Raw genomic sequence first — 116,844 nt, 5'->3', positions numbered from 1 at the left:
TAAGAAGAGACTGGAAAGCCATTTGTCTAAAATGGTATAGGGTTTCCTGCCTGAGCAGGGGGTTGGACTAGATGACCTTCAAGGTCCCTTCCATCATCATCATCATCACTTCTTGATTTTGTTAGATTTCATTTCCTTCAGGTTCTCTGGCTAGCTCTTACGATTTATCACCCTCCTCCCCTCCACTGTTGAATAAAGAAAACAAGAGTGAGACTCTTTTTCAAAGTCACCCTGGAGCAACTGTAGCTGATGATGGACTTTTTACCTGTCAGCCTTCCCTGGTAGACCAGACAGGAGACAGGACCAGATGGGCTAAGACTTATTATTATTATAAGGCTACTTGAGCAGAATCTTGTAAATCTGAAAGTGCAGATCTCTTGATGTCCTCTTTACCTGAGAAGGCTCAGTCCCTTCTGAGTCTCTTTCTCCACCTGTTCTGCAGCTGCAGACAGTGACCTCTCCTGTCTGATTGTTCCCTAGGCAGCCTCTCTTTGCCCATTTTTCAAGGTCTTTCTCACATACTGTTACAATCTGGGTCTTCTTAGTTCAATCCTTTAATTACTAATAGTGACACCGCACAGATTAATCATCCTTTTCATCATCATGATCATCAAGTTTGGTGGAGATGGGCAGATCTTTTTTATATTTCATCTTTTACATTTCTGTGTGGGTTGTAAAATGAGAGTTTCTCATCTTTTATGGATAGCATAGATACCCTGTAAGTTACAGGAAATTATTCCTCCTCTCCCAGATTGTGATAGTTACATGATAGATAGCTAGATGAGAGCTACAGTAGCCAGCTGGATAAATAGGCAGACAGACATACAGATAGATAAATGAGAGTGACAGAGAGAGACTGGATTAGTGTATGTATGCATGTATGTATGAATAAAGGAATGAATGAATAAATAAATAAAATAAATAGATAGATAGATAGATAGATAGATAGATAGATGATAGATAGATAAATAGATAGATAGATGATAGATAGATAGATAGATGATAGATAGATAGATAGATAGATAAATAAATAAATAAATAAATAAATCTGAAACCTTAAACTGTTTATACCAAAAAAGAAGAAGCATGAAATAATGTCACTTTTGCTGACATTATTTTGGACCCTTTCAGTGAACTGAGACTGTAAATCCCAGAAATCTCAATTAGCACAGCTGAACAACTTTATAAAACATGATCATCATTTGCCTTCATCGTGGGAAGGAAAACAAATGTAAGATGTCTCATTTTAAAAACATGTTATTTTGATTTATCTGATTTAGAATATGCTCCATCTATAAACCCTGAGGACACTCCAGTTGGGTACTTCTTACATATTTCTTTCCACACTAATGAAAGAAGAATGTGCCAAAAGGAAAGGAGGATGTAGGTGATGAAGCTGGAAGATGAAAGGAATGTTTAACCTGTAGTTAGAGATAAAGTTTAGATAGATAAAATAGAGATAAACTTTAGAAGCCATCAAAACTGCTTTCCACAAGGGTACCTGTAATTCAGTAAACAAAAGAGACCAGAGGAGGAAAGAAGGTGAAAAGTTATAATATGGTCCTGAAAGGGCATCAATGTCCCAAACTGTAATTAAATCCAGGTGTATTAGAGGTGTTTATTTGAATTTTGCAGAGGGATCTTTTCACGCAGTTATAATAGGTTAACAGTTAATATCTATATGAACAGCCATGAAAAATATACTGTATTCTGCCTTTCCTAAGAATAAGGTGGGTTCTTATAGACATTTCCCATAAAAGAGAGATGCCTAAAGGTAAAGGTAAAGGTAAAAGTTCCCCCGCACATGTGTGCTAGTCATTTCCAACTCTAGGGGCCGGTGCTCATCTCCGTTTCAAAGCCAAAGAGCCAGCGCTTGTCCGAGGACATCTTCTTAGTCATGTGGCTGGCATGACTAGACGCCAAAGGCTCACGGAACGCTGTTACCTTCCCACCGTAGTGGTCCCTATTTTTCTACTTGCATTTTTTTACGTGCTTTTGAACTGCTAGGTTGGCAGAAGCTGGGACAAGTAACAGGCGCTCACTCTGTTACGCGGCACTTGGGATTCGACCTGCCAAACTGCCGACCTTCTGATCGACAAGCTCAGCATCCTAACCCACTGAGCCACCGCGTCCCTTAGAGATGCCTATGATTTGTTAATTTGCACATACAGAGCATTTTGACAATTGCTATGATTTAAAAAGAAGCACTTTACATTTTCATCATAATGGGCAAGTCTATAATCAAATGACCTGAGGAGAAAGCAGCTTTTTCACCTTCTAACCAGGTGATCAGATGATGCTTTCAGACAAGTGACTATTCTCTTGTGAGGAAGGATACATCAAGGTCCCGACTCTGAGAACAAAATTGGACATTTAAAAGGTGCCTAATGACCTGTCGCTTCAAAGTTTTTCTTCTTTCATTGGCAAACTTACATGGATCTAGCAATTTTAGAAGCACATTTTTTTCCTAATCTTAGTTTTTGTCTGAATGTCAGGAGCAAAGTTCCATGTAAGTATTAAACACCTATGCTTAGATATACTGTAAATGTTATTGAGTTGAAGGTCTTGCCTAGAAGACTGTGCAGGGGCCAAGTCCTACCTGATACACAGTCAAGACAAAGAATGTTTCCACAGGTCTATTTTGTGTCACCTATTTGATTGCATTTTCCCTACGTGATTGAACTGAATGTTAAATCTTTGCACAAAAGAAACCTTTATTGAAGACAAATTCCAGTGATATAAAACAGAAACCCATTTTATGCCATAGTTAAGTACCACCTTTCTTCTATAGTCATCCTCCCTCACACTATGTGATCTCTTGAGTCATTGATCACGTGGGGGCGGGTATCACATAGTTTTCTGAGAAGCTCTGAAGCAGGGGTCTTCAAACTTGGCCCTTTTATGACTTGTGGACTTCAACTCCCAGAATTCCTCAGCCAGGCACGCTGAAATATGCCCCTTATCCTCTTGTGGAATATTTGCATGAAGTTATAAAATGTCAGAGGGAGTCCACTTAAATAAGCTAATATTAACATGACATTGAGAGTAACACTGATGGAGTATCCACTTGTTAAGCAAATGTCTATTAAAAATGTCAAAGTATAAGTAAATAAATGATTAGACCTGAAATATCTCCCTCAGTAATGGGACTTGGGCAACCATGCACCCAATATCAGTATCTAGATATTGCAGTAGACGTTTGTAAAGATCATTCACATTTTGCTTATTTGGACTGGCATTGACTGCTGGTCTATTTCATGACTTAAAATGTATTGAGTTCTCTTTTTTTATATGATTCTTATTGAAACTTTAAAAAAAGAGATAAACATAAATACAAATTAATAGAAAGTAAGACAGAAAAAAAGGAAGAAAGGAAAGAAAAAGCAAAAAATGCAAGAAAAAATTGTATCATAGAAGATAAAGAAAGGAGAAAGAAAAAAATATGGAAAGAAGTAGCTTCTGCTATTCTTCACATAATCATAAATACAACTATGTTTTAATCTCTCTCTGTAAAGTTGCATCATAACACCCACTTTCTATAATTTAATTATTAAAGCCATAAATCACAAGCCCTTTTCTTTGTAACTGAACTCCATAAGAGGATTCTGATCACTAATAAATGTAAATAGTGATTACTTTAATCAAAGAATTTATTTTAATTTATCCACCTCAGCAAGATCTGACAGCTTCACTGACAATTCTTTAATAGTGAGTAACATTGAATCTTTCCATCTGTGTGCATATAAACATGTATTGAATTATCCACTATATGCTATAACAGCTTGTTTAATATGGTATTTTTTTAGGTTAGAGTTGGGCATCTGTTGTGCAATCCTAGAAAAAGACAGCTTCTTTGAAGATGAGCTACATTCAAGCCCCCACATGTTGCAAAATACATTTGGGGAATCAAATCCAAAGCAGAATCCTACTCCTTATATATTGGGATTTCAGTTCTTGGAATCAGCAACCTCTCTGCTTGGAATAATCTGGCATTTGCCTTTGATTCTCCTACCTACATCTGGAGACCATTTTATTTAATTCATTTTGAATGTGAACACTAGAACCAACACAGAAACATTTTGAACAAATAGCCAAACACAAAGCACTCATTTAAAAAAGAACATGTTGTTAAAGGAGAGTCTGTACAAAAATGTATGCATTCAGAAAAAATGCAGGACCATATTCTCCTACCAGTTTTGACCAGCTTAGTCCATGTGTCTCTGAGACCCTACTTCTCCTTCTCCACTTTTCTGTGGTAATGGGGTTGGAAGACCATAAGTGTTGGGAGACCTGCTCTCTGAAGCAACATTTCCCTGGAAAGTCTACCAACTACCATGCTTTGGTCTTTAAGTTATCAAACATTGAGCTATTTCAGCAAAACGTTGTGAATTAATGCCATCAGTTATTGCCTGAATTTATATGTAGATTATTTACATCTATTTATTTGTTGATTTATATCAAATGCCACGGATATATATATATATATATATATATATATATATATATATATATATATATATATATTCAAATGTTAACTATTAACTATTCAAATGTTAACTATTTCAAATGTTGCCCCATGTTTGGGGCCTAGCAAGGTAATCTAAATAGTTAACATTTGAAACATATCTTCCCTTGCAGAAAAAAAAAAAGCTAACAGAGCGAGAGAGACCTTGTGGCTTAGAGGCAAATAACACTGCCTCATATGCAATCAGCCCAGGTTCGAATCTCAGAAGGGTATAGCTGACTGATGACGACTAAGGAGTCAGAAATGCATCTCAGTTTCCCTTTAATTCTTTGTTAGTAATTTACACAAATATATGAATTGTCCGGTGTGACTACTGCCTGTTCGATAGCCTTCAAGATAGGCTGAAAACAGGAAATAAAGATTTGCCCCATGTTTGGGGCCTAGCAAGGTAATCTAAATAGTTAACATTTGAAACATATCTTCCCTTGCAGAAAAAAAAAAAAGCTAACAGAGCAAGAGAGACCTTGTGGCTTAGAGGCAAATAACACTGCCTCATATGCAATCAGCCCAGGTTCGAATCTCAGAAGGGTATAGGTGACTGATGACGACTAAGGAGTCAGAAATGCATCTCAGTTTCCCTTTAATTCTTTGTTAGTAATTTACACAAATATATATATATATATATATATATATATATATATATATATATATATATATATATATATATATAATGTAAATATATATATAATGTAAATATATATATAATGTAAATATATATATATGTAAATTATTCAAATTGGTAATAAAGAATTTAGGGAGGCTGATATGGCTGATATATTAAGCTAATAAAGAGAGAAAGAACCTGTGGCTCAGGAGTTAAAACAACTGCCTAATATATAATCAGCCCAGGTTCGAATCTCAGATAAAGGGTATGACTGACTGATGAGAACATAAGAAGTTCAAAATGGCCATATCAGCCTCCCTAAATTTATTAGCAATTTGAATAATTTACACAAATAATGAGCTGTCATAAGTTGTGACTATATCCTGTGGATAGCCTTGGGTTAGGCCAAAACAGGAAAGAAAGATTTAATTAGCAAGGTGTATTCAAAACACTTGACAATACTTGAAACACACACACACACACACACACACACACACACACACAAATATATATATATGGATCTTTGGTTATTCGGGTTTTTTCCCGCGTAGAACTAAAGGTGTAGGCGCAACGTTTCGACGGAATCCCATCCGTCATCATCAGGCTGGTGGCTTTAGCTTCCTTCTTCCACAGTATATTTTGCCAGTAATGCTGTGGAACATCCAGGTGCTCTTTTGCAAACTTCAAACATGGACAGATGAAACCAAAATTGAGTTATTTGGGAAAAACACACAACACTATGTGTGGAGAAAAAAAGGCACAGCACAGCAACATCAAAACCTCATCCCCAAAGTAAAACATGGCGGAGGGAGCATCATGGTTTGGGGCTGCTTTGCTGCCTCAGGGCCTGGGCGGATTGTTGTCATTGATGGGAAAATGAATTCCAGAGTTTATCAGGACATTTTGCAGCAAAATGTACGACCATCTGTCCGCCAACTGAAGCTCCGCAGAGGATGGGTGATGCAACAGGACAATGACCCAAGGCATACAAGTAATTCAACAAAACAGTGGCTTCAACAGAACAGAATACGCCTTCTGGAGTGGCCCAGTCAGAGTCCTGACCTCAACCCGATTGAAATGCTGTGGCATGACCTTAAGAGAGCGATTCACACCAGACATCCCAAGAATATTGCTACACTGAAACAGTTTTGTGCAGAGGAGTGGTCCAAAATTACTCCAGATCGTTGTGCAGGTCTGATCTGCAACTACAGGAAATGTTTGGTTGAGGTTATTGCTGCCAAAGAAGGGTCAACCAGTTATTAAGTCCAAAGGTTCACATACTTTTTCCACCCTGCACTGTGAATGTTTCCATCTTATCTTCAATTAAAACATGACAACAGCTAATGTTTGTGTAGTATTATTTTAAGCAGACTGTGTTTTTCTATTGTTGTGACTTACGTGACGTTTAGAACGCATTTTATGGCCAATTCATGCAAAAAACCACATAATCCCAAAGGGTTCACATACTTTTTCTTGCAACTGTATAAGATGAATCTACCAATCTCCCTTTTTACAACGCTGTATTCCTTTAATTGTGGTAGAGTCAGGGGAGGCAAACTGAAAGTGTTTGATTTCTTATCCCTCATCCTAATACATCTAAAAGAACTCTATTTGGGGAGCATCTTCTTAACATTCCTTTTTCTTTTCTTTTTTTGTAAATCTGAAATGCTGACCCCTGTATATCACTTTAAGAAATGATAGCTACTGATTAAGCAATAAATTGTGCAGTAAATCAACTTGTAGATAAAATGTCTCTTCTCCTTTGCGCTGTAGTCCATAACACTACAGGCAAATGTTACTTCTATTTCTTAAACTACAGACCCCGACACTAAGTAATAGCAATTTTTCTCCTGATCTGCTCATGCAATAATTTCTATTTGGTTTTTTCCTTGTGTAAATGGTTTCGTAACTTACAGCAGCCTGCAATATTGACACAGTCACTTGGTTGCTTCCATAACGCTTACTCAACGAAAATATCTATATCTCTATGATGAAATGTAAAGGGCAAGCAGAAAGAAAACATAAAAGCAAGATTCCTGTTCTGACCAGTTGCAACGTGATTTATTAGAGGAGTTGCAGCTACAGGGTATTGAAGAAATACCAAGAAGAGGGCAATCGATGCAGTCAGCTATTCAGTCTAATCTAATGGGTTAGATATAGTTCAAGGTAAATCAGATTAAGCTGAGTCAACTCAGTGCTCATTGCACGTCAACACTCAACTAGTATTATCCCGTACAGGAACCAGCAGAAAAATATGCTGGTTTAAGGACGTGCTAACCACTCTTTCATGACCTGTTCTTCCTTGACAGTGAAGCAGAAAAGAGGCTGAGGTGGGAGGGAGAGAAGTAGATGGGGAATCTTCCAGTAGTTGCATGAAAAGACTCACTTATCTCTTGTTGCGAGTTCTTCAGTCCCACAGAATGGTCTCTTTATGGCAGACATGTCAAACACAAGGCCCGGGGGCCGGATCCGGCCCGCAAAGTGGTTTCATGTGGCCCGCGAAGCCATCCTGGAAACAGTGAGGGAACGGCCCCCACTGCCTTGGCCCTGGCCCAGAGACCCTCCTTCTGCCAGAGACCCTCAGATCTGTCCCACTCCTGCCCAGGCCCCCATAGGCACCCTTGATGCCAATGATGTAGAGCTGGCCACGCCTACCCAGTAGGCCATACGCACTCTAACCACACCCACCCAGTAGGCCACGCCCACCCTGGCCACACCCACCTGGCCCCCTGAGGGCAATCGCAATGCTGATGCGGCCCTCAATGAAATTGAGTTTGACACCCTTGCTTTATGGCCTTGGAAAACTGGCATAAGAGAAGCTGTCTCCCCCTTTTCCTTCTCTGTGGAGTTGTGGTTGTTCACTTTTCTGACTGCAGAGAGTGCCAGCCTAGGAACCTCTTTTTTGTTTCCCTTCTTCTACCAGAAGGAAGGTAGAAAATTATGTTCAACCACTAGTTGCACTAAGCAGAATGGTGGCCTTCCCCCCAGTGTATTAATATCTCGAGCATCTTGTAGTAGGTGGGTGATAAATTAGGCCCTGGAAAGTGTGTTCACTCATCTTGCTGATCAGGTGCTACTGTGCTTGGCCTGACAGGGCCGTGTGGAGGACAGAAATATTGGGGATAGCAGCTACAGATCATCCCTTCTCCTGAAAACTGTTTAGAGCCAAAGTATCACTGTGGCATCATTCTTCCAAGCCCTGACTGCCTGTCCAGGAATCTTCTGCCAGATTTGGGAGGGTTGACAAGAAATGAAAGAGATGACTGTTTGCTTGGATTCTTCCTTGCCAAAAGATGGCCCTGAAGATCAGTGACCAATGATCAGGAGAAGGCATGACTGCAGCATCTGGGCCCACAAGAACAGGGCAGGTCTCCATCCCTAAACTTTCCTAGGTACAAGGAGTTGTAGTCAAACCTCATGGCAAGAAAGTGGAGGAATGTAAGATTAAAGATTGCTTCCTTGGGGAAAGATTGGCTAAAGGCAACGTTATCTATTCATGCTCTCTAAGTCTATTTGCTGAAGCATCACTGATCTACATTTATAGTGGTTGCCTAGAGGAGTGCTTAGGTAACCACAACATATTGTGGAATATCCAAACCCAGTCATTGCCTGAGTTTTGTCCACCTACAGTATTCCTCCGAAACAAAACTTGGAAAGAATAGCACTGAAAAATCAATTTAGGTATGAAAGAACTCATTGACACAGCTAGGTAGCATTGATTCATGACAGCAGCAAAGCCAACTACATTGCAGCCCATCTGGTCAATGGTAAAAGGCTAGTGAACTGAAAATTTTGCATTCAAAAGTCAGGGAAACAAAATATATTTCGCTAGACAAGAAACTATCTCACATCTGTGATTTGAAAGAAGCTTTTCAAAAGCTTCTGCCATCCCAAACATAGGTAGCATTGTTAATAGATTAAGCAATGCACCTTATCTTAAAATATATCCAGTGTTACCTGGATGCATGCTTGAATAACCTGATCTGGGCCTGGTCCATGTTCAATACATGGTTATCTGTCCAATTAGAAGCTAGCATATCCATGACAATATATTGGGATATTTCCTGCAGGATATAGAATATTGTGGCACTCTGATCTGATAATAATAAAGTCTTTGAGCGTTGAATACGTAGAGTGTATGTGTTTGTTTGACATGCAATATTAGCTGAAAAACAAACTTGTTGGGTAGATAAAAGGAAATGCAGGGGCAAGTTAAATCAGTTTTGCATATGAACACTTTGCTGTGAGATTAAGATTCTACTAGAATATATGATAGAATATATGATAACATACATCACTAATGTATCCTCCTTCATCAGACAGGACCAAATAAGTTTTTTACAGGGAAATCTGTGGAGAATTGGCAGAGAATTGATTGCAATGTTCAATAAAAAATGCACCGTCATTGAATTATAAAAATGATGACCAGGTCATCTCTGAAATATTTGCAAAATATGAAATTGCACCATCTAGTGGCACTGTAGTTTTCCTACACCAAAAAATTGAATTTTCTTTACCACTGCAAGAGCTAAATGAAAGTTTTTTTTTTAATTTTAAATGAGGCAAAAAGAGATTTGTGACATCTTCTGGAAATTCTCAAATAATGAAGAACACATAAAGATCAAAGATAGATTTCTTCCTGCCTTCCAGATCTGGACCACATGCTGTTTATCTATAAACAGAATTGAATTAATGGAAAAGATACCTAGAACAATAGTTACACTGAATTATAATCTTTAAGAGATTTGTTTACATTATGTATATGACATCATTAGTACATGAGAACAGATAAATTGTCAAAAATGTATAAATAAATGTTAAGCATTTATTGGAAATGTAATGAAATCGAGGGAACACTTTTTCATCTTTGGTGGACATGAAATAAAGCCAAAAAATATTGGGATCAGGTATGTATTTTGATGCATACGATTTTTAAAAATGAATGTACAACTGAAATTAGTGGCTGTGCAAAATCAGATAAAATATTGTGATCTGGTAGGATTTTGGCCAGGATACTGGGTGGTAAATAGTTGCCAATCCCTGCTTTAGTGTAAAATAATGGCTGTGTTCACACTACAAGCTAATGTTAGTTAGATTTATCCTTTGCTGTGTGGTGTGCCATGTTGAATAGTTCCAGTATATGTTCAGCATTCTATATGAATAAAAAATGGGCTAGACTGTGTACACTTTGAAAAATGACTAAAAAGAAGTGCCTTGGATCTTGCGCAAGATTTCCAAAAGATCACCAAAGATGCTGCTGCTTTAAAAGTCCTATTAGCTTTAAGGAGTGGTTTCCTTAAAGCAGCAACAACTCTCTTCCAGATTCACAGAGAAGTGGGGCTGAAAATTTGGGAAAGTGTGGAACTACTTTAATGAGTGAGAGAGAATTTTTTCCCCCCTGAATAATTCTATCAACATGCTCAGCTCCTCATATGGCTTAATTCATTAACGCTATTAAAGTGTCTTGCATGGAACCAGTCCCATATGTAATTTTGATGTTCTAATTTTGCAACACCTTTGCTAATTTATAGTTTAGCACAGTATATCAAAACAGAAGATTTTTTGAAAAATATTTAGTCTATTATCCGAACAATAATGTATTGTTCTGAAAGTGATTCCAGCACACCCGCCCCAGTTTAAAAAATATATCTTTCATGACATACTGTAGAATTGGGTCCTCAGACATTGCAGTACCATGACCCCAAGGTGATTAATGAATTTATATGAACTGCAACCCCAGGTGTATCCGACCTAAGAAAAGTGGCAGGGTTATGTTCAGGAAAGCAAAATGAGGAACAAAGCCCAGAGTAAATTTTGAGGGCCTTCCAATTTTCCCTGTGCTACTCTGGACAAAGTTAAAAGGAAATTGTGAGCCCTTTCTAGGTTGTTGACAACTTTCTGGTGAGTCCTAAGCTCCATATGAGATCCATGGCAGTGAGTTTGAATGATTCTTAGTACAGGGCCATATAAAATTATGAATACTCATAATTTAGCAAGTCATCCTATCACCAATTTCACTCCTTATTTGAGAAAGGTTTCTGTCAGTTTTATTTTTGGCATCTATTTCATTGTTAAGTGAAGCTGAATATCAGTAAATAATTTATGCTTCCAGGAGTAAGCCATGCATTTTACTGCATTTTCTGCTTACAGTACAGAGTACAGGAAACCATGGGGTTACTTATGTCTGTATATGGTAGCAAGATGTCATAAAGGAAGTGATGTGCACAGAATGCTGGTGGGGAAAAATTCTTGGCTGCTGTGTCTCTACTTGCTTTTTTCTCAGCTGTTCAGGGAAGCCAAGAACAAAGAAAGCAAAATATAGGTTGAAAAACATATCCAATTGTCTGAGACAAGGGCCAAATGTATTGCAAAAATTGCTTTGCCTATTCGGAGAGGAATAATTCAAAACCAGAAAAGCAAACCATTTGACTCAACTGAAGAAGTGCAAGCAGCAGTAGAATAAGAAAGACTACATAAGCACCACATTCTGCTAGATACGTCAGAGGTATTTTGCTTACATTATATAATTTGGCAAAGACTCCTAATTTCCAATACTGGTTAAGCCTGACGTTTAAGTACAGTGCAGAGGGCTGCTGGGATTTAGACACAGTGGGTCCCTCAGGTATGGGAAGCTGTAGAGGCTCTGTTTGGCAAGGGTTATCGGAGCAAAAGATTGTGTAGCGAATGAATTTGGGAAGAATGCTGCCAAGATAAAAGTCTTTACAGAATAACAGATTTGGAAGAGACCTTGGAGGTCTTCTAATCCAATCCATTCCAGACAAGTGGCTGTCCAGTCTCTTCTTAAAAGCCTCCAGTGATGGAGCACCCACAACCTCTGGAGACAAGCAGATCCACTGTTCTCGCTGTAAGGGAATTTCTCCTTAGGCCCTAAGTTGTGATGTCAGTGAAGTCAGTGATGGGGTGGGAAAAAGCATCTTTTAAACAGCTTTGAATGCATGCCGGTCCAAAGCAAATCTAAAAACCTAAATTTATCTTTATTAAAGTTTTAAAGAAGTAAGATAAAAAACTAACTAAAACTAATAAAGTAAAAAAAGGGGGGGGGGGAGGAGGAAGAAGCCAAAGCCAAAAGTGCAGAAAAAACAATATATATATATATATAAAGAAGTGATTTCCAATTTTCTTTTGCATTTCCCCCCCTAAATAATAAAAAAAATATAAATTAAGATCTTACTCAATGATCACAGCATTACTTACATTTTTTCTATAATCTTTTTTTTCCTAATCTTCAAAACTGTATATCATAATTACATCTTTTTTCTTTTCATGCCAAAAATCAGTAGGATACTTTTAGTCAGTATTAAACTTAGACGATCTCTTTTCTCTACTTAAGGCTGTCCATTTGACCGTCTCAGCATATTCCATCATTTTCGCCATCCACTCCTCCACTGTGGGTAAACTCAATATTTCCACCTTTGTGGATATAATAATCCTGCTGCAGTTATCATTTTATTTTTTTATTTTTTTTAATTCCATTTATATCCCGCCCTTCTCCGAAGACTCAGGGCGGCTTACAAGCTTAGCAGTAGCCTTCATTCTAAGCATATGCCTGCTTATTAGGGCTTTCACACCCCTCCCAAGCGGCATTATTACAAAGTCAGCTTAATTGCCCCCAACAATCTGGGTCCTCATTTTACCTACCTTGGAAAGATGGAAGGCTGAGTCAACCTTGAGCCTGGTGGGATGCGAACCTGCACTAATTGCAGGCAGCTGGTGTTACTCATATACGGGTAATCCTCGACTTACAACCACAACTGATATCAGCATTTATGTTACCAAATTGAGTTTTGCTCCATTTTGCTCCATTTTACAACACATTCTTGCCAGAGTTGTTGAGTAAATCATTGCAGGCGTTAAATTAATAACACCTGTTATTGTTGTTAAGTGAAACTGGTTTCTCCATTGACTTGACTTGTCAGAGGGTCACGTGACCCCAGAACACTGCAGCTGTCGTAAATATGGACCAGTTACAAGCATCTGAATTTTGATCATGTGACCATGGGGATGCTGCAACAGTCGTAAGTTTGGAAAATGGCCCTAAGTCACTTTTTTTTCAGTGCCATTGCAACTTTGAATGGTCACTAAATGAACTGTTCTAAGTTGAGGACTATGTCAAAATAAAATTCCATGGTTTATTTTCAACTGTTGTATCCATCAGTTGCAAAAGAAAAATCTCTGATTTCATGTGTGTATTAATCTTGAACATCTTCTGCATTAATATATGTAACTGAGTCCTCTAGAAAGCATACAAAATGAAAGCAGCATTAATTCCACAATATAAACCACAATAACTGAGGTTTAAACAATAATCCCTTTTTAAATAAAAAACAAAAACACAACAATTTGACATAGCATTTACTTAAACGGAGTTCCTTTTGTTTAGTGCCAAGTCCTAAAACGGTCCTAAAATAGCATATTTGATTAATTTCCTACATATAATAGTGCACCTAAGGGACGCGGTGGCTCAGTGGGTTAGGACGCTGAGCTTGTCAATCAGAAGGTCGGCAGTTTGGCAGGTCGAATCCCAAGTGCCGTGTAACAGAGTGAGCGCCTGCTACTCGTCCCAGCTTCTGCCAACCTAGCAGTTCGAAAGCACGTAAAAATGCAAGTAGAAAAATAGGGACCACTATGGTGGGAAGGTAACAGTGTTCTGTGCGCCTTTCGCGTCTAGTCATGCCAGCCACATGTCCATGGAGACATCCTCGGACAAGCGCTGGCTCTTCGGCTTTGAAACGGAGATGAGCACCAGCCCCTAGAGTTGGAAACGACTAGCACGCATGTGCGGGGGAACCTTTACCTTTACCTTTATAATAGTGCAGTGTTTTATTGTTGATTTAATCCTTGTCAAGGCTATAAATCAGAGTTCTTCAGCCTTACCAATATTGTAGCATATGTATGCTAATTCCATTTCAAGAAGGTGAAGTTTATAAAGTTCAGCTTATATAGGCTTACATAGTGTTGAGCTTTTTATCTTGGAAGGAGACAAACAGCATTCTTTAGGACAACATTTATTTGCAAATGTACACAGGATGATTTTCTATCAACACAAAACCCCAATTTAGTAGTAGTGCTTTGATGGGAAATAGTATCCATCTCACTGTTGCAAAGATCAGTCTGTGTTGGGGGAAGAGGGTAAATCTTAATATCAACCTGCATAGGGCTGTATTACTATTATCCTTTTCATCTTTCCCATTATCTTCTCCTGTTGGTATCTTACGATTATATCATCTTGTTATTTATATGTACTGTACACTGAGAGCATATGCACTGGAGACAAATTCTTTGTGTGTCCAATCACACTTGGCCAATAAAGAATATTCAACATTCAGTTCAATTCTATCTCCTAGATCCTGCTATCAGATCAAAACACAATGAGCCTCATTTCTGTATTAATTCTATATATTTGTTATGTGCAATGGTTTATGAGAACACATATAAGAAACAGACTTGGATGAAATTAAACTAAGTCCTCGCTGTTCATGCCCTCCTAGGGCCAGCCTAGCTCTCATTTTTCAGCTACCATGTGGGGTCTTCCTAGGACAGTGCCATCTAGATCCACGGCTATTCAAGGTTACACTGTTGGAAACAATCCTGGAAAACATTTTTCAATAAAGGAGAATATTTGTAACAGAGTTGAAACGAGGGGTCCCCGGTCCTTGTTTCATTACCCAAATTAGGTAATGTCATCAGTGCTAGTAAGGAGTGGAGTTTGCTGTCAGTTTATATTCTAGTGGTTTGTCGGTGGTGCTGGTTTTAGAGATTCTTTGGTTGGGCTGTTGGCTTCATCGGAAATTTCTTGATTTGGGTATTGTTTTATTTATTTATTTATTATTTTTATTTATTTATTTTAATTCCATTTATATCCCGCCCTTCTCCGAAGACTCAGGGCGGCTTACAAGCTTAGCAGTAGCCTTCATTCTATGTATATGCCTGCTTATTAGGGCTTTCATACACCCCCCAAGCGGCATTATTACAAAGTCAGCTTAATTGCCCCCAACAATCTGGGTCCTCATTTTACCTACCTCGGAAGGATGGAAGGCTGAGTCAGCCTTGAGCCTGGTGGGATGCGAACCTGTTTACTTGATTATTGGTCTGATGTTTACCTTGGAGTTATAATCTAGGCTGATTTGGGTGCTGATTGTTGATGGAGAGTGCTTGGGTGCTTTTGTTCCCTTTGGAGCTAGTTGATTGTCTCTTTTGAATTTGAATTTGAATTTTATTGAATTTATATACCGCCCTTTCCCATAGGACTCAGGGCGGTATAGTCCTCCAGCATAATCTATAGATGTTGTTAATGTCTTTGTGTCTATTGATGGCTGATTTGTCAGAGTGCCAGGCTTCTAGGAATCCCCTGGTGTTTTTGGACTTGGCTTGGTTTAGGATGGTCACATTTTTCCCATTTGAAACTATGGTTAAGTCTGTCTATATGTTGTGAAATTAAAGAATTTTTTATCATATCTTCTGACTGCTAATTGGGGTTTATGGATGCGTTCTGCCAGTCTTCTGCCTGTTTGTCATACATAGTGGTTGTTGCAGTCCTTACATTGTGTGTTGTAGGTGACTCCTGTTTTTTCTGCTGGAGTTGCTGGGTCTTTTGGTTTACTTAGGATGTTTGAAGGGCTTTAGTTGGTTTTATTAATTTTCATCCCATAATACTGGGATGCCTTGATGCATATGAATGTTTATTAGTTTGATTCCTCTCTTTATTCCTCTCTATGTCCAGCATTAAAGATCCCTCCAGAAGATGCTTCAGCTACTCCTTGCCTCATGAATAACTGCATGGAAAAAAGTACAGCCTTAAGATGAATATCAATTTCCGACAACAGCCTGAGCTTCAACTGAAGAAAGGAAACGCCAGGCAAAGGTCAAATGAGCCCGTGCAAAGAGCAGGAACTTATTTTGTTTGTAGACACTCACCACATCCCAAAAATGTATGTCACATTAAAGGTAAGGCTCCTTTATGCCCCAGACCCCATGTGGATAATTTATATCACAATTCCATTCTCATTTATGGTTTCTTGAATAGAAACATTGTCTGAGTTTGTCAAATTATTTGTCAATTTTATATGGCCGCCAATCTCACAATAAGGTGACTGTGTGGCATACAACATAATGGTAAAAAAGTGACTATATAAAAGAAAATTATTTTTTTAAAATAAAAACTCACAAGCCTAAGAAAGCACAGCATACGCTAATAACAATGGAGCTTCATATTGTATTAAACTATGGTTTGTTTTAAGCATGGTTTTTTTATATTGTTCTGGGATCATTTTCACTTCAAACCATAAGCTATGATTTACAAATCATAATGTGCAAGTTTATATACATTGGCTTTGATCCCTAAATTGAGAAATATTTGATATCTTAAGTTCATTAGCAATAAGTAACTAATAAGGTCTGGAATGAAAATTGTTTGATGCAGCAAATCACTACTAATCAGCTAATGGCTTAATAAATGGGTATTAAATAAAAATATATTTTAAAAATATATTTTTTAAAAACCGGTATGAATTGAAAATAGTCTTTACTGTAACTACAGATTTGCAAAACAGGCTGCAACTTTCCAAATTTGCCTTCATTGACACCGCTGAGCCTCCTATATCTCTCAGAGGCATTGTTAGAAAATGAAAATGGATAATAGCTCTTTTGCCTTGTTTTTCTGTAGCTTTTATTTGTAGGGTTTTGTTGTCGTTGTTGTTATTGTTTTTCTCCAGGAAAATGGTAGTCAAATTAGAACAGTAAAATGATCTTGGCAAAGACAGGAAGAGATGGCAGGGGACAACCTCATTAGTTTGCATTCTAATAATTTAATGTTTGCATCATGGCTATTAAGCATCTATGAAGGGTCCAGGACAGGGGTAGGCAACCTTGGCTCTTTTGTGACTCGTGGACTTCAACTCCCAGAATTCCTGAGCGAGCCACGAGTCATAAAAGAGCCAAGGTTCCCAAACCTGGTCTAGGAAAACTTGCCATGGGCAACTTGCCACAAGACAATTATATTAATATCAAAGAAATGGTGGAATAGAATAATTAAAGAAAGGATACAAAAAGGACAAAATGAAATGTGAAATTAAAATATTTTAAAAATTATTTTAAATAATTAATAGTCCTGAGTTGTCCTGCAGTGAGTTGGCTGTGTTGAGTTGGTCCATTCCGTCCATGATGGAATGAAAGCAACCCCAGTATATTCTCAAAATTCCTAATATACTCAATGGTCCTAAAAGATTGCCTGTTCATTATGCCAAACTCAGTTATGCACCTGAGAAAATATTAAGGGCTCATTTTCTTACTCAGGATTAAATGATGTGCCTGTCTGCTTTGTACGAGACCGAGGATACAATGAAGGACCTTTCACCATGCCAGGCCCAACATACAGCCAGTCTTACAGGCCTGTTGGAACTCCAGCAGATAAGATTTTTCCCAATAATGCTTTGCCAAGCCTGATACCAGAGGGAGCCGGAGCAAATCTTCCATGTAAGTAATGTGCATGATTGCAAAGTTATTGAGCTTTTAATCCTTCCATACAAGATTAAAATTGAGTTTTTCCTATTTCATCTTGCATTTTGACACACTTTCAGTAGAAATAAAGGGCTGAAGAGTACCACTAGTTGGAATGAGGTCTCTGGCACTCCTTGGTGATCTAGTAACCGGAGATCTGAAGGATGTAAGAGACAAAGAAACAACTAGAAGGCCAACTTGAGATGCAGCTTAAAAACAGTAGCTGCCTACCACCATTTACTTTGTGTTTCAACCACTTTGTGTTGTGGTGAAATACAGCAGAAGACTGAATGGTTTGCAAAAAGGTGTATTCACTGGCATATATGTGTTACTATCACTACAATATTGCCCATTTGAACTTGGGCATCTATTTCGCTATCCCGAGTTAATAAAAACATTACACATTGTTGAATTTTTCTAATAGAAGTGTAATTAGCTGTCCAGCCTTCTAAATTTCAACTTCAACATTTTAGGAACTTTCATTATATTCCAGATCTTACTAAGGATGAATTTGCAGAGCTAAGAAATCAACCAGGACACACTCCTCTCCTAAGGAGAAAGGTGAGGAGTCTCCTGCCCCCATTCTAATGGCTTACCAGGAAACTGTTTGCCAGTAAATTGGTTTCATTAGAATTAATAATCAGGACTTCTTGTCTTGGGTTGCATATAATCATTAGTGCCTCATGATCAGGCCACCCAAATAGCTTAATTTCAGCAATGCTTCTATGCTATAGAAATGATTGGGGAAAGAGATGTGGTAACTGTGGGAGAGCCAGTTTGGGGTAATGGTTAAGGGATCAGACTAGAAACTCAGAGACCATGAGTTATAATCCCACTTTAGGGATGAAACCAGCTGGGCAACCTTGGGACAGTTACTCTCTCTCAGCTATAGAAAGTAAACAATGGCAAACCACTTCTGAAATTTTTCTAAAAAAACTGAAGGGACTTGTCCAGGCATTCACTAAGTCAGGGCTTTTCAACCAGTGGTACGGGTACCACCTGTGGTACATTGGCATCTGGCAGGTGGTATGCGACCATCCTAGAAAAGTGGTAGCGTGGGAGAGGAATGAGCTGAACCGGTGGCAGCACTGGACAAGCCTGAGTGAGAAATGGCTGGAGCTGCAGGGCTGTCAGGGCTCAACGAAAGTGTCAGGATCAGCGCTTCTTTGGGGCTGTCAGGGCTCAGTGGAAGCGCCAGGATCAGCGCCAGGCTCCAGCGGGAGCTTGGCGCTGATCCTGGTGCTTCTGTTGAGCCCAGAAGAAGTGCAGATCACCTGGAATGTTGCAGCATCTCCAGGGTCTTGTGATTTACATTCAGATGCTTGGCAACTGATTCATATTTATGACGGTCACAGTGTCCCAGGGTCATGTGAAGTGACCAAAATCTGCTGCAACCACCCAGCAGAGGGGGGGGGAAATAAAAACCAAACACCTCCACCCCCACTGCCAATCCTCAACAGAAATGCTCACAACAATGAAAACCTCAAACAGGAGGAAGAGCGCCGCTGGGCGGGCAGGCAGGCAGGTGTCTTTCTCGGCTCTGGCTTGGGGGGCACTTTTTTCAGTGCCATTGTAACTTCAGACAGTCACTAAGCAAACTGTTGTAAGTTGAGGACTACCTGTACTTCACCACTTTTTTCCTTTTTTTCCCTTTGGTCATCAAGTTTTTGACACCTTGCTAGGCGACTGGTGGTATGTTGCCATATCCTACAAGTGGTACAATGGGTGAAAAGGTTGAAAAGCCCTGCACTAAATGTTCACACTAACTCAAAAGCATCACACACACACACACACACACACACACACACACAGAGAGAGAGAGAGAGAGAGAGAGAGAGAGAGAGAGAGAGAGGCTGTGGAGATTGTATAATTGTAGAAATGAGGGTTTATTTATAGACTTCTCAAGTAACTGTGTTTAGCAGACTAATTTCACCAAGGAGCATAAAGGGAATTTCTTGGTCTCCAAGACAAAGCTGTCAGGTAGCTCAGGAACTGAGGCCACATCTTCTCAGGATGGAAGAAAAGGAACAAGAGGGTCAAATAGCCAGTTCTTCTCCAATTCGACTGCAGGCTTGAACTCTGGTAAAATCTCCCCTCAGATGTTCCTGTTTTCCCATACAATACCACATCAGAACAAAAGCATAGCAAATTCACAGATGCATTTTTGCTGTCAACTATATTTGCTGCCTCCCTTTGTATAATGTTTTATCATCAGGATGAACCTCTGAGGAAATACCTAGAAGACCATCCACCAAGTAGGACTTCTCAGGACCTCCATCTTGTCCCTCTTCAGAGAATGCATCATAAAGAAAACTTCAGGGAAAATATTAATTATGTCCCAAGCTATCTGGATCAAGAAATAAAAGTAAGATTCGATCAGTAAGTGGTTCTTCTATATGCTATATGTTAAAATAAGTTAAAATATATTGGGCAAAGAGGAATGATGTTTAAAAGATAGGTTGAAGGATCCTGTGAAACAGTGGATTATACAGTAATTTCCCTCTTAACATACCAGGAAGTATTCTGCGATAACCTTATTTTCCTTTGAATTGCATTGTCATTACTTAATTGAAACTACTAGTAAAAATATGCAGATGGTCGATGAAATTATTGGGTTTTGAATATAGATACGTGTTTAAATGGGTTTCTTTAAAACCCATAAATTTCTCAGGACAGCTGTCCCCAACCATGGTGTCCTCCATTTACATAGATTTCAACTGCCAAAACTCACCAGCGGTCATGCTGGAAGAATTTAACTCCACATGAATGAAGGATGCCCATCCCAGGGAAGGCTGAAACAGAACCCTAGAAAATCCTCCTGGTGGAACCAAAGGTGTATACAAAACCTAACTAAGATTTGTTGGTTTGTTTTATTAGCTTCCCATCTTAGGGTAACTCTGGGCATCTTACAATAATAAAAGAAAGATGTTACAAGTAATCCTTGCTTAACTGGAATTGGGTCTGGACATAAAGTGTGATGTCCAATGACACAAGTGTCAAACTGGATCACGTCATGTGACGTATCGTGATATATCGCAATGTTTTTTGCCTTTGTGGAATCGGGGTGGGCGTGGCCTGTGCGGGACGTATCCGGCTTGTGGGCCACCAGTTTGATAGCCCTGTCCTATGACCATATCAATTAGTGATAGTAGTTCTGGCAGTCCCCAATTACTGTTTTCATTAAGTTAATCTATGCAGGTCATTAAGCAAGGACTTCATATGAAATATAACTCTTGATTTCCTGCTGTCTTACCCACTGACTTTGATTGTGGAAAACCAGCAAGGAAAGTTGTATTGAGAGACATTCTGATAGTCAGAAATCTGGGTCAGTTGTCATTGAAAGAATGGTTGTTAAACAAGAACCACCTGTATTAATATTGTATTATTGATCATCGCACAGTCAGCCAGATGTTCAAACTGGATTTGGCATTTTTGTCTACCTATCGAGTCCTTACCAAGGACCTGGGATAGGAAGGATGTTTGATGGAAGCAGGATGGAAGCAGTTCCTAGTAAGGCCGCCTTTTGCAATTGACTAATGGCGAATTTGTCAATGCCAATGGTGTTCAAGTGGTGCTCCAGTTGTTTTGGGATTACACTCAAGGCGCCTTTTACTATTGGTACTACCCTTGCTTGCCTTTGCCACAGTCTTTCTATTTCTATTTGTAGGTCTTTGTATTTTGTTATCTTCTCCAGTTCTTTCTCGTCTATTCTGCTGTCTCCAGGCACTGCCACGTCCACTATCCAGACTTTTTTGTCTTTCTTATTGACAATTATTAAGTCCAGGGTGTTATGTTGCAGGTGTTTGTCTGTTGTTTTTTTCTGGTCTTCCTATCCATTGCTTTTAGTTCTGCTTGAGTCCAGTCCACTATTCCAGCTGTGTATCTAATGACTGGAATTGCCCAGGTGTTGATTGCCTTCATGATATTTCCTCCATTGAGTTTGGACTTTAAGATCTTCTTCACTCTCTTGATGTATTCACCTCTAATCTTTTTCTTGACTTCAGTGTGCTTGATGCTGTCAACTTGAAGGATTATTATTATTATTATTTAGAAATAGTAATAACAATAATAATAATACTTAGAGAGAAGCAACCTTGAATTAAGGAGAATCTTCCTAACAGTGAGAGCAATTAACTGGTGGAACAGTTTGCCTCCAGAAATCGTGGGTGCTCCATCACTGGAAGTTTTTAAGAAGAGACTGGACAGTCTGAAATGGTATAGAGTTTGAGCAAGCGGGTTGGACTAGAACAGGGCTTTTCAACCGGTGGTACCTGTACCACTTGTGGTACACTAACACATGGCAGGTGGTACACAGCCCTGCCTGGCCAAGTGTAGAGGGGGAGGGAAGGAACCAGCGCAGGCAAGGACTTACTGTGAGAGAGTCCTCTGGAGCTGCAGAGTGGCTGGGGTGAGGCAAAGGCCCCAGGCTCACTTCCGGCTCACCCTCTCCCATGAGAAAGGAGGAGGAGGGGGGCGGAGACAGGAGAGGCTGTAAAAGGAGGCAGTTTGGGTGGGAGAGGGAGAGAGAGAAAAAAGAAGCAGACTTGGGAGGAGGTGGAGTCAGCTCTAGGTGCATGGAAGGGAAAGAAGGAAGAGGAGGAGGGTCGGGAGGAGAGGAGAGGAGATCAAGCAGGCCAAGCAGGCTGGCCATGAGTTGATCTACAACTTCTGTGGCAGCCACCTGTGCTGGCAGCAACAAACAGGCAAGAAATGCAGTGGGGGAGAGGTTGCCCTCCATGAGGAATGAAGAAAGGCAGCATCAGCTGGAGGTGAGACACAAGGGAGGGAGGGAGATGGAGAGTGGAAGGATTCTTGTGTGCTTTTGTGACTTTGAAGTTCTGGGATTTGTGCAATGTGGGCTTTGTGTTCTTAAGGAGTGTTTGGCAATTTCTATTTGGCTGATGGCTGATGTCTCTTGTTAGCTTCTATTGCTCTGCTATTGTTAGCTGTAAGTTTTGCTGCAAGGGATTTTGAAGTATTTTTCTCTTAATGGATTTTGCCTGTAGCATTCCTTTACTTACAATGGAGCCATTTAGGGAGGCTGCCTTAGCCAGCAGCCAGTACTTATTTACATTTTTTTCTTCCTTAAGTGTCCGCTGCACTCCTTAACTTTCCTTTCTAGCCAGTAAGTAATTCTTAAAGGGGAATGTGCCTTTTTAAGCTAGTTCCCTCAATGGTTTGTCTTTTCTGTCTCTGGAGGCTTTTCCTTGTTTGATGAATATATGGAAGAGAGAAAATATGGAGGGGGGGTTTCAAATTCTTTCTTCAGAAGGAGGTGGGCATAAGAAAGAGGGAGGCAGAGAAGGAGGGAGGAAGGGAAGTCCCGCCTTAGCACTTGGCCACCAGCAGCCCTGCCATTGACTTTACTTGTCAAAAGCTTGCAAAAGAGGATCACATGACCCTGGGACACTGTGACCATCATAAATATGAATCAATTGCCAAGCATCCAAATATAAATCACATGACCCTGGGCATGCTGCAATGGTCATAAGTGTAAAAAATGGTCATAAGTCATTTCAGTGCAATTGCAACTTTGAACGGGTTTTTTTTTTAGTCATCAAGTTTTTGACACCTTGCTAGGTGTTACTCAAATATTGCCATATCCGAAAAGTGGTACAATCGGTGAAAAGGTTGAAAAGCCCTGGACTAGAAGACCTTCAAGGTCCCTTCTAGCTCTATTCTGACTAGCACCCAATACTGGTGGGCTTTTTCTTCTTAGGCTACTATATTTGGAGAGCAAAAATGTGGATGATTACCAAATGGCAATAAAGAATAAAGATTACACCAGCTAGAAACCGGAGACTGAGAGATCTAATCCTTCCTTAGATACAAAACCAGTCAGTCTCTCTCAGCCTTAGGAAGCAGGCAAAGGCAAACTACTTTTTTTTAAAAATTCCATTTATATCCCGCCCTTCTCCGAAGACTCAGGGCGGCTTACAAGCTTAGCAGTAGCCTTCATTCTATGTATATGCCTGCTTATTAGGGCTTTCACACACACACCCCAAGCGGCATTATTACAAAGTCAGCTTAATTGCCCCCAATAATCTGGGTCCTCATTTTACCTACCTCGGAAGGATGGAAGGCTGAGTCAACCTTGAGCCTGGTGGGATGCGAACCTGCACTGATTGCAGGCAGCTGGTGTTACTTAAGGAGGCATTAGCCCACTGCTCCACCAATGGGCCCCTTCTGAAACCTTGCCAAGAAACTACAGGGACCTGTCCAGGCAATTGCCAGGAGTAAAAAAAAAATGACTCAAGGGTGCACACACAACCATGAGCGCGCGCGCACACACAAGTTTTTGGAGGGATATAAGGGACTTAGGCCACATGATCGGGAAGGTTTTAATGTGTTTGAGCAACGTAGTGGGACTGAGCTAACATACAACTGACAATCTTTGCTGGAATGGCGAGTTTTTAGCTGTTTCGGGACTGCTGGTGAGACCGTTAAAAGTCGTTTGTGCTGTTTGAAATTGTTCTGCCGGCAGAAAGATCTGACTGCTGGCAAAGCGATGAATTTGATTGCAAATCAGGGCTGTTTCCGAAGGAGGCAGAGGAGGAGAGGTCCCAGGGCTTATGGAGTGGAGGAACTGGAGAAGGCTGTCGGCAGGCCCAGAGGAAGGGAGAGAGGCTTTTGGAGGAGTTGGAGGAGGTGGTAGCATGCTCCAGGGGCGAAAAGGAGCCAGACCCCTTTAAAGAAAAGGTGGAAGAGACAGGATCAGAAAAAGGAGAGGAGGCGAGGTTGTTGTGCAGAAATACAGGCTAATTTGAGGGCTAATCTGTCCTGTTTGGCATCGTTGGCTCCCTAGAGACTAAAATGGACGTTCTGAAACTTGAGCTGGCCACAAACAAGGAGTGTATATCGGAGGTGGTGACCCTTTCAGAGCTGTATGCAACAAAATTTCATTTTGATGTATGCAGATTGGTGTACATTCAAAGTGACAATAAAGTTGTCGTTGTTGTTATGGTTGTCTAGATCTTTTCAGACTGGGTGCTGTGGCCCTATTCTTTCCATCAGACTCCACATAAGTTTTTAAAAATTCAGAATCCACTAGCAACTGCCTTTTGCAACTTTGCCCAAGTGCATGAAAATGTTGTATTGCTTTGTTAAAGTCAAAAGTATTGTATTCCCTATTCACGGTGACAACATAATTTGATTAAGGTTCTATATAAAAGTAAATTGGATTTTTATTGTTATGTCTTTCTGAAAAATACCTGCCCTTTTCTACCAGTTTAGTTATCTGAAATCTTAGAAAACTGACGCATTGCAAGCATGGTGTTATGTGTTACACATTATGAAGGTTACATTATTTTACATTTTACATACAGCATTTGTATATAATTTGAACTGATGTTTGGCTCAGTATAAACCCAGGTAGGGATAAAATCAATAGTATTCTAAAAAGAATATTGATATCTTTTTGGCAATACATTGAACTGGAACATTAAAAAAATAAATAGAGTTGTACATAAGACAATTAAAACTTCCACCTAATATGACCATCTTGATTCTAGGTCCTAGAAAAACTCTGTGACATTTTACAGACAGATACCCTTGGAGGGATCCAAAAGTGGTTATTAAAGGCAAGTGTGAAAGGTAAAAAAATACATGGTATAGTTGCAAAACATGTATTTTGTTTTGCTTATTGTATCAATAATCAAGTGTTTAAAAGTGCACAATACACTTTGAAAATTATTTGGAAGGCCTGCTTTTGAACTCTTTGCTATTGGCTGCTACTGCTGCTTTAATGAGTTGACTCATTAAACTTAATATGACTATTAAAGCAGTCATTTCTTTTATTTTCAGTCTACTATATGGGAAGAATTAGCATATCTTATTTCATTTAGAGAGAAGGATGAATATTACTCTTAAATCCTTTCAAGTCATATCAACTCTCTCAGCGGCTTTTGATACCATTGACCATGGTATCCTACTGTGGCGTCTCAGGGGGTTGGGAGTGGGAGGCTGGTTCTCCTCCTATCTCCTGGGCCGTTTGCAGTCGGTGTTGACGGGAGGGCAGAGATCCGCCCCGAGGCCTCTCGTTTGTGGAGTTCCTCAGGGGTCGGTTCTCTCACCCCTCCTGTTCAACATCTATATGAAGCCGCTGGGCGAGATCATTTGTGGTTTCGGGGTGGGGTATCATCAGTACGCTGATGATACCCAACTTTTTCTTTCCACCCCGAACCAACCCAGCGATGCCCTCGCCGTGATGTCCCGTTGCCTGGAGGCGGTCCAGGTCTGGATGGGGAGAAACAGGCTTCGTCTCAATCCCGCCAAGACTGAGTGGCTGTGCATATCGGCATCTCGGGCTAACCAGACTATTCCATCTCTAACAATGGGGGGGTGTTACCCCCCATTGATAGGGCTCGCAACTTGAGCTTCCTCCTGGATTCACGACTCAATTTTGAAGACCATATAGGAGCCGTGACCAGTTCGCCTGGTGCGCCAGTTGCGACCCTATCTGGATCAAGATGCCCTACGCACAGTCATTCACGCCCTTGTGACCTCCCGTTTAGAGTACTGCAATGCTCTCTACATGGGGCTGCCCTTGAGGACCACTCGGAGGCTTCAGCTGTTGAAGAATGCGGCTGCGCGAGTTGTGATGGGGGTCTCCCGATACTCCCATGTAACACCTCTACTCCGTGAGCTGCATTGGCTCCCGGTTGCCCTCCGGGTGAGATTCAAGGTGCTGGTGATGACCTATAAAGTCCTAAATGGCTTGGGTCCGGGATATCTGAGGGAACACCTGCTGCCAGCATCAAGCTCCCTTCGTCCAGTGCGCTCCCACAGGAAGGGTCTTCTCAGGGTGCCACCGGTAAGAGATTGCCGGCAGACGACACCCAGGGATAGGGCCTTCTCAGTGGGTGCGCCTGCCCTTTGGAACCAGCTGCCAGTGGAGCTTAGGACTGCCCCCGACCTCCATTCATTCCGCCGGGACCTGAAGACCTGGCTCTTCAAGCTCTCTGGCCCAGGCTGAGAATTTTAATTTTAATTTTAATTTTAACTGGGGTTTTATTTGTTCAGGGACGGATATAATTTTTTAAATTGTTTTTAACTTTTGTATTGTTGTTTTTAATCACCCTGTAAACCGCCCTGAGTCCTTCGGGAAAGGGCGGTATATAAATGTAATAACATAAAATAAATAAATAAATAAATAAACTAGATATAAAAACAGATCTGATGTAATAGACAAACTACATATTGAAGCATGTGTGTGGAATATTCTCTAATTCTGAAAGAAAATGAAAGAAGCATTCTTCAGCTACAGAGAGAAGGAAAAACAGAGTTTGCCACACTGGCTCTGGTTCTTGATCAACCCTTTTCATGTACCCACATTCTCAGTCAGAAAGCATACACGAGTGAAATTTAAACATAAGCAGATTGCTTAGTATCGAACCAAAAAAATAATTTACAAAGCTTATCTTTTAAAGTGCCCCTATATCTTTCCTATTTCAGAGAAAGAATTTGTATCCAATTTCATACGCTCAGATATGACCGGCCATGATCTGTTGAATTATATGCCAACAAGCCAGATTGAAAGTGAAGTTCCAAACATCCAGGCTTTGCTGAGAGGGCAAAAAGGAACACCTAATGAAGGTAGCCGTGTCAGGTAAACTCACAAAAAGTGCACAAGGAATGGAGTTGGCATCATGGAAGCACCTATTGTAACCTGTTTATCTAAAGCTTCTCAGAGCTTCTGCAAATAGAATTTAACAGCTGATCATCTTTATACATTCTTGATTTTAAGAGCTAATGGAATGGGAAGGTCCAGATCCCAATCTTCCCTTAGGCTGAACCTGGCTGGGTGACTTTGGGCTAGCCATTCTCTCTCAAGAATGACTTGAAAGTTTCAAGTCTTTTCCCTAGACTGGAAAGTCAAAAACCATCTATTAGCCTGCACTAGATGAGTGTGCTAGAAGATCATAGTCCTTAACCTCCAATGAAAAGTCCTTCATCCTACAATGGATTGATTTGGGTTAGGGTTAGGGTTAGGCAAGTCATTTTGACACCATCAGTGGTATTACTGCAATCTTACAACTGGACCTACTATGTGGGTAAGTACACTCATGATTCATTCTGCAAGAAGTGTGCACAAACAAAAAGAAAATATATTGTGACTTTTCCAAATGTGTATGATCATCATTTGAATGATACCACCTTGCTGCACTCCACGTTCTGCCTTTTTGATAATCTGTCATGATTGCACATGTATATCCCCAAAGGGCTGAGCTTGCAATGTGATGCTGTTTTTGTCATTTTTGCATTCGAAAAGCAGCTGGAACTGGATTGCCCCCAAAAACATAAATAATTTTCTGTTAGTAGTGTAGTAGTGTTTTTATTTAGAATGCATTTAATATTCAAGTTTAATGCAACTATTTTTCAGGATGAGAGTTATATAATTTATAGTGTGTGGGTCAACTCATCATGTAGATATTATCACCTATACATACCTACAACTGCTTTCGACTGGCTGTGGCTTCTCTATATATTTTAAATACAGCATTGCAATGCACGTAGTCCTTGACTTACAACCACAATAGAGCACAGCATTTCTGTTGCTAAGTGAAACATTTGTTAAGTGAGTTTTGCTCCATTTTATGACTTTTCTTGTCACAGTTAAGTGAACCACTGCAGTTGCTAATTTAGTAACATGGTTGTTAAGTGAATCTAGTTTCCCTATTGACTTTGCTTGTCAGAAGGTTGCAAAAGGTGATCACATGACCCTGGGGCATTGCAACCGTCATAAATATGAGACAGTTGCCAAGCATTTGAATATTGATCATGTGATCACAGGGATGCTGCAATGGTTGTAAAAAAGTCTCTTTTTAGCAGTGTTGTAACTTTGAATGGACACTAAATGAAATGTTGTAAGTCAAGGACTACCTGTATTATTAATTTGGTGATATGGTTCAATGAGAAGGGGCACCTTATTTATATTAGTAGGGAATACTATTTGGGAATTTTCTGTAGGCATGGTGAGATGGATTAAAAGGCACCAAAATCCAGTCTGCTGGTAAAACCAGTTTCTGAAATCAAATAGTAAATGGAGAAATTATCAAGGGGAAAATCTCTTGTCAGTGACTATCTAAGAGAAGACTACTTTACACATTAAAGTAATACAGATCTTTCTGCTCAATTCTCATCTATTTATATATATTAATTCTTTTCCTACAATCCTTTTTTTATTAAAGTCACACAAAATTTAATGTTAGATTTGTACAGAATGGTTAAACAATCTTACTTTCATTTAGGACTTCAAGCCAAGGATCACTAGCCAGTAAAGGATCAAGACCAGGTAGGTTAAAAAAAAAGCTCATAAATATTTTAAATTATGAAGAATTAGGAAAACGACATCAGGCTCCTATTTGGAGTCTGCATAACTACATATGTATACGGTAACTGCTTACACATTGCACATCCATTATCCTCGCCTTTTCATTAGATGTGTCGATAAGAATACCCGAGTCCTTAAACTAGCATTTTCTGAAAATTTCTTTCAGATACAGAAAAAAGTAATTTATTTGCAAAAAGAGGGAATATAGAAGACAATGCACCACTAGAGGATCTTCCCAGCAGTCCTGCAAAACACTCAAGTGGCCCTCAGTCTCCTTTACTGACCCAAAACCGCACCCATTCTTTATACCGCAAGGCTCGCTTTAGAAAAACTTAATTCGGGAGGAATTCTTCACACCTGTTCCCTTTCCCGAGAGTCTCTGAAAACGAAAAGGGCATTTTCTTGGAGGGCTGTGTGTAGTAAATCTCTGACAGTGACATCCTGATCTAAGTCCAAATCTAATCTAAGCCCAAATAATACAGTGAACCAGTAATGAAAATGCTGAATACAGTTTACAGTATTTGTCTTTGTAAGATTTCACAGCTGATGTTTGAAATTTGTACAAGACGTAACTGACATTTCCGTTATGTCAGAATATAAATAATGAAGTAATTTATTCACTTAGACCTTTCAGAATTATAAATGCACTTTTCATTGAGAATTAACTCCAAGAAAGATATTAGCCTGGATTTAACAATTTAAATTATCTTCTGTTTTGATCATTTAAAATTGATTGTTTTATGCTAATCCAAGAAACTTTTGATTCATCTAATGTTGTTTTGAAAGGGACGCGGTGGATCAGTGGGTTAGGACGCTGAGCTTGTCAATCAGAAGGTTGGCAGTTTGGCGGGTCAAATCCTGAGTGCCGCGTAGCAGAGTGAGCGCCTGTTACTTGTCCCAGCTTCTGCCAACCTAGTGGTTCGAAAGCACATAAAAATGCAAGTAGAAAATAGGGACTACTACAGTGGGAAGGTAACAGCATTCCGTGCACCTTTGGTGTCCAATCATGCCGGCCACATGACCACGGAGTTGTCCTCGGACAAGCGCTGGCTCTTCGGCTTTGAAACGGAGATGAGCACCGGTCCCTAGAGTTGGAAACGACTAGCACGCATGTGCAGGGGAAACTTTACCTTTACCTAATGTTGTTTTAACTATTAGATTTTATATTTTCAACAATAGAAAGTCAACATTTCATTTCTCCTTTCCAGCATTTCATGGAAAAATATTGGTACTACTGTAAAGCTCTTAATAAGTGATAGGTTTCAATGTGCCCATAATAGCGTATCATCAATCCCAAAATGGGATATGCATACATGAACACTCTTTGGACAGGAAGAATTTTAAGAGTCTTCTTACTAAATCAGGTTGTATATGTTTGTGGAGAAATCCAAATCAACACTGCAGAAGCTTCATACTTACATGGATTATGGCTTCTGCAAAAGCATACCATAGCACAGGGAAAGTAATTGGTAGTTTCAAATTCTAGCTAAGCTCCTCATATCCCAGAGCTTCACTGTGAATCCTTATTTCTTTAAGAAGAGTATCACTGCAATGGAATATACAATTTATGTAGTCAATAATATCTTCAAACTGATTTTGACACATGGTCTTCAGGGACTCATCCATGTAGCTTGCTTGGCAGTAATGCAGAATGCATACACAATCATATGAAAAAGTAAGTAAGCCTGGTCAGCCTCTATCATAAAATGCACTATGAATTCTTCATTGTACCAGAGAGCACTTGAAAATTGTATGAGACCATGTGAGAAGACTGGACCTTGCAATATGACAATGACTCTAAATGCTTCAGTATATCCACCAAGCGTGGGATATAAAAGAGTAGGAAAAGCAATACTGGGATACAATCCCCAAAATGACAGAATCCAAGGCAAACCATTCAATATCACAGTAGTCCAAGTCTATGCCCCAACCACCGGAGCTGAAGAGGATGAAATTGACCAGTTCTATGAAGCCCTACAGCACCTTATAGAACTAACACCAAAAAATGATGTCCTTATCATCATGGGGGATTGGAATGCTAAAGTAGGAAGCCAAAAGATAACCGGAATAACAGGCAAGTTTGGCCTTGGAGTACAAAATGAAGCAGGGCACTGGCTGATAGAATTTTGTCAAGAGAATAAGATGGTCATAGCAAACACTTTTTTCCAACAACCCAAGAAACGGCTCTACACATGGACATCACCAGACGGTCAACACAGAAATCAGATTGACTTTGTGCTCTGCAGCTAAAGATGGAGAAGCTCTACACAGTCAGTAAAAACAAGACCAGGAGCTGACTGTGGCTCAGACCATGAGCTTCTCATTGCAAAATTTAGGCTTAAACTGAAGAAAGTAGGGAAAAACACTAGGCCACTCAGGTATGAACTAAATCATATCCCTGACGAATATACAGTAGAAGTGACAAATAGATTTAAAGAATTAGATCTGATAGACAGAGTGCCTGAAGAACTATGGACGGAGGTTCGTAACATTGTACAAGAAGTAGCAACTAATACCATCCCAAAGAAAAAGGAATGCAAGAAAGCAAAATGGCTGTCTGAGGAAGCTTTGCAAATAGCTGAGGACAGGAGGGAAGTGAAAGGCAAGGGAGAAAAAGAAAGATACACCCAATTGAATGCAGAATTCCAGAGAATAGCTAGAAGAGATAAGAATGCCTTCTTAAATGAACAGTGCAAAGAAATAGAAGAAAACAATAGAATAGGGAGGACTAGCGATCTCTTCAAGAAAATTGGAGAGATGAAGGGAACGTTTCATGCAAAAATGGGCATGATAAAGGACCAAAATAGCAGGGACCTAACAGAGGCAGAAGAGATTAAGAAGAGGTGGCAAAATTACACAGAAGAACTATACAAGAATGAGCTTAACGTCCCTGATAATCACGATGAGGTGGTCACTGACCTCGAGCCAGACATCCTAGAATGTGAACTGAAATGGGCTTTAGGAAAGCTGAGCAACAACAAAGCTAGTGGAGGTGACAGTTTTCCAGCTGAGCTATTCAAAATCTTAAAGGACGATGCAGTAAAAGTGCTACACTCAATTTGCCAGCAAATTTGGAAAACTCAACAGTGGCCACAGGATTGGAAAAGATCAGTTTACATTCCAATTCCAAAGAAAGGCAGTGCCAAAAAATGTTCAAACTATTGCACCATTGCACTCATTTCACATGCTAGTAAAGTTATGCTTAAAATCCTACAAGCTAGACTCCAGCAGTATGTGGATTGAGAACTACCAGAAGTACAGGCAGGATTTCGAAGAGGCAGAGGAACTAGAGATCAAATTGCCAACATACGCTGGATCATGGAGAAAAATATCTACTTCTGCTTCATTGACTATACTAAAGCATTTGATTGTGTGGATCACAACAAACAGTGGCAAGTTCTTAAAGAGATGGGAGTACCAGACCATCTTATTTGTCTCTTGAGAAACCTATATGCGGGTCAAGAAGCAACAGTGAGAACTGGACACAGAACCACTGATTGGTTCAAAATTGGGAAAGGAGTCCGGCAAGGCTGTATACTGTCACCCTGCCTGTTTAACATGTATGCAGAGCACATCATGAGAAAGGCAGGGCTAGATGAATCAAAAGTTGGAATTAAAATTGCCGGGAGAAATATCAACAGCCTAAGATATGCAGATGATAGCACTCTAATGGCAGAAAGTGAAGAACTAAAGAGCCTCTTGTTACAGGTGAAGAAGGAGAGTGCAAAAGTTGGATTGAAACTAAACATTACGAAAACCAAGATCATGGCATCCGGCCCTCTCAATTCCTGGCAAATAGATGGGGAAGAAATGGAGGTAGTGACAGATTTTATTTTCCTGGGCTCCAAGATCACTGCAGATAGGGACTGCAGCCAAGAAATTAAGACGCTTGCTCCTTGGGAGGAAAGTCATGGCAAATCTAGACAGCACACTAAAAAGCAGACATCACCCTGCCGACAAAAGTGCGTATAGTCAAGGCTATGGTCTTCCCAGTTGCAATGTATGGCTGTGAAAGTTGGGCCATAAGAAAGGCTGAGCGCCAAAGAATTGAAGCCTTTGAACTATGGTGCTGGAGAAGACTCCTGCGAGTCCCTTGGACTGCCAGGCGATCAAACCGGTCAGTCCTAGAGGAGATCAACCCTGACTGCTCTTTAGAAGGCCAGATCCTGAAGTTGAAACTCAAATACTTTGGCCACCTAAATGAGAAGGAAGGACTCATGGGAGAAGAGCCTAATGCTGGGAAAGGTTGAGGGCAAGAGAAGAAGGGGACGAGAGAGAATGAGGTGGCTAGATGGAGTCACTGAAGCAGTAGGCGTGAGCCTAAATGGACTCCAGAAGATGATAGAGGACAGGAAGGCCTGGAGGAACGTTGTCCATGGGGTTGCGATGGGTTGGACATGACTTTGCCACTAACAACAGCAACAACATATCCACCAAGAAATAGCCGGGGGGAAAAGTAGAAGAAATGGAATGGCCAAGTCAAAGCATCACTGGAAAAAATCTGCATGGAGGAATGCAAAAATATTCTCCCAGTTGATGTGAAAGATCTCTCACCTCTTGCCCAAGTAATGCACAGTAATTTATCAATTCTAGCCTAACGCTGCATGAGCAAAATAGTACCTCTGTCCTCCAGTTCCCCCTCCACTCAATATGCATGCACACCTGTTCCTTTGCTTACTTTATGTTCTGAACCAGCCCTCTTCTCGCACCCCTAATCAAAAGAAGAGTCTGGAAAGCGTCCAAGATCAAAAGGCTTCTGCCAAGTTTTAATTACACTGTTACAAGAATACAAGAGCTTGACTTCTCAAACGGAAAAGTTGCTTTCAGCAACCAGCCCCTCCCCAAACACTTCTTTTATAGAGAGCTCAGGGCGTGGTCTCCCTGTGCCTCCTCCCGAGGAGTCCCATAGCCTTTCTTTGTTTGTCCCTGCTCGTCTGCCTCCTGCGTCGGGCGTCCTTGAACAGGGCCAGCTGTGGGTCATCATCCTCCGCACTCTCGGGCTCACACAGCTGAGAAGAGGTTCCCGGCTGAGGACTCTGCAAAGTCTCCAAATCATCATCAGCCGGTTCGTTTCCCTCCTCCCCCACATCTGAGTCCTCCGATACATCGGACCCGGCTGTCGGACCCACAGGCTGGCCCTGAGTCACAACACTTTAGTTCTCCACCAAAAGTAGCAGAACCAAAACAAGCTGTGAGAAATAAGAGAGAGCTATACCCATGTCTATTCTAGTGCAGTGGTTATGTTTCACTGTACTATAATAAATGATTCTCCTCCAAGCTTCCCCCAGACATTAACAGCTGAGTCTGCAGTCTTCAGGATCCTGTATGTCTCGGTCTACTGAAACAAGTCAAATAGGCTACTTTAAAGTCATATATCCATGTCAAACACCTCATAAAAGTCTTTAGACAGCAACCAAACATTCTTAGGCATGTATTTATACAATTTATTCTAGGGAATTACTAAAAAGGTCACCGGAGATTAGTTGGTGCAAAAGACAGCAAACCCTCACAGTATTATGGGAGAAATACATGATAAAAGTTGTTTCTGAAAAAGATTTATTATTCACAAAATAGAAACTGAAAGTGACTCTTATTAGTATTTTTATCTAGTGACAACCATTAATGGCTACCCCAAAAAAGGCAATTTTAAAACAGAAAACTACAGAACACAACGCCTGAGAGACAAAATTGGAAAGTTTCTTATTTCGCCAATTCTTTAGAGCACCAAAATAAATTTATAGGTAATACTTTCAGCACCATTTTGGTTTAGAAAGGAAGAGGTCCAATCGTTCTTGTTCTTCCAGAAAAACTCCAGCTTGTGCTGTCCAAAATATCTGATTTTATCTATTTCCCACCTTCATTGGTTTTATACATAACTCAACACAGTAAACGTACCTAATACTCCTTCCTCCTATTTTTTCACAACCCTGTGACATGGGTTGGGCTGAGAGTGACTGCCTCAGTCACACAGCTGCCTTTCACATCTAAGGCAGGACTATATGCCAGTTTCTAGTTTATTAAGATTGGAACCTTCCCGTATGATGGGGAAAATAGTGGTAACCTTCTGATAGTCAATTTAAATAGCTTTTTCAAGGTTTAAAAAAAGCATCCAAGCAGTTTTTGCATACATTTCCATTCCCCTTTGTTGCCTCCTTATTGCTTACAGAGGAAAGCCAATTGGTTTTAGAATCTAATTTTCTTACACTGTATATACCAAGCTGCATTTGAGTTAAATAAACAATAAAAATGCTGAAGGAATCACTATAACATGTAACACTTTTGTGCTAAAATCTATTATTCAAACATCACATTTTGTTTTATAAACCTCTAGTCATTTCACTTCAGTAAACTTTTTTTAAAAAGTTAAAATATGTAGAAATAGTTCAACTGCGTGGCAGAATTATTTCAACAAATTAAACAACTTTGATCAACTTTGAATACTGTTTTATTTACTGCCGATGTCTGTGTATGTATGTATGTGTGTGTGTGTGTGTGTGTGTAACGAGGGGAGAAAACATTTATTTTAAATTTCACATACAACTGAATGAGAAACAACGAAACTTAATTCTAGCTAGCTTCTCATTTTGATATTTACTTAACCTCTCCAATCGTATCAAAGTTCCTTAACTTGTCTAAAACTTCCAAGCTTTTGGAATATAACTGAATTTCCTAGTGATTTTGAACTTCTGAAAACTAAGTAACTTTGAAGAAGCAGGCTTATTTTTTTCAGCATGCCATCTAGCACATAGGAAATATACCTTTCTAGACATTCAACTATTTTAATATTGTCAATGAAGAATTGCAACTATTAAAACAAATCTTTCAGTGAAACTGGGGTGGAGCCTCTTCTTGTATTCATTTGCAAAACAGAAGTTGTGAAAGCATAGCTTCTTCACACCTGAGCCTTGCAGGGAGAAACATATACAGTTGCAAGAAAAAGTTATGTGAACCCTTTGGGATTACATGGAGTTTTGCATGAATTGGCCATAAAATGTGCTCTAAACGTCATGTAAGTCACAACAATAAAAAAACACAGTCTGCTTAAAATAATACTACACAAACATTAGCTGTTGTCATGTTTTAACTGAACATAAGATGGAAACATTCACAGTGCAGGGTGGAAAAAGTATGTGAACCCCTAGCCTAATGACTTCTCCAAGAGCTAATTGGAGCCAGGAGTGAGCCAACCTTGACTCCAATCAGTGTGATGATATTGGATGTGTTGCTGACAGCTGTCCAGCCCTTTAAAAACACACACCTGTTTTGGGTTTACTGGTCTCAAGAAGCACTGTCTGATGTGAACCATGCCTCGCAGAAAAGAGCTCTCAGAAGACCTACGATCAAGAATTGCTGACTTGCATGAAGCTGGAAAGGGTTACAAAAGTATCTCCAAAAGCCTTGATATTCATGTGTCCACGGTAAGACAGACTGTCTACAAATGGAGAAAGTTTAGCACTGTTGCTACTCTCCCTAGGCGTGGTCGTCCTGTAAAAATGACTGCAAGAGCACAGCGCATAATGCTTAATGAGGTAAAGAAGAATCCTAGAGTGTCAGCTAAAGACCTACAGAAATCTCTGGCACATGCTAACATTTTTGTTGACACATCTACAATAAGGAAAACATGAAACAAGAATGGAGTACATTGGAGGACACCACGGAGGAAGCCATTGCTGTCCAAAAAAAAAAATATTGCAGCACGTTTGAAGTTTGCAAAAGAGCACCTGGATGTTCCACAGCACTACTGGCAAAATATATTGTGGACAGATGAAACCAAAATTGAGTTGTTTGGGAAAAACACACAACACTATGTGTGGAGAAAAAAAGGAACAGCACACCAACATCAAAACCTCATCCCCACTGTAAAACATGGTGGAGGGAGCATCATGGTTTGGGGCTGCTTTGCTGCCTCAGGGCCTGGATGGATTGTTGTCATTGATGGGAAAATGAATTCGTGTTTATCAGGACATTTTGCAGGAAAACGTATGACCATCTGTCCGCCAACTGAAGCTCCGCAGAGGATGGGTGATGCAACAGTACAATGACCCAAAGCATACAAGTAATTCAACAAAACAATGGCTTCAACAGAACAGAATATGCCTTCTGGAGTGGCCCAGTCAGAGTCCTGACCTCAACCCGATTGAAATGCTGTGGCATGACCTTAAGAGAGCAATTCACACCAGACATCCCAAGAATATTGTTACACTGAAAGAGTTTTGTGCAGAGGAGTGGTCTAAAATTACTCCAGATCGTTGTGCAGGTCTGATCTGCAACTACAGGAAACATTTGGTTGAGGTAATTGCTGCCAAAGGAGGGTCAACCAGTTATTAAGTCCAAAGGTTCACATACTTTTTACACCCTGCACTGTGAATGTTTCCATCTTATGTTCAATTAAAACATGACAACAGCTAATGTTTGTGTAGTATTATTTTAGGCAGACTGTGTTTTTCTATTCTTGTGACTTACATGACGTTTAGAGTGCATTTTATGGCCAATTCATGCAAAACTCCACGTAATCCCAAAGGGTTCACATACTTTTTCTTGCAACTGTACAACGGTAACTCCTTACACTTAGACAATGTCAATAGTATAATGGGAAGCTGCTGTATAGGTTATGTTTCTGATGTTGCACCTTCATTTTCATTCTTACTGAAAAAATTACTAAGTGTGCCCATGATGTAAACTGTACTTGAATTACATCAGGAAAGTTGAAATGTAAAATAAAATTCTGTCCTGTTTCTGCACAGGAATCCAGAGGATTTAGATTAAAATAAAGTCTTCATGAAATGCAAAATTACTCTTCATCTTCTTAATCTACAATTGTAGTTGCAGTTGCATCTTGTCATATCTTGCTTTTACTAAAGAAAGATCTCAAATATTATGGAACAGAAAATTATAATTATAATCAAGAAAACATTCTACAGGAGTTTCAACTCTACAGGAGTTTCAATACATATTTCAGCCAAATGAATGTTTACTGCATTGTAATTGAAATTCTGTTGTGAAGTTCAGAATAAATCAATTACAAACATGAAGAAAAAAATAAATAAACAAGAAAACATTACACTTGATATGAGTTTCAGTATAATTTCAGTCAAGTGAATGTTTACTGCATTATAATTAAATTTTATTGTGAGGTACAGAATAAAAAACAAATAGTTTCCGGCAAATATTAAATAAAAGATTAAGAAGGAAAATAAATACTGGCTTCCTTGAAAATCTAAGCTCCTTCAATGTTTTTTTTGCATATTTAAATGCTATTAAATATTTTATGAGTAAATATGCAGCTTAAATTTGGTAATAAAAATCTGGTGCTTGAAACCAGGAGACGAGGTATAGCATCATCCCATAAATTCCAAAGTTGAAAGCTTTCTATCTTGTGTCATGAGTAGCATTTTCACTGACATTTAGCTGCTTTCAGAGACTTCATCGTGAATAATTTTCGACTCTTGCTGCTTGCATGGGGAGGCAACGGTCACCTCGGTTGCCCCGTGCAGCAGTTTGGCCCCTTTTCGCTGTGGCAAGATAGTAAAAAAGGCTTCTTCCCAGTTCTTCTTTTCCAGATATGCCAAGATGATTTCAAATACTATGAGAAAAAGAAAACCATGTTATTTTTTTAAAAAGGAAAAGAAAATGTTTGATAAGAAAATTAGATAATAAAGGAAATAAAATAAAATAAAATCTTACTTTAATTAAACTAAGTTAATTTAATCATTAAAAACTTATGTTTAATTTTGTGCAGTAACCACAAAATTATCTTATTTTGCACATAGAATTTGATTTATATATTATTAAATAGAAGTCAGCATGCAATTGTTCTTAAGTGAGAAATAACTCTATTACTTAATGTTTTTCTCCCTAAATTCTGTAATGTGACAAACATTGTAAATCACACATCTATAAGTAAAATAGATTGATATTTAAAAGCAGATAAAAAACATAGTTCTAAAAGGGATATATTGCAATTAATCTAGGCAGCAAATAAGAAAAATAGACTCAGCAAAATCAATTCCATCTTTTAACATCTAACTGTACTTGTAGCTTATGCATTACGGGAATTGAGAAAAAAGGTTACTCTGGAGAGCTACTCGCAATAAGCTAATAGCTAATGGATAGCTGAGGGCAGGGTGGAAACCCTTCCACTGAACTATTTCTGTATGTAAATAAAAATAAGATAACTGCTTCACGTACACCCAAGCATTTTCCTGATTTCTACTTTGTCAGTAGAATATCTGTAGCAACAAAACTTTCCTCTGCTATATTGTACGGCTTTTCTTCCTGGTTGAAGACTACTTCTGCAGCTTCTCCATCTCAATTATCTTTATTAGGATTTGAACCATTTACTAACAGTTGCATTAAACAATATGATGTAGCAACTTGTTGTTGTTAGTTGCGAAGTCATGTCCGACCCATCATGACCCCATGAACAAATTCCTCCAGGCCTTCCTGTCCTCTACCATCTTCTGGAGTCCATTTAAGCTCATGCCTACTGCTTCAGTGACTCCATCCAGCCACCTCATTCTCTGTTGTAGCAACTAGGAAAATATTATTCTTACCATGATTGACTGCCAGAACTTTCCTGCTGTTCATTTTCACAAAGTTTCCTAGGGGGAGCTGTGCATGGCTTATACCTTGTTCTTTTGCTCTTTGGTATGTAATTCCCTATAAGCAAAATAAAGAAAATGACCATTTGTTATTAAATTACATTGCCTGAGATTATTTGCACTGAATTCATTTTATGTTTGCATAGTAAAATATATGCATCACTCAGTCTTACAGCATGATTTAAAGATGTTTCATATTATAGAGCACTGATTTATACAAGATGTCAATTATTAAGCTATTATATACAGTATAATCTAAAATGCTGAGAAACCACTTTTATTTTCATGGCTTGTATACAAAGTCAACCAATTAACTGATTATGTATTCACCAAAGTAAACAGTTTCTATGAACTGAACCAATTATCAGAACTGATATGAAGAGAAACAGCTCAAAAGATTAATTAAAATACGGGCTTATTTCTTAAATTGTGCACAAATTTGTTGTGTTTATCAAATCCACCTTATGCTGTCATCTCATTTCCCCAAATATTTGACTCACATTTTCAATAATGTCCCAAAACTATCCATATTAACAAATAACAGCTGTTAAAGCTAAAGAAATGTAATTCCTAGACTGTGACTTGAAGGTATATCATCAGAAACACATAAAAACTATACAAGCTTTTTAAAGAAACAGTAAGATGATGACAAATGATAATAAACATACCAACCATTCAACACCTTGCTGTATTTCTGTTCTGCACTTCGGCAGATTTTCCTGTAAACTTATGTCTATGAATGCTATAAACAGTTTTATTAGACACTAAATTCCTTTTGCATTATTTTTAATGCTAGCAATACAATAAACATGATTGAAATAACAGAATATGCACTGGATGAAACACTAACCGCACAAGTACACTGCTGGCATGCTCTCTGTGCTACAGAGCATAGATGTATTGTGACAATATGCTATCCTGTGACCCTAATAAAGACTTGATTTGTAGTGTGGCAGTATCTACAGAATTTCCATTTACATATGGGATGGGATGGAACCTCTTTCTTAGTTCCTGCTGGTGATCTTGGAGTCCAGATGACTCAGGGCTAAGTAGTCTCCTCCATATTAAAGGTGCATGAAAACAGTAGAGATCATTTAGAGGTTCAGGCTGAGTTTACTGTGACTTCAGGCTTTAGCTTCAGGATAAACAGGAGGAAACCATGGCCAGAAAGCCTCTATCCAGCTCCATCTGACATGCCAGAATAACCCTACTTGAACAAAAGTGCCCTGGATGATAGGAACCCATACTCTGATTTGGTCGGTCTACTGCAATGCACCCCATGAGGTTGTCTTTGAAAGTTATCAAGAAACTACAGCTAGTACATAACGTAGTGGCTCCTAAGAGGTTTGGATAGCATCCATTTTGAACTCATACTAGTTATTGGTAGGTTTTCAGGCCCGGTTCAAAGTGCTTTGAAAGCTCTTTATAATGCTGCTCCAGGATGTATCAGGCAGGTAACACAATAGAGCCCATCTTATTTTGCCCTAATCAAGAGGGCCTAAAGCTTATTAGGTGCATGGGACATGTTCTAGGCAACAGGCCTCCTCGATGGTAACCCCCCGTTTATTCTTCCCCAGAAGCGCTAATGGCCCTGACTCTGCTGGCATATTGTGAATTAATTAAAGTAGTTTAATCCTAATGAGTGGTGAGTCCTTAGGTCAGTTTCAAAAACATTTATGAGATTTATTGGCAGCTGTCCAGCATATAACATATAAAGGTCCAACTTATCCAATTATGTTTCGTTTTTTATTTTTACCTTTGCTGTACCATAACTATGGTGCAGGGTATAAGTATAGAAAAATACTGTACATCCCAATGACTCTCACCATGACCAGTACTGAGGGATGTTGTAAGCTGTAAATCAACATGTGGGAAATCACAAATTCTCCAAACCGAAGATAAAACTACATTCATAAAAATCCCATTTCATTTTTCATTAATTTTTAGTTCATTAAGATTTTTTTAAAGTATGCATGTACAACATTATAATTAGTCATCTACCTTGTGATGATTGTGATCAACCAAGCCTCCAATAACATAGGCTTTTGATTCATCTAATTCATTCAAGACATCTGGAGAATCCGAGGTAAGGTAAACAAGATCTTCCTTTTTCACCAATTCATTATAATGAGCTGATTTAATATGAATATCCTTCAAGACACAAACACAAGTCCAAATATAAATTATTTTTAAACTATTTTTTTTACTATCTTGAGTATATATATATATATTCTATACCTGCACTAAGAGAAATGTATGTGACTATTAGTAAAGGGTTAACAACGCAACGAAACAGTATTACAATATTATCATTTATCTGGAAAGAATATCTATTTATACACACACACACACATTTTGAGCACGTCGACCCAAATATGGGCGAAATATTTTGTCTGTATCAGCCCAAACTAGGGCCATCCACAGGCGGCAGTCGCAACTGCGACGATTGTTTCTATTAAATAAATTTGGATTGCTGACAAAGAATTAAAGGGAAACTGATATAGCCATTTTAAGTTTCTTTGCTCTCATCAGCCAGTTACACCCTTCTGAGATTCGAACGTGGGCTGCTTTGCATGTTAGGCAGTTGTTTTTTCCTTTAGGCCACAGGCTCTTTCTCACTTTGTCAGCTGCATTAGGGAGGGAAGAGATGAGCGGAGGAGATATGCCTTGAGTGTTTTGAGCACCACGCTGTCGAGGTGCATAAAGATTATAGCTAAAATGAAGAAGGCACTTATTTGCAAGTCACTTAGTGATCACAAAATACAGGTAATCCTTGACTTATAACCATAATTAAGCCCAACATTTCTGTTGCTAAGCAAGAAGTATTTTTTGCTTCATTTTATGAAATTTCTTGCCACCATTGTTGTGAATCACTGCAGTTGACTTAGTAACATGGTTGTTAAATGAATCTAATTTCCGCATTGACTCTGTCAGAAGGTCTCAAAAGATGGTGACATGACCTTGGGACACTGCAACCTCATAAAATACCTGTCGGTTGCTAAGCGTTTGAATTTTGATCAGATGATCATAGGGATGCTGACTTGGTCGTAAATGTGAAGAACAGTCACAAGTCACTATTTTCAGAGCCGTTGCAACTTCAAATGTTCACTAAGTGAATTGTTGTAAATTGAGGACTACCTGTATCCGTAGTTTTATTTCACCGAAGGCAAAGTTCATAGTACAGCAATCTGACAATGTTGAGACAGCTGTTAAATTCATGCATTTCTAAGAAATTGATTCAAAAAATGTTTGGCGAATATCTGTAGCTCAGGTAGACGATGAAGGTAAAGGTTTGTTCTCCAAAAACCCACAAGCTCGGAGAACAAACCTTCACCCTCATTTTTTTTAAATATAAGAGTTAATTAAAAATTATATACTTAAATTGCTAGCACCTTCCAATTTATCCATCCCTTGTCTGTTTCATTCATGTTGTCCTTCAGCTGGCCCCCATGACTGGTCAGGTAAAACTGGGAAATAAAAATGCATGTAACATTCATTGATAATTTTTAAGATTATACAACAAATACTCTTTCCCACCATTTCATATTTTGCACATTTTAGTTCACCTCAAACAGGATAATAACTGAAGACTTTGAAGTTCAGAGGGATTTTTTTTTGTACACACTTTAGGTGGCTCTGTGGTTTTACATAAAGACCCCCAAAATGTGTGCTAAAAGTTATACATATTATAAATAAAATAAAAAGCATGGAACTATACAAACATTTTGTCAAAGGGGAAAAGAGAAATGATGTTATAGTAAATATGCTATATCTGTAAGGGATCTCCAAGAAAGAGGAGGTGAAAGTCAGTGTGAGTAATACAAACTTCATTAAACTTTATTACTTTGTTAAACTTACTGAGTTTACTTGAAAATAGAACTGGTCTTCTATATTTTTTTGGCTCCAAAAGACGCACCATGGTTTATTTTCAGGGAAACACAGTATCAGGGTGATCAGCCCGGCCAGGTGCTCCTCCTCCCTGGTGCGTGCACAAGAGGCGGCGTGCATGCGGGGCCCGACGGTGTCCGGCAGCAGCTGCAGCCTGCCAACCCCTTGGCCAGTGCATTCTGCGGCTGCACAGCCTGTGCAGTGCAGGTGAGTTGATGATCTGTCCAAGCAGTGGGTGGAGGCAGATGCGCGAGGGGGCAGGCAGGTGATCTGGATGTGCGGTGCGGCCGTAGGCAACCCGAGAGACAGTGGGACAGAGGGTGGCGCATCAGGATCACCTGCCTCCCCTGTGCCTCTCCCTCCTGCCGGCGCATGAGCATTCCGCGAGCCAGGCTGCCGCACAGTGTGTCCGGATCGCCTGCCTCTCCACCTCCATACTTGGACCTACCTTTGTTGTGCAGGCTGCGGCTGCTGCTGGACACCATCGGTCCCCGCTCGCTTGCCGCCTCCTGTGCTGGCCATACCGAACTACCCCCAGGCTTATTTTTGGGGTAGGGCTTATATTAAGAGCATGCTAAAAAATCAGGCTAGGGCTTATTTTCTGACTGGGTCTTATTTTCTGTGAAACATGGTAGCATACATGCAATTTTATGACAACAGATTCTGCCATAGCACACCCCTACCAAGAATTAGTTTATAAAGTTTTTATAATTATTTTTGCATTCACTAATCTCATGCACAAAACAAGTTATCGGATATAACTTATGGGGGGAAAAAACCCCAACCTTCTCAATGGAATGCTCTTTCCATGAAATCTGCAGTGTCTCTATGAGGTGTCATGTCATTTATGTGCCTATACGGTCTGTGCCTTGCTGCGCAGCTATGTTTTATATTGCAGTGATTAAATATGGTGTTAGCCTGGTTTAGTGTATACATGGAGAAGTTTTGTCATAAAGAGGGAATAAATAACATATATATATGAAGGAAGAATGAATGGCCTGAGACAAAGCGGTGGCAGGATGTAGCTGACCTGAGAGAAAGGTTTAAAGAACAAAAGCCAATGTTTGAGTTGTTATAAGGATGTGGTGGATGGTTTGCAACTATGACTTGCAAGCAGTAGAAAGATAGGAGGAGAGATATATTGAATGGATTGCCGTAAACTACCTTTAGGCACACTTTATATTCTTTTTCTTATCTCCAGGCATTAACCTCTTTTCCTTACCACTTCTAACTCCTTTTCCATGTGTGCATTGTTACCCAGGATATTTTGTAGCAGAAAAAAAAATAGATGGCAATCAGTACTTTAAATTATCTATCTATACCATGCATAAACTCAGTAGAGGTATGACAACTATAACACATTTGGACGTTAGTATTGTCACATTTCTAGACCAATATCTAAAAATCTTTAAATTATTTTTGTGTATGCTAAAATGCAAGTATAATAAGCATGATGTTATGTTTAAAAACATCTTTCATATGTATTGCATAACACTAAGAAAGTCATAAAAGAAGGAGATTACTTGGATTGACATACCTGAACAGGATGAAGTGCTTTACGATTTTCTGCATAACACCTCTGAATTTGCTTGTGAAGTTTCTTGACATCCTGTATACAATACAATTTGTTTTTATACTGTCCTTCAGAGAAACCACCACAAAATGCTTTAACCAAGAGATTCAGTAAGACGCTAAAGAGAAAGAAAGGAAGCTTTTAACCAACAGAAATTACTTCTAAAACATGTACCTGAAGAAAAAAGCATGCTAAAAGTATAGAGGTTTTCTAAGCTCTCACTTATTACTAGCTCATCACTCTAAAAATAATCCAGATGAAGCTAACAATCTGATTAAAGATAATATTTGGGCAGCAATGCTGTGTACATGAGCTTCAAAATGATAATAGTCATGCATAATTCTTTCTGGGACTTGTCTAATTTTGAATTCAATTTATTAGTAACATATTAGTAAAATGTATTGAAATTACGCAATTAAAAATGAAAAATAATTTTCCTAAAATTAAATTATAAAAGCAATTTACAAAAGTGCAACACCATTTTTTCTAAACCTATTGGGAATATTGGTAATGTTTGTCAAGTAACACTAACATATGAGAGTCAGTCTGGAGAAACAGTTAAGGCATCAGGCTAGAAAGCAGAAGACCACAGGTTCTAATTGTGCAAGGGCAAGCAATTTCCAAAAATCTTGTTTAAGGCAAACTGCAAGGACTAGTCCAGGCAGTTGTGACGAGTCAATGCTGACTCAAAGGCATACACACAAAAATGTACCATATTTTTGTACCAGGCTAAATCTTACTTCTTCGGTCCTTCATTAATTCTACATTAATTTCTCAAGTCTCAACATTTTCCAAAAATTCTTTTGAATAAATTCAGTTCAGATATTCATTTCCATTGCTAAGTAGTGCAGTCGCAAAGTACAATGTCACATGACTTCATCTCTCAGTGACAGCAATCCTAACAGTTGTTGCTACCACTGTTACGAGGGTCACGAATCATTAAATGAGAACCTCACATGACTACAGTGTGAGACTTTGTGCGAACCTCTCCCAAAGTCAATGGAGAAGCTGGCAGGAAGTCTCAAGTCCTCAGTGGCTTGCAGGGAGGAGGGTAAATATTAGAGAGAGGCAAAGAGGAAGGGTACTGAAATAAGGGCTTATGGCATGGGGGTGTTGCTGTGAAGTGCAAGCCAGCTGGAGATAAGATGCTGCTGTGAGTCATGAGTGTGCATGGGCTTGGGACAGGCTGCTATAGCAAGACACGAGTGCATGTAGGCTGAGGAAGAGAGCTGCTGTGACTGCATGCAAATTGGGAAGGATGTGCTGTTGCAAGGTGCGAATGTATGGGGGGCTGCGGAGAGGTTGATGATGCAAAGCAAAAATGTGTGTGAGCTGGAGAGAGGAGGTGGTGCTGGTGCAAGGCCCAAATGTATGTGGGTGGGGAGAGGGTGCTGCTGCAAGGCACAAGTGTGGTTGGGCAAAGGGGGAGGGTGGGGTTGAGACCTGACTTCACACTAAAGAACGTGAGTTCTGTAGCAGAGTTACTCAGGGGGAAAAAATGGTGGGAACAATTTACAAGCTTCCTTGCCAGCTTAAAATGTCATGGTAACTTCAGTCACTGAATGTGTCATCGATAACCAAAGGTTACCTATGTCTTGGGAATCTAAAGAATAACTACAAAATCTACAGGACTGCAACGAGTTGACAATGACTTGATGACATAATCTTTCAATCAATCCAGGGGTCTTCAAACTTGGCCCTTTTATGACTTGTGGACTTCAACTCCCAGAATTCCTCAGCCAGGCACACTGGCTGAGGAATTCTGGGAGTTGAAGTCCACAAGTCATAAAAGGGCCAGGTTTGAAGCCCCCTGAATCCATCCATCCATCCATCCATCCAGAAACTTCTTAAATATTATTTCTATTTACCTTTAACTCCATTAAATTGTCAAAACTGCAGTCTATTATAATCCGAAGTGCACTAGGAACAATATCCCTACGCATACGTTTCCTGACATTTCCTTCACTGTTTGATTCCACCTGAGATTGGCGCTCCGTTTTTCTCTTCAAGCGTTTTTCTTTACGTTTTTGCCTGAAATGTTGGAAACAAAAATATCACTATATTATTCAATGGCATAATATAAGTTTATTATATTCTTCCATATTGTTTTAAAGATAATTAAGAGATAACTGTTGATTATCTGCTAAGACACGTACTTTTAAATGTCGGATGCTGGCATATAATAGTCAAGCAGAATACATGCTTAAAGGATAATGAATAATGAGTCATGAAGAGAAAAAGAATGTTTGAAATATGGAAAGGAAGGCCAGAAGAAAACAAAAAGAGTTTTAGGTATTTACTGTATATATAACCTATTATTTCATTTGTCCAATAAGATAACAATTTATACAGTGTAAAATCAGATAGGTCATAAGAGTTTCCTAGAAGTCTTTCATCACGCAGGAGAGAGATTACACATTTGTTCAGTCCTCTCCATTATAAAGGAAACAAAAAGGATGAGTTTATATAATCCTCAGGCTTAGTTCTGAACTTTTTCATGGAAGAAACTGGGTAGCAATAAAACAGCTCAGAAGTGCCTAATCACAAAATCCATCCCTTTTATAAGAAACAAACCGTACTTGCGCAAGGCTCTTTGTTCTTCCCATTGCTTCTGCTTTATTAGCTTCTTTCTTTGTCTTTTTGACATAGTTTCAATATTCTCCATCTTTTCCAATGGCAATTCTTGAATTTCTACCTTATCAACATTGCACTTCACCTGTTCTTCTGTATCAGTAACACTGGGTGTTTTAAAGTTTTCTGGTGGCATTCCTGAAGACATGAGCTTCAAAAACAACAACAACAACACTTTATTAGAAAGCTTAATCCAAACAGAATATATATATATTAAGCTCTTGCCTAAGGCAGTTGAATATAAAACATTCTCCACCTATCATACAAATTATGATGAAAAAATCATTTCATAATTTGTACTAAAATGCATACACAAACACATAAAATGCCAATCAACAAGAAATAGTACAAATTCAAGACATTTGTGATTGAAATAAACAAATAGATGGCCCAAAGCTGGTACAATATTTTTTTGGGGAGGGAATTGTAATAAAAGAGAACATTCACAGATGTCAGTTACCTTACATTATCATACATTCTATTTTGCAACCATATAATAGCCATTGTATTATTTTCAGTTTAAAAATTATCTGGATTATGTCTGTATTTTATTACATTTACTAGAGGAATCAGCAATCCATTTGATTAAATATCAGTAAAGAAAATAATAGTGGAGAATTCATAAGGCTGCTAAATACAAAAGCCTTGAAATTTTATAAAACTCAATGAAATGGAAAATATCCCCAAATAAAAAAATAAAAATCTGTACACCGCCTTAGAAAAAGGTACTTAGCAGCATTCAAAAGCACAAAAGAATTGCCTCTCCTTGATGGCTACACAAGCATGTAGACAACCAGGGGCAGCTTTCAAAGAGGTTGTGCAAGCCTGTGCTGCATTCTGCAAATAATCTCTTTCAAATGCTTTGCATCAAACTGACAACAATACAGTGTAAAACATCCATATAATTTATTCCATTTTCTTGAAACAATTTAAATTGCAAGAAACCATGACTTGCACTTTTTCTCCAGCAGAGTCTTGGAGTCAAACTTGTAGGTTTAAGAAACACCAAGCTCCACCCTTCTGCATGGACAGGGAGAGGGAGAAAGAGACCTGTAGTAAAATACTACTTATGTCATTTTAACAAAAGCAACAGCAGCCTAAAAAAAGCTCACAATTTTATTCTTTTTTTTTACTAGGAAGCCTGAAATGAAATGAAATGAACCTTTCTTGTCAAAGTACAACTATGTGTACATTGAGATTAGCTGAGCCTCCCTTTGTGCTCCCACCCCCCAACACACAGTGACAACAAACCCTCCATCTTACTACAGCATGTAAACTAACTACACCACACACCGGCCTCCCAAGTCAATTCTGCATAAAATTCACAAAAGTTATTTCTCATTCAAAAGCCTTACAGCCCACAGATAAAAGCTGTTTTTCAGCCTGTTGGTACGGCTGGCTATACTCCTATATCTCCTACCAGATGGTAGGAGAGTAAAGAGATACTGTCCAGGGTGTGAGTCGTCCCTGAGAATTTTCCTCACTCTTCCAAGGCAGCGAGCACCGGCGATGTCATCCAGTGGTGTCAGGGGACAGCCCACAATGTCTTGTGCTGTACTCACCACCCTCTGTATTATCTTCCTATCTGCGGCTGTCAGACCAGCATACCAAACCACAATACCATACGAGAGGACGCTCTCTATAGTCGACCGGTAAAAGAGGGTCATAAGCCGTTGTTCTACCCTGTTCTTCCGCAAGACCCTGAGGAAGTGGAGTCTCTGTTGGGCCTTTCTGGCCACCTGGGTTGTATTAACTTTCCAGGTCAGATCTTCGCAGAGGTAGACTCCCAGAAATTTAAAGGAGGAAACTCTCTCCACACAGTCCTCCCCGATGTAAAGTGGGGCAGGTTCCTCCTTTTTTCTCCGGAAGTCTAGCACCATCTCTTTTGTCTTGCTGATGTTCAGGTGCAGGTTGTTGTTACTACACCATATGGATAGTTTTTGTACCTCCGCCCTGTATGCTGTCTCATCCCCACCTGTAATGAGACCCACCAGAGTTGTATCATCTGCGAACTTAATTATTGCAGTGGATGGGTCAGATGATACACAGTCATATGTGTATAAAGAGTACAGCTAGGGGCTAAGCATGCAGCCCTGTGGCGAGCCGGTGCAAAGCTTCAGGGAGGTGGTCTTCTAATTCTCACATATTGAAGAGATGAAGTTGAGAGGACAGATGCTTTAAATCCCTTTTTTTCTTTTCAAATTATGAGTATTATCCAGTGACCTCTGCTGAAGTTTCAAGTTTTTAATGGTCAAAGTCAAAATGCCTCATGCCTTGTAAGATCCACAGAAATTAATCTGAGTTGTGAATGACAAAAAGTCTCCACTCCTATGTGGGTTATTATTGAATTAGACATGAAGGCAAGGATGGAGCCCTCAAGACTCAAATAATCAGAGAGACAGAAATGAAGCTAGCTGCACTGGTTCTATTATTTTAAATGCTGGTTTCAAAATATGCTTTACTCTTATTACATCCCGAATATTATTCTGAAAAACAAATCATAGTAATGGTTCATAAAGTGGTATAAATTACACTGACAGAGAAAATGGAGAACTGCATGGCTAAGGAGGGAACAGAATAATTAAGTGATGCATTTGTTGGAACAAAAATCCCAGAATTCCCAGTCACAAGTGTCAGTCCCAACAAATTTGAAAAGCACCTATTTGGAAAAGAGGACTGTCAGCCACGCCGTTTCCTTTGCGATCTATTGTTTGCTTATCATCATGGGCTGATCTCAATGCTCTTAATTCGGATTCTCCCGGCCCCGCCGTTTCCTTGGAGGAGCACAGATTAGTTTGGCTCCGTTCAGTTCAAGCTTTCTCGTCCCTGACCGCGCACATTTTGCCCCTGGCTTTTCCCTTCTTTTAGATCAGGGGTAGGCAACCTCGGCTCTTTTATGACTCGTGGACTTCAACTCCCAGAATTCCTCAGTCAGCTATGCTGACTGAGGAATTCTGGGAGTTGAAGTCCACGAGTCATAAAAGAGCCGAGGTTGCCTAGCCCTGTTTTAGGTCATTCGTAACAGAGGCTCAAAGCATTTCTAAAGGACCTGGTCCGAAGTGGATCGGGGAGAAGGAGCCGAGAGCCCTGTACGTTATCTTTGGAACCAGGGCTGGACTACAACTCCCGTCGTGCCCCTCGCCAACATGGCTGCCAGCTAGCGCTACGCTGGGCAAAATCGGGCTCGACTGCTGAAACCTTCAGGGAGGAAGGTTGAGGAGAAACGTGACTTCCCGCCGACCAAACTAGGAGGAAGGGCTCTCTCTGTCTCTCTTACCTCGCACCCCAGCGCACGAACCAGGAGCAATGGCCACCGCCGAAAGACCAGCAAGCCGGGCTAGACCTTCCCTCCGCAAGCGCCGCTGACGCCCAACACCGCAGTGGCCTCACTCGACGCGGACTAATGACGCAATATCACAGTCCCTTGATTTAGTAGGCGGGGTTGTAGTGGGAAAACTCCTCCCCGACTCGCTTTTGTGTTTGTAATACTGTATTTTGTCTGAGAGGCTGTTAAATCATTTTTATTTTTAAAAAAGACCATAGTGCCTTTCAAATGTATTGGCTTACAAACGTTTGTCCGCGGGAGCTGAAGAAGTATTTAGCATCTGCTAAGCTTGTAAGCTGACCTGAGTCTTCGGAGAAGGGCGGGATATAAATGGAAATAAAATTTAAAAAAATCTGTTTCAATAATCCAAATGTGGTTTAGTGCACGTGCCTTTGATCAGACACTAATGGGACAATAAATAGTTCAGCGGATTTCAGATGTGCCCACGGGCTTTTGAATCTGCGCCTTAATGTTTTTATTACCTAGTGTACATTACACACAATATCTTTCCCATTCAAGTATTTTCAGTGAAGAGTAGCTTCATAGGTTGCAGAAGCAGATAGAAAACTAAAATTAATATAGAGTATACCTTCATAGAAGGGACGCGGTGGCTCAGTGGGTTAGGATGCTGAGCTTGTCGATCAGAAGGTCGGCAGTTTGGCAGGTCGAATCCCGAGTGCCGTCCCAGCTTCTGCCAACCTAGCAGTTGGAAAGCACATAAAAATGCAAGCAGAAAAATAGGGACCGCTATGGTGGGAAGGTAACTGTTCTGTGCGCCTTTGGCATCTAGTCATGCTGGCCACATGACCACGGAGACGTCCTTGGACAAGCGCTGGCTCTTCGGCTTTGAAACAGAGATGAGCACTGGCCCCTAGAGTTGGAAACAACTAGCACGCATGTGCGGGGAAACTTTACCTTTTATACCTTCATATAAAATATTGCTACATAGTGAGCTGATATATGGATAAGTTTCTTAACGACTCAGCATGACATCACTTTTTTATCTTTGGGGATTGAAACATATATTACTGTAAAAATATAAATTGCAATTGCCAGATTACTATGAATGGACATGACGGTTTACTGATCATTGCAATCAAAGGGATGCATCTTAAATTGGATTAATCAATGGCCTGTGGCTATGCAGAGGCCTCAGTTCCCAAAAAACGTGATCTCTGGAGCTGTGACTTTTAGTAGATGACTGATGAGAATGATAATGCTATTTATAGTAGGAAATCAACTTGGGTTTCTGCCGACGGACAGAAATGGTTGGCAGAGGGTCACTGGGACAGAAGCAAAAGGGCAAAGAAGAGAAATGTGTGAGTGTATATTTGAAAAGGTCTATGCCAGTTTGCATGTCCATAGTGATGCGTTCCTGAAAAAAATATTACCCACACACATTATTGTAATGCATAGAGATTTTCTCTTCTGCACTAGCTTTTTCTTGTTTGGCTGGAAAGTAATTGCCAAATTGTTTTGTATTGATGGTAGTACATACAGGAGAAGTTTATAAATGACATTTCCCCCACTAAGCATTCAAATGAGGCTTGTGAGAAGAGCAGAATAAGACTTTTTTTTAAAAAAATCAGATTGGTCAAAGAAACCATAATTATCTTCATTACATGATAATGGAAAGACTTTTATGGCTTGGACTCTGGAAATTTATGATGGCGATAGGACTTTAACCCTGGAATGCTGGCCAGCAAGACTAAAATGAAGTGTATTGAAAGGAAATGTTCATTTAGTTCAAAGAGAACAGTACCATTTGTATGAATAGCAATCCTGGAAATAGGAATATCTCTGTTCTCAAAAGGCACTTTGATGTTCCCTGAAATAATGCATTCTAATTTACCATTGAAGCAATATCTTCAGCTCAGAACTAAATTAGATGTGTCCTAGAAAATCTAAAAATGGCATTGGTTATGCCTTTGGATATAAGTTATTGGAAACAATAGAATGGAGAAAACCATTTCCCCCAACCCTACCCCCATATCATATTTTGAATTTTCTTCTCTCTATTTAATCATTGTGAAATACACGATTGTGGACTAGAAAGGGGTTTGGCTTGAGTAATGCTGGATCAAACCAGAGGCTTTTCAACTTCAGTAGACAGCTTTAATACATCAACATCTGCCTATCCCAGGTCCTTGGGAAAGACTCGATAAAAATGGATGGTGGATAAAAATGTCACATCCAGTCTGAACATCTGGCTGATTGTGCAACGAACCATAATACAGCTAGTGCTTGACTTGCAACCATTTGTTTAGTGATCAAAGTTACAATGGAGTTACAAAAGTGACTTATAAATGTTTTTCATACTTACAATCAGGGCTTTTTCTGCCATAGAACGCTCAGAACGGAGTTCCGGCACCTTTTTTGGATGGAACCTTGTAGGGTAGGCAAGGCGGGTTGTATGACACGTGTGAGTTCCGGCACCTTTTTCTTTTACAAAAAAAGCACTGCTTACAATCATTGCAGCATCCCCATGATCATGTGATTAAAATTAGGATTCTTGGCAACTGATTCATACTTATGACAGTTGCATTGTCCTGGGGTCACTGATCCCCTTTTGCAAACTTCTGACAAGCAAAGTCACTGGGGAGGCCGGATTCACTTTACTAACTTAACAATTGCAGTGATTCACTTAACAATTGTGGCAAGAAAGGTTGTAAAATGGGGCAAAACTCACTTAACAACTGTCTTGCTGAGCAGTAGAAATTTAGGGCTCAGATGTGATCGTAAGTCAAGGACTACCTGTAATCCTGAATTCTTGGGAAGAAATCAGTGCCAACACCAACTAAAAAATTGGCAGCTGTGACTTCACGTTGTGAACCAATAACATCTGCCTATCCCAGGCCCTTGGGAAAGACTTGATAGGTGGATAAAAATGCCGATCCAGTCTAAACATCTGGCTGATTATGTGACCAACCATAATGATAAAATGCTTATGCTTCCTGACTCACAGCAACTCTGCGCAGTTATTAGAATTAAACAGTGTGTACTCTGACCATAATTTGGTTCCAGGAAAGCAAACAGGTGAAAACAGTTTTTCAAAGCATCTTGTTTTCTCTTAAAAATTAGGAGTAAGGGAGTGGCATAATAAAAACATTTAGGGCAAAAACATAGGAAGGACAAAATATGTTTTGAAAGTTCTTAAAGACGTAATGCCACACAGTGCAAAGATTTAAACGATTAATTTTTGATGAAATTTATCAATCATGTCTTTTGCAATAATTCCCATTTTATGAAGTTTAAAGAAAGTTGGGCAAATGTACATGTAATACACTGGCTAATATTAGTACATCTTTTAGCATGTAGTAATGAAAGCTTAAGAAAAGAATAAAATATTTAAACACAAATTACCGCACTTTTCAATAATTAACTAGAAAGACTTTTAATGAACTTAGTACCCAAGTGTGGAATTTGGAATCTGACTCTTACTACATCTAGATAAACACCATTGTGGCAGACAGAAGACTTCTTTGTAGATTTCATTTCAATCAGAACAGTTCACTTCACAATTGCCTTACATTATTTCCAATATGATAATTTGTAGCTTATGTGAGCCAGCTATGGTTCTTCTTACTGTGCTTTTCCCATGCATCATTTCCACATATTCGGCATCAGTCAAAGGTAAGTTGCTTTAAACTTTTAGCTTGCATTCATATGTTTAAACCTTTGACTTGCATTAGCAGATGTGTATTTGCCTTTTAATGAGAGAAATGAAGGTATAATGTAGATTTTACTTATGTGGATCTTTTATATCTAGATAATTTTGAATTAATTGGGAGGTGAGGGAGATTTTGTTATATGGATTGCTTTATGAGCTATCTGTGGTTTGGAGCAAGTAAGGTCTTTCTTCTTAGGAAGACTGGATTTATGCTTTAACACTGAAACTATTCACAGGAATCTACCGTAATTGAAAAAAGGTTTAAGAAAACAGTTTTTCTAATCTGGGCCAGACCTTTTAACCAATGGAAATTATTTCTGAACAGATTTCACTGTCAGTTATTAAGGACTTGTGTAGTCAGGACCAACAGTTGACACATATTTGCTTTTCGAGGCGTCAAATATTTGTTGGTTTTTCAAAGATTGGTTGAAGGGTGCCATTATCAGAATAAAGAACTTAATTCCCACTAGTATGCACTTTGTGTGAATTAACTATATGTATATTTGCCTATGCACATTTAAACAATAATGTAAATACAATATATCTCATCAAGGTCTTCACCTGTATCCAGCAACCCTTTTCAATCTACCGTATTCTCCTCCTGATCTCTCTTCTTATATTTTTTCATATTGGGCTGAATTAATTCAAAATTATAATGCCAAGGCAGTCTTTCATTAGAGATCTGTTTGATCTGAGGTATGACAACTATGTACAGCAACATAGTTGTTAAGCAAAGTGCACTGCACTATCTTCTTTAACTCTCCATGCTTTTAAGTATCTTGGAATGTCCTGTTAAAACAATGACAGATAATCCGCTTGTAAAATGTGAATGGTAAACCAGTAAACTGGCTAGATACTGGGCCTATCAATAAGAAAGAAAGGTAGCTAGTTAAATTTGGAAGGAATGGGTAGGTCAAGCCCATCAGTCTACATGATTATAAGATAAACAGCTGCATAATGTAAGAGATTAAGATAGAATGTCTAGGTCTCAAGACCTAGAATGTCTTTATAAACAGAACTATGTTCCTCTGACTTTGGAAGTAGGATATTTAGAAGGAATTAACTACAAATTTTCCAAGAGATTTAAGAATGTATGCTATGGAAAGCCAATTTATAGGACTACCTCTGTTCAGTGATCAGGTTGAAAATGAACTTGGGTGATAATTTAAATAGCAGAATGGAAGAAATGATTAAATGTTTCAACCCAACAACTATATTACAATCTATATGACAAGAGGTGATGCAGCAGGTTGTATTCCATTGGAATGCAAATACAGAAGAAATCGCCAGCAAGAAATCATTTGCTTACACTGTGCAGGGATTGTAGCAAGGAACTACATCCTTATTAGTTTTATTTGGCAGAGATTTTCTGCGGTTTTTTTTTCAAAGTCGCTTAACAAAAATATAGTGGAATATCTTGCAGTACATTGGGCCACATTTGCAAGAGGTTTCAAAGACAAGGTTTTTCCTAATTACTGGGTATTACAATGAAAGTCAGTTTAAAAATCCAGAGCACTCTATATTTTTATTTTTATATTTTATTTAATTACATTGTCATCTAACTAATTAAACTTTAGGACTAATGATGTGAACAAGAAGGTATGTTATTAAGCACAATGGCTCTTTGCTTACTACACCCAGCAAGGAATAATAGGTGGTATCTTGCAGATGATGTAGTCCTCATTGACAAAGAGTTAGCTCTGATCCATTAAAAGAGGTGATAAGGAAGGAATATTGAACTATGGTCAGATAAGTTGGCTGCTAGCCAAGTGTGGGTACTCTCGGGTGAAATGCATTTTCTAGATCACCTTCAAATGGAGTTTGGCACTTGCTTGCAAGGAGACTTGCAGGGAGAGAGATGAAAAAGTACCCTGACATCCTCATTGTCTTTTAAGAAACTTTTAGGTCCAAATGAAGATGCTGGCACAGTATGATTTCAGGGAACAAATGGAAACAGTGGGCAATATATTTGGCCCATCTTTAAATTATAATATGCTTAGCTTACTTGCTTCAAGATGTGATCAGCAAGCCCTGCTGCATGTGTTGTCCATTCTTTTCACTCAACTGAGTGACAACTGAGCTTTCTGCCTGAGTCTTAAAATTCAGCCCTTTCAAAACCTTTCATAGTGTGAGGATTTACTGAAGAATTGCTTCTGGATACATGCGCCTACTCAAATGCTGGCGTAATCTTCCATTGACCTTTTCTGAGTGTCCCTGCTGAGTGATAGCACGGTGAGGGGGTCCCTGCTATGGATGTCCTCTCCAAAAACATCTTAATTGTTTTTTTTAAATTTTCTTAAAGCCAATTTATCTTGGACCTTGTTTCAACTGTGTGCCTAGTTGTCTCTGTTTTAAACGTGGTTGCTTCTCTCTTATTTGTCTTCTGTAATGGTTATTTTGATTTAAGGTTATATTTTTGGATATGGTTGCATTTTAATGTCCTTTCACTGCAACATGTTTTTTTTTAATTCTATCCTACGCATTTCTGGGCGAACGTGTTTCAGTGGGTAGTTAGAAATCATTAGGTAAAAGTAAAGGTAAAGGTTCCCCCGCACACGTGTGCTAGTCGTTTCCGACTCTAGGGGCCGGTGCTCATCTCCGTTTCAAAACCGAAGAGCCAGCGCTTGTCCGAGGACGTCTCTGTGGTCATGTGGCCGGCATGACTGGACACCAAAGGCGCACGGAACGCTGTTACCTTCCCACCGGAGTGGTCCCTATTTTCCTACTTGCATTTTTAAGTGCTTTCAAACTGCTAGGTTGGCAGAAGCTGGGACAAGTAACAGGCGCTCATTCTGTTACGCGGCACTCGGGATTCAACCCGCCAAACTGCTGACCTTCTGATCGACAAGCTCAGCGTCCTAACCCACTGAGCCACCGCGTCCCTATTGAGCCACCGCGTCCCTATTAGAAATCATTGGAATAGTTTAAAAAATTAGGAGGGAAATGCAATTTTTTATAATTTCACTGAGGAATGTCTAGTGGTTCCTGGAGAGCTGGCAAGTAAAAAAAAATAAGATGGTGTCTATAGCACATTGAAAAGGTTGGAGATTCATTCGTGCCCTCTTAACTGCCATACGCCCCTGGAAATGAATTATGTTCAGCCTGTATTAATAGACTAAATTCCTATTGAAGGCAGTTTTGAAATGTGTTGCATTTCATTCATGCTAGTAAAAAAAAAAAGGATTATGAATGCACTGAAAACACTCCCACTTTTTTTTCTTAGTTTCTGTTGGAGCCATTCATTGGTTACCGTGGGAGGAAAAAAGTGAGCTATCATATTCTAAGGAATGTATTCCTTAGTTTCCTGTCCCAGGTGAAAAGTGTAGGGTGGCCTTTTGTTTTTCCAAGAAGTACCTCATTGTCAGTGTGTTTTTCTTCGGTTGGAGGCAGCCCAATTTAAACTTAAAGAAATACAGTACAAGCAGTGATGTCTGGAGAACAGATTGTCTAGTCCAGGGGTGTCAAACTCAATTTCACTGAGGGCCGCATCAGCATTGCGGTTGCCCTAAGGGGGCCGGGTGGGCGTGGCCAGGGTGGGCGTGGCCTACTGGGTGGGCATGGCTAGAGTGCGTATGGCCTACTGGGGAGGCGTGGCTAGAGTGCGTATGGCCTACTGGGTGGGTGTGGCCAGCTCTACATCGTTGGCATCAAGGGTGCCTATGGGGGCCTGGGCAGGAGTGGGACAGATCTGAGGGTCTCTGGCAGAAGGAGGGTCTCTGGGCCAGGGCCAAGGCAGTGGGGGCCGTTCCCTCACTTTTTCCAGGATGGCTTCGCGGGCCGCATGAAACCACTTCGCGGGCCGCATCTGGCCCTTGTGTTTGACATGTCTGGTCTAGTCACAGATTACCCCATAGTGATGAAATGCTATTATTGTGCTTTTAGATCTAGGGTGGACCACTTTGGGTGGCTAAGATCTGCATCTTTAAGAAAAATAATGTCTCCACTGAGTGGAACTAATTGTGATATGAGGTTTTCAATGTTTTATTTGGCTTTTCTGCTTTTAAGCAAAATGCAGATAGTCCTCAACTTACAACAGTTCATTTAGTGACTGTTCAAAGTTGCAATGGTACTGAAAAGAATGACAGGACCATTTTTCACAGTTACGATCTTTCCAGCATCCCCATGATCATGTGATCAAAATTCAGATGAATTCAGATGCTTGGCAACTGGTTCAAATTTATGACGGTTGCAGTGTCCCAAGTTCAAATGATTGCCTTTTGCGACCTTCTGGCAAGCAAAGTCAATGGGGAAGCCAGATTCGCTTAACAACCATGTTCCTAACTTATCAACTGCACTGATTCACTTAACAACGAAGGCAAGAAAGGTTGTAAAATGGGGCAAAATTAACCTATGTCTCACTTAACAACAAACATTTTGGGCTCAGTTGTGGTCGTAAGTCAAGGACTACCTGTAAACTGCTTTCATTAGATGCACTGAAATATTCAATGATTTAACACACCTACTTTTGTTAGTTTTTGACCAAAAGTGGACAGGAAATTATTTGAGATACGCACATATATACTGTATTTCTGACATACTTTCCTGTGCATGTGTGTTTCTGTATGTGTATTATATGTGTGTATGTGTAATATATAAATGTGTGTATGTGTACTTGTGTAATACACACACACAGAGACACACAGACACACACACACACATATATGTCAGAAATTACTAATATCCTATCTTGCTATTTATGGTAATTTGTACATTAGCCAAGGGGAAGTGCAGAAAAGCTAAAGGGCAAATAGCAGCTGGGAAAGTGGATTTTGAGTGGCAAACTGATGTGGGCTCTGATCCAAATGTGGGCTCTGATCTGGATTACAGCAGCAGATTGGGGCTCTAAACAGCCGCTTTGCTTTTTAAAGAACAGTAGCAGCGTTAAGCATTTTCAAAAATGTCATAAGTATAATGTTTAATTTAGCAATATGCAATTATATGGAAGCATGAAGAAGTCTCTAATTTTTTTCTATTAATCTGCATTGAAATGTATTCCCTTAATTATATTTGTATTATCTCTGCAAATTGCAACCTCAGGGGTGTCAAACTCAATTTCACTGAGGGCCGCATCAGCATTGTGGTTGCCCTCAAGGGGCCGGGTGGGTGTGGCCTGGGTGGGCGTGGCCTACTGGGTGGGCGTGGCTAGAGTGTGTATGGCCTACTGGGTGGGCGTGGCCAGCTTTACATCATTCACATCAAGGGTGCCTATGGGGGCCTGGGCAGGAGTGGGACAGATCTGAGGGTCTCTGGCAGAAGGAGGGTCTCTGGGCCAGGGCCAAGGCAGTGGGGGCCATTCCCTCACTGTTTCCAGGATGGCTTCGCGGGCCGCATGAAACCACTTCGCGGGCCGGATCCGGCCCCCGGGCCTTGTGTTTGACATGTCTGCTTTAGACTATAGCAGGACTTAAAGTATACCTCCATGGAAGATTTCTTAAAGACGCTGTGTTCTGATAATGATAAATGCAGAACACTAAGTTAGCCTGAGTGTATAGATATCTAATGTTGCCTTCATTCCACTTTAGTAATTTATTATAAAAGAATATGTTTGTGCATTAGAATGATCAGATAACTGGGCAAAAGTGAACCCAAATTTATCACAGCCACCTGGTGTTATAAGATGGAATGCTTTCTTTGACAATATTGTCATTATGTTGAATTTATAGTCTTAGTTTATTTCATATAAAAAGGCCTTCATCCTGCAGTGAATAGACAATGGCTAAAATGATATATACACAGTGTGTGTGTGTGTGTGTGTGTGTGTGTTAATTTAACATTTTGAGAACATTTTGAGTTATTGTAATATGCTATACTATGTGTTGATACTTTGCAACTTAGAATCACAACTAAAATAACACACATGCTTTTGAATTAAAATGGACTTTGATTATCATATTTTGATTTTTTAAGTATGTAAAATATTTCTAAGTATTATACTTTTCAGATGGATTCAGTGAGATTACAGTATCTGTAATATTATAGTTTAATATTTTCTCTAAACTGCTTGCTGTTTTTTGATATAGTGAACTAATGCTGTAAGACACAGCAAGGGTAAACTTAGAGCCAGCTAATGGTTAAAACTGCATGTGTTGTCTATGCCAGCAGTAGTAATAAAAGGTACAGTCTCTGACAGCTGTCTCAGCTCAAGCAGCATAGCTTTCTCCATTATACAGAACCACGAGTTAATTTTAGAAAGTTGTAATGACAGATACTAAAATAGTTATTCAAGTTGCCATGTACTCATTTCTCTCTGCAACATGCTTAGATAACAGGCACTCTTTGCCTTACGTGAGAATCTCAACATACAGCATTAAAATGTACGTCTAGTAATATTTAGGGAAATCTACATATCTATGAATAAGCTCTGCAAATGTGTCAGGAGAATAATATTCAGTGGAAAGCAATGTAAATTAAAGTTGTGCAGATGAAAATAGATACATATTAATTAAAGTGTCATGTATTGGCATTAAGACCATTATTTGTCACAGTTTATAATCAGGTAAAATACTGTACATCAAATTTTTGTAAGCTATTCTAAGTCAGTAGATCAGTCATAGCAAATTCTAAAAAAAGATAAATTAAAAATTGAACTAACAGGCTAAACATATTATTTTTTTTCTAACTCAGTCTGTGTTGTTCCCTAGGATGTATTAAGGGTTTTTTTTTCAATCTGTGTTTTTTATTATTATTTCTGTGATCTTAATGCATTGCCTCTGCCACAGGTACTTTCAAATTTAGAATACTATCATATAATTTAACACATGGATAAGAAAATAAAAAAGCATGGGAACAGAGAGAAAAATAAGCACATTTAGATGTATGCATATATTTCTATGCGTACATCTAAATGTGCTTATTTTTCTCTCTGTTGCAGTGGCTTAGTGGGTTAGGACGCTTAGCTTGTTGATCAGAAGGTCGGCAGTTTGGCGGGTCGAATCCCGAGTGCCGCGTAACAGTGAGCGCCTGTTACTCGTCCCAGCTTCTGCCAACCTAGCAGTTCAAAAACACGTAAAAATGCAAGTAGAAAAATAGCGACCACTCCGGTGGGAAGGTAACAGCGTTCCGTGCACCTTTGGCGTCTAGTCATGCCGGCCACATGACCACGGAGACGTCCTCGGACAAGCGCTGGCTCTTCAGCTTTGAAACGGAGATGAGCACCAGCCCCTAGAGTCGGAAATGACTAGCACGCATGTGTGGGGGAACCTTTACCTTTACTTTTTATATATTTCTAACAAATGAAATAAATTTGATCTTAGCCAAAAGGCTGGGAAGCTATTAAGAAGAGGCATCTTAATGCAAAGTTTCCAGAAAATGAGTGAAAAAATGAAGGTCAAATTGAATGGTAAACCCAGTTCAGGAATGCAGTTTAGTACTTTGCTGTTACACCATTCATCCTAATAACCAACAATCTCAGCCAATAGCTTTACTAGGTTTATAGTAGGGATGGCCTTGAAATTGATACAGGAGCATATTACTTCCCTTATGAACTCTGCCCTGCAAAGTCATCTATTGAAAATTTAGTTGAAATAATAATATCAAAATATTATTTACAGCACATCAGATTATTATGGAATGCTACTGGTAGGAAAGATTCATATATATATATATATATATGTATGTATATATATATATATATATATATATATATATATATATATATATATATATATATATATATATATATATATATATATATATATATATATATATATATATATATATATTCCTATATGCTTTCCTATATAAGACTGTTCCTGTTTTTAATCCTGGAATGTTGGTTTGGGTATGCTACTCCATTATTCTTTCATTAAAGGCAACTATTTTTAAGTAGAGTTTAGTACAAATATGATTCACAAAAGTTTATGAAAAAGCATCTGGAAAGACCCTTAAGGCTCAGTATGAGGAACCTTGGTGGTGAATCTGATCAGAAGTAAGTTTAAGAGTTGTCTTAAATCTCTCATATTTAAACTATGCTTTGGAGATAGGAATATAAAATATGGTGGTCTCCTTGAGCTTATCACTGATGTAACACTTTCCACAATTAATTTTTTCTTCATATAGGCCACAATACAGGTCCCCGAATAAACAATGACAAATTATACAAATTTGCATATTCCACCCAAGTTCTTATTGACAGAGTGAAAGGTTTACCTCATGAGAGTGTGGGCTATCAAATTTCATCTGGAGTGGATGTCAACTTAGTATGGAGAAATCCCAATAATGATGATGACCAACTGATCAAAATTGCGGTAGGCAATTATTGTAACATGATGTTATAAAGGCATTTTCTGATTATTTGGGTAGTTAGCTAATGTAAGTCAAGATGTAAAATGTGATTAAATTCTATTTATAGAAAATATAAGATGAATTTTAAAATTGAAGGCATTTAATATTGCAATGTTTACTTAGAAAGTATAGACCACGATGTTCAATGGTACATGCTGGGATACAGGTTTCAACATAGGGAGCTGTCAGGGTCAAAGTTGCAAATTTAGGCAAGAAAAACCAAATGCACAGGTACCATTTATTTTTATTTATTTATTTTATTTATTTTATTTAATTTATATACCGCCCTTCTCTCAAGAGACTCAGGGCGGTTAACAGGGCAATACGTAAAAGACAGATACAAAAGTTAAAATTATTAAAACATGATTAAACAATGCCCATAGTACAAATTTAAAATTAAAGTCATAATAACAAACCCACCCCATCCCATCAGGCCAGGCCCGCTTCCTTAAAGAGATGGGTTTTAAGGTCGCGCCGGAAGGAGCGGAGGTCGGGCGCCATCCGGAGCTCTACCGGAAGATGGTTCCATAAGTCCGGTGCACCCACAGAGAACGCTCTCCCCCTGGGGGCCACCAGTCGGCATTCTTTGACCGGCGGCACCCTGAGGAGGCCCTCTCTGTGGGAGCGTACTGGGCGGAGGGAAGTTGACGCCGGCTGCAGGTGCTCCCCAAGGTATTCTGGACCCATGCCATGGAGGGCTTTGTAGGTCATTACCAACACCTTGAACCTCACCCGGAAGACAACTGGCAACCAATGCAGCTCGCGGAGCAAAGGTGTAACACGGGAGTATCGGGAGACCCCCGACACAACTCTCGCGGCTGCATTCTGTGCCAGCTGGAGCCTCCGAGTGGTCTTCAAGGGTAGCCCCATGTAGAGAGCGTTGCAGTAATCAAGACGAGAGGTCACGAGCGCATGAGTGACCGTGCGCAAGGCATCCCGGTCTAGATAGGGCCGCAACTGGCGCACCAGGCGAACCTGGGCGAACGCCCCCCTAGTTACAGCTACAATATGGTCTTCTAAAGAGAGCTGTGAATCTAGGAGGACACCCAAGTTGCGAGCCCTATCTACAGGAGGTAATGACTCACCCCCCATAATGAGGGGTGGGATATCCTGAATATCCCGGGATGCCGGTACGCACAGCCACTCCGTCTTGTCGGGGTTGAGACGAAGCCTGTTCCTCCCCATCCAGACCCGGACCGCCTCCAGGCACCGGGACATCACGTCGAGGGCATCACTGGGGTGGTTTGGGGTCGAAATGAAAAGTTGGGTATCATCAGCATACTGATGATACCCAGCTCCAAAACCACGAATGATCTCACCCAGCGGTTTCATGTAGATGTTGAACAGAAGGGGCGAGAGGACCGACCCCTGAGGGACTCCACAAGCGAGAGGCCTCGCGGTCGACCTCTGCCCCCCCGTCAACACCGACTGCGAACGTCCCAGGAGATAGGAGGAGAACCACTGAAGAACCGTGCCTCCCACTCCCAGTCCCCTGAGACGCCGCAGCAAGATACCATGGTCGATGGTATCGAAAGCCGCTGAGAGGTCTAATAGGACTAGAACAGAGGAGTATCCTCTGTCCCGAGCCCTCCAGAGATCATTCACCAGCGCGACCAATGCCGTCTCCGTGCTGTACCCAGGCCTGAAGCCCGATTGGTACGGGTCTAGATAATCCGCTTCATCCAGGACCAGAGGGAGCTGATGCGCCACCACACTCTCAACAACCTTCGCAAGGAAGCGAAGGTTGGAGACCGGACGAAAGTTATTCAAAACAGCCGGATCCAAGGTAGGCTTCTTGAGGAGAGGTCTCACCACCGCCTCCTTCAAGGCGGCGGGAAAACTGCCCTCACTCAAAGAAGCAGCTATAACCGCCTGGAACCAGCTTCGTGTCCCCTCCCGGGCTGCATAAACCAGCCAGGAAGGGCACGGGTCCAATAAACATGTGGTGGAGCTCAGCCTCCCCATGATCCTGTCCACTTCCTCCGGAGTCACAGGATCGAACTCCTCCCAGATGACATCGACAAGATCACTCGTGTCCTGATCGTCCGATACTGCCCAGTCGGAGTCCAAACCGGTCCGAATCCGAGCGATTTTGTCCGACAGATGTTGACTAAATTCCTCGGCACGCCCCTGCAAGGGATCCTCACTGACCTCCTGGTTGAGGAGGGAGCAGGTCACCCTAAACAGGGCGGCCGGGCGATTATCTGCGGACGCGATGAGGGCAGCGAAATAGTTAGATCTCGCTACCCTCATCGCAGCGAGATAAGACCTAATATGGGTTCTTAGTCGCAATCGGTCGGATTCAGATCGGGTGGACCTCCAAACGCTCTCTAGGCCCCGTCTCCGACGCTTCATCTCCCGGAGCTCCGCGGAAAACCATGGAGCCCATTGGGATCTGCGCCGGGTCAGGGGCCGCAAGGGTACAACTCGGTCAAGTGCCTCCGTGGCCGTCCTTTCCCAGGCCTCCACTAAGGCATCCGCCGAGCTGTGAGCTGGGGAGGCAGGTGGGGCCCCCAGCGCTGCCTGAAACCTCTCAGGGTCCATTAAGCGCCTGGGGCGGAACCATCTAGTTGGCTCAACAACCCCACGGTGGGGGGTGGCAAAACGGAAGACCAGCCGCAGGAGATGATGATCGGTCCATGACAGGGGCATAACAATTGGGGAGCCCCCACCAAGATCATCTAACCACCGACCAGATAAGAAAACCAAGTCAAGGGTGTGGCCTCCCTCATGGGTTGGTCCATGAATTACCTGCGTCAGGTCCATGGCCATCATGGAAGCCATGAACTCCCGAGCTAACTCAGATACTCCTCCCAGGGATGGTAGATTGAAGTCTCCCAAAACCATTAGTTTAGGAAACTCAATCACCATCCCTGAGAGGATATCGAGAAGCTCAGGCAGGGCTGCTGCTACGCGACTAGGCGAAAGGTACGCGAGCAGCAAGCCCAACTGCGCCCTAGGACCAAACCTCAATAAGAGAGATTCACACCCGACTATCTGAGGAACGGTGGCCTCCTGCGGACATAAGGTCTCCCTCATAACTACAGCCACTCCCCCACCCCTACCCTGAGTCCGAGGCCGGTGTAGCACCCGGAAGCCTGGTGGGCAGAGATCCACCAGGGGGATACCACCCTCTGGGCCCAACCAGGTTTCCGTAATGCAAGCCAGGTCCGCTTGCTCACCCTCGACTAAATCCCGGACGAGGGGAGCCTTATTAGCAACGGACCTGGCATTTAGGTACACCAGTCGGAGCTCAGGTGGCTGCACATCCCCGCTCCCAGAGCCTTGGGTCGAAGGCAGAGGGTCGGAGCGCCTCACCGCTTGGAGATAGCGGAGAGGCCCTCCCGGAGGTCGATACGGCCCTCTGATCTTACACCTGCAGCCATTCCCTATCGTCGTGGGAATTGGCATTCCCACGACCCGCTCCAGAGCTCCAGAGATGACCGACCCCGGCTCCCTCTCAACGCGATCTCTACTAGGCCTGGTCTGAACAGCAGTTGGCAGAGTGCCCCCTCTCTCCAACCAACCACAACCCTCCCCCCTCCCTAACCCTACAAAAAATTTAGCTAAAAAAGTAATCAGGGGCCTCTTGTTAAATTTATATCTTAGGCCCCTGTTTCTGCCCGGCCATCTCTCAGGGTCCCAACAGTCGGACCCGTCATCAAGAGGTAAATTAAAAGGTAAGGCGGGTCGCTCCCAGGATGGGGGGGCACCTCTGAGAGCGAGTAAAACCGTGCTGGAGTATCTCAAAACCATGGTAAAATTGGGTAATACAGCAAAAAACAGACCCAGATCGAATAAATAAAAAGGGGAGGATCTTAAAAATGGAAGGGGAATATCCAGACTGCAAACCCAGCTCTTCTGCCACTAGAGCAGGGTAACCCCGGGACAATCCCCGTTCTCTCACAACGGTCAGAACCGGGGAGCAGCCTGAGATATACAGCCGGGGAGAGAGATACCGCCTAGAGCTCTCACCTCTAGGACGGAAAAGATGGAGCTCTTAACTCTTAACCACTCTCTCACAGTGGTTATACACCCGGCACCTTCCACAGCCCAGGGGGAAAGGAAAGGAGAGGACAATAGGCGAAACCAGTCAGCGAGATGGATTAGGGTAAAAACCCATAAAGTCATGTAGGTGGTAGGTGGTACCTTGCTCAACAGTAGTAACTGTGAGAGGAATCTTGACATCCTAGTGGACAATCACTTAAATATAGGCCAGCAGTGTGTGCTGCAGCTGCCAGAAAAGCCAACACAGTGCTAGGCTGCATTAACAGAGGGATAGAATCAAGATCACGTGACTTACTTTACAAGTAAGGCCACACTTGGAATACTGCATCCAGTTTTGGCCACCATGATGTAAAAAAGATGTTGAGACTAGAAAGAGTACAGAGAAGAGCAACAAAGATGATTAGCGGACTGGAGACTAAAACATGTAAAGAATGGTTGCTGGAATTGGGTATGTCTAGTTTAATGAAGAGAAGGACGAGGGGTGATGTGATAGCAGTGTTCCAATATCTCAGGGGCTGCCACAAAGAAGAGGGAGTCAAGCTATTCTCCAAAGCACCTGAGGGCTAGCAAGAAGCAATGGATGGAAACTAATCAAGGAGAGAAGCAACCTAGAACTAAGAAACTTCCTGACAGTTAGAAGAATTAATCAGTGGAACAACTTGCCTCCAGAAGTTGTGAATGCTCCAACACTGGAAGTTTTTAAGAAAAGACTGGACAACCATTTGTCTGAAAATAGTATAGGGCAGGGGTGTCAAACCTGCAACGTTACGTGATGTGTTGTGACATATCGTGACTTTTTTTCCATTGCCGGCAATGGGGTAGGGGCAGTTTCACTCTGATACATCCGGCCGGTGGGCTGGCAGTTTGACACCCCTGGTATAGGGTTTCCTGCCTGAGCAGCGGGTTGGACTAAAAGACCTCCAAGGTCTGTTATTCTATTCTATTCAGATGGGCTGAAATTTCAGAGGCATTATTTATGTATACTATGCTTCTGTCAAATGCGTTGTTGCTTTATGTCTTACAGTATATAATTTAGTGAATTGAAGCCAAATGAGAAATGTAGATTTTCTATTTAGAAGTTTCCAATATTTAAGGCTCATTGGTGAAGACCTATCAATTATATAGAGTTTAATCATTTCAGGATGCTTATGTAAACTCTCATATAATAGAGCAAAGGCCAGATTTGTCAAATTCCCATCATAGTAAATAAAAAACAAATCACATTATAGGTTAGTGTGCTATGTGAATTGTCTTTGACCAATCTGTATAAGACTGACTGGTTTGCAATAATCACAGCAGAAATCACATATTTTTTTCAAAGGAGAAATTAAGTGTGAGGAAATAAACTCCCACTGCAAATTAGTTGATTTTGTCCTATTTTATTTTATCGGGTTTTTTGCCTTTTCAGATTACAGATGTGTCACTTGAAAATGTGAACGAGCGTCCTGTAGCAAAAGACATTTTTCAGCAAAAAAACATAGATAAACTATATGAAGAAGAGCATCTTGCTGCTTTAAAAAGGCCTGTATTTCTGCACTGGATTCGTGGAAAGGTAAGAGAATAAGTAGAAAGGTTTGTTTTAAAGGTTTTACTTGTTGCCTGAGCAAATTTTCATATCTATCTATCTATCTATCTATCTATCTATCTATCTATCTATCTATCTATCTATCTATCTCGTGCTTTGAATTAGGGTCATAACATTTGTGAAGGGCTAAATGATATGTAGTCCTGTCACAATGTATTATATAGCCAACACATGCTCAAAAACTGTCTTGTCAGTTCCATGCAAACAATAGCAGGAGAAGATTTAGTACATCTCTGATAGCTGATTATGGCTGGGCAAAGTTCCATATTCAAAGCATACACTGTGATTAAGAACTTTCAATGGCATTGAGTGTCGGGGGAGGGCAAAGAGCACAAAAAGGTTTGCACAATCAAAGTTCAGTTCTTTTTCTCTGCATGCCATGACACATGTAGAAAAGGGTGGGGCTTCAGTTGAGTGTTAATGGCTTACTTTTTGAGCCCCTCCCTCACCAGTAGTTGCCCTTGAAGACACACATGTAGCATCTGTGGGGAACACTATACAACCAATGTATCTTTTCCAGGATTGTGTATGAGCTGCAGCTGCTTTAAGGTGATCCCAACAAGTATTACATGCACACCCACATGTTCTCTGAATCACTTGAAATCCAGTTCTCAGTACAGCCCTGATAGAATCTACATGGCCAATGTACTAAATGCCAGCATTAAAACCAAAAACCAAAAAACACTATATCATCATGACCGCTTTGAGGATATTGTGCAAGTTATGGAGTGGACAAATTAGATTTTTGTCTTCACTCTCTGCCAGAGCAATCAAAATAAAATGTCACGGTGGACAGTGTTTTTGGGTAGAGAAGCTGCATTAGACCACATGAAACTATGCAAGGGTTTCATGAGTGGAACTAGCTTGTGGATAATCCATTCCCACACATCCATTCATGTCTTGGATTCTCCATTCCAGTCTAATGCCAGGGAGAGTCAGAATACATAATAGAAAAGCAATTTCAATTGTGTGGGCTACACTAAATGACCTGGACCTTTTTTGTATTTAACAAAGAGCACAGGATCAAAGGCTGGTGAGCCCACTCTATATCAGATCCCATGCTATGATCCCACTGGTGAAAGCTTTATGATCAGAAGATGGAAAAATGGCATTTCGAGGGTGAATGAGAAGGACTTCAAATGATTCAACTACGTTGCTTGAAAATGTTTTGCCCATCATGGAAATAGAATACATCTCTCAAAGGGATGCCAAAATGTATCAATGGAGTGCTTTAAGAGATAATGTGTTTATTGTAACTCTTATAAAGTGCAGAATGGAAGTTATAACGGCTCGAGTGCTAGTTGAAAGGACAAAGTCTTGTGGTTTAAATTCAGATGCAGCAGCCAGTGCAAAGATCACTCTGCATTTGACACGTCCCTGTGTTATTAATTTCACTATAGTTCATTTTTGACTGATTGTGTAGCTTAGATTGAGGGCCAAGATATTTGTTATCTCAACATTTCTGCTGGGGTGGCAAAAGAGGAGTTACTAGGAAAGGTGAACATATTAAGTATCCTGCAGACTAATCAGTGTACATGACTATTATTATGGTCAGATAGAACTAACATTAGTAGTTTCCTCCTGCCATTCCAGAGACATCCTTATTTATTTTCACTTTATTAGAGGAGGCAATCATTTGGGGACACTTTTTCCCAGTTTCTGAGAATACATGGTGGTATTAGGATTGGTCCCAGTGCATAACACCAACATCATCTGGATCATCGAGGAAGCATCTTGTGCAATCTCTGTGGCAAAAATTGTATTAAAAGAAACAGTAAATACTACTTTAAGACTGCTATAGGCTGGCGATGATAAAGAAAATATCATGAGTACATCATCATCATCATCATCATCATCACAGCTATACACTGCTCGATGAAGGCTTAAAAATATTTATTCTATGCTTAGAGGGATATGAAAAAAATCCATAAATTATTTAGATTATGGGTTTCCAAAAAACACATCATGCATATTTAATATTCTCTCCATCTCTCCCAAAGATGCTTTTCCAAAAGGCTTCTTCATTTCTTCTTGGGTGAGAAGCAAAATGTTTTCAAGGAAAAAAAAACATGCAAGTCCAGTTGCCTTTTGGAAAAAGCACTTTTGGGATAACCATGACCTGGATGATTGAGAATCTCCATAGACATCTCTCCATCTCTCCCAATATTTTATTGCATTGTTGCCCAATTTCAACAAAGGATGAGCTACAGGTATTTTAAAAATAGGATAGAATGTAATTTTTTAGCTACCAGTAATTTGGTCTGGTAGTGATTCCCTGGGGTTTTGAGTAGCTAGGGTTTCACCTTCTGATCTGTTTTAAAATTGAAGATGCCAGGAACTCACTTTAGGATATGCAGATATGAGGAAATCTAGAAATTGATTTACAATAATCTGGAGGTCACCAGGTTGTGAAAAGTTGGATAAAGCCTTCTGCATTTAAAGTAAGTGTTCTATATCAGAGCTGGAAAAGGGTGCAATAGCTCAGTGATTAAAGACGCTAGGCTTGTCAGCTGGAAACTGACAGCCCGTGTTCAAGACCTCAGTGTTGCATGAAGAGGTGAGCTCCCATTAGTTGCCCCAGTTTCTGCCAACCTAGCAGTTCAATAGCATGCAAGTAGATAAATAGGTACTTCAGTGGGAAGATAACAGTGTTCTGGTGTGCCTTGGCATATAGTCTTGTTGGCTACATGACCTTGGAAGCGTCTTCGGATAACATTGGATTCCTCTCTAAGAAATGGAGATGAGCACTGCCCCTAGAGTTGGATACCACTGGACAGGGGAAACCTTTACTAAAGCTGGATACTCAGCCCAAGAAAATAGAAGACTTATTTGCAAACAAACATCACACCGTCCATCCTTTTTTGTACTAAGTATTCTAAGTCTTTTGGCACTTTAAATAACCATCGGATGGTAATAGTATTTATTCAGTGCAGCTTGAGAAAAATGTATTGCATCTGATTCTGGGTTAAATATTTTGACCTCAGGTTTAGGTTTTCACGAGACTGCTGATTTTGCATGAATTAAAAGTGTTATGATGTTTCTATTATTGAAATAAAGTGTTGCATAATAAGATCATTCTATGCTTGGAAATAAATTATAATAGATTGTGTTTTGCCCTTCTGATTTGACAGTTTTCTGTTGTTGTACTGCTGCTTTTCATTGGACCTGCTTTGGGACATATCTGTGTAGAACAGAACACCAATTCATCTTCTAATATTAATAACTGTGAAAATAAATTAATGATAAATAATGACCAGAATTTTTGGAGGATAGTTTTCAAATTAAAATTTAATTCTTATTACAAATTCTCTCTTTCTCCCTCCACCACTCCTTCTAGATTAAACATTTCTACTGCTATGAAGATGAACCTTCTATTATCAAGAATCTCAAAAGAGGACTGGCTAGCTTGTTTCAAATACAGCTGAATTCTGGAGCTGCCAGTGAGGTACACTCTTCCGTCATGAATGCTAAATGTATTGATTTTAATAGGAGAGTACTTAACATATTAAATTGGCTTAATTTAGGCACAGTGCAATTTCAAATTGACTCTGGTGGTATATATCTTAATCAAACAACATAGGAAAATATAATAAAATTATAAAAGTGAAGGAATAAAGAGAATAAAGAACAGAAACAGATGGCATATTACTCTGGAATAGGAAATAGGAAATACATCATTAAAATAGAAGAGAAAAAGGGATATATAGATTTTTGTAAAAAGTTATACAGGCCTTTTCTAGGTATATGTTCACATTTGGGCAGAAATTAATGCATAGAGTACTACCCTCTTACAATGTTGAGGACAAAGTTTTAAAGAGCAAAATATAATGCATATGTCTTATTCATGTTATATAAAAAGCTTGTTATTTAATTAACACACCACCATAATGAGAGAGATTTATAAACTCTGCTGAAGAACCAGCTCATTATTGCCCTCAAAGTAAGGGTTAAGGGCAAGATCAAATGAAGTCACAATCATGAAATGCTATGCTAATGATATAAACATAAACACATTGCATTACATTCTATTACATTACATTTATATAAATATAAGTATCAAATTAAGAGCCTAAAGACCTGGCTCTGCCTGTTGGCCTGGGAACCAAATGGTGGGCTTCCATCCTAAAGGTGGCAATTAGACTGATGGAAAACTCCACTCACCCACCCTCCTTGCACTCTCCTCTCCACCATTCATCTTTTTAGTTATCATACTGATGTATTCTCATTGTGTTCTTGTTCATTGTTTATTCTGTTCTATTATTTTACTTCTGTTTACACTTTTTCATTTTCTTCTTTTTATTATTGTAAGCTGCCTAGAGTAGCCCCACAGCCAGATAGGCAGAAAAATAAATAATAAAACAAATAATAAAAAATGATTGCTACAAAAAATGAATGTATTTGCTGCACATGTATCCTATGTTGAAAACAGTCAATTTGTGAAATGTTCATTCCTTTTTGCTAAGCCCTTTGTTTCAACATGTTTGCCACCGTTTCTCGACTTAGACTATTCTAAATTCACCTGAAGAAAACTGGGGAATCTAAGATAGGAATATAGTTTTGTTTGGTTCTACTCAACTATAATTTATATGATGAAACCATAGTTGACAAACCATGGCTTGTCAGGATGCAAACACAGCTAATAGTTGTTGCTTGATTTGTAGAGTTTCTACACAAATGTCAGTTGTAAATTAAACAGAATGTTCTGATTCACTTTAGTATTTAAATAGGGCCTATTGATTGCTAGGTACCTGAAACAGCCCAATGTCAACAGATGTGTATTGATGTCATTGTGTCTAATGCCATTATAATACATATGACATCATTTGCCCTGCCTCTCTTCCTTGTGCAGACATCCTTGCTACAATCTATTTGGAAATCTAGACTAAAGGTTAGACTGACAGTATAACAATAAAAGACTTATAGAGAAAATTTGGACCTATTCCTGTCTCCTCTTTGATGTCAGAAAGAAACATGAGCAAATATTTAGAGTTGTAGTGTTAGCATGAAAAATGTTGACACAAGCTAGTCAGTTTTGTTTCTCATAAACAAGTTGTGTGGATCCACTCTGTGTGGTTTCTGAGCCATGGTTCGTGGCATAGTATAGTATATGAACACAGCCAATTGTGGCTTAATTAACACATAATTAAGCAAATAATGCCTTAATGTAATAAATGAACTAGGGTTTAATTAATATTAAACACTTCTTTGAAATTATCCTACAGATTTTAAAAATGTAAACAGTATTACTCTAATGGGAGTTAGAACTATTGGGACTGCAGATCCTTCCTTCACCAGCTATAGTCTTAAAGAAAATTCCTTCACTGAGGTGAAATTTTCTTTGGGTAGAAACCCAGTTGGAATCTACAACTCCAAAATGGTCAGATATGGATGGCAAAAAGATTTTGGACCCTTAAAACTGGCTTGCTCACTAAGGCTTTTAAATTATATCTCTGTTCCTGTGCTTTATTACTTCAGTTGCATGGTTTTATTAGTTTGCTACTATTTTATAATATTTGTAATGAAAAGCAGAGACTATGTCTCATAAAAAAAAGTTGGTCAGCAAGTCTTTGATACACCAACATATTTATTTCATCTGTTCTCTAGATTGATATCTGTGGAAAATGCAATGTGACTTATCAGGCTCGGCAGAATCAGATCACTAAAGTGAAAGCCCTGAACTCTTGCAATTTAGAACACCCAAGTGTAACCAACCACAATCAGGTACAGTAGGGTGCACTACTTTTCTACAACTTGGTTCATTCTTAGGTTTTAATCTTGTGCTCCCAATCCTGAATTTCTTTCTTCAGCAAAACTATGGTCAGTTGGATACCTCCAAAACTATGACAATTAAAATTACACTTTTTTGCATCAGACAAGAAAAAAAGGTTTGAAAAATACTGAATAAAGAAAACATGAGTTTAGGGACAATGGAAGCTAGTTTAAAAAGATTTTATTCCACTAATAGTTGCCATATGAAAGCTAGTATGGCTCAATAAATATTTTTTCCAATGTCTTAATGATTTATTGATTTAAAAAATCATATAAACCAGGGATTATCATCCTAAACTGTGGCAATGTATTCTATTTGATTTGCTTTCTTTTATCATAAAACTATAGTTAATTGACCTGATTCTGTGTTATAACCTAGAACAAGATAATGTCAAGTAATTTTATATCCGGCAAACAGTATTAGAAAAAGGGACTGATGTACTAGAAAAGGGGTTGATGTAATTTGGAGAATTAGTTTCTGATTTTATGTATTTTTTATGTAAAATCATTTTTTAGCTCTTTGAAGTGAACAAAAAATCCATTTCAGCTGTAATTTATGTACTGGAGGACACCTTTATTCAATCTGTGCGGGCTGAAGAAAATCATATTTTTAATTTGAAATCTCTGCAACTTATTGATACAAAGGTCATTTCAAAGTAAGGTGGTTTCTTTTATTTTTCAGAAAATTTCCACTGGTCAAATCCAATTAATAATACTTTTTACTTTTATTGATATCCCACATTATTGATATAATTTAAAGCAAGGGGAAAACATTTTAAAAACAATATATTTTTGTATATAATTTAAGAAGCTTAACATATTTATTATTGTTTTCATTGTTTTGTATTAATTGGATTTTCTACTACAGCAGTGCAAGATGTTTCGAAGAAGTGCTTTGCAAGCATATAAGCAAAGCATATCTTCTCAACACATTAAAACATCATTAAAAACCATGAGTGGTTATCTGGAAATTTCTCCCTGACTGAGGCGAATGCAGCCAAATTGTGCAAACGATGAAGCTGCTTTAATAATCTGAAGAGAGTATAGCTCTCTTGTGGCCCTTGCTACTGCTATAAATCAACACATACAATCATTTTAAATTCTTTGTGTTAGAGGAGGCATGTTTGTTGAACTGCTCCCTTATATCTATACACAGGCAGAAACTAGAACTGAAGTCAACTGAAGCCGGTCCAAGAATGAAGGCTGGGAAGCAAGTTGCCAGCATTATAAAAACTCTGGATTCAAATTATGTGGCAATTTCTTTGATGGCAGAGCCTGTCTCTCATGAATGCAAAAGCTGTCCATCAGTAAGTAATAACAAAATACATAAAAAATACAACAGTTCGTGTACTATTGAAATGGCATTAGCTGAAAAGGTACAAGAAAGAATTTGAGTACTTGAGATTTCATTATTTGGGGAATATATTTGCTGCTAGTTATACTTCTGAGCCTAATTCCAAGATTTTGAACTCTATGTGAGCAGTTTTCAAGGCCTTATCCTATGGCACCCTATTCTTCTCCAGCAATTGAACAACTGAGAATTCTATCCTTATGCAGAATTTGGGACTATCCAAAAATGCTCTTTGGCGAAATGCTCAAATTCTAGATATGTTCTGACATAATGCACATAAAGACAGTGAAAAGATGCCCTGTTAAAGTACTACTGTTTCCCGTTTGCTTTTCCTGAATATCCATGAGCGTGCTTCCTCTGAATGGCATGCCTAGAAGTGATTTCTGGTAACTCAGTGGAAAAAGTCATTTGCAGAGCTCCCCACACAAAAACCTTTGGATGCCATATTTTCAGCATAGAACATGCTAATAATTATTGAACAAGTCATTAAAATGTTCTATGCTGAAAATATGGCATCCAAAGATTTTTGTGTGCAAACCAATCACAAATCTATGAGCCTGATCAACAGAGCCAAATAACTCTTATTGAAATCAAGATAAAGATAATCCAAGAGTTAAAACAGATTGAGATTAAAAAGCAAAGCATGCTTTTTAGAGAAAGTCAGGCTTTCACTTGAAGCTAGTTTGGCGAGCAAAGGCAAAAACCATAGAATAGGCATCTGTAAAATGGGCAAGACTGTGTGGCTTAATAAGCTGTGCACATCCTCACAGCTCTCCTCTCTGAAGAGAAAGGACAAGGAGAGGAGCATCTCTTGCCGATAAATTAGAATGGGGCAGAACACAAGAGAGAAAATATCTGCTAAACTCACAAACTCTTGAAATGTCAGTAATTGCTGATCAGAGTTGTTGCTATTATATAAAAATTAAGAAAGCTTGAAATCTTCACACTATTTCAAAACAAGGACAGGTAGTTTTTTTCAGAGAAAGTGTTGACAAGTGCAAAAAGTAGGCATGGTCAAGGTTAAAACTCCAAAATTCAATCTTTCCCACTCAAAGACATTCGTATTTATTTCTAATGTATTCAAAATACTATGCTTGATAAAACAACTGCAGCCAACCACATTTCACAGGTAACTTATATAGCTAAATTTCAGGCAAACATAAACCAGTCATTTTTTGCTTTGGCAACAACTATACAGTATGTATAGGGACGCGGTGGCTCAGTGGGTTAGGATGCTGAGCTTGTCGATCAGAAGGTCGGCAGTTTGGCGGGTCGAATCCCGAGTGCCGCGTAACAGAATGAGCGCCTGTTACTCGTCCCAGCTTTTGCCAACCTAGCAGTTCGAAAGCACGTAAAAATGCAAGTAGAAAAATAGGGACCACTACGGTGGGAAGGTAACAGCGTTCCGTGCACCTTTGGCGTCTAGTCATGCCGGCCACATGACCACGGAGATGTCCTCAGACAAGCGGAAACGACTAGCATGCATGTGTGGGGGAACCTTTACCTTTACCTTTTACCTTATACAGTATGTAGATTAATGTTATTATTCTCATATAACAGAGAAAGGGCTCATTCAGCCAGTCATCTCATTGTTCAGCCCATTGCAGGGAATCCTCACTAACAGAAAGTTCATTTATTATTCATCTATCCTTCTTCAGTATAACTGTAGAGACTAAATGTCCATAAATTAGGAGGAGGCAACTTTTGGGGTTAAGGTCACAGTTGGCTTTTAAATGGCATTTTGGGGACAGACTCCAAAAAATTGGAGGTTAACACAAACATTTTAACTTTAATTTTAAATTTTAAAATGAAAATAATTAAATATATTTAATAATTAATATAATCACTCCTCACATATTTCCAATATTTCTCCTTGTAAAATATTTCATTCAGAGGAGTTGCAAGGCTCACACACAAGATTTTGAAAATGATGAGGGCCACTTACAATCCCAAGGCCTTGGGTCATACATTCTTGGCTATAAAGCAATATTTAGCATAGGATATATAGGGATGCTCAGCTGAAGTTTATAATCTCCAGCTGTGTTGGGAGCTATTAGTACTCCCTTGCCATTCATTAAAACTCCAGAAATAGCTTCTATCTCACTCATCATTACTTCTGTGTGTTTAATTACAATTCAGGCAAGATAAAGTTCTACTGCTGAAATTATACTAGCGCTATTTGGAATTAGCATCTGTTACTATTGCTTAATAAACCTGGCCCAATAAGAGAGAGAATATTTTAGCAAAGGCTGAGCTGAGCTCCTAATTTCCTAGTTAGGAGAGCTGCAATAAACATTGCTGGAAGGAACAGCTGAGCTTTCTCTAAAGAATGCCAGAGATAATACTGGATAACAGTAGTGGCTGTATATGGTAACGCTGGTCAAAATATTCACTCAGCTCTCTACAGGAAGTTGTTTGAACATTCACCTTTTTTTTAATGACAGACAAAACTTCACAAGAGATTTCAAGGATAAAAATCAGACTTCTCAAATTAGACCTCTGAAGTTTTTAAATAGTATCCAGCACCAGTATTGTAGGCCTATGTGTATCTACAGTATTCAAAAGAAGATTTTACGGAATGTTATGGGATTTATTCTTAGTGAAGTGTATAGTATTCATTTTTTATTCAGAAGAGTGTGAATATATAACGTGTTTGATAATCAAATGGTGTCAAGTGGAAAGATGGTTCCTCAAGCCAAGAGTTATTTAATGGCCTCCCTCAGGGTTTCATTCTGTCTCCAATATGGATATATGTGCTCAATAAACATATGAAATAAATGGGGCTGTTCATCACAGGATTTAGAGCAGGGTGCCATCAGTCTATTTTTATATGAAGGTGTTGCTCTCCTGAAGTCAGTACTGGGTTGGATGAGCTACAGTAAGTTAAAGCTGAATCCAGATGACGCAGATGTATTTGTGGAATGGGAAGGGGAGTGTCACACTTGAAAGTTTGGAAGTGATTTTGGATCTTCCATGATTGATTACCCTGAGATAGCAGAGAGGAGCTTTTTTATTAGCTTTAGCTAATAGGCAAAGTAGAACTCAAAATCCCCAAAAGACCAATGATGCCTCTGATACTAATATTACTCTCAGCCCTTGAGGAAAGCCAAGTCAAGAGACTGGCTCCACTCAAAATATTGAAACTCTATTTTGTTTATATACACTGTAATAACTCAGTCTTCAAAGACTAACAACATTTCCCTTTCATTTGCTCCTATACCAAAGAAAGTCAATGTCAAGCAAACGTGACAGTCAAAGCAAGTCAACTTTAAGATTCTTTCTCATACTACCTTGTCTTCCTGAGCTTAATCCACATTTGGTTAACAACCTTGACATTTGCAGGCTCAATTCTGTGGTTTTTAATTGCACTGGGTTTCTTTTTGGATGAAATATCAAGTATTGATTATTATTTTTAAAATTCTGTAAAGGTATGATCTAGGACAGTGATGGCGAACCTTTTAGAGACCGAGTGCCCAAACTGCAACCCAAAACCCATTTATGTATCGTCGGGGTGTCGGGTGGGCATGGCCCATTGTGTGGGTGTGGCCAATTGGGTGAGCGTGGCCCATTGTGTGGGCGTGTCTGCAGTGGTATTGGCAGACTGGGTGGGACTAAAAAGTTCAATCAATCTATTCCAACTTTGCGAGATCTTTTTTTTCCCCGCAAGAAGTTGAAATTGATTGATTGATTGAACCTTTTTTTTTGCACACAGTGGTGAAGGCCTAAAGCAAAAAGGTTTTATAAAACCCAGCTGAAGGCCTAGGACTGGGCAACGGCGCGCGTGCCCACAGAGAGGACTCTTTGTGGCACGCGTGCCATAGGTTCGCCACCACGGATCTAGGAGGTTATCCTGCCTGACTTGAGCAGATCTGAGGAAGCTCAATTACAATTGCTATGGGCTTGCCTCATAGTGACCCAGGACTGTTCTAGTGCTTCCAAGCAGGCTTTGGAACATGAATAGACATACGGACACGGCACTTGTGTACAACACTTTAAAGCAGCTGGGTCCCTTTTTAAAGATTGCATATCTGTTCTGTGTCACTGCTCTTGGTTCCACCAAAAAGTACAATTATTTTTAGGCCTAACAGAAAGGTGCCATATTTGTTTTCCTGAATATTTCATAGCCCCCTTGTAAGATCAGATATAAAATGGTGCACTTTCCTGTAGCCACTTTACTTCTTTGTTATTAAAGGCATTAATTTTTCTTCTAATATTAAATTTTAATTCATTTTAATACTTTTTGCTTCAACTCCCTCCTGCCTTCTTATTCAAAACTTGAGAGACTTCAGGAGACAACAGTATGTGCAATATAATGCCTGCATACATAGCATGGATGTTGTCTATACATGTAACAGTTAATAAGAAACCAAAAGCTCGCTGAACCAACTTATAGATTTGATTGTCCTCTGAAAGGCAAAACAAGATGCACCCAAGACCGCCTGGTATTTTGAAATTTGACCAAATATTATCAGAATAGCAAAAGTCATGCTCTTCATGCTATTTAGATTGGATAGCTTCCTTGTGATGAGATGGATATTAATCCGTCATTTATCCCTTCCCATTCAGCAAAAGTTCCCTAATTCTTCATGGGAATACTTTTTCCCAAATCACTGGCTATTTTATAAAATCTGCTGGTCAACACAACACAAAAACACAAATGTTTTTCTGATCTCTTACTTTCTCATTCTGTCCTTCTGATTTCTCTGAAAGAAATAAAAAAAAATCTAATGGGATCAAAAGGTCAGATCCTCTTTTAGAAAAACCAGGCTAAAACTAGAGAAACTTTGGCCTTTGAGCTCTTATCGGAAAAGAGTAGGATATATACCAGGCCAGTTACAAGCAACATACAAAGGACAAACTTTTTTAGGGGCAAAAGTTCAAATTGTGTATCTTTTTGGCAGCTGTTTCAGCAGTGGATGGTCATCCGAAAACAGTTTGAACCAGATAATCTTTCAAAAGCTGATGCTGCAAAAGGATTTTTGGCATTTATAGAGAGTGTGAAGAAAGCAACAAAAGAAGAAATCTTACAGCTACTGAGAAATGAAAATAATACAGAAATACTGTGAGTTGCTAGCAACAGGTTTTACTCTTTCTGCAATAACATGTCCATTTTCAATTTCAGTTAGCTTTGGAGAAAGATTTATTGAATTTTGTAAAGTTATATAAGATTAGACCTGTTTTGATCAACATGAACAAAACACCAAAGCACTGTTGTGGTTGTTGCTTGTTAGCACAATATGCACCGTTTCAAGCCACTATGAGCTAGATCAGAGGTCGTTATGTTTTTTTTCCAGGATAATCCATAAACAAATCACTAGTAAGCCAGCTAATATTATTATTAAACAATTGCCTTGTTAGTTAGGCCTTATTACCCTGGTTTCAGATCTAACTTTAGGTTTAAGTAGTTTTGAATTGCAAACAATATGCAAAATCAGTAGATGGCAGAAAAGAGACATAGACCAAAGCTAACTTTTTGCTGCCAGCTAGCGTTGTGTGGAATTTTTTATGGAAGCTAGTGTTGCACAAACCTGTTGTGTAGCTGCTCAAACTGACTAGTAGAAACATGAAACACTCTCCAGGTAGTCCTGGCATAAAAATGGCAATTGGGACTAACAACTCTATCACTCAGTTATGTGGATGTCACACAATCACTATTTGCAACTCTTGTCAGCTTTCCCATTGACTTTGCTTGTCGGAAGCCGATTGGAAGATTACAAATGAAAATTGTGACAGTGGGATGCAGCAACCATTATAATTATGAGATAGTTGCCAATCGTGATCACATAATGGTGGGGATGCTGCAACAGGCACGCACAACCTCAAGGACCAGCCACAAGTCTCCTTATTCAGTGCTATCATAACTTTGGTCACTAAGCAAGGACTAGCTGTAATCCAATACAGTTATCAAAAATGCAGGAAGACACAGCAACAGCAATGTGTTTTAAAATAAATAATTATTAACTTTTTATTTCTCTGTTTGGCCTCCATACAGTCCCCAGCTAGTTGATACTGTGGCATCCACACATACTTCAGCCTCTCTGGATGCGATATTAGATTTTCTGGATTTCAAGAACAAGAGTGGATCTCTCCTTCAGGAACGATTCCTCTATGCTTCTGGTTTCACTTCTCATCCCAATGAGATATTACTCAGATCTTTAATTGTAAGTTACCCATGGCAGTCAATGAAATGTGACTACAGCACAGTTTTTAAGAATATTTTTTTTCTGAGAAACACTCTTTTCTGGAGAGCTGAACATAAGCTTTTGGAAGTCACCTGGAAGTGAGCTTCCTTGAATCAAATGGGACTAGCTTTTGACACCCCCTTTGGTTTGGGTTGCACTTAGTACCATTAGCAACATGGTAAAAGTAATAATTAAAGTAAAAACAAAAACCTTATGAATATGGATAAATAAGTGTGTTTGGAATTCAAAAAGATCAGTACCATTAGAGAAAATGCACATAACAATGTGACTAAAATTCGTCTTCCTCCTAGTATGCAATTAGCACTAAGAAAAATGTTTGAGGGTGCTATTTAATGGGATTTGTCTTCCTTCTACTGCTAATTTTAATGTGGAGAGAAAAAGATGCTTTTTCATACTGCAATACGGATTGTTTTTTCTCTCCTGACTCTTAATTAAAAACAACATTTTAAAATTGACAGCCAAAAGATGCTCCGTGGAGCAGCAGATCTCATCAGCAGATTTCCTCCTGATGAGATGAATACAATCCATCATTTATCCTTTCCCATTCAGCAGAAGTGCTCCAATTCTTCATGAGAATATTTTTTCCAAATCACTGGCTGTTTTATAAAATATTGTCTATAGCACAGCACATTGGTAGGTAGGCTGGTCTTTCTTGAATAAGGAGCATTATTCCCTCCAGTTATGAAACAGGACTTGGAACATTTCCTCAAGAGGATTTTATCAATTTATTCAATTTGTATGACCGCCCATCTCAGATATTTCTCTTGGTGGCTTCCAGGAAATCAAAACAAGATAAAAAGATAACAAAACAATAAATAAGAAATATAGCAGCCTGGATAAATCCTAGCAAACAGCTCAATCAACCATCATATGGGCTCAACCTACGTACTCCAGCATCAGGTTTGGCAACAGAACCAGGTCTTTAAAGCCTTAGAGAAAACCAGTAGGATTAAGTCATGCTAGCTTTGTGTAAGCTCAATTTTTAAAAAAGGTTTGTGCCAAATTATCCAAAGGGATTGTAGACATTTTTAAATGTTAGATTTAAGGAGTCAATAATAACACTATTCCCCTTTTTTTAATACAACAGAATAAATACAAGAGTCCAATTGGTAGCAGTGAAATCAGAGAAACGGTTATTATTATTGCTGGAGCACTGATCAGAAAACTGTGCAATGTGGGAGGCTGCAAACTGCCTGTAAGTATTTTCTGGTTTCCTACAAGAGTTTATGACAAAATAATGCAATAGTCCTCAATTTACACCAGTTACTTAGCAACCATTAGAAGTTACAATGGATCTACCTGGAGGCTATTTACAATCCAGATTCAAAGTCCTGATGGACAACCTCCTCTGGCCACATGATTGAACTTCAAGAGCTTGGCAATCAGGCTGCATTTATGGCTGTTTTTGGCATCCTGCAAACACAACTATTTTGAAACAATTTTGTTAAACACCAGCATTCACTTCCAATTTTTTGGCAAAAATATGCCCATAGCAAACCATTGGTTTGTTTGTTTAATGATTGCCACAAAAGAAGATAATAAAATTTTATGACTGTCACGACTTACAACCAAAATGAGCAGGTTCCATTACTGATGTAAGTTGAGAACTACCTGTATGCACTTAATGCAAATGTGAAATTTCATTTACGTTCCTCTGGCTATTACTGACTCCAATTATTAGGTTTGCTTGAAAACAATCCTTCCTTTCTCTGTGCCTCTGACAATTTCCCTTTCCTTTATTCCATTGATGCCCCTCAAGAGCAATCTTCCAAATAATTCTTATTTTGCTTTCCTCACTCCCTTATTATTTCTCATCCTTATTCTCTTCTATTTGTGTCAGCCTCCTTCTGCTTTCTGTTTTCTTTGCTTGGCTACTGCTGTGATGTTATCTATCCAGGAAAGACTAGCATGGTCACTGGGTGAGAGAGCGTGTCACTTCCATATACTGCAGAGTACAATGGTATGCTATCTGGGCTATATATAAAAGGCCCATCGTAGCAGCCACAATTGTATTTTGCGCTTAAAATAACTCACAGATGCTTGTTTCATCTCCCCTGCTCCCATCCCAAATTAAATATAGACAATCTGCAAGCCACATGTGGCTCTTGGACTAATTTCCAAAACTCTCTGCACAAGATCACTTCAACCTCTGCAAAGAGATTTTGCCCATTGTTTGCGACTTGGGAAAGAGACGGGGTTGTTAGATAATAAAAGGAAAAGACGAAGCTCTTCCACTATCTCCTAATGGCATTTCCACATACCATTATATCTTCCCATTATGTAAATCCTTGCCAAAGACTCCTGAGGAAATTCAGTCCTTGATGGAAAAAGGTTTGCCCATAATGCCCTGAAAAATAGACCAATATAATGCTCTCCAGTGATCTCTTGCCCAAAGGCTTAAAGCATAATTAATTTCATATTCATAATATTATGGTCAAATACTTTATTAAATAAAGGTAAAGGTAAAGGTTCCCCCGCACACGCGTGCTAGTCGTTTCCAACTCTAGGGGCCAGTGCTCATCTCCGTTTCAAAGCCAAAGAGCCAGCACTTGTCTGAGGACGTCTCTGTGGTCATGTGGCCGGCATGTTGTTCGGAACGCTGTTACCTTCCCACCGTAGTGGTCCCTATTTTTCTACTTGCATTTTTACGTGCTTTCGAACTGCTAGGTTGGCAGAAGCTGGGACGAGTAACAGGCGCTCACTCTGCTACGCGGCACTCGGGATTCAACCCGCCAAACTGCCGACGTTCTGATCGACAAGCTCAGCGTCCTAACCCACTGAGCCACTGAGTCCCTTAAATACTTTATTAGATTCATCAAATCTAAGAAGAAAGCCCAATGGATGACTTGTAATGAAGTGCAATATAGGTTGTCCTTGACTTACTACTATTCCTTTAGTGACCATTCAAAGTTACAATAATACTGAAAAAAGTGACTTATAAAAGTTCTTTTCACCCTTAAGACTGGTGCAGTCTCCCCATGGTCATGTGATCAAAATTCAGATGCTTGGCAATTGGTATGCATTTATGAGGATTCCACTGGCCCAGGGTCACGTGATCATCTTTTGCGCCTTCTGACAAGCAAAATGGGGAAGCAATTTTCACTTAACAACTGTGTTACTAACGTAACAAAGGCAGTGATTCACCTAAGAATAGTGGCAAGAAAGGTCATAAAATGGGCCAAAACTCACTTAAACTGCCTTGCTTAGCAACAGCTGTGGTTGTAAGTGGTGGTTGTAAGTCGAAGACTACCAGTATACTGTTCTTGATTCATAGTTTTTTAAAATATATTTGTTCCTCATTTTACTACAGCAGGTTCCCCTAGATCGGGGGGTAGGCAACCTTGGCTTTTTTATGACTCGTGGACTTCAACTCCCAGAATTCCTGAGGAATTCTGGGAGTTGAAGTCCACGAGTCATAAAAGAGCCAAGGTTGCCTACCCATTCCCTAGATTCTCTTTGGTGCACTATTAATATAATGGGGTTGATTCTTTCCAGGCTGTTGTGGAAGCCAAGAAACTGATATTCCAAGGCTTGAACAGAGCAGATAAAGCCGATGATGTGAAGATGTTCCTTTTGGCACTGAAAAATGCCCTTTTGCCAGAAGCTGTCCCTGTGCTGCTGAAATTTGCTGAGTCAGGAGAAGGACCGATCAGCAACATTGCTGTGACTGCTTTACAGAGATATGATCATTCATCCATAACTACTGAGGTAAATAAAAAGGGTGGGGTTTTTTTAGGAGTATCGTATTATTCCCTGTTATCTGATGGGACTCCATTTAGAGAAAGGAGTTGTAAATACATCTGTGTGTTTTACCAAAGAACCCACAAAGATTATGGAGTTCTCATGCAAAATCCAAGAGACTGCTGAGTTATACCTTTACATTTTTATATCAGCAACTATTTTAAACAACAGCTGTCATTCTGCCCTTCCAGAAAATTGCCCCAAATTTGGCTAGATCATCCAGTCTTAAAAATGTTGAAATCTTGAGCTATGAAACTTTATGGAATTTTGATGATCTCATGTATAACTTAAACATTCTTGTAATTAAAAATGTAATGTTAACATAACTTGAGCAGTTTATATACACTGTCTGGAGTTATTGCAAGTCCCATATTGCCAAACCCTTGTTTTAAAATTTTCTACATCCAAACAGGGAAAAGCTCCAGGCAAGGTAATGCTTGGACAGCCTCCTTACTTTCAGATTTTCCTGCTTGCAATCTTGATGGAAACATTTTATTCAAAGAATAAGAATCAAAATCTCTGTTAATTCTCTCTATCAGAAGGAAAGTAACATTTATTAAACAAAAGGTAAAAGGTGAAATAAATATTAGAAGAAGAAAAAAAATTCCATTGAGGATTATGAAAACCTACAGTATACATAGGCAAATTTAAATTCTTGTCCATTTCTGCATTTTCTGTGAAAAGATATGGATGCCTCCCTCTTTTGTGACAAAAGAGTAGTTACTATGTATTCACGGTTTTAAACACACTTTTATGAGAAGTAACTCTCATTCTAAATTCTGTACATTCCATATATGTTGAACCACAAATTCCATTAGCTAGAAATAGTGGGAGTTGTTATCCACTATATCTTTAAGGTTAGAAAAAAGTGAGTTGATTGCTCTGGTATGAACAGAAATATATTTAACATTTTGGGAGAAGAACCATGCTTTGGTCTTTCCATGTATCTGTCATAAGAAATCTGAAGATGTGATCCAGGGTGACGTCAAATGTGCAGAAAGGTGAAAATGAAATGAAATTTGGGATTCGTATTGCTAGGTTGTCTAGCAATTAACCTCACAGCTTTCAAGTGTGATGCATGACTATACTATCCTGTTATTTTCTACCACCACCAAATAAGGTACCTGTTAACCAAAATTTACTATTTATTTCACCAGTTTGAGAGAACTGAGGATGGGAGTTCAAATTCCTAGGTAGTTATTGATCCTGACACAATCATTTGAATTTTGGTACCATCCCAGTATATATAGCAGTGATGGCGAACCTTTTAGAGACCGAGTGCCTAAACTGCAACCCAAAACCCACTTATGTATTGTCGGGTGCCGGGTGGGTGTGGTCAATTGGGTGGGTGTGGCCAATTGGGTGGGTGTGGTCAATTGGGTGGGCGTGGCCAATTGGTTGGCTGTGGCTGCGGTGATAACGGCAGACTAGGTGGGACTAAAAAGTTCAATCAATCAATTCCAACTTCGCGAGATCTTTTTTTTCCCCTTGAGAAGTTGAAATTGATTGAACTTTTTTTTTTTGCACACGGTGGTGGAGGCCTAAAGCGAAAAGGTGTTATAAAAGCCAGCTGAAGGCCTAGGACTGGGGCAACGGAGCGTGTGCCCACAGAGAGGGCTCTGCATGTCGCCTGTGGCACGCGTGCCATAGGTTCGCCACCACGGAGATAGAGCATCTGAAGTTAAAAACCTATCTGGTATCCTTTATTTGGTTACAGACTTTCTTTCATTGCTTCTGTCTTCTATCAGCTGTTCAGTAGAATTGACCAGATTATGTCTCCGCCAGGTGAAAAAAACCATGAACAGGATTTATCATCAGAATTACAAGGTTCATGAGAAGACTGTACGAACCACAGCTGCTGCTATCATCTTCAGCAGCAATCCTTCCTTCATGGAAGTTAAGAACCTCCTCCTCTCCATTGGAGAGCTGCCACTGGAGATGAATAAGTACATGCTTTCACTCGTCCAGGACATGCTACGTTTTGAAATGCCTGCCAGGTATATCAAGTGTCACTGTTATTTGTGTAGCTATGCCGCGATATAACTGCTCCGCAAATATTACTCTTGTACACCACCTCCACCCCATTTAGATTGGGATAAAAAGCATAGTTGTTATTGTTTTTTTTTTAAAAAAGTGAAAGCTTAAAACCTCACTGGCTAGCAGTTGTATGTATTTCCTGTTCCTTTCTTAATGGAATAACAGAGTTGAAAAGGACCTTGGAGGTCTTCTAGTCCCGTGGTGGCGAACCTATGGCACGCGTGCCACAAGTGGCATGCAGAGCCCTCTCTGTAGGCACGCGCACCGTCACCCCAGTCCTAGGCCTTCAGCTGGCTTTTATAAAACCTTTTCGCTTTAGGCCTCCACCACCGTGTGTAAAAAAAAAAAGGTTCAATCAATCAATTTCAACTTCTTGCGGGGGGAAAAAAAGATCTCGCAAAGTTGGAATTGATTGATTGAACTTTTTAGTCCCACCCAGTCTGCCGTTACCACCACAGCCATGCCCACCCAATGGGCCACGCCTACCCAAAGGGCCACACCCACCCAATGGGCCATGCCCACCAAGCACCCAATGATGTATAAGTGGGTTTTGGGTTGCAGTGTGGGCACTCAGTCTCTAAAAGGTTCGCCATCACTGTTCTAGTCCAATCCCCTGCTTAAGCAAGAGATCCTGATCTTGGAATGATTTAACGTTTTAAAAATTATTTTGATGATGATGGTGTAGTAGTAGGAGTGGGAGAAATATGACAGTCCAAAGGTTAAGACAGCTTAACTCATCAGAAACATTTTTTAAATCCACATCCACATTAATGCTAGCAAAATGCTAACTCAGTTCTCTGATAGAATGACTGTTAGCACAGTATGCTTACTATGCTTGGTTTAAAAAATTAACCAGTTTTGGGGGTTTACATGATAGTTACAAAATAGGATACACTTGACAATACATTAAGCTAAATGTGGTTGGCAAGTTTGTGTTTGATTGTGAACACAGGGTATAAGTCATTTATGTTAATAGGGAAAACAGATTTACACTACAGAAGAATTACTCAATGTAAGAACAATTCTCATATAGCCTGAACTACAGAATTTGAACCAGCAATTGGTATCATAATGATGTTTGTAAGACTGAGATTATTTTACTGTATCTTTTAGCAAATAACCATACCCTTTTAATCAGATTAATTTTTTAAATAAATTAGTATCATCTCCAAGGAAGGTCCTTAGTATGGATTTCAGGTCAAATCATTCTGTATGAAGTGCTATTAATAAAATGTATCATTTTGGTATTTTATTGTAGAAAGAAAATGTTTTCTTCTCCAATAGAAATAAAATGTTTGTTTTTCAGCAAAATGATCCGTAAAGTTCTGAAGGACATATGGATTCATAATTATGACCGATTTTCAAAAATGGGTTCATCTTCAGCTTTCTCTGGTTACCTAACACGTATGTGATGATCAAAATGAACATTAGATTATATTTGCATTTCTTGATTGTTTTGCCAAAATTGTAACTACAACATATAACTGTGTTTAATTAAGGTGACCAATTTCTATCATCTACATATGGCCTTGATATACTGTATTCTGGTTCGGGCATCTTAAGAAGAAGCAACATGAATATCTTTATTTTCAATAAATTTGCTCAACTTCATGCCAGCCAGGTATGTCTCATGCATTATTAAAATAAAAACATCAGAAAAGAGCCTAACCTGCAGCTTGAGTCATGTACAACTTGATCATAGAAAACTGTCTTAAATCAGGTCAAACTATTGTTTAGGACCAATTGCTTTGAACCTTATGCACGCACAAGCATAATTTCTCTCTTCTAGTTATGAAAGCAGTTTGGAAGATGGAACAGCTTACTATTGTCCTCTTAATTCATTATGATGGTAAAGGTCCTGCTCATCATCCAGATGTTTGAGTGGTGATGTCTCAGATTGAACCTGATCGTCTAAGCACCCTTTGATGGCATGGTTTAGAGTTTATTGTAACAGCAACTCCCATCATTTTCTATTCCCTACCTTTTAAATTTAAAATACTGTTAATTGGCCAGATGAAAAAAAAATGTTTCTGTATCATTCGTAATTATGAGAAATAGTTGCAGTTTTTATTACCCTGAATGCTCAACTATGCCTATCAAACTCTGATAAAATCATAGGATCTAGAAATCATTTATTCCCAACCCTTCTCATTAAAGACTCTGTAATACTTGATGCATGACTAAAGCAATCTGCATAAATCCCTCCAATGGATTTATGGGACAGCTAAGAAAGTCATGTTCCTTGTCAAACAAGAACTTCCATAAGATTTCTCTACATTGGTCAAAATATGCCTTTCTGTAGCTTCCACCTATTTTTTTCCCTTAGTCTTGCCCTTTGATGGCAGTTGTCATGTCTCCTTTCCTTTTCAATGTAGCAGTTATCTAGAAGAGTCTTGTGCTGCTTCTCAGTTGTAAGAAGGTATAGGTAAGATATGAATAATATAATAATCTTGATGAACCTAGAACAAAATGTTGCATACACATGTTCCTTTTCCCGTGTGCTATGTGTTGTTGCTTCCTTTTAGGTGATAATTGAAGCTCAAGGTCTGGAATCTATTATAGCTGCATCTGCAGATGAAGGTGAAGAAAATCTTGAATCCTTTGCTGGTTTGTCAGCAATCATGCTTGATGTTCAACTGCGGCCAGTTACTTTTTTCCAAGGATATAGTGATTTAATGTCTAAAATGTTCTCAGCCACTGGAGACCCCATGAATGTAGTGAAAGGGCTCATCCTTCTGTTGGATTTCTCACAGGTATGTACTGTGGAATGTATATACTGAAAACTTAATATTCTTGGGTATTTCAGTGTATTTCTTGGATATACTTATATTGCTTAAGTGGGTTGAAAACAGGAGGAATTCTGAATAACTATGCACCAGCTGAATCCCTCCACAGAATTTCTGGAGAGTAAATTATTTTGAGCCCAGCAGGACACACTTCTGAATAAATAAGCACCTATGAGAGCTGCATCATACTTTGTTTTATGTATTCTAGGAAGACCACAAACATATTTAATATGATTTCTAAGCCATGTGAACCTTAAAATGTTAGCATGCAACTGAAAAGACTTGCTGTGACCCTGAATTGCTTTCTGTTTTAAGTGTTCCCACATGGACTCTGTGCAATGGATTCCCAATCCACTTGTAAGTTTTTGACAGCTGGGAGGACCAGTCTTGGCAGGAAGCTACTTTAGCCATAAAGCTATGTCTCTCAGTGAATTATATGGGAAACCATTTGTCCCTTTATTCAACAGATTTATTATACCATTATACCAAAAATGATCAAGAATCCTAAAGAGCTTTGGCTTATGTGGATGATATCTACTGATATTTACTGCATTGCAAATTAAATCTGTGAAATTTTAAAATATTTATTATTTAAAATATTTATTTGACTTAGTGGACCTCCTGAAGACACTTCAAGAACCACTTGGTCAAGACCAAAAATAAGAAACTTGCATGAAAAGTGCTGAGGGGACAAATGTTTAGTTTCTGTGCAATATGAAACAACTGTCTCAGGAACAGTTTTTGTTATTAAAAATGTACTTTAGAATAGAATAAAATAAAAGAGTTGGAAGGGACCTTGGAGGTCTTCTAGTCCAACCCCTTGCTCAGGCAGGAAACCCTATATCATTTCAGACAAATGGCTGTCCAATCTCTTCTTAAAAACTTCCAGTGTTGGAGCATTCACAACTTCTGGAGGCAAATTGTTCAACTGATTAATTGTCCTAACTGTCAGGAAATTTCTCCTTAGTTCTAAGTTACTTCTCCCTTTGGTTAGTTTCCATCCTTTGCTTCTTGTCCTACCTTTAGGTGCTTTGGAGAATAGCTTGATTCCCTCTTCTTTGTGGCAACCCCTGAGATATTGGAACACTGCTATCATATTACCGCTAGTCCTTCTCTTCATTAAACTAGATATACCCAATTCCAGCAACTGTTCTTTATGTTTTAACCTCCAGTCTCCTGATCATCTTTGTTGCTCTTCTCTGCATTACTTTGAAATGTCTCTCTGGGTAGCTGCCCTACACTTTCTGTTCTCAGCTGGTTGAGTAGCTCATTTGCATGGAATGGAGAGATTTTTCTTTACACCAAAGGGAAAACTCAAAAAGGGAATCTGAGAAGTAGAAACAGAAAGTATTTGTGTCCTCCTAACATTACTAATCTGAACATATATTAGATAAGCAAGAAATATTATATGTGTTCTTTTTTTTGTTCTTAGGCTATCCAGCTGCAATCTGGGCTGATTTGCAATGCTGAATATAAGGGAGGTATGACTATTGATGTATCAGGAGGAATGGAGTTCAGCCTTTGGTACAGAGAATCCAAAACAAAAGTTAAAAATCGGTGAGACATCTAATTTAGTTCTTGAAGGAGATATTAAATTTCATCATCAACATGAGGGATTTTAAATATAGTTAGTGTATAAAATTTTTAAACATTTTAAAAATTTAGATCCTTAGTTGAAAGAGTAGTTGTATGAAAACATGTAGAAAAGAGAGAAAATGTAGCTTTACTATTTCTGCAGAGGATTCTTTTTCTATATGATTCTGAAAACCATAGCTGAAACATCTGGTACAAACTGCAATAGTGAAAACATGAAATGTGTATTGCAGCAACCCGACACAAACCTTGCATTGCATACTTGCATCCCAGCATCAATGGCAATCTGATAGTCATGTGAAGGTGAAATGAAACTTTCCTCCATTTGACTGTCAACTCGCAACTGATGTTTATATGGTTTGTATGGCAATATTTCATCATTTGCCCTCCATGGATCAGTTGAACCACAGAATAGTAAAAACTGTTACTTATACCCTTGGTAGCTCAAAGCCTGTGTATTGTCTTTATCAGGTGTTGAGCAAAGCTTGTGTATTGCCTTTATCAGGTGTTGAGTAAAACTTGTGTATCGCTTTTATCAGCTTTGAGTAAAATAATTTGTGGAACAATACCTGAGAACTTCATTTTTTTTCCAGTTGTCAGATTACTATATTTAGTGATCACAACCAGAGGGCTAGGGTGAGGGAATGTTGCAATTTGTCATTCCGCAAAATGTAGGGAATCAGATTTATTATTCCTGTCCTGTCCGAGGTTTGAATTCCTGTAACATCAGGAATTAACGTTTGAACTGTATAGCCACTTTTCTTTTTCTCCTCCTATCCTTAGCAACATCAATGTTTGACTGCTAGGAGCAGTCAGTAATATAGAGGAAGCCAACGTGAAATGAGAATACAGAACAGTTTGTCTAAAAGTTATCAGTTGGAGGAGATAATATTTCAATATAATATCATTCAAATTTTGACAACTTGTTTTTTCCCCACTCTTTTGTTTCAGGGGAGCTGGGGCTATAATTGGTAACTTTGTGGTTGATGCTATGTTTGTGAAGGCTGGCTTGGAAACCACTTCTGAAGTTGAAGCAACGTTGGATTTTGTCACCACAGTGAAATTTTCACAATACCCATTTTTAGTCTGCGTGCAGATGGATAAAACTGAAAGTCCATTTAGGTAGGAAGCAACTAGAAATGTTTATTGATCTGCCTAGCATTTTAATACAGCTTTCTACTATCTGATTCTGGAGAAGATCATTATGTGTTAAGTAAATAAGAAATTATAGTAGTATTATGTGCAATTTTTATAGGAGGTTGGATGGCCCTTAAATTAGTCCCTAATCAGCAATTTTTGATTGCCCTAATCTCATTACCAATCCTGGTCCCAATTTATCACCATATTCTCACAGGGATTTTTTACAACCCCTTCAGCCTTGCAAAGGAGGTTGGGTTGCAATTTTTTTTCTCCAAGAGGGGAAAAGCAAACATGGTATGATCAAGATTGCTGTCATGATAGACAAGTTTAAGGAAAGACCTCTACTTTTCACCAGTGTTCACCACCACCCTGGGTGTGAACATATATATATATATGTTCTATATCCCTGGAAATACCTAGAGATATAGTCTAGAGCAGGGGTGTCAAACTGCCAGCCCACGGGCCGGATGCATCATAGCGAAACCGTGCCCACTCCATTGCCGGCAATGGCAAAAAAGTTGTGATACATTGCGATAGGTCACGTGATGTTGCAAGTTTGACACCCCTGGCCTAGAGAGATTTTTTATCTCTAACTGGTATAGATGAGATAATCCAGATCATCAGTTTCGTGGAAAAGACACACTGGCTGAGGAAATTAGTTTAACTCTATGCAAAATGGAATGTATTTAAGACTAAAATTGAGTACCCTGGAATTAGTTGACTGAATCAAATATTTTCTTTTTTATAATTCCCACAACACATTAACTCCTTCCTATAGATCCAGATCATTTGAGCTACTTTTCCTGTGGCCTTTTCCACAGAATACTTCAGTGATTTTTTATTGTACGCCACCCAGAGTCCCTCTCTAAGGAAAGATGGGCAGTTCTTAAATATCATAAATAAGTAAACAAAGAACTGGAACTTTATATAAATGGATATACCGTAGTATACTATATATTTACTTAAATGCTATCAATGTAGTATATGATGCTAAAGAGCAATTGAATTTCAAAGATGTGTGACAGATACATATCAAGAAGATGAATACTGCAGGCTATACTAGAACCATCCATTTTCTGGCAGAAGCTAATGGTAAAATTTAATTTGTAAGGAAGTAAAAAAGGAAATAGGGGTTAATTCTACTTAAGGAATTAATTTCAGGAGAACTAAATGGTTTCCCCGTTGGCTTTGCTTATTGGAAGCTGACAAAGGCCACAATGCTAATCATGTATGTCTGGAGATTCTGCGATGGCCAGAACTACGAGGGCTAGTCATAAGCACCATTGCAAATTTGAACTGTTACTGTACAAGTGGCCATTAAATGAGAAGCTTCTGTATCTGCAGAGCAGTGATCAGCAAATTATTCAGCGGCCATTGTAATGGTCTAAGCATCCTGAGTCCTCAGGGAAAGGGCGGTATATAAGTGCAATAAATAATAATAATAATCCTTAAAGACTACTTCCAAAAGGACACTAAATTTCATGATCTCACATGTTTATGCACTTATTTTGAGAGGTATCTGAGATTTTATAGAAGAGAATTTTCTCCATAGAAGAGATTTCATAGTTCTCACAGAAGATTATCATAATCTTATGAGATTAAACAATACTTGCCTTCTGTAGGAACCATACTGCCAGTCTCTGTTGTTGAGGAAAGGTTTTGAGTATTTTTTTAGTTAGAGGCTGCATTCCTCTGAGGTAGCAGTCAAAATGTACATAACACTCTCCAGCCTTCATATGGAAGGTCTGAAAGATACCACTGTAGATATACAATCGCTTGAATGCAAGCATAGATTATTTTTTAACATCTCATCTTCACCAGTAATACTGCTCCTATTCCTTGATCTATGCCAGGGGTCTTCAAACTTGGCCCTTTTATGACTTGTGGACTTCAACTCATAGAATTCCTCAGCCACAAGTCATAAAGGGCCAAGTTTGAAGACCTCTGATCTATGCAAAGAAATTCTCAGTAATCAAGTTTTCCCAAAATTGTCTCAGAACAGCATCTGACATTGTGTTCAAGGAAAAATACGTTGATGTCAAATTTGTAGATCTATACATCAGCTCAGGGCCCAGATTATTGATTCTCAAAGCCATAAAAAGTGTATTGCATTCATTTTAATTCAGTTTTGCTCTGGAAGATTGTCCATAGGGTTTTCATGGCAAAGATACTGGAGTGGGTTGCCATTTCCTTCTCCAGTGGATCACGTTTTGTCAGAACTCTCTGCTATGACCTTTCCATCTTGGGTGGCCCTGCACGGCATAGCTCATAGCTTCATTGAATTACGCAAGCCCCTTCGCCACGACAAGGCAGTAATCCGTGAAGGGGTCTGGAAGATTATGGATAAGGAAAACTGAAAACACAATCCCTTGCAACTGTGTGTGTCATTAAGAATTATTCCTAGGATTAAAACATGCTGTCCCTCTAGTAATACAGTATAATCATATCGCTATTTTATTTTATTTTTTTGCAGGCAATACCTAACGAAATATGAAAGTCTTCCTTCTGGAAAGTCATATGTCTCTCGGAAAAGAAAAGTGAGCTTGCTGGCAGGTTCTGAATATCCCCTTCACCAAGAAAACTCTCACATGTGCAGGGAAGTTTTCAGTGACCAAGCCGATTATTCTGAATCTTGGTTTTGAAATGGGCACCTGATCTTGCATTTCACTAAAAACCTAGCTGATTCCGGCTTCACATTCTGCTACCTTTGTTTAGGGCCTAAGCTTATAATTTACAAGTCTGTGAGAACTTTGTGATATTGAACTTTTAAGAGACCCAGGATTTCGTCTTGTGCACTGTGTTTACATATTTACATATATTTAAAAGATTTATTTTGGGTTTTGTTTGTAACATGCTAGGAAAACAACTTATTTCAAATCCAGGTGTTCATTGAAGACCATTAGATGTGATAGGAAATAATTCTGCTGGATCTCTTAAGAACATTTTCTGCTGTTTAAGAGGAAAAATTACCTGGGGGTGAGATACTTGATGGAGCTGAAGTTCTAATCAGTTCTTCATTGTCTTCTGTAATTTAAATTCACTCCCTACACCCCATTCAAAATTGTTAGCCTTGGACATAAAAAATACAAATAAGGTATTTGTACCTCTCTGCACCTTACAGCGATTTCAACAGCCATTTCAGTGACTTAACAGCAGTAATTTTAGACCACCTGGTGTATTTAACCTTAGAATCACAGTAGGGTTCATGGAGGAGCTTGTATAATTCTTGGCTACAAACTGTTCCAGTTTTCCGCGCCAGGGAAAGTTGCTTGAGAACATTATGCATCTTAGGCAAGATTGCAAAGAAATATGCCTGGAGAAATGTGCACTGCATTTCATTGTAAATACATACAAATTAAAATGCAAATTTCAAAAATAACTTTATCAACTTTCATAACAGAAACTGAGAAAATGTTAACAGATTTTTACAATGAGAAAAAAACTGAAGTTTGAAACACAAAAGAAAAAGCTGCAATAATTCCAGTCAGAAGCTTCCTTTTCTCATATTTATTTTCTTTAAGGATTAATATCATTTGGTGTTACAAGTCAAAACACAGCAAATACATATTGTTTCTTAAACCATACAAAATCCATGTTCATTATGGGAATTCTTGTAAATTACTCAATAAAACAAATGCTATTTAAAATATATTTAGGTTGCTCTTCTCGTCATAACTTTAATGGAACCATTATATATATATATATATATATATATATATATATATATATATATATATATATATATATATATATATATATATATATATATATATATATGCTTAAAAGAATTATTAGCACAATCCAACCAAGACGGGTTCTTTTTGCAAGTCTTAATACAATGTGTAGATATGTTTCTAGGAAAGTCATTCACCTTGATGAATTCAGCAGATGTTTTTTTTTAACTAGAATGGGTTTTAGATAGTATTTACCCGTTAAACAATAATTATTGTGTATAATTTTTCAGAAGCATTAAGCTAATCTTGCTCAGCAAGTGAATTTAAGATTGAAGCCTAAGATTTAAGTTAACTCATGTGTTCATAATTTATCTTTATTTTTACTTTTACATGCATACGTTAGATCTATTTGAAAAGAGGGCAGGAAGACAGTAGAGTTGAGAACATTAATTTTCCTCCCTCTTTCAAAACCTGACTCCCATGTAAACAAACAGAGTCCAAGATGGTGCTTTGTCAAGATTTTATATGCTGCAAGTATCAACGTGATGTTCATTCATCACAAAACTGGAACAGAAACCAGATCAGAGATCAAGAACAGATTTTCCCCCTCTTTCTCAATTTATTATGGCTTTCTTTTCCATATGCTAGGTTGGAAATTGATGCCTATATCACTGTATGATGTAAAAATTTGTAATTTTCTGACTTGACTGGAAAATGTCCCTTCCGTGGTTTGAGAAGTAAAAAATATAATTGGTTTTAAATTAATCCATCTATGTAATGGAAAAATTGTTGTGGCTTCCTTCCCCCACCCATTTGCTAATAAAAGTAACATGTGGAATTGCCCTCAAATTCTCATTTCAAAACTGATAATGAAATGAGTAAATAAAATCTCTGAACTGAGGAGTGCATTCAGGAAGTTTCAAAGATGACTTAATCCCACTAACAATGCAGTTTCCTCTCATCTGAGACTGTTCAGTATATATATATTGTCTTAGTGCAGATTTTCTGTTTTACTATTTTGGTTTGATTTCTAACTAAAAAGATCTGTGATCCAGCACTGTTACTGTTTTTCTGCCAAAATCTTGAATGGTTTTGGAGTTTGGTAACTGAGTTCATACAACAAGCTATGTTCTAGATCTAGATTAACAAAAAAAAAACTAAATTAAATCATATTATGGCTTCATATGAAGGTCCAGCTCATACAACATATTAAGTTACTGCTGAGTTTCTTATAACATGTAGACCTAAAAATGTCACCCTTTTTTAGTCTAAATTAGCATGCTGAGCAAATCCAGCCTGTAAACACTAAATTGCCCATTATAACAGGTGCAATCAAACTTTCATAGGTAGCAAAGGAGAGATTTTGACAAGACTGCAATGAGTAGACAGCATCATGTAAATCACTAGGTTTACTGTAGATTTTTAAGAGGGTAGAAAGGGTAGAATTTTTAATATTGTAGACTTTACCACATAATAAGAGTCTTAAACTAAGAGTAATTTTCGTCTGTTTCACACCTATACAAAGAACTATGCCAGTTTCAGTTGGAAACTGCAAGATTTTGATCTCAGAGTTCAGGTGCTCAGAAAACAATGTTTCAGTGCTATGGACAGGTTGTAGATCGTATGTTGCTTCCTCCTACTGTACCTTAAATCCCCGTTCTGTGAGAAGGTCAGTGTAAGTTGATGCTGAGGGCATGGGAAGTGGCCTTCCACAAATGTAGCAGCATAGTTAATAAGGCATAATCATAACCACTATTAAGCATTTCTGTTCTGCTGAGTGTTCTTGCTTGCCTGTTGGCATATCTTACCAGAGTATCTGACCTTTTCTTCCTACAAGGTCTGTTCCATTTTAGCCATTAAAACCTTATGATCAGTGTTGTAGTTACTGGAAAGATTCTATAAAAACATTCTTAAGTGTACTGTATATAGCCTCTTCTCTGCAGATGCTGTGTTTACCTGTTTGATAAACAATAAGTAAAGAATATTGTACTAATAGAAGCAGATCTACACTCTGTTTATATATACATCTGGTGGATTTAGTTAAAGTTGTAAGATTCATCTTACAACTTATCTTTTTGAAAACAAATTTCTCACAAGTTCCTAACTATGTATTAGGAAAACTTAGTATGTATTCTTAGCAAACTTAGATAATTTGTTCCCACTTAATTATCAAACACTCCACTGGCCAAGAAGTGACTAAATTGTTTTTATTGCTACTATGAAATAATAATAAATATATATGTGATCCACACCAAATACTGAAGCCCTTATTTAGTAAGTGTGATTTAATTTACATTATTTATATTTTCTATATATGTTGACCACAAGATTTCAGATTATTTTTTTTTAAAATAGCACTGAACTTTGATCAGTGAGAGGGGTTTGATCTCCATACAGTGACAAAGTTCACTAATATAGCATAATATTATAGAGTTCTTATGATGATGAGGTCCATAGAAGATAGAGCAATAGTATTATGTATAAACTTTTTATTGGTTGTTTAAGCAACATATTATCTTTTGATTGATCATTTAATTATTGTGCTTTTAGAGGCATCAAACTGATGTTGATTTTTATTTCATATTGTGCTTTACTGGATTTCCTTGAATATAAAGCAGTGAAATAAATGAACAAAATCATTCTCAATGAATGGCTTAATGCTAAGGCTGGCCAGCATGGAGCTGTCAAATTTGGGCATTGGCATTAATTATGCCTAAAGGTCAGTTCAATAGGTTGATGATTTTATGCTTTTTGATATCTGTTTCAAGGTATTCTATTCTCCTATACAATAAATAGGAAAAACGTTACCCTTTTGTTTCTCATTATTTTGTGCAGGTTTTGTTTTGTGGTGTGTTTGTTTTTCAGTAAGTACACTAGGAGAGGACGATGTGGAAATCAGAGGCGAGAGCTGCCTTTACTAATTCACTTCTAGTGATGTTGAAACTACATTTGACACCTCTAGTTTTGAGTGTGAAATGCCCATTTAATATGAAAAATATTTCTTTTAAATGCAAAATTGGTTGTGAAGCATTTCCATATTGGAAGAGTTACATTTGATCATCTTTCTTGAGCTCAAAGTACTTCCAAGATGCTCAAAAAAAAGCCTGTTCTAAATTTGTTTAATCTTTGCAGGTAGTTTTGTGCTCAACAGACAGCCTTTGCAAATCTTTGCCTATCCATAACCCACTTCACCTTCTGCATTATTGCAACATATATCTTTTAAGGACCTGTAGAAGACCTTCAGGCCTTTGGAGGTTCAAGGGTTCTCCCAAGTTCATCAGGCCAGTGTAGCTATCCTTTGAAGGACAGCACAAGCATGGAACAACTGTGTGTTCTTTTCAGAAAACAGAGTAAATTATAATTCATAATTACACAATTCCTTCCTTGGCTCTCATTTCTCACTTTTGTGGTTTCTATATCTATTCCGCCTTCATTAAAGGCATGGCGATGTAAAACTTAGAGAATGGCATTGTATTAACACGTAGTCAGTATTTTAAGAAATGGAGAATAATGTTAGTGTCTTTTTAGTTCCCCCTGGTGAAAAGATGGTGAATCTTAATTTATTTTTATATGAGTCTATTTTTTATTTTACATAACAATACTGTATTTATAATTTTCCCCTGCATTATAGATTAATAGATTTCTAATACAATATTTTTTAAATAATCCAGGCAGAATACTGAGAGATTGTTTATAATATTGTTTAATGAAAAATACATTTTATTTGTTATAACATTCAAAAAAATATACAAATCCTTGCTTATTTGCTTAAAAAGTTTGCTTCTTAAAGGACTTAAACAGTTTATTATATATTCTTGCGATCCTCATACAATTATATCTTTGCTATGTGCAATACACATGTAGTGCAATTCCCAGATTGTCTTAGCTAGGTTTGCTGTCTTTCAATTTCAAGCTCACAGCTGTCTGTAAGAGGATCACTTCAGATTTCAGCCAAGAACTTGCTATAGGGTCATCTATGTTGAAAGCAGCATAGTCATTTTCTTCCAGTTAGTTTTCCTTAAGCATTTCACAAGTAGCAATATTTTATTAAAGCAATCTTCAAATGCATTCTGCCCTTCACATTTTATTCAACTGCATTCATTTCAGACATTCAACCAACCATCTCTTTCACGATCATTGTTCTTTCTTTATCTTGCCATTCTTAAATTCCTTTACCCTGATCCTCTTTTTATCCAGAAATAGGAGGAAAACCACACAACCATCCTCATTCAGTTTGAAAAAGTATTTTAGAATTACTAAGTTCCAATTGCTAATTCACCTCTTGGGCAGCCAAAATTTTGGTGCCATTGCAATGGAAAAAGGAGTTATACCTTGGGCAACCAAATCATACAGCAAAGGCATTTTTCAGTCTAGACAAAAACACAGCTTTCTGAAGTAACTATCAAAGGAGAATTTAATACTTGCATAAGTAATCCTGTAAAAGTCAATCTCAGGTAGAAATATTCAACAAAACATTTCAGGTCTGAAACAACAATATAGGTAGTCCTCAGCTTACAACTATACATTTATTGACTATTCAAAGTTACAATGGCACTAAAAAATAACTTATGACCATTTTTCACATGACTGTTGCAGCATTTCCAGTCACATGATAAAAATTTGTATGCTTGGCAACAGACATGCATTTATGATGGCTGCAATGTCCTGGGGTCATGTGACCACATTTTGCAACCTTCGAAAAGCAAAGTCAATGGGGAAGTCAGATTTACTTAACAATTGTATTACTAATTTAACAACTCCAGTGATTCACTTAACAAATGTGGCAAGAAACATCATAAAATGGAACAAATCTCATTAACTATCTTGATTAGCTTAGTTGTGGTCGTAAGTTGGGGACTACCTGACCATACAGAATCCAGTGAAATTGATAGAACTTGTTTTTTAGACTGTATGCTGACAAAGATCCTAACACTTAATTGATGCCTAAATATTATGACTGAGATTTTGTGTCTCTGTAATAACAATGTGAAATACATGTAATATAAAAAGTCAGTTTCTTAATCCTACAGATAGTTATAGACAGAACTGTAACCTAATTTGATTTGTTTATATGTTCAAATCCAAAATATCTCTTTATGAAAATGTTTTTTTTATGTTGATGCCAAGACATTGTTTAAGAAAAATAAGATTTTAAAATTTGGTTGTATTGTTACCTAGGTTGAACAAGAAGATATCTACAAATTGCTACAAAGTCTACATATAATAGCAACAAGTAAATATAAATATTTGCAGAATTGCTTTAGTGACAGTTCTTTCCATCCAACTCTACAGCTTGGATACAAAATATATTTAATACATCTGAATTATTAATTTAATTTATCCTATAGTATATGAAATTACATTCTGCACTTTAGGAATATCTTATTTACAGCAGGTCAGCCAGAAGTCAGATTAATCTTTTCCCAGATTTTTAAAGCTGTATATAAATAAATAATGTGAGAATGAAGTTTCCTTTAGCAGAAAAATTGGAACTATCCTTCAGTGAAAAGGGTGGGAATTTGTAAATGAAAAATCTGACACTAAAAATATGTCTCTTGTCAGATGAAAGCCGTCTCAAAGCTCTAAAAAAAAGCATTTTTAATTTAAAGCTTATTCTATTATCAGATACATTGTTTTGCTATGATGGTTTTAACATAAGGCCACATTCCAGGGAAGAAATGGTGAACTGCAGATGTTTCTGCAAAAAGTGGAGCTGATGACTGTAGTGGAATGAAACCTTTCCAGATCAGGAAAGGGCTTGAGATTGCCCACAAATACTCCAGACAGCTGTTCATTACAAGGAGCCTGCAAGATAATGATCTTCTACGGGTTTAGAGCTTTGGGAGACAAGGGAATAGCCCTCTTATTCAAACCAGGGTGGTGCCTTTAAAACATTGTTGGAAATTGCTTCTTAACTGCTATTCAGCTATTAGAAACCTTTGGATTGACACGTTTTACTGCAACAGATAAGTTTCTGTCAATCCTTAGTGAAATAAGTTTTAATTAGAAGTTTAAAAACTTAAAAGAATTTTTAAAAATAAACATCAAAAGGATGTTTAAAACTATAATTTTAGAAAGTTACAACTGGGCTAAATTTGAAATAAGACTATTGAAAAGATACTATACAAGAGGAACAAGTTCTAGTTAATAAGGTGAAGACTGAGATGAAAGTGCACTTAAAAATGGTAGGCTACAAGAATGACATCAAAAAGATTACATTGGGCATACAAAAGAAACCAGCTGATGTCCTAATAACTAAAAGAGACATACTAGCAACAAACCAAGAGAGTGACCAGAATAATTTTCTGTATCAAAACAGGCTTGCTAATGTTTTGAAGAATTTTGTGAGAAGGAACAAAGAAAAAAACTAACAAGAAGTCAAGTTCCAGTACATTATTTGAAGAGATTATAGATTAAGAATATTAGAAGTAAAAGGAATATAACATTGGTTTATTTGATCAGTCTTGATCAAATTAAAACAGATATGTTATTATCTCCGGTAACCCTTAATGGACTTTTGCTGACGTCAAGACTGTAACGATAAAGCTTTAACAATTTATCTATAGAAAAGCAATGGGAATTGGGAAGAAGAAATAATTTGTTGTATTTTCAAAGAAGGTAATAAGTTATTAAATTGTTTATACTAGTTGTTATAAAGGCGGGAAGCAACTTCCTTATATATTTCTTTTTCTTTCCTATACTCATTTTTTTCCTATTTCTATTTCTTCCTTTTTCTTTCTTTTTACCACCTTCTGCTCTTTCTTTTTAATTTTTAATTTTTCAGTTTATGTTAGTTTTTACTATCGCAATGGTATGCTTTAATAAAATTATTAAATTAGTGGAAGTTTATAGAATTAATTCTTCCTGAAATCATGAAAATACTTGTTTTTAATAATAATTAAGTGATGCAAATAACTATTAATTTTATAATTGATGAATAAGGAACTCATTTGCATATTAGGTGACATAAACTGAAATTTTCTTGAAATGCTGGAGCACTTTCTTCTTTGGCACTGTTCTGAAGAGTTTTGCCCTGAGAAAAGATTTTTGTAGATATCTCTTCAAAACTTAAAAATAGTATACTTGTTCATCATTTTAATAGACAAAAATTCATGTTATAAAAAGCACTTATTTGATTATTGAGTCATGTTATGATACTGATTCTACAATGCTGCCTGCCAAACAATGAAAGATGAAAAAAATGCACCATGTGAAACATGAGGTAAATGTGAATGACAAATTATGAAGAAAGAGAAGTGAGAACTTGACACAAATTGCTATTCTTGGTGATGGCCCTCTTTTCAAATAAAATGTAATTTCACTCTGATTTTCAGAGTAAAACTATAACCCTGAGCATCTGACAATACAATTGAAACTCAAACTAACCATTCACTGTGTATTAAATTGTTTGTGTTAAGATATACACATGGATGAAAAGCTGCATCTTGTAAACTATAGACTGAAACTTTATTGTGAGCACCAAGATGAAAAATATCATGTTATTATTACTTGTGTTTCTATGTGGCTATAGCTGAGATAATTTTGTGGCCATACTGTCTGGCAGTCTGAAAATAGTACATGGAGTTGTTATATAAATCTTTTATGCAGCACACTCATTTCAGGAGAAACAAAAACAGAACAGCTGGGCAGTACTATGAAAACAATATTGTATATTCATTTTTCTTTAAAAAGCTATTAATTTGAAAACAAAACAAAATACAAAGCAGAAAAATAAACATATGAATCCCACAACAATTGTCTTATTTTCACATTACATTATTTCATTCTTCAGAACTTGATAATTGGTTTTTTTTATCTAAAGCTACTATAAAATGGAAATAGCCCATGTTAAATCACCTCTAAGGAGATCTGAATAAGCATCATATTTAATGAGCCTGTAGATGCTTAGAGCTTTTTCACACATTCAACCAAAAGCATATTTAAGCCATTCTCATAGTATACACATTAGAATGACAATAACTACAAGGAACTTCCTGTGCATGAATCCAATTTTTACATTGCATGTTAAATTTTTTATGCAGTAGGAACATAACTGGTCTTTCATTTACCATTACTTATTTGAGCAAACTGAGCTTAAATCAGCACGGAGAATATTTAAGTCACAATATGGGTGAAGGAATTCAAATGATTCAGAACTATGGGAATGACTTGAGTGGTTTTTTTTGTGTGTAAGAGCTTTAGTGGAAATATGTTTTAAAAAGTAGGATGGTCCATCTAGCATTGCATTTTCAAAATGTTAAGCTCAGTGTTTTAAAACAGGGCTAAAATCAAGAGTATTACGATATGTGATTAAGCCCCACTGTGCTGAATTCTGGCCCAAAACCACAAAGAACTTTCAGTAAAACAATATGGCAGGGAAAAAAATAAGACTTGTTCTTAGGATACCATGGCTTATTTATTCTGGCTCTACACTTAAGTTTAGCTATTGACTATTTAGTTTAAGAATCTGATCTACTAATCTGTGTCACTATACTGATGAACTGCCAGCCACTGGAAACTGTAAACTAATTGGAATCTGTATACTGCATCGATCACGTGCCACACAACCCCCACTGGTATGGTTGTGGGTAGCAGCAGAGTTTGTAACATGCCTAACCAGAAACAGAATACTGAAAGTGAATTATCACTGCTTGGCCAAGGATCTCTTAAAATTCATGCAACTAATGTATTTTCTATATGATTTGTGAAATTAAAAATTCCTACTTCACCTATGGCATCTAAAAATACTTTACAACTGTAATCAGATGTAGAACTTAAGATACAACACTGTGTTTTCAGAGCCTTCTGGGGACCACACCCAAGATTTAGGGGGTTATATGTGGTTCTGGTCCTTTGAGTTGTACACCCCATGTTTCATATTGTACCAGATATATTTTGGGATTTGTACCTTTTGCATTTAAACATCATTCTGAGTTTGCTCAGGATTTCCTGCATAGCTCTTTCCTAATTGTAGCTGAGATTGCCATACCTGTGCCAAATAAATCTATGAAAATTCTCTATTTTAAAAGCTCATTAAACTGTTCATTCTTTTCCCTTTAGTATTTCAAGGGGTATACTTTAAATCAGGGATTCCCTGGGCCGAGACTGGTCCATGGCATGCCAGCAACTGGGCCACACAAACAAGTGAAACCCCATCCATGGGACGCGGGCAGCACGTGAAACCATGCTCCCCCAGTCTGCGGAGAGTCTGCGGAGAAACTTCTCTCCATGGAACCAGTCCCTGGTGCTCAAAAGGTTGGGGGCCACTGTTTTAAATTACAACTTGATGCCAAATATTCATTAGTGGTTTAGCATACTAACTGGAAATAGCTAGGTTAAAATTTCAAAGTACTTTCTAAAATAACCTTTTGAAATTCATATATTTGTAAAAAAACAAACAAACCCTCCTATCCTAAAATTAATTCCTCCCATATAAAGAAGAAAAAAATGTGTCTTCCTTCTTTGAAATAATAACGATATACAAGACACATACACAAAAGGGTTAACACTTTTTGGGGGAGCTGCATGACAGTTATCACATAAGCACAATTTATTCCATATGGAAATGAAGTAGTTAAAAAAAAAGCTTCACTAGTTGAATGACTGCTTGCTCCACAACTATTGAAGGCACCAAGAAAGTGTAGTAACTTTAAATTAAATTGTATCACTTTTCTAGATTTCTGATATTTAAACAAAAAATGCAGCTCAAGGACTCCTCTGAAAATAATATAAAGCAGCATTTAAACAGAATAAGGAACTATATTTTCAGCTATTTTCAGTATCGATTTAAGGGGAAGCCATTAAATAAAATATATACTTTGTAACTCTATTTCAACAAAATCTATGAATAATAAGAACTGAATCATATGCATGCCTTTAGCAATTAGCCCCGTAAAATAACACGATTTAAATCCAAGTAAACATCCACAGAATTAGACTTCTTATTCGAAGGAATTTAAAGAAAGCCTAGTTTTCAGTGGGTCTTCAATACATTTAACTCAGGATTCACTAAACTTTTTTTATTCCTAAAATACCCTCATCACAGTTTTGTGCAGTGGGATTCCCCGTCCTCAAATTGCCTTAAATATTGCAAGATCTGAAGATTTCTAAAATTTAGCACATTCTTTTTTTGCCAGAAAAATCTTGCAGTCCCTCATATGATACTGCTGAAGTTTCATGGAACTCTGGAGAACCTGTAGGATTTGGGCATTTTTTAAAACTTTTTTTTGAGGACTATCAGATACTATTGTAGGGCTGATGTTTGCCTTGATAGCTATGGATCCATAGCTGATTGGATTCAACCAACCTGAGGTTTAAACTAAACTCAAATTAGTTGACTGCAAACCTATTACGTAATGAATGAGATCCTAATTCAGCTGCTATTGAAGATTAGCCATAAATTAAAACTAGCTTCAATGGGAATTACTTAAATCTACTGTAATTGGATATTATTGGCAAATTCTGAATATATTTGAATATTTTAGCAAAACTAAGGAAAAAGAAATTTTTACTTCTTTTACTTTTACATTTATGTTTTCTTCCAAGATAATAGAGAGATATCAAAATGTATTAAAATAATTTTAAGAATAAACTACACATACATATAGTCATGTATAAAAACAATCCTACAGCCACTTTTTTTAAAACAGAGAAATAGATTGGAGTAATAATTCAAGCTTTCCAAGCTTTTTTTTTTTAAAAAAACCTGCAAATAGGTATCTGCAAAGCTATATCAGCATCTTATTTCTTCATTCAAAATTGTTTTTTGTTTGAAACCAATAAAGACTCCTGCTTTTATATATGGATTTGTAGGTAACCTGCAGTTAGCTGTGTGTTGCACAGTACACTGATTACTAGTTTCTACATTTAAAAACTTACAGAAAATACCACAATTCAATCATTTATATTTGAATAATTAAATTTCTACATAGTTAAAAATGAGGGGGGAACAGGTTATCCAAACATGAAAACAATGTAACACATGTTTTGGACAAAGCAATCCATGAGAAATACATCAGAGGACAGCTATTTAAATGAAAATTTAGAATTACCAAGTACATTTCAAATTGAGTGAAATTCTTGTTCTTTGTGCCTGTAGGAATAAAGCATAAACACATACATTAAATGTTTGATTTAACAAAATGGTTATATCAATGCAAGATGTTCTATGATATTTCTTGAACTTTAAATGTATAACTTTAAGTAATTTCCTCACCTTCAATTTATCTTCATGACCCTTAGACCGTTTCATATTATGCTAAAGTTGTCAGTTGCTATTTTAGAAAAGAAAATTTCTATATAAAATTTAAGCAGATCCTTGGTACATAATTTATATACCTGACCTAATAGTTTTTGTTAAACTCTATCATCATATAATTTTAAAACTTTATTTTAATATTTCTGTTAAATGGCTACACGAAAGTGCTACTCAAATCTTAAATCTTAAAGCAAAACTAACACCATTACTTCTAATTTCTGCCTCTATTTGTAAGACTTGCTGATCAAGTACACATAACATGCACATGGGTAAACTGTGGCAGTATTTTGCATGCTCCAATACTTTAAGAAAAGTAGCTTCAGGTAGCTGAGAAATGAGAGTTGATAGTTGTTTAATTTGGCTAAGGATTCTGAATGCAATTTAAAACGAACAAGACACTTTTCCTTGTATTTCCCACACACACCCCCGAAGTGCTCCAAAAATAATGAAAGAGCCTTGTACTGGATTATATGTCCTGAAGTAGCACAGAGGTAGCAAACAGTTACTAAATGAATGGTTGTAGGTCAAGAGCTACTTGTACTGTGTGCCTCTCATTTAAAAGAAAGCTTTATTCCATAAGGTCCTCAAAAATTTTTTCCTAAGAAAGAAAGACTGAGGGTTTTTGTACTGATTTGCAAGTGTATCTCAGAAAAGAAAAGCATAATACAGTTCAAGGAAATCCGTTGCTAGGGATTTAGTATACTGCTACTCCATGTCTAATCTTTTCCCTCAAGTGACAGCCAGAGTTGACATTATTTCAATAGCATGTTTTAATACAGAATTTGGCAGGCACAGCGGACTGCATTCCAGATCATGGTCCTGTCCTAAAAGAGGAAAAGTTAACTCTTCTGCTGAAAATTCTTGTTATTGCAGAACAAGATAACCTAATAAATAATTAAAAGCATTTAAAAATGATTTGATGCAAAAAATAGCTTGACATAACTACCAGTATTTACTAATATTACTAAAACTAATTTGTTGTAGATAGGATATTTTATATTAGAGATATATTTTATATTACTGCATTCTATTCAGTGTAATACAGATTATATTCTAACAAAGAAACCCACAAGTTGAGCTCAGCTTCTTATCTGCGGTACATAATGGGAATAAAACTTTACCTATGCAGTTCCTGTCAAATGACTGTTAAAGCCTTACTAGAAAAAAGCTTGGAACTCCAATATTAAAATGAATGGTTTAATGTATCAGTGTCGAAACAAGCTCAGTGGCATGTATAGTTTGAAGCAGGTGGTGAACTGCACTCTCACTACTTCTGTGATATGTCAAAGAATTCACATACTCTGTCTTTCTCACATACATCTTGTGTCTCCTGTAAATTGCTCTCAGAAAAAGAACACTGATTGGGTTCATCTCTTTTTCCAAAAATTCTTCTGTTGTCTAGTGTCTTTCTCTTATCAGAAACTTGAAAATATTTGTTCATTTACTCCCTCTTTTGGTTCTCTTGGTGAAAATAAGGTCAGAATGGTTATAAAGTACTAAGAAATAAAACCTAACAATAATTGACTTCTAAAAGCAGAGATTACTTTTGAACAATCAGGGATGGTTTGGTTTTAATTTTTGCAGCGAGCACAGAGTGAAACTCGGTGCTCCAAATGTCACTTCCCAGTTCTTTGATTGCATACAAACCTGCTTCAAACATGTCACAGCTGTATTTAATATATTCTGAGTAGAAAGAAAATGTATAAATTGTATGAACACCATCGTGTATGAGTGCATATGTTCCTCCTTCCCACTGCTTCTGTTTTTGCCCTGACTGCAAGCCTATTAATGAATATTCATACTGATGTTAAGTTTAATGTCTTTTATTGACAAGTGATACTGTATGTTCCAGAAAGAATGTGTCCATAAACAGGGATGCTGTCAACAAGGTTTTTGTTAAGGCATCAGACTAGAAACTGGGAGACTATCACTTCTAGTTCTGCCTTAGGTACAAAGCCAGCTGGGTGACGTTGGGCCATTCTCTCTTAGTCCTAGGAAGAAGACAGTGGCAGAAACCTTGCCAAGAAAACTACAGGGATTTGACCAGGCAGTCTCCAAGAGTCAAAACCAACAGGAAGGAAGGAAGGAAGGAAGGAAGGAAGGAAGGAAGGAAGGAAGGAAGGAAGGAAGGAAGGAAGGAAGGAAATTGTCTTTCATTTGTAATTTAGCCATGTTTTATCACTTCTTGCTATGTAAACAAAATGGCCAATATTTCTTGATTACTACAGTAAGCAAGCTGCAAGTACTTCGAGATCTAACGTTATATGTATTTCCTTTGCCCCATTTCCAAAAACCAAGATAATGTGCATATATACAACGATTGCATAGTTCCCGTTCTCACTTTTTTCTGTCCCCCCCATAAGGTCATAAGGAAGGAAAGAGAAAAAACCCACTGCATAAATGCCTTTAGAAGTTATTCCTCTGGAAGCATTCCTTTGTCTGCAAGACAGTATTCCGGAGGAGACTAGGGAAGAATTTACTTACCCTTCTAAGTTACTCTCCATTTCCCATTGTTCTCCAATATTTTTGCTCCTCAAGAAACAGTGGCTGGACCCTTCCTCTTTACAGAATAGATTAGGGGCTGCTGCTATTCCTGGTGGCCTTAATTCCATCATCTTTCACCTACAACCCTCCCGCTACTATTCCAGCTTTTTCATTACCACAAAAATCTGTTCAGCAAGAAGAATGTAAATATAGCCCGGTACTTTTTCTTTTCTATTTCTAGGAATGGTTGTGCTACCAATCAATGGCAAATGGGTGTAAATGGCAAAAGATTCCTCTCTGGACATAGCTGGCTCGTTGCAAACCTTAGTGTGTTTTGCAAGCCTTCTTCCCACTCTCCCTCACCCAGATGCCCCTCCGCTTAGGCAAGCTGTCGCAGAAACGCCACCATTTTGTAGCGATAATTAGCTATACCAGCAGGGCGACTCACCCGTCGTACCACCAGCAGCAGCAGCCCTCCTGGCCGGCGCCCCATCACCGATGCTCCACGACGAAGCGCATGGTGGTGCCGTCGAAGGACGGGGGCGCGATGATCCGGGGACCCAACGGTTGCGAGGTGATGCTGATGAGCGGCGCTTTCCCGTCGCTAGAAGCCGCCTGTGGGCACGGTGGCTGCTGCTGCTGGGTGCCCGTGGGCATGTAATACGGGCTTTCGGCGGCGGGGCTGGCGGCGCTCCTGGACGAGGCGGCCGCAGAGCCCAGATCACCGCTGGGTTGCTGGGCAAGCTGGCCTTGCAGTGCGGTGGCGGACAGGACGGCCGGCAGGAAGCCCGGGTAGAACATGTAGGCTGCGGCCGGAGCGCCGTAGGTGCCAGCGGCCGCTCCCAGCGCCAGGGACGACACGGGAATGGTCACGGGGGCCAGGGCCGGCGGCTGTGGCGGCGGCGGCGCCGGCAACGGTACTTCCACGTACTGCCCTGTTTCGGGGTCAAAGAGGCGCCGCTTCTGGGGCTGCGGCTGCAGCGGGGTATCCACGAAGTAGCACTGCCCCGTGCTGAGGTCCAGCAGCACCTTGCGCTGCGTCTGAGGCGGGAAAGCGGCGGGCTCGGCTGACGTGGGCGGCGAGAAGCAAAGCAGAGGCGTCGCCGGCTGAGCCGCCCCTGTCAGGGCGGCCGCCGCCGCTGCGAGAGACAGAGCCTGAGGGAAGATGTGCGCCGGAGACATTTCCAGCGGTGGAGCCGCCGCCGCCTGAAGTTGCTGCTGAGGCGGCGGCGGCGGCGGCGGCGGCAAGGGCGGCTGCTGCTGTGCCAGAGGCTGAGTGGTGGCTGCGGTGAGCTGCTGCTGCTGCTGAGGCGCCTGGTTGGGGTTGGAGCCTGCCACGGACCGGCCCAGGTTGAGAGGCTGGGTGGCAGCGGGCGAAGCAGTGGCGACGGGGCCTGCGCGGCTGCTGCCTCCTTCTCCTTCTCCTGTGCCTAAGGCCACCGGTCCCGGTTGCTCAGCGGACGACTCCTTGAGCGAGATAGCCAAGTAGTTCCCGCAGTCGGGAAAGGTGGGCTTGCGGCTCTTGTCGGGCTCCACCAGGCTCCCCTGCCGGTTGCCAAATAACTTGATGGCGCGAGGCCTGGCCTGGCCTTTGAGGCCTCGAGGTGGGGAAGGAGACGAGAGCACCGGTGGTTGTTGCTTGGACTTCTGGCCTTGGGCATTAAATGTTAAGGTGGTCCTGGGGACCACAGGGACTCTTTCCTTCTCAGCAGACCCGCTGTTTCTCGAGGCAGATTCTCCTTGGAGGCCTGAACCGCGTGCCCGCTCTCGGGTCAGATTCTCAAAGGCCGCTGTCTTGGCTGAGACTTTCTCTGTGTTCTTGGTCAGGTTGGTGAATCTGCCACGGGGTTGGCGTTCTGACGCCGATCGGCTGGGAGAAGTTGTTACTCTCACCGTCTGAGTTGCCTCCTGGTCCTCAGTCTTGGCAACCGTCATCGATTCTTCCCTGGCGGCGTTTATGGCTCCTATGGTTTGCTCTTCTCTGGCAATGAGGGACAAGACATGGCTGTCAGTTATGGGTAATGGGTCACTCTTTCGTTTCCACTCATTTTTATTGAAACTGTACAGCTCCTCCATGCTCCGGACTGCTGCTGTTAGTTTTTGCAGGGCCTTGTGGTTTGCTGAGACAGATGCCTTGGTCACCTCTTCTTTGGGAAGTTCTTCTCCATCCACCACCAATGGTCCCACTTTATTGCTTTTCTCAGTTGTCATTGACTGCTGTGGTGGTGGATGTGACTGCTGTCTCCAGGGCACAGATGTTTTGGAGACTATCTTCAATACAGCAGGCTGGTGAGGGTCACTCTTGTTGGGAGCAATGGTGGCTACTGGTAGCCTTCCTGAGGTCCTGTGTACCAGGATAGTTCCTTCTTGGTTGGAAGGCAGCATCTTGCCTCCATTACTTACTTTGGCTCCCAGCTCTTGAGATCTGTTAGGCTTCTTGTCCTCTTTAATGTTACTTACTGCCTGACAAGTTATCACCATGGGAGACAGAGACCTGGGAATGCCTGTTGACATCAGCTGTTTGGGTTTCTGGTCAAACGTTCCCTGGTCAGAGTTAACACTACCTCTGTCACTGTGGTTATCCCCTGACTCAAGACTATAACTACTTTTGATTAATTTCCTGACATCTCTCACCTGGTGTATAGGCCCTTGGACTTTACATTTATTTTCTCTTACATCGCGTACCTGAAATTGAGGCAGTTTGTCCATAATCTCCCCTTTTATTTGCTTTTGCAGTTGACATCTGGTATCAACAGCTGTCTTGAAAAAATTGGGGGCATTTCCAGCTATCTTGGGGCTGAGAAGTTTAGTAATATTGAAAAGATTATCTTTGTTCTGCTCCACACTTCCCAAGCTTATCTTGATCTCTGGAGGTTTGGGCTTTATCACTGTGGTGGCAATAGCAGTCTGAGCTGCTGCAGTTGTCGCTGTGGAGTATTTTGTCACGTGCAAGTTAGTATTATCTTTGGCTGTTTGTTGAATATTTGGAACAAAAAGACGAGACATTTTAGTTGCTTTATTAGCTGTGATTTCTCCCATATCAGCTTTCCAATCACCTTTAAATCCTGTTTTCAGTTTTCCCACAGGAACTTTTTCCTCTTTTTTCTCTGCTTCTTTTTCTTTCCATGTTCTAAATGCACTGTTCTGGCTACGGAGGAAAGTTGCCTTGAGCGTTTCAGAGGCACTCTGTTTTATTTTACATGCCTCTTCTAAAAATGTTTCTGAAAAGGTTCGATTTAAGCTAATATTGGCCTCCCGTGGAGTAGAAGGCTTGGAGGTTGGTGACTTGCTATCAAAAAATTCCCCCAAATCATCTGCTGTTACAATAGTACAATCAGAGCTGCCTTCTGAATATCTTGAATTTTGTCTCTGTAACCCCCCATTCTTTAACTTCTCCTTGGCAGTGCTATCTACCTCTTTAGAAGATGAGGAATTTGACATACCGGAGTATGTGGTGTCTGTGATCTCTCCCCTTTCCATTTTGAACTCATGTTCCTGTTGCATCTTCTTTGAAATAACATTTTTGAGGAGGCTAGATGCAAATTTTGACTTCTGCGTTCCTTCCATGGTTTCTGCAACCACTCCAGTTTGTTTGCAGATTTCATTGCCCTGCTCCTTTGGCAGTGTTTCTGTAACTTCATCTGTGCAACTTGACCCAATAGCAGCATTTTCAGAAGGTTTACCAGGTCTGGGGACACCCGCATTAATATTGCTGCTCAAATTCAAAGTCTCCAGCAAAGTAACAACTCGGGAGCCTGCCTGGACCTGTTTTTCAAAGCAACGTGGTGTTTCAACGTGCGTTATTTCCCCATCAAGTTTACTGACAACAAATTCCAATGCTTTAGTCTGTGACTTATTGGAGTGAATGTAGAAATGGTCACTGGCTGTCTTAGTCCCAGAGTTTCTTTTCCATCCAGCAGATGCAGCGCTGCTTTTGAAAAGATTCTGCTCTGCTTTCTGTCCAAGACTGCTGCACTTTAAATCCAAGTAAGTTGACCATCGGTTGATTCCTAGGTTGTGATCTGAAAGAGATGTGGAAGACTCACTGGAACTCAAGTTCAGGGTATCAAGGTAGGGATAAGCTAAGCTCCGAAATGCCCTTGCTGTCAGGCTTCTTACTTCTTTATCTGCATCATCCAACTCACTGACCACACTGGAGGCACCACTTGAATATCCACCCAATTCTCTTGCTTTTATTGCTGCACACCTTGTTTGCAAGTGTGCAGGAACTGCAATAAATTTTTTTGCATAGTCATGAAACACATCTTGTTTGAAACTTGAATTTCGTTCATGAGCTGTGGAGACACAGAGGCTCATGTCGCCTTCATGCTTGGCAGCGTAAATAATGTTTTGCTTTTCATGCTGGTTGCTAGGCTCATTTATAGCCCTGGAAGTTGGTTTGATTGATAGGAGTATCTGGCCTGCAGAATTCTCACTCATGTTGCAGAGGTTCTTGGACTGACTTTCTTCCGAGCTGGCGCATTTGTCTGTGCTTGGAGTATCATTTTCAGAATTAATGCTGACTATCTCTGTACTGCTGGTATTATCAATACTGTCTGTCTGATTATTAGGATCACTGGTGGTTGTGTTGAGATAACAGCTATTATCCTCTTCTGTTTGTGTGTCTGCAAGAGTTTCTTCACTCCCAAAGGAAGCATAATCCACAAAGGAATAAATGACATTGTTGTCCTCAAAGTCCCATCGAGAAGCTAATCCATAGTCAAAATCCATGTCATGGTCTACTTCACTAAGCTGGATTTCATGCGTGGTAATATAATGTGCTTCATCATTATTAGTATTGTTGTTTTCACTGGTATAGCTGGGTTGGGACCGCAATAGCTGTGAAGCATGCCTGCCTCTTCCTCTCTCATTGTTCAGACAGATTTCTTTGCAGTCTATTTCATCATCTTCATCGCTGTCATACCCAAATGAAGAAGAGGTTTTCCCCCCTCTTTCTAAGTCGTCCATTTTTGGAAAATTCCTTGTATTTTGTATTGGTGAAGGACAAGATGATGAAGATGATTCTGGGCAGCCATGTGTGTAAAGCTGAACATTGGAGATACTAGGGGACAGAGTGTTCTCAGACCCTTCTGAACTGATGCCAGAGATCCTTTCCCCAACCTCATCATCTTTCATCCCCATGGGGGAAAGAGTGCCTTCCATTTTAGATGTATAATCCAGAGATTCTTGATTCGCAGATTTGTCTGCCAAGATTTTGTTAGCCAATCTGTTAATCTCACTGATCTCACAAGGTCCATTTTTAGGTCTGATAAAGGCCACTTTACTTCCATTCCGTTCTAGGTTCAGCTTTAGAGTCTGGGGACTCTCTCCTGTCCCTCCAGGGTAATCATAAATCTCCACATATTTTGATTCCTCAGCTGAGGAAATTGATGGCTCTTGAGGATGACACGTGATCATTTGGCTGTTGCTTTTTCCATCATTCTCTTTTTCAGTAACTATCTCTTCAGCAGGCAGTTCTGTAAGCACTTCCATGGTGGATGCTTTCAAGCTGATTGAAGGGAGCAACAAGCTTTGGACCCAGGACCAAAGTCAAGCGAGAGACACAACACATATACACACGTGTTTCCCAGGGATTCCTAACTTTGTTCCTTGTAGTTTAGCTGTAGATCTTGGAGAGCTGCTCAATAGTGCTGGGGGTAGTAAGCTGGGTGGCTGCTGTTGTCTCTGTGGAGATGGGGGGGGCGGTTTGCTGGTAACTGCCGCTGCTGCCAGTGTCTTATTCCTGAGCTATGAAGTACAGTTGTTAGTTTGGCATGAAGAGCTGTCAGTCTGAATGCCATTGGTAACAGAAGTAGCAGCATTAACAGCATCTGCCACTCAACTTTCCCAGACATCCCAAAATGAAGAGAAAGCATATGGAAATTCTTATACTTCTAGTTAAGGAATATGTAAGCGTATGAGAGATATTAATCCATGTAATAGTTTTAAAAGATTATTGCTTTGGGGATGAACAGAATGAAGGAGATTTACATGGAAAGCACCTTTTACTACTGGAACAGTATTTTTAAGAATATTACCTAGATAATATTTCTATGGGGAAAAAGACTGAATTTTTATCTTAATAAAACATTAGTAATTTCAAATGACTTGTATTTTTACTGGTAATCTTTAAAAAGCACTTTTTCCCAATTTATGAAATATTATTTGTATTGTATGCAAAAGTATTTAAAGAGGGTTCCCCATCCTTTCCTTTTTTTGAGAGAAAAAAAAAGAGCGGAGCGCCATATCAACATGCTTCTTCCAACAA

The 116,844-nt window shown here is 39.1% G+C and overlaps 3 protein-coding genes across 3 annotated transcripts; 1 reads left to right on the top strand and 2 right to left on the bottom strand.

Annotated features, from left to right (window-relative positions):
* Positions 1 to 37,852: 37,852 nt before the first annotated feature.
* Positions 37,853 to 51,047, bottom strand: TRMT10A (tRNA methyltransferase 10A). Its single transcript, XM_083366988.1, has 8 exons — positions 50,948 to 51,047; positions 47,619 to 47,821; positions 46,908 to 47,070; positions 45,004 to 45,075; positions 42,971 to 43,045; positions 41,580 to 41,729; positions 39,531 to 39,636; positions 37,853 to 38,560 (listed from the first exon to the last, which is right to left on the bottom strand). The coding sequence occupies exons 2-8, from the start codon at positions 47,816 to 47,818 to the stop codon at positions 38,382 to 38,384; spliced, it is 945 nt and encodes a 314-aa protein (XP_083223114.1). The 5' UTR covers positions 47,819 to 47,821; positions 50,948 to 51,047; the 3' UTR covers positions 37,853 to 38,381.
* A 3,520-nt stretch (positions 51,048 to 54,567) lies between these two features.
* On the top strand, positions 54,568 to 95,803 carry MTTP (microsomal triglyceride transfer protein; the record flags this gene model as incomplete). Its single annotated transcript, XM_083367829.1, has 18 exons — positions 54,568 to 54,628; positions 62,724 to 62,911; positions 68,365 to 68,508; positions 71,879 to 71,986; positions 74,146 to 74,262; positions 74,827 to 74,966; positions 75,467 to 75,617; positions 80,563 to 80,723; positions 81,654 to 81,822; positions 82,952 to 83,059; positions 85,360 to 85,572; positions 87,391 to 87,602; positions 88,949 to 89,046; positions 89,142 to 89,263; positions 90,168 to 90,395; positions 91,861 to 91,985; positions 92,973 to 93,143; positions 95,635 to 95,803. 18 exons carry the CDS (start codon positions 54,568 to 54,570, stop codon positions 95,801 to 95,803), a joined length of 2,685 nt encoding a protein of 894 aa, XP_083223955.1.
* An 11,707-nt stretch (positions 95,804 to 107,510) lies between these two features.
* On the bottom strand, positions 107,511 to 116,069 carry LOC310643617 (uncharacterized protein C4orf54; the record flags this gene model as incomplete). Its single annotated transcript, XM_083368094.1, has 2 exons — positions 107,511 to 107,927; positions 111,025 to 116,069. The coding sequence occupies one exon, from the start codon at positions 116,067 to 116,069 to the stop codon at positions 111,069 to 111,071; it is 5,001 nt and encodes a 1,666-aa protein (XP_083224220.1). The 3' UTR covers positions 107,511 to 107,927; positions 111,025 to 111,068.
* Positions 116,070 to 116,844: the final 775 nt, after the last annotated feature.

The sequence above is a fragment of the Vipera ursinii genome (assembly GCF_947247035.1).
Source record: "Vipera ursinii genome assembly, chromosome: 7".
Lineage (NCBI taxonomy): Eukaryota > Metazoa > Chordata > Lepidosauria > Squamata > Viperidae > Vipera > Vipera ursinii.
The sequence above is the reverse complement of the archived record's forward strand: the minus strand, read 5'-3'. Positions and strand labels throughout refer to the sequence as shown.

Coding starts and splice junctions, on each gene's coding strand:
- TRMT10A (XM_083366988.1), bottom strand. CDS start 47,818: ATGTCTTCAGGAATGCCACCAGAAAACTTTAAAACACCCAGTGTTACT. Junction 47,071..47,618: donor GAACAAAGAGCCTTGCGCAA/GTACGGTTTGTT, acceptor CCAACATTTCAG/GCAAAAACGTAAAGAAAAAC. Junction 41,730..42,970: donor AGGGATGGATAAATTGGAAG/GTGCTAGCAATT, acceptor TGTGTCTTGAAG/GATATTCATATTAAATCAGC.